The 143,818-nt window shown below is 46.6% G+C and overlaps 3 protein-coding genes across 3 annotated transcripts in view; all 3 read right to left on the reverse strand.

Annotated features, from left to right (window-relative positions):
• The window catches only part of LOC149325880 (uncharacterized), an 81,098-nt gene extending 59,493 nt beyond the window's left edge, over positions 1 to 21,605 (reverse strand). Inside the window, exons 1-3 of the mRNA XM_089562833.1 lie at positions 21,548 to 21,605; positions 6,398 to 6,465; positions 1 to 39 (exon numbers count right to left, since the gene is read on the reverse strand). The exon at positions 1 to 39 is cut by the window's left edge and continues 83 nt beyond it. Coding sequence (XP_089418959.1) covers positions 1 to 39; positions 6,398 to 6,465; positions 21,548 to 21,597 — 157 coding nt within the window. The 5' untranslated portion in view covers positions 21,598 to 21,605. The remainder of the gene's footprint in view (positions 40 to 6,397; positions 6,466 to 21,547) is intronic.
• Positions 21,606 to 52,119: 30,514 nt separating this feature from the next.
• On the reverse strand, positions 52,120 to 110,158 carry LOC149325881 (uncharacterized). The gene is made up of 8 exons (XM_089564402.1): positions 110,133 to 110,158; positions 92,930 to 92,971; positions 91,430 to 91,603; positions 88,985 to 89,038; positions 84,984 to 85,198; positions 68,353 to 68,526; positions 53,985 to 54,166; positions 52,120 to 52,396 (listed from the first exon to the last, which is right to left on the reverse strand). The coding sequence occupies exons 3-8, from the start codon at positions 91,446 to 91,448 to the stop codon at positions 52,120 to 52,122; spliced, it is 921 nt and encodes a 306-aa protein (XP_089420528.1). The 5' UTR covers positions 91,449 to 91,603; positions 92,930 to 92,971; positions 110,133 to 110,158.
• Positions 99,496 to 100,372, reverse strand: LOC149325882 (uncharacterized). The gene has a single exon (XM_089562855.1). It carries the CDS (start codon positions 100,123 to 100,125, stop codon positions 99,496 to 99,498), a length of 630 nt encoding a protein of 209 aa, XP_089418981.1. The 5' UTR covers positions 100,126 to 100,372.
• Positions 110,159 to 143,818: the final 33,660 nt, after the last annotated feature.

Raw genomic sequence — 143,818 nt, forward strand, 5'->3', positions numbered from 1 at the left:
CGCTGGAGCCGTTACCCCTGGTTGAGTGTTCGGACCGCGCTGAAAAAGCGAGCGCGAGAGCAGGAGATTCGATGAAATTCCGCTGTTATGCAATCGCAAACTGTAGCAAGGCAAAAGAAATTGTTCGCTCAGCTGCACATGTTTTGATGATATTTATCAGAAACTACATCTGAATAATGCTTAATCTTAAGGTTTCTATGGGGAAAAGTAATATTAATTAGGTCTCATTTATGCAGACGCTGACAGTTTGGAGAAATAGAGCTGAAATCGCGAATTTGACCGATAAAACAAATGTACAGTTGCGGTCACATATGCATGGCCCACGCCTCCAGCGCAAGGAGCGGGTGTCGGGCAGCATCGCGGCGCTGCTATTTCCGTCGGGCGCTTGTTGCAAAGGTGCATCTGGTGACGATAAAAGTTCACCCGCACTCTCTTCTGGGCCCGTCACACGATTTAAGAACTTCAAGTGCGCCATTCAGCTGTTTCGCGGCTGACGGTAAGTACGAAGGAGCGCGCTTCCACTTTGCCTCGTTTGCCTTGCGGCCGTACTGCAGGGGAGTGCGCGCGGTTCACCGTTGTCGCCTCGATACTGCTTCCCTGTCGTATGTACTGCACGCGCATGAATGGTGAGCCCTGGTGGACGGTGCATGGGCATTAGGACGCTCAAGACAAGGGCAGAAAAAGTTACTGCTGCGTCAAAACCCCCGTCTGTGAACTCGGGGAAGCCCTTTTTGTCCCTGGTCGTGTATCAGTACATTCTGTTGCAGCCGGAGCGTGCTTTAATTTTTTGTAACATTGAATACACCTTACAAAGTAAATTATAGATATCTTTTGCAAGATGACAGTGCTTTTCCTTGGGCAGTTTTTGAATTCCAATTAGCGCGTACGCTCGACAGTTGTGTTACCTGATTTTTGTGTTTCACAATCTTGTAGCATTACGAACACAACTTTTAATTTCTTTGAACTCTGTGCATTCAAACTTGCGATAACTACTTAGGTGCGTTATATCGTTTTACAACTCTCGTCACCGTTACTTCTCTGATCGGGTATCATTGCGCGTTGCTTTCAGTTCATACTATGCGAGTAATGCATACCGTAACCTCGCTAGAAGAGCGGCCGCAGCTTCGTCAAACTCTGGAGAAGCAGCTTTTAAAACATCACATCCTTTTAACGCGTATGTTTGGCAGACAAGGGGAACTTCGTTCCGAAACCGCGCCGAATGTGATGCCGAATGCAGTGATGTTTATATGTCGTCCCCATGGCCACACCTTTATTAGATACCTTCTCAGAAAAGGTTGAGATGAGTTTAAGGATACATAGGCAACTAAGGCCTTCATGCGCCAGACACAAGGTTTACTGAGTTGTTTAGTGAGCAAGAAATGAAGAGTTTTAATATATTATAACTGATTTAGGATCCTTCCTTCGTTTAAAAATCTAAAAACAGACGAAATTTCAACAATTGAATTGTTGCCTAAAAGCAAGATGGGATTGAAAGCAATTTCTTCATTGTAGAGTGTAGCGAAATATTTTTTCTTTCGCAGTTCCAGTTCTGTGCATGAGAGCAAAATCTTGTTCACCTTCATGTCACCTCCTCATTTCTGACATAGAGGTCTGGCTTCTTTTGTCAGTAGGAAATTATGCGTTAAGTATATGTGTCCAATAAGAACACGGCATATTACTTCTGTGAAACTTTCTCAGTGCGCATGTCTTCTATTCTCCAACGGTAGGTATTACCGAGTGTAACTCATTATTTACGGCACTTTTCCAGCTAGTCTTCCATTCATCTCTCAGCTTACAGGGTACGAACGTAACGGATATTTTGTAGAGTATGTGGACTTTCCTTTGTTTCTGCCGAGCTTGTGCACCTTAAAAAAGTGGCTTACCCTCTGTCACTGATAGGAATCGTGTTTGTGGCTTGAAATTCAGTTTACAGGTGATCTATGAGAATTAAAATATCGACACCTTCCAAATAATTTGTTATTGTAGTTGCTATGCGACACGCATGCGACATTCTCTTTTAGTAAAATATTTGTCAACAAGAACTACTTGCTACAAATTTTCCTATTTTCCTATAACAGTAAAAAATGTGTAATCATTGCTGATCACGCTGTAACACTGAATTCATCATCACGTTTTGAGCCGCAGCTGCAATAGTTCAATAGCTGGTGCTGTTCAGTGTGCTAATCTATTTGCTGATTTGAATTGGTTTGCTCAGTTGCTGAAACATATTCCATTATGACGCTTTAACCATATTGTACTGTGCTGTAGAATTTCTTTTGTTGCTGACGCCTTGCCTGCTGGATTTCTTTCTTTTTCTCTTTTTTGCCACTGTTTTTGTCACTTTTTGTTAGTATACCCATCTGTAATGGCCTTATAGGACCGCAATAATTATAAATAAATGAATAAAAAACTTCAGAACAAACTAAAGGCCAAAAGATATTTTTGATCACAGGTATCACCTTGGACAACCACCAGTACATGAAGTCTCCAGTTTTAAATACCTAGGGGTAACATTAACTAACACTCTGTCCCGGAATTAACATGTGAAATATACCTGCTCGTGCGCCTTTGGTAAACCATATTTTTTACGAACTAAACTTTCCAAAGCCCCCGCGCATGTTAAACTAGTCGCGTATAACTCACTAATCATTCTTAAGCTCGAATATGCATGGATAGTGTGGGATCCTTATACTAAAACCATATGAAGAAACTTGCAAGAATCCAAACAAAAGCAGTAAGATTTATTTATTCCAAATTTTCACAGTTTGATTTTTCGTCTGTGCTAATGAAATCTAATTATATCCAATCTCTTGAGGCAAGGAGAAAACATTTTCGACGTGAATTTCCTTCCTCAGTAATAAGAAATTTGCCCTAACACAAATTTATCAATTTTAGCGAGACTCAGCACACGTCACTAGCATCCCGGTTCACTTACCCCGTACTTTGCTAGAACTGACACATTTAAATGTTCCTTTTTTCCCGCGTACCATAAGCGAGTGGAATTCACCGAAACAATGATTTTCAGCGCATAGTTATTCTGCATGCTTTATTTTGTTTTGTTTTTTTGTTCTTATAACTTGTTGCATTGATCTGTACTATCTACATCTATATTCTGCTTGGATCTGTAACATGACCTGAAAATAAAACAAAGCAAATAACAATAAATACTAAACCTAACGTATGGATGGAAGAAATCGGGAAAAAGCATTCCCAGTCGTGCGCTCCCAGCGGAATCCGAGCCATCTCCGGTACAAATAGAGCAGCTTTCCTTCTTTGATGATTCAGACCAGTGCTGGCACCGTCTGAAGGTCTCGAATTACGTCTTGTAATTGTCACACAGCAGTTGATACTGTCCAAATTATCATTTTCGCCCTCTTTAACCCGCTCGTTGTGCGTTCTTAAACGCTCAGTGGTCGTAGTGTTCTAGACATAATATGCTAAGCAGCCGATTGAGTGAACACAGACAGTGGAGGAGGCCAATGCGGCCGAAGGCGCCGCTGCGGGCTGAGAGTTAGCAAGCGTTACGGAGTGCAGAGTAGTAAGATCAGCGAGCGAAGGTGAACGATGCGCCCAGCACGTAATGGAGAAGTGCCTGATGGCACTGGCTTCTCAAAAACCAAGAATGACGACATGGAAACCAATTGCGCATCCCAACATGAAGAACAGCGGCCGGTGACAGTGGTGCTACGTCCAGCAGCCAAGAGACGCTGCTAATTTACGAGTACCGCAGCCGCCATATATGCAGCCGTCCACAATAGGCTATGGTTATCTTGGAACGCATTTCGTGCTTGCAGCTGCCGTAGACGAGGGTACAGAGTGAATATTTTCTCGGCCATTCTTTATCACCCTCTATATCATTTTAACAAAGAAAAGCTGATCGACTGACTCAGGTCCTTGCATGAGAGACGCGGAAACAGCAAATGCCTTTCAGGCGCCGACGGAATTGTATTAGCTTATCCACGTAAGGGGGGACATTACTACCGAGCATAGAACCCCTGTAACTGGGTTGCTGTAAGATATTTTGAGGCTGTCTGCAAAAGATTACGCGCTGCTCTTTAAGCGGGTGTCGCATCAGCTAAGCGTTTATTACAGCGAAAAGCAGTTACAAGGAGGCCAACCGCAATGGCCTTTAGGGATCCATCCCCATGCGGCAGCCTCAAAACCATGAAAGGTACTCGCGTGCACGTAGCCATTTACTCTCCGGTACGGCTCAGTCCGTTGGCATCGCGGGCCTATGCTGGTAATGGTTCATTGTCCGGTTGAGCTTTTGTGTTGGCGATGGCGCTGCTGCATGATCACTTGAATATACCACGCGCACATCTGGAGCCCGTGACCACTTCGAATTCTTTGCGGCTCAGAGCGGAGGTCATGCATGGTGTGAAGCTCCTTCGCAATGGCGGACGCAGGTTCGTCGGATCAGCCGCAGTGAGCAAACGAGATTCGGTGTGCTCCCCATATTGAGAAACGTCGGCAACGGAGACATCCAGGCGTATGTGAGACGAAACGCGATGCCGCGAGGCTTCCCGATCAAACCGTGCATCATCGCTAGATGAACGCAACTGATGCCGAGAATAAAGAATCATCCGGACTAGCTCTCTCCTTGGCAATGTCCGGACCACCAACGGAATCACCTCCAAGTGTTAAACGTGTGTTAATGGAATAACAACGTGCTTGCATAGTCGAACGGCATGTGAAGTTGCCTCCACGGGGACAGTTTTTTGCTAAAGTGTTCATGTGCTACAGTGAAATAGCCTGTGCAACATCTTTAACAACCATAGCTGTTAAACGCCTGTCCTCCGGCTTGAAGGTTAGCGTTGTTTTGCTGTAGTGTCGCTAGTAATAGTGGTATACTTAACTGGAGGCTAGTACCCGCGGTAATCACCCTTTTGGTGCTTACCGAAGAAAGAGGAGGGCCGTAACGACGTCTGTCATAATGCCACCGGAGCACACCATGGCAAAGCACCACGCTCAGTAGTGCGAATTCAGAGGCGTCGCTTTTGACAGCGTAGTTTCCCTTCCTCGTAATTCCTGTCACTGCTAGGACGAACTTGCGAAACAAATGCATACACTTCCTCTTTCTGAATAAGAAACTGGTCCAACATCTCGAACACATCTGCCACTTAATCGATCACAAGGCTTCCTTCATAAATGGCAAGGATTCTGAGAGAAGGGCTACTTGAAGAAAAACTTTGCCTGAGAAATAGAAAGCTCTATAAGTGTATACGTACGCTCATGCATGTAGCCCTCAGATTCTTTACTTCTATATTTTACGAACTGTAAATGCCTCAGTAGCTCTCTCTCGCAATCTCTCGCGTTGAGCATTGGTAATAGCCCATTGAGTTATATTTATGAATATTTTTACGTATTCAGCTGGATATAAACAGAGCCCTTACTGATATTATTGCTAAAGGGGGTTGGGGTTTGTGGTAGGAGTTTCGCCCCGACAAAAAGAAGATCGAGGGGATACACTTCTGCACCTTGGATATCTGCACCCTTCATCACGAAATTAATCCCAGGTGCTCGAAATTTCTGGACCCCTTGACTGCGGCGCCCTCATAACCTGAGCAGCTTTGAAAAGCATACCAAACAATACCCCCGCCGACCAAACAAAACCAAACCATTCATGGAATAACACTGTGTCTGGAAGAAAACGTACACAAGTGCAAAGCAGCCTGACAGCAATTTATATTGTTAAGTATATCAAAGTGAAGTAAAACTCTTGTTTGGGGGTGTTGGTTCATTTTGAAAGAAAAAAAAGGAATGTGTCATGTGTTTTTCTCCAAGCTTTTCTGATGAAGGACAGACTTCTAGGCGGTGATATTTAAACATAGCACGCATTCTACGCACAATCAGAGTTCTTCGCGTTCCTAAACTTCGCTCTTTTTCGAGTTCTATCAGCGCATCATCGTGGTCAACTGGCTGGAAGCAATGTACGGTCGAAATTTACGTAGTTAACAACCTCGATGGGTGCAGTGCGCGTGCCACCCAGCCAGACCAGTTAGAACTTATGGCAAACATTAACAACGCGATACAGAAGTGGAGCTACACCAGGTGAATACAAAATACCCTCTTTTTCCTTTAGAACAACATAACATGATGCGCTGGAGTATCCCTTGTTAATTATTCTTAAGGCACTGATACTCTACCACGACTGTCGGATAGTTTCCAGCAATCCTCAATAATACAGCGGTAGTCCTGGACTATCGTCATTATTCGGATACTGGTACTAATTCGCGGCAAGAACGCGTACGAGGCGGTTTATTTCAAATACGCTGACGTACTGGCGGGCAAGGGAAAGCAAGCATTTTACTCAGAACTCAGAAAATCAGAAAGTTTCGTTTTCGATTCTAGGCTTTGTTTTTGTCACTCTAGTTTTCAGCCCTTTTTCATTACTCACCGATCTCTGCGAGAAGCGAAGCTATTGCGTAGTGGACTTTCCAACCGATGAAGGCTGCATATATAAACCTGAAAGAGAGAAGCATGTTAAAATGTATTTAGAGCCATAACATTACGACTCGTGCGCCCAAATCGCTTCCGATGGAATCTAGACAAAGGCATGGTGTAGGAGTTAACAATGATATGAAAGGAAAATCGCTGAAATGCCTCAGATATCATGTCATAATGAGTCCTTTTAGTACCTCACGTTAAATTCTATATAGCGCAGACATCATTGTCTTATATAAACTAATTTGATTCCCTCAATCAGCTCTGGATGACACAAGAAGCAGTATTATCAAGTAGTCTGAATAACAGATGCACTGACATTCACTGAGTGCAAATGTCTGCGAACTTGCATATAAACGCGAGCCCTAGACGCAGAGCTAGTATAATCCCTGATAATGGAAGGAAACCATGAATGTATACGTTTCTGTCGCAATGTATACGGAGCCGACTGAAACGAAGAGTGAATCTCAGTTAAGGGATCAATTATGCCCTAATGTCCGTCGGACCGCATCCATGTGACTGCAATGTATGCTCATCCTGAACTCGAGGCTTCAGATCTTCACGAAGTGCGAAAGTATTAAAATTCCTTGATTGTTACATTTGAGCCCCGTGTTGTGTTTGTATGCAGTGATGCTCAGTTAACTTAGCACATTAACAGAGAACAAAATGAAGGTGGATAGAGACAGAGCCTCGGTCCTCTAGCAATGTTTGGACAGGAATATTTGTCTTCTTCTTGGCATATCGGATGCCCGTCACATGCATTCAAGGCGTTCTGGACTGCCGCCAAAGCGCTGAATTATTTTCATTCAAGTCTTGACACGCCCTTTGACGATAATCCTTTGCTCTGCTTCTCAGTGGCACGCATTATAACACGCTTATCTCTTCGAAGGCGATTCTGCGTTCTGCGCGCTCGCAGTGCTCGGCGAGGGCGTTGCCTTCAAATTCATTGATCGCATGCCATTCTTGTGTTGCACGATTCTCTTAAGCCCTTTGTACCGCAGATGTGTGAGGCCGGGCACTTCGAGTACGGAATTTCGTAATGATACGTCGTTGTTGCTTTCTCGGGACGCAATCTTTTGGCTGCGGTAGAAAGCGGCTGATCGTTAAAGTAGGTTTGTAAGACAAGCAGATGTCATGTTTTCGCAGATTGCGTGCCAAGGCCTCGGTTGCGGACCTCATGTAACGAAGTAGAATGAGAACGCGTTTCGTTGCTTCTGTGATGGCTGGCCTTCCTTGCGTTCGAGCCTGACGGCGGGAAACGCGTTGACTAAAACCACGTGTGTTGACGATATCTTCTTCTTCTTTCTTGTATGCTTCGGTGGAGATGATGGACATTTCTCCTATCAAGAAATAGGTGACGGCGGATGCCTTGTAATTAACGGGGAGATTGGCATTTCTCCAAGGAAGAAGTTTCGTATGCAGAGAGTTATCTCGTTGATAGGTTTGTGACAAAGTTGGAAACATCATCAGGCGGCCAGGTTGCCTTGTATTTCTCCTTTTGAATCTTGGAGAGCTTCAAGACGAATCGCAGACAAAAGTCGTTGTCGGGTCTCCACAAATATATTTGGCTGGACGCTCTCAGCCAGGCGGGAACGGGACAGCGGTCCGCCGGCATGCAGTTAAGCATCCACGAAATCGAGTCTGCGCGTGCTTGGCAAGGCGTGCTGCGGCTGTCGTCTTCTGCGGCCGGACCACGATGGCACGCTATGGATGAAATGATTTCTGCGTTTCTGTGGTGGCGGAGGAGACACCGGTCGTTTCATAATCAGTGGTCAGTAAAGTCAACAACAAATACAAAGTACAGGGTTCATGGTCAGCATTAACATTATCAACATTATCAAAATATTAACATGAGAAAGACACATCAGCTCAAGAACAACTTGAAGAGAGATCAGAAAAAAAACACAAATGCACACACTCAAAAACAAGACAAAATAACTCAGCCCTTGAAATGTGGTGCTAATAACTGCCGGAATTTATTGGGTTCTTTTTCAATAACTATGAAATCGGGTAAGTCATTCCACAGTGTAATGGAGCTAGGTAAAAAAGGTTTATTAAATGAGTTTGTGGAGCCGTGTATGCGCTGCAGACTTAGAGTTAAAAAGTCGTCGGGAGGTGCGAAGGGGCGGGTGCAATACAGAGTTTCTTAGCTGTGGGAAGGTGTAGTACAATTTGTGAAACAAACAGAGCTGTGAAATTTTACGCCGCAGTGCCAGAGGTTGCAGATCAAGGGATGCCTTGATAAGAGTTACACTGTGTTGTCTGCCGTACTGCGATGTGATAAAACGGGCCGCGCGATTTTGGATGGCTTCAAGCTGATCGATTAGATATTTTTGATGGGGATTCCAGATCGCCGAGGCATATTCGTGTTTGGAACGGATGAATGTTACGTAGGCGAGTTGTCGGACAGAATGGGGTGAAAAAGCAAGGGATCGTCTGATAAACCCAAGCATTTTGGAAGCTTCTGTACAAATTTTTTCAAGTGCTCAGACCAGGTTTGTTTGTTGTTTATGATGATTCGAAGATACCTGTATGATTCTGTTTCGGAGAGTGGTCTGGAACTTAATGAATACTGACAGCTGAGGTTATTTCGCTTTCTCGATACATGCATGAACTTGCATTTGGAAATGTTCAGTTGCATGAGCCATGATGTACACCAGGTTTCTATGAGGTTTAAGTCGCGTTGAAGTAGAGTCTGATGATCGGGAGTAGATATGCGGCGGTAAAGGACACAATCGTCTGCGAAGAGACGGATACCAGATGATACGGCATTGGGAAGATCATTTATAAATATGAGAAAAAGGATTGGTCCTAGCACCGATCCCTGAGGGACACCAGAGATGACTGTGGTATTTGACGATCTATGGTTGCCTATTACTGTATATTGTGAGCAGTCGCGGAGAAAGCAGTGGATCTGTGACAGGATTAAAGGGTCGATGTGGAGGCAGGAGAGTTTTGTCATTAAACGCCAATGTGGAACACGATCGAAGGCTTTGGAGAAATCCAGGTAAATGACGTCGGTTTGAAAAGAAGAATCTAAGTTTAAGTGAAGGTCTGTAGTGAATTCGAAGAGCTGGGACTCGCAAGAATGGCCTGACCTAAAACCGTGCTGTTTTTCATAAAAAAAAGCGTTATTTCCTAGGTGTGAAGCGATCTGCGAATATAATATGTGCTCCAGTAGCTTGCATGGAATGGATGTTAATGAAATTAAGCGGTAATTAGAAGGGTCGGATCGGTTGCCTGCCTTAAATACTGGAGTTACTTTACTAGTTTTCCAGTCATTTCGTATTTCACCATTTGAAACCGACTGCTGAAAAATAATTTGCAAAATACGGCTAGAAATGCTCACAGTTCCCTTTAATATTTTTGCAGTTTTGTTGTCTGGCCCAGGGGCGCTTGACACTTTAAGGTAGTCGATGAGTTTAGTGATGCCCTGATGGGTTATAAAAGCTGGTGGCATTTGGGAAAAACTAGTGGCACGTATTGAGGAAATATGGAGAGCAGGTTCGTGCGTGAATACGGAGGAAAAATATGAATTCATGACAACTGCGCGCTCATTCTTAGGGACATGTAAGCCATCTTGGTTAATCAACGAAATGTTTTGAGTACGGTTTTTGCAAGGAGTGACCAGAGTCCAGAATTTTTTCGGGTTGACGCGCATTATGTTTCCAAGATCTTCGTGAAAAAATTTCTTTTTAGGACGCCGTAGTAAGCTAATGTATTCATGTAGGCACCTGCTATATATTTCCCATTTTTCAACTGAATTCGTATGCTTGGCCGCACGATACAGGCGCTTCTTTCTGTTTGCTAACTGTCGTAAGGCGTTGCTATACCAGGGCTTGTTATAATCACCACGTATGCAGATAAGAGGGTCATGTGTTTCGACAAGAGATAAGATTTTATTCCTGTAGAGCAACCAGTTTTGCTCTACTGACCTAGAGGGTGCGGTTTGGTGGAAAAGGTGGAAAAATTTTCTAACTCGAAGTTAATAGCGCGAAAATCTGATTTACTGTAGTCGCGAATGTACTTTAAGGAACGTTGCTTGGTGTGGATGGGAGCGGAAAAATTGAATACAAGCACCTCGTGATTGCTTTGACCGGTGATGCTTGTTAATGACTCAATTAACTCAGGTTTAGAAGCGAGAACAAGATCGAGAATGTTGTCACCACGAGTAGGCACTTTAACTGTCTGGGTAAAGTTAAACGTGAGCACTAAGTCAATAAAATTGTTCGACGGACCGGAGGGTGCTGACAAAGTTTCCCAGTCAATATCGGGAAAGTTAGTCTCCACAAAGTAGGAAGTTGGCATGAACAAAGCGGGAGTGCAGATCAAGTAGGACGGAGTGAAGGTCGGTAAGAAAGGAGGAGTCGCAATTAGGAGCCCGACAACATGCAACAATAATATTTGTACACGTAGGGAGGGATAGTTTAAAGTAAAGTATCTCGTGGGAGGAACTAACATGGACGGGAGATGTATGCAATTCAGATTTCGTGAGAACAAGGACACCACCACCCCTTCTTCCCGCTCTGTCGCGCCTGTAAGCAATAAAAGATTTCGTTTCGGAAAGAAGCTCTGTGTCCTTGATATCTGAAGTCAGCCAAGATTCGGTAAAAATAGCAAAATCCGCAGTGCTATCTTCAAGAAGGGATCCTACTGCTTCTTTCTTTGGGAGGTAACTGCGGATATTTGTCAATAATAGAGTCATTTTCTTAGAAGCCCGTGCATCTCTGTTTGCTAATGACGATTGATGAGGACTGGCACGTAGACGGCGGAAAGGAGGTGGTGATGATGGCTGTGACGACGACAGCTGTGTTACAGAGTCGGTTGTGTCACTGTACACGTATTGCTTGCTACCAATAACAAGCTCGTTGAAACGGGGATCTTGAACGAAGCGTTAGTTTGCTGAGCATACTCAAAAAGTTTTTCCCGGGTCAACCTAACACGGGCTGAATAATCTTCGCGAACATTAAACTCCGAGTTTTTAAGCAGAGATGTAGCTGAAAGAATGAATGATTTGGTTTTGAAACGCGCAAATTTTACAATAATGGGGCGATTATTTGCTTCCATATAACGTCCCATTCGGTGCGCACGCTCAATGTCAGCAGGATCAATTGACACACCCAGTTTCTAGCTGTACAAGGAAACGACATGCTGTTCCCCACGTTCCCCACGACATGCCCACGTTTCATCTTTTACATCCGAAATTCCAAAAAAAGATAAGGTTCGACCTACGAAGGCGGTTCTCCGCGTCATCACATTTTTCGGCGAGCTGTTTGATTTGAAACGAAAGTTTAGTACTGTTCTGGCTTGTGTTATTGTGTGGGCAGGGGCTACTCGAGTGATCGTTCTTAACATTTCAACATTTGTTTCTTTTAGCACTTTCTATACACAATACTCGTGGACGCCATGTCCCAGCCAAGTTTTTCTTAAGCATTAAAATAACGGTTTCTGTTTCAATATTTGTTTCAAAACTCAGACCAGGCGCACTTCCGTCGAAAATGTTCTCGTTCAAATCGTTATGCCTTGACTTCGGCCAGCAGACAGCGCATCTGGCTAAAAGCTTTGGCACCTGCTCTCACAATGTGACCACGTACAAGGCTCACTTGAATTTTTTCATCATTTGCCGAGATATCCAACTGCTTCCTCAAAGCCTTCGCTTGAAGGGCCTAGGCCACACACCGGATGGCAAGAAAATTGTCTCCCAGGCCGAAGGACGACTGATACGCGCACGGGCACATAAGTTTCTGAACCCTTAGGTGGAAGGAGCGCTACCTCTACTTTTCCAAGGACAAACATTTCCCAAGGAGGAACATCAGCTCTTTGAAACACCGCCTCTCCTGACCGAGAAACGAAGTTCAACAGTGGTCTCTGACCAAAAAGATTCATCATCATCATCAGCCTGACAACGCCCACTGCAGGGCAAAGGCCTCTCCCATGTCTCTCAAATTAATGCTGTCCTTCGCCTGTTGCGGCCACCGTATCCCCGCAAACTTCTTAACATCATCCGCCCACCTAGCTTTCTGTCACGCTCTGCTACGTTTGCCTTCTCTTGGAATCCAATCCGTTACCCTTAAGGACCAGCAGTTATCTTGCCTTCGCATTACATGCCCTGACCAAGCCCATTTCTTCCTCTTGATTTCGACTAGGATGTCATTAACCCACGTTTGTTCCCTCACCCACTTCGCCCGCTTCCGATCTCATAACGTTACACCTATCATTTTTCTTTCCATATCTCGCTGCGTTGTCCTTAAGCTGCACCCTCTTTGTTAGCCTCCACGTTTCTGCCCCATAGGTGAATACCGGTAAGATACAGCTATTGTATACTTCTCTCTCGAGGGATATTGGTAAACTGCAATTCATGATCAGACAGAACCTACCATATGCGTTCCACCCCATTCTTGTTCTTCTAGTTATTTCCCTCTCATCATCCGAATCAGCGGTCACTACGTGCCCTAAGTAGACGTATTCCCTTACTGCTTGCAGCACCTCGGAAGAAATTGCCAACTGCTTTTCCTTTCCTTGGCAGTTGAACGTAACTTTGTTAATTTTTAGCCCCACCGTTTTGCTCTGCCGGTCTAACTCATTCAATAGACCATATTCAGGCTATCAATCAGGTGATAGAGAAATGCGCAGAATATAACCAGAAGGATTTCGAACAAAAAGTTCAAAAATTCTCCACGGCCTAGCTTAGAAAAATTAAGAAAGGATCTTACTACTCAACTTCACACTAAACTTGGCAAGTTTTTAGCAGCCATCTTCAAGAGCTACATTGAAACAAAAGGCCTCTGCTTACGCCTCATCCCCTGGAACGGCTTGGCACCGGCCTTTTGCGGACTCCCAAAACTTCACAAACTGGGTGACCCGCGGTGCGCCCCATCGACGAGTTCACCACTTCATCGCTTCGGGCCCTCTTAGCTTACTACGTCGATGTCCTCTCCCTCTTCAGAGGCAACACGTCAAAGCACATGTGCAGCTCCATCGACTTCGTCGAACGTCTTTCCAACCCAGAGATGGAAGTGGCGAGTGCATATTTAATTCGACGTGGTCTCGTTCTTTGGTCTCGCTCTCAGCCCTTTGGCATCGCCGTAGCAAATAAAGCCCTCGAGGGGACACTGAACTCGGCGCTAACGCTAGTTCTGCCGGCTTTTCGAGCTTTTGCCTTAGTAGAGCACCTTTTTTCTACAAAGGGGAATTCTACAAACAAACCAGCGGCACTGCCATGGGTGTCGCGATGTGTGTGGCTGCTGCCAACTTCACAATGGAGGCTATTGAAGAAAAACACTGCGGTCGTTTCAAGAAAAACCAAAATTTTCTTTCGCTACATACACGACTGCTTCTGTATCCTAAAGATATCAAGGGTAGAAAAGCTCCTTGCGCATCTGAACTCCATAGAGCTCTCTGTCCAATTCACACTGGAAGGAGAAGACAACAACGCCTTGATCTTTCTTGACGACCTTGTAAGAAGATGAGCGGGAGACCTAAAGTACGGTATGTATAGGAAGCCGAATCATACAGGCCGCTACCAAAATTTTAATTCCAGTCACTCCGCTAACCCCAAAGAATCCTTCGTCTCTTATCAGCTGATGATAGCAAATTCGATCTGCTCCTCCGAACCGGAGAGAGCAAAAACAAGCCACCTTGTTCGCCGTTCTGGAGGATAATGACACACGTGGCTACATTCAACGAGTTTCCTAGCGTCAGGCTCGAATAGCAGGAAGGTCAGTCATCACGGAAGCAGCAAAACGCTGTCGCATTGTTCTTCCACATGTGTGGGGCGCAGCGAGGCGGTGGCACGCATTCTACGAAAATATGGCAGCTGTGTGCGTCCCTTGCCTGTGTCAAGGATCAGTTTATTTTTATTTATTTTATTTACAGAATACTGCAGGCCCTTCTGGGCCCTAGCAGGAGGGACAATACAGTGCAAAATGAATATACAAAATCAAACACTGAAATAAAATTCGAAACACAAAGCAAATAAGTTAGATGGCGTCAATCTTCTATTTCTTCAATGGAGTCAATGTCACATAGTGCTGTTAAAGGTAAAGCATTCCATTCAGTTACGGTGCGGGGGAAGAAGGAGTATTTAAATAGGTTAGTTCTGGCGGTGAATGGAGTTAGTGAATCAGAGTGGCGATGTCTTGTTGGTCGTGGAGCGGAAAATGGCTTGACGTAGGGATCCGGGCACATTGACAACTTGTTATGTTTGAGAAGAAAAAGAAATTTTAATCTGAGAATTTTACGTCTTACCTGCAATGTTTGAATTCGGTTTGCTCGCATTATGGCAGTAGGTGAGTCGGTTGAACGGTATTTTGAAAAGATGAATCGAATGGCCTTGTGCTGGATCATTTCAAGCGCTTGAATGTTAGTTTTAGTAAATCGGTCCCAGACAATGCAAGCGTATTCTAACTTGGGTCTGATTAATGATGAATAGGCTAAAAATTTCAAGTCCGCAGGAGCATTCTTCAGTTTGTGCTTGAGGACACAAAGTTTACGAAACCCTGATGCACATACGTTACTTATGTGTTTGTTCCAGCTTAGATTATTAGTTATCGTCACGCCAAAATATTTATATTCAGTTACCTCCGAAAGTGGAAATGATGGAAGAGCGTAAGGGTATAAAAGGCTGTTTTTTTTCTTGGTTAATCTCATAAATACGGTTTTATGAGCGTTAAGATTCATGTCCCACTGGTTGCACCAATCCAGAATATTGTTTAGGTTTAAACTGAGCAATAGTTGGTCTTCACGACATGTAATTACATTAAACAAAACACAGTCATCTGCAAACAGCCGGATTTGAACGGGATGAGTAACTACTTTTACAATGTCATTCACATATATTAAAAATAACAGGGGACCGAGGACACTTCCTTGGGGAACACCAGAAGAGACAGGCAGGCTGTGTGAATAATGGTCGTCAATACTAACAAACTGCTGTCGGTTAGATAAGTAAGCTGAAACCCAGTTAACTATAAAGTTAGGAAGACCAACTTGTTTAAGCTTGTCTATTAATTTAGAATGGGAGACGAGGTCAAATGCTTTACTAAAATCCATTAAAATAATATCAGCCTGGCCGGTTTTATCAAGTACAGATGCGAAACTATTAACAACCGATGTTAGTTGAGTTACAGTAGAATAGCCCTTCCTAAACCCGTGTTGAACGTTAGAAAGGATATTGTTATCGTCAAGAAAACCGATGATGAACTTGGCTATTATGTGTTCTAGTAATTTGCAACAGGTTGAAGTGAGAGAGATGGACGATAATTTGGTATCAGTGATGCGTCCCCTTTCTTTAGAACAGGAACGACACGTGCAGTTTTCCACTCTGAAGGAATCACAGCTGATGACAAAGATGCGCGAAAAATAACAACAAGAAACTCGGAAAGCTTTTCGGCATACCGGCGCAAGAAAGCGTTCGGAATTTTATCAGGGCCTGGCGACGCTTTAGTTTTCAGGTTTAGGAGCAATTCAACAATGCCAGGTCTTGATATCGTAACAAAAGGCATAGTACAGGGCGTTTCAAAAGGACCGTGTTCACCACTTGCACTAGCAAAGACACTGTGGAAGTAGCGGTTAAATTGCGCAGCAATATCGTTTTTATCTGTGAGAGGCTTGCCGTCGTGCATTATTCGGTCAATAGGTTTTTTCTTTTGACATAAGTGACTCCAAAATTTTTCAGGTGAAGTTCGAATGAAATTAGGCAGTCTGTATTCAAGTAATGGCGTTTAGCGGTCCTCAAAGCTGCATTAAGGGATAGTTGAAAAGACTGAATAATGCAACGACTGGCGCCTCCACGTTTCAAACGTTTCACTTTTCTTTTCAATTGCAGGACTTCACGTGTGATCCAGGGAGAGGCTTTGCGTGATTTTATTATTTTATTAGGGACAAAGTTTTCAAGGCAGTGAGTGCATAGTGTTTTAAATTTATTCCATAGCTCATCAGCATTACTGCCTCGGAAACTGCTGAGGCAAAAATCTAAATAATCCAACACGCTCTCATCTTTCGCACGCGAGAAGTCCTTTACATAGCAAACTTTGGCCACAGGCTTTTTGCAAACAATATGGACTGGGAAAGAACAATGGACCAAATCATGATCGGAAATTCCCTGCTCAATTGAAACATGGTAGTCACTAATAGATCGGCTTACAAAGATAAGGCCAAGTACAGAAGAAGTACAACCATGTACACGTGTTGGCTGCCTCACTACTTGCTGCAAGTCATGTCTCAACATAATATTAAATATGTGCTCTTCATGAGCAGCATGATCGGGATTAAGAAAGGGTTTGTACCAGTTAATTGATGGAAGGTTTAAATCACCAATTAATAAGATTCTGTCATGATGAAAATCATTCATGAAATCAGACAGTTCACGTAGAAACTGCGGGGGGGAATTGGGAGCTCTGTAAACTGCAATTACTAGAAAGGACCGTCCCCAACAAGAAAGTTTTAACGCGAGGCTTTCATGGTTTTCAATTTGAGTTAGGAAAGAAGTGTCGATGCCATGTTTTACGAGTACGGCAACACCACCCCCTCTGGTAGATCTGTCCCGACGGAACACCCGGTAAAGGGGAGGGAAAACATCTTCATCATCAATTCCTTCGTGCAACCAAGTCTCTGCGATTACAACAATGTGTGGCTGATACCCTAGAATTATGGATTCAAGATGATCGCTTTTATTTACCACGCTGCGCGCATTTATGTTTAGAAGCTTGAGTTCCTTGACAAGCGGTGATGCGAGTCACTCTTTACTCTGCTCATTTCGTATCTTGATTCTGCAATTGTTGGCCTCATCCCACGCGAAAATCTGCCCGTCCATTTTTAGTTTATCATGCACCAGAATAGGCTTCTTGCCTTGATCCCTATCAATTTTTGTACTATCCCATAAAAGTTTTCTTATTCTGAGCGTGTCATGTGAATAGTCATTTTGTACCGAATATTTGGTTCCTTTAAGCTTACGGACATTCCGCATTACTTCTTGTTTTTCATTAAAGTCCTGGAAGAACAATATGACGGGTCGCTTTTTCCCAGCTTTGCCAATACGGTGGATTCTGGCGACTGAGTTGCATGTCACACCAAGCTTCTCTTGAAAAACCTCAGAAATAACTTTCTCCCTAAGGACAGATTCTGTTTCATCGCTGTCTTCTTCTACCCCAAACACAACTAAGTTGGAACGCCTACTTCTGTCCTGCAAGTCAATACTTTTTTCGCGTAGGAAGGTGACTATTCTTTCCAGGTTTTCTACACGGGCTGATTGGTCTTTTAATAGATCCAGCTGTTGAGTGAATTCGCACAATATTTTTTCCATCTTTGCGTTATGCGTCCTTAATGCTGCCATTTCGTCTGTCAATTTTTGCTGTCCCAGAATCAGTTGCTTCAACATCTCTTGCGTGCTCATACTGTCAGAGTCTGTCTCGGGGCCAGGATTAAGTTTGACGTCGCCACACAACATCAACTCGCACATCAGGTATACATCACATGCGATGGAATGCACTGCTGGGCGCAAGGCAGAACCAGGATACCACGGCAATCACTTTTAAATGTACAATAATAGGCACCAACCTGGGTTAGACAGAAGAAGGGTGCGTAAGGCCACATTCCGCTGCCTGGTCTGCCGAGCCCACTGAAGTGAAATTCTTGCGGTCGGCTATTTAAAGGGATGTCCGGTGAGGTCACATGCTGATGCGGCGGCGCTGTAGGCGTGACGCACGTAGCCAGATTCGTGATGTCATCAGGCTCTTGATGAAAGTTGTGCTGATAGTCCGCTCCGGCATGACCAAGCAGGAAAACCTGGGTTAGACAGAAGAAGGGTGCGTAAGGCCACATTCCGCTGCCTGGTCTGCCGAGCCGACTGAAGTGAAATTCTTGCGGTCGGCTATTTAAAGGAATGTCCGGTGAGGTCACATGCTGATGCGGCGGCGCTGTAGGCGTGACGCACGTAGCCAGATTCGTGATGTCATCAGGCTCTTGATGAAAGTTGTGCTGATAGCCCGCTCCGGCATGACCAAGCAGGAAAGCCTGGGTTAGACAGAAGAAGGGTGCGTAAGGCCACATGCCGCTGCCTGGTCTGCCGAGCCCACTTCCTTCCTATTACGGCTCAAAGACCGCGTCCCCAGAGAAATAGAAAACGGGGTTGCACTTGAACAATTTCCATCCCTATGTGCCCAGCCTCATACATCGGCGAAACGAACAACCTTGATCAGATAATAGGCCAACACAAGGATGACGCCTCGTGTATGAATTCTCAAGGCAAGCCGATCGCCGAGCATTGCGAGGGAGCCGATCAAAGAATCGCTTTCAAGGAGCTGCGCTTGTTGGCATTGGACAGTTCAAGAGGAGTCACGTCGAATTAATGTACACCAGGCTCACACAGGTGACAGAGAACAGAACTGTGGAAGCGAGCCCCTCCGAGTATGTTAAGGAACTTCGCCCTGGGTTAAGAATCCGAAAACGAAAACCTGGTGCAGCTGGCTCACTTTTGAGTCACGCCTGAGGAAGGAGCCAAATTGTTCTCGAAGAATTCGGTCGGAAAGAAATTATTGGTTGGAGTCAGTATTTCTCAACTTCTGTTTCAGAGCGCACCCGAGCGGACTTCCGACGAAGTTGTTCCCATTCAAAAATTATTAACTTAAGTTCTTGGATCAAAAGTGCAATAGGGCGTGCAGGATTGTTTTTAATGTTCATCGTCATCAAACGAGCCGACGCCCACTAGAGAGCTAAGGCCTCTAACATATCTTTCTAGTTAACCTTTTCCTTTGCCACCTGCGGTCGCCCTCTCCGCAAACTTCTGAATCTCATTCGGCCACTTAACTTACTGCGATCCCATGCTACGCTTTCCTTCGCTTGGAATCAAACTCCGTTACCCTTAACAATCATCGACTATCTTGCCTTCGCATTAGATGCTCTGTGGAAACTCATATTTTCCCATGGTTTCAACTAGGATGTCATTAAGCAGCATTTGTTCCTTGAGCCACTCTGCCGTCGTGCTCTATGTTAACGTTGCGCCCATCATTTTAGTTTCGATGGCTCGCTGCGTTCTCAAGCTGGACCCTTTTGTTATCTTTCAGGTGTCTGGCCTCCATAGGCGATTACCGGTAAAATACAGCTTTTAGATCATACTTTCAGTAGGCATATTGGTAAACTGCCATTGAAGATTTGAGAAAACCTTACAAATGCGTTTCACTCCATCTTTATCCTTCTAGTTATTTCCCTCTCGCGATTCGAATCTGCGGTCACTGCCTGAGCTAAGTAGGCGCATTCCCTTGCCACTTCCAGCACCTTACTACGAATTGTGAACTCCTGTTCCCCTCCGAGACTGGTGAACATTACATTGGTTTTCTGTTTATTAATTTTGAGACCCACTGTCTCAGACCTTTTTGTATGCCTTTCAGAACTACGACGATCACATAGGAGCAACCGTGAAAGAGTTCTTTGTTTAGAAATATTGCATAAAACGAGGAAACGTTCGCATACTTGGGGATGTTTTTCTGCGTCAGTAGCTGAAGTCCTTTTCGGCAAAGTGTTGTGTTTGTGTGTGAGCGCACTCGAAAGTGTATTGCCTTTACACCGTGGAAGCACTGTCAGGCGAAACTAATTACGGGGTGTTTTGTTATCATTTTGCAGTTACACTGCATTAGCCCTTCTCCTTGCGTTACTGCTGTTTTTATACTTCTTGTTTCTTCTTCCTGTGACAAACACCTTCCTTCCTCTGTCTCCTTTCCCAGCGAGTGGAAAGGACAATTTCCTTCTCTCGTTTGGAGGCTACTACGTCCCAACCATGGCAGGTGGTTCTTGCAGCCCACAAGCTGTACACAAAAACGCTGCGGGACCCCAGACAGTTTCTTCGCGCTGGGGCTTCAAAAGCTAAAGCTGTAATAAAAATGCAGCCTCGCAGCCACTAGAAGCCCATCCAGCAGCGGAACAAAAAGCGACGGGGAATTCAAAGACGCAGTCGGATGCGTTCAATGTGAACAAATATTCTTAACGTATAGTCATGGTATCGCAAAGCGTGACAGCCTCAGCCATTTGTTTTTAATACGGTGACGTTTGGGGCGCCATGAAGGCGAAACTGCCCGGCGTAAACACCTGTGTGACACGTCCACCTGCCAACGTGGCAGGTGTCAGGCGGTGCTTAGGGGCATTTACCTGCCTCTACTGGCCGCCTGCCATCCGGCCTCTTCTGCATTTGTGGATGTGAGGAGTAAACGCCAGACTATGAATGACTCATTAAAAATGAATATGACTCTGACACAAACAACAGAAGGCCCACGTGCAGAATAGCCACCCGAAGAACTATGCGAAGAAATGATGATTGAGGGAGCTATTTCTTCTCCGGGCTGCTCTTAAATGGATACACGGGCCTCACAAGCCCCCCAAGTGGCTGTGTTTGAAACAGCTATGTGCCGGTGAAGTGGATCTTTAGCTAACCGTTGCACCACCGCCACGGTAGTGGTATGAAGGCTCCCCGCGATCTATCACCACAGACGTCAACGCCCGACAGTTCTTGCGATCATTACTGTTCTTCAAAGAACTTCTATCGGCATCCTACTCGCCTTTTCGCTCCAAAAAACCTGTCTGGACCTATTCTTTTCGCCCAGCGCACAGTCTTGTGATTATCCTGCGAACGTGTTGTTGTCCCTTGCTGGAAATAAACTTCCTTCTCTCTTCCGGGAACTCGCGTTCCGTCTGCTTCTTGCTTAGCCACCTCTGCCCGCCGCTACAAGGCGGCATACCACTTTCATCTTCGCATTTCGACTCGTGGTCAGAGCAGCCTACGCAAGTGCCCATAGTGCGCAACAGCGCAGTCAGCAGCCTAATATTCTACCACTTAGCCCTTAGCACGTGCATCGCGACTTAGGTCCCGCAAAGCCTGCCTAATAATCGCATTTGCTGCGTCATTTTAATGCCTCTCGTGGTAGTAATAGTAACTCTGCTCGTTCACCAGTATCAAAATAAAATCTTCAACACTTTGCTTTATGTTTGGTGCTTGCATGTAGGCCACATTTTAAAGCATTCAACAAGATTTTAGAACCCAGAATTTTGATCTCACCAGTCGCCGAAAAATTAAGAAAAGGTGTCTATTTTTGACAACAGTGCTACGAAAACTCACATGGTCTCATTCAGAAAAGGGGCCACGTAAGGCTCTTCCAAGGCAAACATGCCCGTGGGTACATCTGCAAAGCAGCCAAGATAAAGATATTGCTTTCAGAGCCTCAACGGATCTCTCAGGATTGAAGCCTGAGGTGAGTGACCATACTTACAGAAGGACTTGTCTTCGTATCGGTAAAATGGCATCGTATCAAAAATGCTCGCATCCCAGCTGCAAGAAGAAGCAGTGAGATGATATATTTTACCTTATGTCGCACAAATATAATAAAAACAACTTTTTCCTTGGTTCTTCCCCAGCGAACAGTTGCAGTTCTGCGGTCAAGTAGTGGAAGCCACAGCTTGTATTCCACTAATTTTTTGCCCTCTGTGAGGTCTAGCATGACGCCTTACACGGCCAAGGTGGGCGACAAGGAAGTTGGGGAGTTGGTTAGTTTATGATTGCTTATGCATCTAGCATCGCGGATGCTACGGCGCTTCAACCTGATTAAGGAAGTCGTGCTTAGTATGTATATGGCACGTGAACGTGCGGTCACTGCTGCGGGCAATGTCGCAGAGAAGCGCAAGGCACCCTGGGCGCTCGGAGATGGCGGACATCAAAACCAGCTGCATTGGGTTCCGGTACACGCGACTTCTCTGTTGCCGTAGAAACGCAGTACAAGCCATGCGATAGAGCATCACAATACGGAACGAAGAACGGTAACTTATACTGCGATGCGGAAGAGGGAAGAGGAGATGGAGATTGTGTTGCATAAGTTCTCTGTCTCTACAGCCCGGCTTGGTTGCCGTGAGCCTGTAAAACAAGCCGAAGGCTGACTGATATGGGGTCCCCCAAAACATGGGAGAACACTCAACCGAGGCGACTCCATTGAAAGTAGGGCTAATCTGTACTCCCTAAAGGCCCGTTCACACTTGCCCAAAAATCCGGCGAGCGAAGCGGATTCGCTCGCAGCAAAAACAAGGACCTGTTCTCACATGTTCACGCGCGGGCGAGGCGGATCCGCCGCGCCGCTGCTGTTTCTCGTTTTTCCACACCACGTCGCTGCTAGCGGCATACACAGATATAGTGAGAAAAGAGCATAAATTTACGCTGTCTACGTACCATAAGCGTATGCATGCTTACGTACGTTAAACGCGGGTGCATTCTCACTTTTAGTTCAGCGTATGCTAGCACAGACGCAAAAATAAACTCAGCGTGTAGTGGCGCCATCCGGTTGTCAGGGCGGGATCCATTACTGTCAACAAACCGACTCTGCTGTTAAGCCTAGAAGCGGGAGAATCGTCGCTCTTAATAAAAAAAGAAAGCAAATTTATCACTTTTACGTTTTCTTGGAGGCGAGGTGAGAGGATGCGAAAGACCTGTGCCGCATTTCTGGCCGGTGAACGCACTGAAAAAGGCAGCAAAAACGAAAATTCAATCCGAAGCGGGGGGTCCGGCTTCGAAGGGCGCCGCCATGTGTGTCGCCGCGCGGCGGAAATGGGTCCAGCCCGATCGTCCTTGCCGCGCCGCTTTCCGCGTCGCTCGGCGTCAAAAGCGGCCGAATCCGCTTCGCTGGCAGGATTTTTTGGGCAAGTGTGGACGGGCCTTAAGGGAGTGCGTCGCCTCGGAGCTCGCGGTTAACGGGAAGTGGTGAACCACGGCCCCAACTAGAACATTAGTAGCTTCATTGATGATGGGCTGGTGTTACTGGGGTGCAGATGTTGGCAGTCGACCGGAGGGTCGGCTACCTGGACACAGTCCATGTCTGTAATAAGGGAGTAATTACTCAATGGCATCCACCCAAGGGCATCCATAGGGCTACAGAGGAAAGCTGTACAGCTTGCTCAGAAACTTCTAAGTTAAAGAGAAATTCGTCCTCCTTGTCCGGGGTTAGAACCCTGTACCACCGCTTCACCGGAGCAGTCGCTCTACCAACTGACTGAGCCGGAACGGCAGGCCTTGGTAGGGCGACAGCGAATTGATCAATAACTCAAAAGGGGAGCAGTGTTGGCGAAATGTTTAGGGGAACCCTCCAAGGTTCAGTAGATTTGTATTAAGGGAGTAATTGCTCATTGTCATCCACACAAGCGCAGCCATAGGGCTGCAGAGGGAAGCTATACAGCTTTCTCACAAACTTCGCAGTCAAAGAAAAATTCGTCCTGGTCCGGTGCTCGAACCAGGGACCGCTTCTTCAACAAAGCAGTCGCTTTACCAACTGAGCTAACCGGGACGGCAAGCCATGGCAGGCCGAGGGCGAATTGATTAATAACTCGAAGTGGGAGCAGTGTGGTCAAATATTTACGGGAATCCCTCAAGGTGGAGTATATCTGTACCCAGTACAAGTCTACTCCATCTTGAGGGATTCCCTTAAGCATTTGATCACGGTATAAGTCTGTGACCGGGGCTGTGGAGTACTAGGTTTGCTCCTACGATGGCTAACACTGGGAGGGGTAGCGTCCTCCTGTAACCTAGCGGGGTGCTGGCACTGGCGACGAAGGCCCTAGGTGTAACACTGGGAGCAGTTGCGCGCTCCTGTAATCCAGTGAATAGGAGGTGACGCTGATGACGAACCTTGGAAGGGCTGGGGGTGACTCTTTCCCGGGACCCGAAGTGAGAGAGTGCATACGCCCCGGCAGCCTAGATAGGCTGCTGCGGCTAAGTCTCAAACAGAATTGCCGCAGAGAAATCCCAGCTGACTAGGGGCGCCTAGGGTGTTAGGGGCGTCTCTGTGCAACCCGAGCCCTTAGACCACTCGGGAGCGCTTCTTGGGTTTTTCCTCGTTTCCCCTCCAGGAAAACAGAGCCATCTTCGCAAACGCTAAGGCCTTCCGGTGTCTCAGTAGGCTGAGAGAGCGAGGAAGAAGCGAAAGCAGAACATGCGCTTGCGTCCTTTATGAGTGTTAGTAGTATCGCTGTGAGCCCATAGGGATGTAGGATGAAGCCCACCTTCGCGCAAACAGCACTTAGGTGCTAGGTCCTGACTTTGTACCCAGAGCGGTGTCGAATCCAAGACGCTTAATAAGCGTTGGAAGAACCGGGCTCTCTCGCTTAAATCGCGACACGAAGAGGCTACCGAAATTGGAGGGCACCTTGGTGTCTAGCAGGGATGCGCAGCATGAAAGGCGCAACGGAGAGTAGCACAACGGACGGAGAGGCACAACGGACTGTAAGGATTTGTTTGCATGCGTACTTTCAAAAGCGCGTGTATTTTCGCACGATGCAACGAAATTTTCTCCAGCCACAGCGGCAAGGGTAATCGCGTTTTAGAGATTCTAAAACCGGATATCTACTCTACTAATATATTCTACTAACCGGATATCTATGCTAACGACTGGCTAATAATCTCTGATAGCAACCAGTTGCATATATGTGCTGGTTAAAATGTTAGTTATCAAAAATTAGTTCACCAGCTTACCCCGTAAGACACTTCACCGGCTTTCCGGTATCAGCCAACTCAGTTAATACTCTGCCGCAAACATCATAATTTTAGCCTAAAAAGAACATTTTTGAATTTTTTTGAAAGTGTTCGCTTAAACACCCGGTATGTGTGACAGCACCCATTGGCCTTTGCCGTGGGTGCCGAGCGCACAGAGCTATGAGGAAAGGCATCAGTAAGAATGTTTCCACAGCTGACCTGTTATATAGAGAAATGGCATTCACCTTTCGAATATCTGTCTTGAGCTTCTGTTGAGTCTCATCGAGTACGCGTTGTTTTGAAGGATAAGGAAGATCGTTGAGAAGTTCTGCCTTTGTATTCCTTGCAGAAGCTGAAACCGGAGGATGAATGCTATAGTTCATTCCCTCATGAAACTTTCCCACCGCACAATGACATGGTACCAGTGGGGGTTGCACCAGTTAGCGTAAGAGACTTGAGACTGCATTGCAGCGACGAAACGAAATCAAAGAATTAGTTACACGTGCACTGACATTCCAGCACAAAGACATACTGAGCGCAAAGCCGGCGAGCTTCAACGCGAGCTTGTTGAAGACACTAACAGTCCAGGTTAAAAGCTGCTCGCAATTTCACTGTCACGCTGCGAACCTGGTTGCGAAGGTGGTGAGAGTTGCTGCACGCATCCCAAAATTTATTCGCTGACAAACTCCATACGCACACAGCTGTCCGTGGTGAGGCTGTCAGTCATTACTCGCAGTTTAGTAAAGCGCTGCGCCACACATGTTCTTACCGCTAAGGCTCCAAACATACGCTGCATTATCCAATCTGTAACGGTCATGTAGGTCGTGAGCTTGAGGGCACATATGAACTCAGATGCAACTATGGCGTTGAAATTCACCTCCATGGGAAATAGAAATGAAGGTGTTGAATTAGCCTCTGATGGAACACGAATATAACCATTAATTTGGCGGTTGCTGCGAAAAATAAGTGGCCACACTGTGCACGCAAAAGCATGTACGAAGGGGGATATGTCTCTATAAGCCAGCCGGCTGTAAAGGAAACAAAGAAAGAGCATACGGACAGAGGGTGACAAAGGACTGAAGTGTGTCGCGAGCACATATAGGAGAGTACTACTGGAGGGGCACTGACGAAACTACGCAAAACTTGTTGGCCCTGGCGTAATTGTTACAAGTTCTGAGTGAGCACTGCACTAGCGTCGTTAGCATACCATCTTCTGTAAGAGACCGACGAAAAAAATAAAGAACCCAGCGTTGACGCAGTCTGTCAGCGGATTTGTACGAGTAGCAGAGCAATAAGTCGGAGGCATGTTGATAAAACAAGAAACGCTTACTGCTTTAGAACAAACAAAATTCTTGAACTTTCTTTAATTTTCTTACATTGAAATATAATAGTTCCGTATAAAAAATAGTTCCGATTCAGGTGGCGGTCCTAGTGCCACATCTTGCTCCTCAATCTTTTTGCCCTGCTCTAAGAGAAGGAGTACTGCTTATTGTAGCTTCGCCCCGTTTCGGTGTCACTAAAATAGGATAGAAACCATGGCCAGTGGGAAAGCTCGCCTAGGTTTCCTTGCTATTTGAGAGTCAGTGAAACAGGGCGAAGATAGGATCGCGAAGGCAAGATAGAGCATGCTCCGCACTCTCCAACAGTCATCCTACTGTTTAGCTGTAGAAGCCCCCAGCATTGATGTATGTCCAGTCCCAAAAACCCAAAAGAATTAAACTGTGGGTCGTCATCACATCAGCCTCACTACGTAACTTCTGGACACAGGCTTCTTCGAGATTTATCCATTTAACCCTATCCTTTGCCAGCTGCGGCCACCCTATCCGCGCAAAATTCTTAATCCATCCGCGCACCCAACTTTCTCCCGCCACCTGCTACGCTTGCCTTCTCTTGGAATTCATTCCGTTACTCTTAAGGACCATCGGTTATATTGCCTTCGCGTAGCATGCTCTCCCCACGCCAATTTCGTCACCATGATTTCGACTAGGATATAATTAACCCGTGTTGGTTCCTGACCCACTCTGCCGCCTTTCCGTTTCTTAACATTACAACTATCATTTTCCTTTGAGTAGCTAGCTGCGCTGTCCTGAATTTAAGTTGAACACTTTTCGTTATCACCCACGTTTCTGCCTCCTAGGTGAGTGCCGGTAGAATACGGCTGCTGTATACATTTTCCTCGAGGCAAATTAGGTAAACTGCAGTTCATCATCAGAGTGAACCTGCCAAATGCGCTCCATCAGATATTTATTCTCCTAGTTATTTCGCTCTTGTGATTCGGATCTGCAGACACCACCTCACCTAAGGTCATGTATTCTCTTACTACTTCCAGCACACTGCTAGCAATTGTAAACTGCTATTCTCTTTCGAGACCGTGAACATTACTTTAGTTTTCTATACAGCCTATACAGTTTTCTATACAGTTTCTATACAGTTTTCTATACAATGGTGGATCTTTAGATCCACCATTCTGGTCTGCATGTCTGAATAATTCTTTATGATTTGCAGTTCATCTCCTGAGTGACTCAGCAGGGCAATGTCATCACCCAATTGCCGATTACTGAGGTATTTCCTGTTAACTCTTGTCCCCAACTGTTTCAATCAAGACCTCTGAATACCTGCTGTAAACCGGCGGGAACTAGCATCAACAAGATCGTGTCTCCCTTCCTGGCAACCTTCATTACCGGAGATTCAGTGGAGTATTTTTGCATAAGGCTCTTCTGCACCCTGATTCCGCAATGTCTGCACGACTGCTGATGTGTCGACTGATAAAATGCTTTCTCGCAATCTATAAAAGCTATGTGCATAGGCTTTCAACTGCCAGCTTACAGGAGGTATTCAGAGGCCCGGATTCGGAGCAGTTGGGAATGGGCGTTAATGAAGAATACCTTAGTAATTAGCAATGCACTGATCATGTTGTCTAGCTGAGTAACTCAGCAGATGAACTGGAAAACAAGATGGATTAGATAGACAGGCAGGTCACTGCAAATGGTTCAAAATTAATATACAAAAAACCGCAGTAATGCTGAACAGTCTGGGAATGGAGCGGCAGTTTAGAATTTGTAGCGAGGTAGGTTGTGACGGCAGGCCAGAATAACTAGAATGAAATAACTTGAAGAACAAGAATTGCGTGGAGTGCATATGGCAGATTCTCTCAGATCATGAATGGCAGTTTATAATATTCCTCAAGACGATAGCATATAACAGCTGTACCTTAATGGTGCGCACCTGTGGGGCAGAGACGTGGAGGCTAAGAAAAATGGTTGAACTTAAGGACAGCGGAGCAAGCTGTGGAAAGGAAAGTAATAGGCGTAACGCCAAATGAAAGGAAGGGGCACAGTGCGGCAGGGATCAATCACGGGTTGATGAAATTCTCGTCGAAGATGAAGAAATTGTCTCTGGCAGCGCATGTAATGCGAAGGCAATGTAACCGATGACCCTTAAGGGTAACAGACTGTATTCCAAGGGAAGTAAAGGTTTGGTTTGGTTTATGGGGTTTAACGTCCCAAAGCGACTAAGGCTATGAGAGACGCCGTAGTGAAGGGCTCCGGAAATTTCGACCACCTGGGGTTCTTTAACGTGCACTGACATCGCACAGTACACGGGCCTCTAGAATTTCTCCTCCAAAGAAATTCTAGCCGCCGCGGCCGGGATCGAACCCGCGTCTTTCGGGTCAGCAGCCGAGCACCATAACCGCTCAGCCACCGCGGCGGCCAAGGGAAGTAAAGAGTAGGAGATTGCAGAAAGTAAGGTGAAATCATTTACCTAGTTGGCGACTTCGATTTCCCTCAGATAGACTGGTCAAGTTTGTCATCCGCATGCCACACCTCAGTTGAGCTTATCAACCTCATGTTAGATTTTAATTTTTTTTTTCAAGTTATCAATCAACCAACTCGCGGTTCCAATATTCTAGACCTGGTTTTCTGCAGCGCGCCTGAAACGGTCCGCGAAGTGCTATTCCTAGAAGGTTTTAGCGATCATAAGCTGATCCAATTGCAGCTTACTGTCCCATTAAAATTTCCAGGTACTACATCTAGGCAAATTCGGGATTACAATACAGCCAATTATAGCGATATCAATATAGCACTTAACGAATTTTTCACTACAACCTTCTTGCCTTCATTTTCGGACAGGTCTGTTGAACAAAACTGGATGCTTTTTAAGAACATTATAACAAATTTAGTTTATAAATATGTGTCCTTGGTTTCTATCTCAAACGATAAATCTAACCCCTGGTTCAATAGTTCTCTGCGCCGTCACCGAAACAAAAAAAAAGCGTTTGTACAGAAGGGCTAAACTTGTGTCCACACCATTTGCGTGGCAAAAATACCGTGAATGCCTAAAATCCTACTTTACTGCTATTCGCGCTTCTAAAAACAAATACTTTTCTCATGACCTGCCTGCTCTCTTAAAATCTAATCCGAAAAAATTTTGGCGTCTGATATCTCCTGACGGGACTCGTAACCACATTTCATTGCGCAATGCCGACCTCACACCATTTTCGGACAGTGAATGCCCGCATGAATTCAACAGATATTTCGAGTCTGTATTTACTCAGGAAGATCATTCCAACGTACCCAGTGTTCTTGACCTTGATTATCCATGTATGGCTCCTATTAACATCACCGCTGAAGGTATATCTCATTTCATTACAAACCTCAAGCTCTCCACTAGCGCTGGTGTTGATGACATTAATTCTAAAATATTAAAGAACACTGTATCGACTTCTAGTCAAATTCTTTGCAATATCTTTCAGCAGTCATTATCATCTGGCTTGCTCCCCGCAGACTGGAAAATTGCCAAGGTCGTCCCTGTGTTCAAGAACGGACGTAGAAATTCGCCAGAAAACTATCGCCCCATTTCACTCACATGCATATGCTGCAAGTTACTTGAGCACATTATCGCCTCTCACATTTACGACCACCTGGAACTTAATTCTTTCTTTTTTACTAAGCAGCATGGCTTCCGAAAAGGATTTTCTTGTGATACGCAACTACTAGAATTCACGACTGGCCTGCACTTCAACATGGACGCTAACCTACAAACTGATTGCATCTTTCTGGACTTTGCTAAATCTTTTGACCGTGTTGCACATTCCCGCTTGTTCTCGAAATTATCTGCTCTTTGCCTAGATTCTTTAACACTGACACGGCTTCGCAACTTTTTCTTTTCGTCACCAGTTTACAACAGTTAACAATTTCTCCTCTTCACTCTGTGACGTAACATCTGCTGTGCCTCAAGGCAGTGTTCTCGGTCCTTTATTGTTTTTAATATACATTAACGATCTACCCGCTGGCATATCTTCTTCCCTGCGACTTTTTGCGGATGACTGCATCATTTACTGTCCTATCAATTCCATGAATGATCACCTCACTCTCCAATGTGACCTGAACCTCATCTCGGACTGGTGTACCAAATGGCAAATGTCGCTTAACTCGACAAAATGCAAGATTATCTCGTTCAGCCGCAAGCATACAAACTCTAGCTTTTCGTACATCAGAGATAGCACTACAGTGTCTCGGGCATTACCGTATAAGTATTCAGGCATTCATCTGACGCATAATCTTTCATGGGCCACACATATTCAAGCCATCTGTGCCAAAGCCAGCAGGTCACTAGGGTACCTGCGTCGAAATTTGCTAACCTCCCCTAACAGCGTAAGAAAACTGGCATATCTCACAATCGTACAGCCGCAACTAGAATTTGCATCACCTACATGGTCACCATATCAAAAATACTTAATCAGCATGTTAGAATCCATCCAGAACAGAGCCGCTCGCTTCATTACACGCAAATACAGCCCTCACTGCACCATAACAGCAATAAAACTTGATATCGGTCTCGAACCTTTAGACATTCGCCGTTCCATTCCTCTTTTGTGCTTATGAAATAAATATCTTTTCAGCACAAGGCCATCTTCATTACCTCTTGAAACGCCTACACGCATTTCACGCCGCCTACATAACCAGAAGAGCATAAAACGAATTCACGGTAGAACCCTCGCTTTTAATTCATCTGCACTTCCACGTGCCATCGCTCTTTGGAATGATCTTCCTGACAATATCGCATCCATCGTCAATCATCAACCATTACGGGATCAGCTACGTAGATATCTCACATAACATTGGTTTTTCTCCTATCTTTGATATTTATTTTTGTTGTCGCGGTGTACTTTCGTTCCTTCGTTGCCATTACGTTTTGTTTTGGCCGCATGTCCGGCATTCATGCCACTAATAAGTACCTTGTATCCTATGTATAATTTCGCCTTTAAGTACATTAGTTTCTTTTTGCTTAATCTCTTGTATCTCATGTTGTATTAACTAGTTTCTTTTGTAGATTTGTCGTTCTTTGCCCCGCTTACTCAATGCCCTTCTGGTCCCTGTAAGGTATTGTGAATAAATAAATAAATAAAAAGATGAAATCAAGTTTCCGGGTGTAGGGTAGTCGCAGCTGGCACCTGACATGGTTAATTGGAGAGATATGGGAGAGGCCTTAGTGCTCCAGTGGGCGTAGCCAGGCTGATGACATTGACAAGCTATAGGGGTTGAGTAACCAATACATTTTTATTTTTCAGATAAGAACCGGATAGTCTTTTGGGCTTAAAGCTGCAGAAAGTCTTTGCGGGGCCCAAGAGACCACCGTCTATATTCTGCACATTTCCCTATCTGCTTCATAGTGTCAATACGGCCTACTATCAAGCATCCTTTACAAAACCTGCCTGATCATTTGGTTATTTGAAGTGTAAGGCTGTCCTGGCTCTATTTGCCATTACCTTAGTGAATACCTTACAGGCAGCGGACAGTACGCTGATAGGTGCGTAATTGTTTAAGTCCTGGACATTTCCTTTATTATGGATTAAGATTATATTAGCGTTCTTCCAAGCTCTAGGCATGATTTTTTAAGTCCTGGACATTTCTTTTATTATGGATTAAGATTATATTAGCGTTCTTCCAAGCTCTAGGCATGCTAGAGGCCATATTGAAATGCGTATACAGCGTGGTTGGTTTATCTATCTAGCTGAATCTCCCCTCCGTCCTTCAACAAATATGCTGTTACGTTATCTTCACCAGCTGCTTTCCTCCTTCGCGTATCTCCTAAGGCTTCCTTTACTTCTTCTTTCTTTACTGGCGGGGTGTCCCATTGATATGGAATACTTCCTGTGTCATTTACATTCTCGTTACACTGTGGTTAAGGATCCAAAGGCGCTTGGGATGCGCCACGGAAAATGACGGTATTGCTCACCGTGTCGCTAAATTCTTTTCTTTTGTCGATGTCGAAGAGCCAGGAGGGCAGATACCGGCGCAGAGTCATCGTACCTACCTGCGAAGTGTGGCCGTAATATATGGCAATGGTACTTAAGTAAAGATTTTTCCTGAACGAAGTCATTGTGGCATATACAGTAGCATTTTCTATGAAAATATACCTTGGCGGTGCTGAAAGTTTGTATATGTAAACGAAAATGCAGACACCTCTAGTAAAGGATCGCTAAGTGTGGAAGCCGAGAAATAAGCTTTTTGGCATGGGATTTGTCGTGATGAAGTGTGGCAACAGGGGCTATTCGGCGGATTTATTAAGCGGCGGAAAAGCAGCGTAATGAATACGGAGGTAGTGTTGCAACGAAATCTCTCAACTATGGGCGCCTCTGTTCTGTTTCTATAGCTTGCATCGCTAGTCTGCACTACATAAAAAAATGACCATTACTGTTTGATTTGGGAGCTGCTCTTGAGAACTGTATTTACGATTCAATTTTAAGACTGCGTGCCGGCGTTGCTTTCTAAAGCAGCGTCAAAAAACACGGACTTTCTATTGATCAGTTTAGAAATTGTAGCTGCGCACTTTACAATACCCGAAAATGACAAGTAAACAATTGTGCTGTGCTACTCACAAAACATTATTACAATAATTATTATTTATTATTGATAATAATAATAATAATAATAATAATAAGATTTATTTATTATTGTTTATTATTTTCAAAATTTATTGGGCTGTTTGTATTCAATTGTAAGCAGTGATATTAAAATGATTCCAGCGCCAAGATTTACAACACACAGGAAAGAAGAGATAAGAAAACAAGGGCACTTACACCCCTTTAACGCGATGGAAGCGAGTGACATATATACCCCTCTTAAACCTTTGCGCATACTCACACGTACAATGCTACAGCCAAACACAACCAAGAGGTCTTATCATAGCAGACGTAAAAAGAATTTCTTCTCAGCCTTATAGACACAAACAGATCTGTCGCTGACACAGTATGAGTCCGCATTTGTTATTTGGAAGACTTCCATGTTTTCAGGAGCTGTTTGTTGTCTGTGTCTGCCCAGAATCCCCATACCACGGAACCGTGGTATACAGTTGATACAAAACCTGCAGTGTTCTACAAGTAGTTCACCCTCATTTCCTACGAAACCCCCTGTTTTGCGGAAAACCTTATATTGGCCAGACGGGGCGTTGCGTGAACAACCGAAGTAGGGAACATGAGAAAAATATATACAATAATGAGGGATAGCAACGCGTTGAACACTGCAAGGCTTGTACCAGCTGTATACCAGTGTTCAGTGTTATGAGGATTCTGTGCATAGGAAGACAACAAAGAGCTCGTGAAATCAAGAAAGCCTTTCACATAAAAAATGCAGGTTAAAACAATATCAGTGGCGCATTTGTTTATCTCTACGAGGCTGAGAGGAAATTCCCTTCACGCGTGCTGTAATAAGACCTTTTGGTTGCGTTTTCCTGTAGTCTTGGTAAGCGTGTGCATGCGCAAAGGTATTGAAAAGGTATATGCGTCGGTCGTTTCCACTTCATAAAAGAGTGGTTATTAAACGGCCTCCTGTCTTATGTCTTCTCTCTTGTGTGTTGTACTTCTTGGCGCTAGAGTACTTTTATTATGTCTGACAACCAACTAGTCCAGTAGCTAGCTATTTTAAAGAGACAGCAGGCGAGCATGAAAGAAAACGTTACCTCTTACCGAGATACCTGTTATGTAGGTTGCAAGCCTCAGTAAACGCTGTGCTCTCCTCTTTTCAATGGATCTACAGTAAAGGGCTGCCGTTTATTTTTCTTGCCTTTTTATTGCAGCCTCAGCCGTTATAGTTAGGAATCCTGTCTCTTATTGGAGTGGATTGGATGTCTTCCGAACGAGCACTAAAAGACGCGGTCCTCGTGTTTATCGCCGTGCAGCGAGACCTATTTATTATCGCAGGTGTTTTTTCTTGGCCAGTGTTGGCTGAGCAAACGTACAAACTGAAATTCCCTCACATGGAGTCGGATTTTGTGCATGTAAGCAGGCGTGGATCCCCAGGGCGAGTTCGTAGCAGCTCTCGGCAAACTGCTGACCAGCCACTGGACAAGGGCATCTTTCTGCGAAAAGATGCGTAGAGAGCACTGAAGTTCTGAAACAAGCAACAAGATTTAGCATGCACGCTTCTCTTATTGCAAAAAGAGGACCGAAGCAAAATTCTCTTATGCTTAAGGATTTGACGGGTTCCCAAATTTCGTACCTACAGCAGGGAAACGTGGCAGAAATCGCTGATCAAAAGATGTCGCTACGAGAAACTTGGACGACCCAACGTCACTGTTATGAAACTGTGCACCGCAAACTTAACGCGGCATTTTTGTCGAATGTTTTTCAAGACAATAACGAGTATAGAATTATCGCTTCATAATTGAAGGCGTTGTTGCTTCAGAGAAAGACAAAGCACGAAAGAAAATCAGACAACTGAATCGGTTTGTCTCCTGGCTCGCGTGGACTACGCGGGGATTGCGTCTAGAACGGAACAAGCTTTTCGCCCTTACGGATGGTTCCAAGAATCGCATCGATGATAAACAAGCAGTGCAACATCTGGTGTATTTTATCGAAGCTTTGCTTCAAATACCATCGCGGGATATCTGGAAACAAAAGGTGTTCAATGAATGTGACGTCATCAAGTCGAGAAAATGTGGACTTGGGCTACCAGAGCCATGCTGTGCGTGGTGTTTGGCGGTGTTCTGGAAAGAGGGAGTCCTTTTGGCTGTACCAACGCCTTGTGCCTTATGCTTCGAGGCCGATCAGCGGAGGGATGCTTCTGGGTTCTTACAGACCGCGAAGCAAGGCCCAGCCATTCATATCCCCGTGTTTATTGTTCATTTTCTACTCACCCGTCCTCCAGCTATACCTTCCGCTCTGTTTGCTTTGGTTTTCATCAGGGCAGCTTGCATAAATCTGGTGGGGGAGGTGCGGTGCTTTTGGAACCTTGGAACCGCGACGCTACCGGCCGCTCCTCACGTGGGATTCATGACGTCACCGACTGGCGTCTACATAAAGGACTGTCTTCACCGCTTCACCTTCAGTGGGCACGGTGGGCCTGGCAAGAACATGGCGTTAATCAAGCCCTTCTTGTACTTAATGCAGGTTGGTTCGTTTTCTAGTTCTGTTAAAAGTGACTGCCGTTTTTTGCTTGTCCTGCCGTGCCCACTACGGTGTCTGAATATTGCATATGAGTGCTGCCATGTTCTCGAGCTTCTTCTATGTGGGGACGTTGAATTGAATCCCGGTCCCATTTCTAACAACGTATTACTGCAAAGGGTACTTGAAGGTCAAAATTCGCTGCGCGAAGAAATACATGAAATAAAGTCAAAAACAGATGGCATGATTACGGACATTAAAGCTCAATTTGCCACTATTGACGCCCACATCTCCGAACTTAAAGCTAAGACCCTGAAATTAGAGGATCTTGAAAACGCGCTCCGTACATACCAAGCTTCTGTGGGCAAACAGGCTCGTAAGCTCACAAATCTAGAAGACAGAAGCAGGCGCTCTAACCTTATCGTTTATGGTATAACCGAAGAAGAGAACGAAACTGAATCCGATCTTAAGCGCAAAGTCATCGCAGAAACTTTTGAGGAAAAACTTGGCGTAACATGTGTGTCAGTTGGTCGCATTCACAGGCTAGGAAAGGGGACGTCAGCAAGACCAGTTATCGTTTTTTTCCAGTATTTCAACGAAAAAGCATCCCTCTTCAAAAATTGCACCAAAATTAAAGGGTCTAATATTTCTATCCAGAACGACTACTCGCAGCCTACTTTAAAAAGACGGAAGATGTGGCAGAGTGCAAAATCCGAGAAATTGCAGGGCCGGAAAGTGTTTCTTGTTCATGACAAGTTGCACATTGACGGTGATGTGTTTGTCTGGGACGATACAAAACAAGAACGGCAGTTAATTTCAAAACCCCCCCAAGCACCTTCCCCATGACCCATTCAGGATAAGCATGTTATGCTTCTTAACATAAATGCCCGGAGTATCGTAAACAGGACTAGCCAACTCGAAGGAATTCTTTTGTCCTATAGCCCACACATCACCGTCATTACTGAAACTTGGTTGCACAGTGCAATCAGCAACGACGATCTTGTTCCTCCAGCATTCAAAATTTATCGTAAAGACAGGCCCACCAGGGGTGGTGGAGTTGCTGTAGCAATAAAATCGGATATAGAAACCGTTCGTCTTCCTGACCTAGATGACGTAGAATTTTTATGCTTAAAGATTAAGCTATTTGGGCATGTCCTCTTACTGTATGCAATATATAGACCACCAGAGTCGACACCTGATCTTCTAATGCAACTAAGGGATCATATGGCGCATTTTAGCAAATTTAAGATGATAGTTGTTGGGGACTTCAACTTTCCATGCATTGACTGGGACCGTTTGCTTTCCAGTGCCGACTCTGCAATTGATTCCAATACTATGTTTGATATCATGTTTGAGAATAATCTTGTTCAAATTGTCAGTAAGCCTACACGTGTAGGCAATACGTCTAGTTCCATTCTTGATTTAGTTTTTCTTCATCGCGCTTTTGATGATTATGAAGTGTCTGTGGATTCCGGCTTATCTGATCATAAAATGGTATCTGTTTGCCTAGCACTTGCTCCCAAATCTGTAAAAAATGGTGCAGTTGTTAACACAGTGAAAGATATTGAGCGAGCTGACGATGATGCCATTTTAGATTACTTAGATTCTCAGTTTGGTGAGTTCTCTGATGATGATGCTGCTGTTCTTTGGAACAAATTTAAGAATTTATGCCACTTTTGTTTGAGTAATTTTGTTCCTGACAAAATAAAGAAAACGGCGAAACATACGCCTTGGATGAACAGGCATATAATACATTTAAAACGGAAGGCCAAACGCTTACGTAAGAAAAGAACAGCATCTCATGCTTTCAGCGAAGCTCGCGCAGCTCTTTCCGACGCCATTATGCGTGCAAAGTCTTTTTATTTTAACACTACTCTCCCGAACTTTATTTCTGAGGATCCTCAAGGCTTCTGGAACTTTATGAAGGAAAGCAAAAGGCATGTGCAACAAATATCTCATAACGGTGCAGTAGTCACTAACCCCTAGATTATTGCACAACATTTTAACCAATATTTTCACAGCGTTTTCTCCATGCCCGCTGAACCTTCATTTTCAACATTCCAGTCTCATTTTCCGAATGTCACTGATTTGATTTCGCATGAGGGAGTACTTAACATGCTGCTCCGACTGAAAGTTAAAACTTCACCTGGACCTGATGGTATACCTGGCGCGTTCCTTCGCCGTTACGCTGAAACACTGAGCAAGTTCCTCGTAGTTATATTTCAAGCTTTCATTAGTACTGCGTCCATACCTGACGATTGGAAGACTGCACGCGTGTGGTGCCCGTCCTAAAGAAGGGTGACCCGCTTTCTTTATCTAACTACCGCCCCATATCTATATTATGTCCTTCTTGTAAGTTCATGGAGCACATTGTGTCTAACCTCATTTCAAAATTTCTTCGAGAAAATAACATTCCGTCGCAACACCAGCACGGCTTCAAGAAAGGGTTTTCTACAACTACTCAGTTAGTCACCATATTTCACTTCCTTGCTTCCGTCGTGGATAGGGCTGGCCAGGTAGACTTAACTTTCTTGGATTTCAGCAAGGCTTTCGACCTAGTACCCCATAATAAATTAATTGAGAAACTTGAACTGATAGGGCTGCCAGAGTTTATTATTGCTTGGGTATCAAGGTACCTAATACAACGCAAACAGTACGTAACTATTAATGGAGATGATTCTTGCGCTCTTCCGGTCACATCTGGTGTCCCTCAGGGCAGTGTGCTTGGGCCACTGTTGTTTTTGATATATTGTAACGATATTGTAGATGTGGTTAATGAACCTGTACAGATTCGCATGTACGCAGATGACTGTATTATTTTCAATGAGATCCGATCAGCTGACGATCAGGCAATACTAAATACGTCCCTTAGTAGTATCCACGCATGGTGTAAACGATGGGGCATGAAACTTAACTTCGAAAAGACTGTCCTACTACGTGTTACAAGAAAACTTAATCCATTGAAACGCTCCTTTTTTCTGGGGTCAGGAGAAATTACCGAAGTAACTGAATATAAATATATTGGTGTTACATTAACAAACAACTTAAGCTGGAACACTCACATTTGTAACACTTGCTCGTCTGCCTTACGAAAACTTTGCTTGTTGCGCCATAACCTAAAAGATTCACCACTACAGGTTAAGAGACTAGCATATGAAACCTTTATAAGGACTAAATTGGAATATGCGTGCATTGTATGGGACCCGTATACTCTCACTAACATAAAAGCACTTGAGCGGATCCAAATAAAAGCTGTGCGATTCATGTTTTCGCAATACAATAGAACTGCTTCTGTCTCTGCATTAATGCAGTCGAATTCAATACCAACCCTTCAGTCCCGGCGCAAGTTTCTACGGTTGAAATTCTTATTTTTGTTATTTAACCATAAACTTGGAATTAATTCTTCGCCTTATCTTAATCTACAGAACACCAGACAAACCCGACACTCCCACCCCCTTTCTCTGACCCCGTACTTTGCAAAGACTAACTTATTTCAGCACTCATTCTTTCCCCAAACCATCAGTGACTGGAACAGCTTACCAGCTTCGTGTGTACGGTCTCTTGACCTGATAAGTAACCATTGTTAGTTTGTTTTTGGTTTGTTTTGTTAGTTTCTTTTTCTTTTCCACGTCATTTCGCGCAGCTCGTTTTCTGTTTGCACTTTGGTATTATTGCTCAATTTGTGTTCTGTTCTGTATCCACTCCTGCTTGGGCCTCACGGCCTGCAGTATGCCATAAATAAAATAAATAAAACATCATTGCATAATACCGAGGTATAGAGGTTAATGACCGATCCGTTCAGAGGGATAAGGATCTCAAGAACAGAGGCACATTTCCACCGATCACACAAATCCTATCATAAGCTGGGCAGATCTGTGAACGTATTTACCTATAAAACATCAGTAAGAGGAAGACTGAAGCAAGACATTTGCCTACGCCGGGACTCGTCCTCTTTTAGAGTCAAGCTGGGACAATCAGACATACTTACCACCGCTCCCCGTAATACATGTGGTTTAAGACGTGCGATGTATACAGCAGCCATCACTGATCAGATTTCAGATTTCCAGTCGTGCGTTTCTATGAATATCATGCATTAGACTCAAGCAAACTGTCCCTACAAAAAAAATAGGCCAGACCTGGCGGAAAAATTTCATATCCTCACCGGTTTCTTAGGTTTCGGCAAGAGAACGGGCTCCACAAGGTCACATGAAAGAAGTACACATGAGAACCCATAAATGGCCCAGGAAAAGATCAATTCGTGAAGGGAGCACAAAAAAATTTCATATCAAATTACACCGCACCAAACTGCTCATTCCAAGCATCCAAAAAGCCTTCCTGAACCCCCGCTCTTCTGCACACATTGTTTTTTCATTCATTAACTTTAGTTCAACTTTATTACATCCACCCAGTGACTGCTCACTGAGGCTTGGCTGACGGTAACGAAGAGCTGTTTAATTTAAAAAGAACTTCACTGCAGTAGTGGTTAACTTTACCCTCTAGAGTTTGCTCAACACGTATCAGGATGGTGCTGCACATGAAAGCTGAAAATTTCTCGAACTGTCTAATTCGTGGAAAAGAAAAGCTGCGTATATCAAGGTTGCGCGTATTACGGTAATACACAGTTCTGGCAAGAAATAAACTCCACAAGAAAGCTGAGACTGAGAGTGAGCTGCTCAAAACAGTGTGAACATGAGAACTTTCGATGCGACCACTGCAACCCTGGACGATGTATTAGACGATAAAGATATTGTCATGTAGTGGTGACGGAATTTCGGAGGTAAAGAAAACAGCGAAAAGGGTTTCCGAAAGAAACTGCTCACTTAGCGGAAGTGCCCCACAAAGAACTTAATGTCATGACGGCTGCCATAGCAACAAGCATGCTCCGCGGTCGTCGAACAGAATGCCCGCCGGGGCTGACCATGCTCAATTTAAAACTGACAACAAACTTTCGAGAGAAGGTGTACAAATTAACTACGATGCCTCTAACAGCAAGGGTTAGGTGTTGAGTCCCTTCCTCGTTGCGCGCTATTGAAGCTCATGTCTAAAAAAAATAGAATCGGTTCTGCCTCTGGCTGTGATCATTCGAGATAAATACAGTCGAATCGTGTTACATGCATCTGATAAAGCTGCGCGCGGGCGGCGTTGAGCTTGAATAAGTAATAGGAGCGTGTGGAGTTTCGAAATTTCGAATGCGGATCGATTATGTTTGATAAGAAGAAGAAGAAGTTTATTCACATCACATTACATGATGCAGGAAGCCTGCAGAAAAAGCTGCCAGAAGCCAGCTTGACAGGGCAGCAGGCCCCCTTTCATTGCCAGTCTGCGGAATGTCGTAAAAAAAAGTTTATACACAGCATATTTTATCACAACATGTAAAGAAAAAAAGTGAAAATACAACATCTTACAAGAAACGCTAAAACATATATTCTGTTACCACATTTCAGTGTAACACGTACTCACATTTTTGACACATTCATGGGGAAATATTATAGACACAAAATCACATTTACTTCGTTTTGAAAAGAGCGCGCAGTGCTTTGAAGGTTATATTGTCGAGTTGGATGTTTTTAGCTTGCAAACTGTTTAGTAATCAGGGTAACTTGTTTTGCAGCATTTGTAGACCGCATGTAGTTCTACTTGTGTTAACCTTCCATGGTTCAAAATGACGCGTCTGGTATGAATCTACATTATTTTCTAGCTGAGCTATGTTCTGAATAGTACAATTGTTACATTTCGTTTCTTGTTTCAACAACATGCAAAGCCGGTAGTCATAGCATTTTGTTACTGGGATTACATTGTATTTTTTAAATAATTCATGTGTGTGGTAGTGCATTGGTACGTTTTCGACAGCTCTTAAAAACATTTTTTGGAGAAAGAGCACTCTGTCTATATTAGATTTAGTAGTCGATGCCCATGCCAAGTGACAATAATTAAGTCTAGGGGAGAAAAGACCATTATAAATCAGCATCAGAATGTGGCGAGGGAATACATGGCGATTTCGCGAAACAATGCCTACTATATGTGATAGTTTTCTTGTAATATAATCTATGTGGGCATGCCATGACATTGTGTTTTGAAAAATGACACCCAGAGTTTTAAAACTAGACACAATCTCTACAGGAGTTGACCGTAGTGTAGTTGTGTTTTGTGTGTCTATGTTTTTGTTCCTAGTATGATACAAAATTGCTTTAGTTTTATCAGCGTTCATTTTCAAGCTAATTTTTTGGGTTCATTCATCAAGCTTAGCAAGCGCTACATTTGTGCAGTTATTGGCTGATCACTTGATTCTCCTGTGAAAAACACACTTGTATCATCCGCATAATTCACAAAAGTAGCGGATGGAGCGATACCGTAAACATCGTTCACGTACAAATTGAACAAAAAGGGGCCCAGGATGCTGCCTTGCGGTACACCCTGGGAAACATGAAGTGCATCTGATAAAGAATCACCAATGGCTACAATTTGGGTACGATGTTTAAGGTAGGATTCCATAAGAACACCGGCCTTTCCGCAAATGCCATAATGTTCTAACTTCCTAATAAGTATTTCGTGGCTGATAGTGTCGAATGCTTTCGAGAAGTCAACGTAAAGGCCCAAGACTAGCTTACCTTTCTCCAAACCGCTTAAAATGTGTTCTTTCTGCGTCAAGAGGGCAAGTTCTGTGCTAAATCCTTTGCGGAAACCAAACTGGCTACTAGCTAGCAATTTGTGTTTTTCTTGAAATGCTCTCAATCGGTTTAAAATAGCTTTTTCAAAGACTTTGGAAAAGACCGAGAGAATAGATATGGGCCGATAATTTCCCATATCATTTTTGTCACCTTTCTTATATAGCACGCTTACTCGAGCGACCTGCATTTTGGGCGGAAATATGGCCCGCTGAAAGCATAAATCAAGTACATGCATTAAGCATGAAGCAAGAAAATGCGCAACGTGTTTGATTGGTTTTACCTGAATTCAGAATTATGCTTGCAATTTCTGTTTCACTTACTGGAGTCAGAAACACCAAGCTATCATTACGCGGAAAGTTTGCTAGGTCATTGGAGCAAATGGCGGTGTTACCTTGAACAAAATCTTGGTTGAAAGCGTTCGCGAGGGTTTTTCCTGTTAACTCAGCATCATGTCTTTTTATCTTACACACTTTTTCATAAAACATAGTGACTGGTTAGTTGGTTCTGCATACTGGAAAATTTCAGCGCAGCAGTAACAAGGACGAGACCAGAAGGACGCAAACACAAGCGCTGTGTTTGCGTCCTTCTCGTCTCGTCTTTGTTACTGCTGCGCTGCAATTTTCCAGTACACTTTTTCAGTTCCTATCTTGTAATTTAGCATCGGGTTCAGTCTACGCCAAACTGTATTCATTTGTCCTGCTGCAGGCATAAATACATTGTCTAAATATTCACGTCTGGCTTTCTTTATATCTTTATCTAGACGATTACGGAAAGCTTCAAATTCTAGTAGTATTTTTTTGTCTTTGCTTCTGACAAATTGGCGGTACAAGTTATTCTTTTTTCTAATCCTCCCGGAAAGTTCTGCGTTAACCCATGGTTTTCGGATTTTTCTACCGTTATTCCTTGCTACTAAAGGAAAACTCTTCTCATAGATTGGTTTCAGTATTTTGATGAATGTGTCATAAGCAACGTTCGCATCTTCGCTACCAAAAACTTGATCCCACGAAGTGCGTGAACTTTGCTGTAAAACTTTGAAAGGTTGCAGTGTGTCACATGTTGAAAGAAATATGTATGTCGTGCTTTGATTCGCATTCGTATTCGAGAAATTTATAATCGAACATTCCCGAATACTCACCAGCGATCGCAAACCGCGCCCACTTTGATCCACAGTATCTGGGGAAATTATTCTGCGAGGGAGTTGCAGGAAAAGAATACAAAGATCCTAATCGCTTTCTTCTACTTCGTTTATTGCGTAGACCGATGGCATTATGCTTGACCTCATGCGAAATTCCGCAAGTGGGCATATCAAACGTGCTGCAAACAAGATAGCCGATGGCCAGCCTCGAACAATCGCAACGCGAAAGCGCGCTTTTCTGGTATACAAGGTCTGTTAGAAAAGTATCCGACCTTTGGCCGAAGAAAAAAAACTAGTATAACTGGGACGGCTGGCTGGCTTATGGGGTTTAACGTCCCAAAGCGACTAAGGCTATGAGAGACGCCGTAGTGGAGGGCTCCGGAAATTTCGACCACCTGGGGTTCTTTAACGTGCACTGACATCGCACAGTACACGGGCCTCTAGAATTTCTCCTCCAAAGAAATTGCAGCCACCCCGGCCGGGATCGAACCCGCGTCTTTCGGGTCAGCAGCCGAGCACCATAACAGCTGAGCCACCGCGGCGGCATAACTGGGACGTTAGAAATCTAATAACCTTCCAAGTAGTCTCCTTGGGGCTCCCTATACATCTCCCAGCGGTGCTGCCATTGGTGAAAGTATTCCGAAAAGGCACTTTTCGGAATGGAATTTAGCTCTGCTGCCGTTGCAGCCATAATGTCCTTTCTTTTCTGAAATCGCGCTCCTTTCAATGGCCTCTTCATTTTAGGAAACAGCCAGAAGTCGTAGGGGGACATATCAGGAGAGTAAGGAGTCTGTTAAACTACAGGAGTCTGGTTTTTCGCCAGAAAAGTCTGAATCAAATGCGAGCAATGTGCAGGAGCAATGCCGCGAGGGAGGCGCCAATTTCTTGTTGACCTCAGTTCCGGTTTCTTGCGCCGCACAGCACCACATAGGCGATGGAGGACATCCCTATAGTACTCTTTAGTCATTCTTTGACCTTATGGGGTGCGTACTCGTGGTGTGCCACACAGAGGGAGTCAAAAAAGCTGTCAGCATCACTTTGACATTGCTGCGCACTTGGCAGACCTTCTTTGGTCTTGGTGACGTGGAATGCGTCCTCTGTGACGACTGGGATTTGGTTTCCGGGTCGAACCCGTACACCCAAGACTCGTCACTAGTGATTACGGCGTCGATGAAGTCAGGGTAACTGTTTGTGGAATCCAGCATCTCCTTTGAGACTTCAACATGAAGCTGCTTTTTCTCCACCGTCGGCAGCTTCGGCACGAATTCCGCCGCAACTCTCTCTATAGCCAAATCTTCGGTGATAATGGAATGTGCAGAAAAATTGCTGATGTCCACCTCTTCCGCAATTTCTCGGATAGTCACACAACAGTCCCTCATCGCCACAGCGTTCACTTCGGCAATTACCTGGTCATTTCGGCATGTTGATAGCCGAGCGGAGCGTGGCTCTCTCTCCACGGATATGCGGCCGTCTTTAAACCAGTTGCACCACTGCTTAATCTGTGTGCTGCTCATAGCATCATCACCGAAAGCCGTCTGAACATTTCGAATGGTTTCCACTTGGCTATCGCCAAGTTTCTGGCAAAATTTGTTGCAGTAGCGCTGCTCCTCTCGCTCCGCCACTCAAACGCTGCTTCCCAGCGACTGACGCATTCGGCAGGCGGGAAAAAATTCTTGCATGCGCACGAGGGTTCAAGGTCGGCTGCTGTAAGCGCGCTTGTTTCATATCCATCAGGTGTTCGCAAAAAAAATAAAATCGGATACTTTTCTAACAGACATCGTATGTCTGGGTATAGCATATCTTTGAAGAAAACAGCGCAGCAGCACAGACAACAGAGAAGACGGAAAAGGCGCTGATCTCCTCTCTTGTCCTTGTTGTGGCGCTGGTTTCTTCAAGTAAGTACCGACTCGCTCAACTCGCCGTTTTACTTTTGTATATCCTTCTAGTATATGTCCCATACTTAATGCCCAAACAAATAGCATTCGTCCTGTTGCCTACATAACTATCCTAGAGGGAGGTAGGTCCGCCATCTTGGTTTGGTCGTCTATTCGCGGACATGCCTGTAAGACATGAATGTACTCCAAATCTTGAGGTATGTTGACGACTACCTTGTCATAACCAGACCCCATCAGATTACGACCTTCACAACTTGGTTTCTAGCATAGTACATTTGTTTACTACAGAGTCGAGAAGCCTGATGTTTACGTAGGAAATGCCTGAGGGTAACTCCATACAGTCCCTTGACCTTCTCATTGTGTTTCGTAACTAAGGAAGCAATCCGTGCTATTAATACAATCCCCGACAGAAAAGAAGCCTGCTTCTGTAAGAACGCGCACATTCTAAGCTGATAAAACGTGGAATCGTTAACGGTCTTCTTCAGGCAGCGCTTGCCAAAACCTACCCGCACCGTATGAACAGCAGCTTTGATAATCAGGTCGTTTCGAGCAATGGGCTAGTCCAGCCATATTCTCAAGGAGTACCAAGGGAAATCTTCTGTAGAAGATGAAAGACAAGAAGTAGAAGGCTTCAAGCGTGGCAGTTCCAAGATAGCGTGTTAAAGTGATCCCTTATCTTCACAAAATCTAGCAAAATTTGAAGATTGGGAACAGCTGGGAAGTTTAAGCTTTGTTTTCAGCGCCTAGTAACCTGTACAGCATTGGTACTGTACTATGAAACGAGAGGCATGGGAAAAGAGCCATGAAAAGCACTACCTAGAATGCAGCACCAATGTCGGGTACAGCATTCCTCTTACATGTGTACGCATATAATATTGAACAGACGGGCAAGTGCGGTAATGAAAGACTTCGTGAACACAAGAGTACACTAAAAACAACTAAAGACGCCGCTTTCCGGAGCACACTATGTATCACATCTCCAAACCTTGCTGAGAGGGACCGAAATTCTGGCAAGTACCAAAACAAAGCTTCCTTTTATATTTTTAAATCTGGTGACAAACAATTTAGTACAACACCGGTTTTACTTCTCGATAAATAATTAACCTTCTTGGACAGACACGCGTGAGCTTACTGCTTAACATGCAGTTCACTGATTTGCCATTCACTGATTTGTTTTTGCGGTTAACGTGGTCATGTGGCCCTGAATTTGAGCATGGTGGCGCCTGTGAGACTACCGATCGGCTGCCTAAGATACTTATTTTGTTGTTCTGCATTGGGGTTTTATCACAGGCACTGCTGTTCCTACGGCATTTGTTTTTTTATAATCCATCGTCACCACCAGCCCCTATTGGCATTGGTTTTGTTGGTGTTGTCTGTTTTGGCTTATTCTTGACACTGCTTTTGCTACGATCACTTTTATCATGTTTCATCGTCGCCTTTGGCAGGGAACTTTGTGTAGTCACTTTTTGTTTTGTTTTGGGTAAATCTTGAACCTTCTCTTGTCGCGAGGAGTTGACTGTAAGTCAACCTATACCTACCTGCATTGATCTCTTCTCAAACACGTTTGGAATTTTCTTCGGGGTATATCGGATGTAGATTGGTGGTACCAGGCTGCGGTTCCCCCCGTCGGATGATTACTGTTTCGATGCGCGCAAGTGATTGTTTCCTGATCATCTGTTATCAATCTGAATGGTATAGATTTATCCATTTTTCCGGAAAATGAACAGTTTGAAGTTGCGTTTGGTGCATGTTGGTGTTCGGTGTTGGTGTTGGTGTTGGTGTTCGGTGCTTGATGATGATATCGTGTGTGTTTTGTCTTTTGTCTCACTGCGCAAGAGGGTACTTCTCAGTCGCAGCTGAAAACCAGCAGCCATCCAGGGAATTTTACATGGATTTTCTAGCCCCGCAAGACGCTGGATGCTTATCCTGTTTTGACATCTTTCTTAAGCGATTTCAATGGAATATGTTGTCGGGCTAGTTGCTGTAATTCTTTAGACACGCTGAAGTTTTGCAAAAAGGAATACCGCAACTCCTGGACACGGGAGTGCGCTCCCGTCTTGGTGTGCGTTCTTTTCGCGTTCACATTACCATGTTTATCGAGGATACCTGTGTTAACCTGACAGTGACCTCAGCTCCACAATTCATGGTGGCACATTGTGTGATAGCCCGCACTTCATTAGCTGTTGTTACTGAGGCCTGTAATGTAGCACTACATCCGGAACCACGCTGCGACTCAGAATCTGACAGGAGGTCATTAAGCAAAACACTCCCAAATATTGGAAGAGCCAATTAAAATTCAATCCATTTGACATAAACTTCGAGACGAATAATCTAACCATACAGAATAATGAAAAGAGGATAGAAACAATCGTGTAAGGACGTAGTCGACCCCAAAAAATTGAGAAACTGGTTGAGGATGTTCATATCTGTCATAATATGAACAAATAAGTGCTACAGCAGGGGAATAAAGTTGATGATCAGAAAAAACAGATCCTCACAAATAAGTCGGATCTATAGTGTACCCGAATATTCCAAAAATAATTGCCAATCCACTGGAAAAGGGCGTGAAAGAAGTACCTTCACAAGGGCGAATTCAAAAGAATGAAATCACAATGTTTGTCCCATTATGACCAGAAAACATATACTCATATAAACTATACTCATACATTTAGCTTCAGGTAAGAGTAAAATGCAATACCTGTAGCTCAAAAACAAAGGTAATCGTGTTTTATTATGTGATTTTGCTCAATGGCTCCGAAATCTAGGGAAAACTCTACAATCGAAGACGAACTCAAGGTCAACAAATAACTTTTAGGTCCGGGCACCTTTCCTAAGAACTGAACTATTCCTCAAAGTGTGTTCAGCGTAGTTCGCAGCCTTCCATTTCATTTGATCCAGCCGCTCTGAAGCACAAAAAATTACGGAGCGCATGTAGAGCGCGAAGAATTATATCTCACAACAAACTCCAATTATCAAATAGGCTCAAACCTCTTAAACATTTTATTCTTTAATGACGCTCTAGTTCCACGAACACATGTGTTCATATGAACGTGCATCAATGAGGAATTGTCGCCTACACCTATAAACTTATTTTCCAAAATGAAGATTGATACGCGGCAGTATGGCTATTGCCGTTAAAATTAATATAAGACGACTGCCGGTGACAATATAGTGGCCATGAAGGCATATCGTGAAAGCAATGCTTTAATAGAAAATACATATTATTGCGTGCTACAAAGCTCCTCCCGTGTTGTGTGAAAAATATTTTGCTTACCCTTGGCAACATACTAATTCCACATTGAGTGTATATATAATTACGTCAGTGTAATCTACCGACTGTTTCACCTTTCTCAGGATGGCAAAGAGAACTAGAGTGCTGAACGACTGCTATGAATGGGAGCGTGCATTTCTTCATGTGCATTAGTGGACTTCAAGTTTGCAAAGCTTTGACTTTCACCGTTTCGTTATTCACTCCACAACGAACTTCGTAGTTGCCCTACCGTGCTTGACAGGCCCCCTAATCCGGGTTTCATCGTTTTCGAAACCATCGTTTTCTGCAGGGTATCACTAATTTCCATTTGCAGCAGTGAAAGGTCCAGCAGTACTACTGGTCTTCGCGAATGAAAGAAACAAGAGAAAGGATGAATTCAGCCAAATTTTCAATTCCATATCTGATCTCAAAGTAGAGAAGCAAAAAAAAGACCCTTGATTATTTTCAGTGGATTTCAATAAATAGAAAAAGCATTTCGGACATCCTTTTCTCCAGTGTAAGGGACGGAGGTGCAGTTAAAAAAATGCCGACGATTACGCTACTTCCTAACGCGAAATTTGAGGGCATCTCATCAGCTGTTTAAGCTTTTCGATATTTCGCGCATCTCATCAGCTGTTTAAGCTTTTCGATAGGTTGAGGCAAAGAATTCGAGCAAGACATGTATGTAGAATTACAGACAATTTGTTATTTTTCACACATATTCCTTCTTCAAGAAACACTCCACTAACAGTTCTTGATTGTCATGAAGGAAGCATTGTGTCCGGTGAAATAGATGGATATATGCTCGACTTGCTGCACCAATGCCTGGTTCTACCTTACGCGGCGAAGAGATAGCAGCGACTGACTGATGCCACTGACGCTCCTAGCGAGACAAGGGAACGCGGCTCTGCGTTACGGCTTGGGATGCACGCACCGTGATCCTCTGATGCCGAGCCGGTGCTTCGGCAACCGGAGAACACCGCGCGCTATCGCGCAATCACCGCCACGAAGTTAGAGGGCCGGGGAGAGGGACGGGTGTACACGCAGTGGCGAAAAGCGGCGGCTATGCATTCCGGCTTGGGCGTGTGGGAGAAATGGCGCCTGCAGCGAGTGCATCTAGAGAAGCCCGCTACCCCTGGCTGCTGAGCTTGTTACACGAGGGACAACGGCGACGCCGCGAAACACAGGAACGGGCGGCCAAAAGCTGCGAGCTGCGCTCTAAAAAGAAAATGATGTACGTAAATACGCATGGCTTTGCAGAGGCAAATGGCAACCCCCGGAGCCGCCGATCGCCGATGGTAAATAGCATACAGGTAACGTGGCCACAGCGTGAAAACGATACCACGAGAGAAAGAACACGATACACACAGCGCTGTGACCACATCAAATTGAACAACTAACTCGCCCGTACTTCCACTCTCGTTAGCACACGGCTAGCTTGTTCGCACAACTCGCCATTCGACATTTAACTCCAGAGGAAAAAGAAGCGGAAGGGGTGTGTGGCGTGCACTCACTCACTAAAGAACGCACGCCTGCTTCCTTGCTGAACCAGCAAGTCACCTAACGTAAGTTGTTGCTGTGATCGGTCCTCTGTGCACACGATAGTGTGCGTTCTCCATTCCTTTTTGCGCAACCACTGCAAGAACCGCGAGGTACGGTTTTTAGGCATTGTTTTTTCTGCAGTAAATAAATAACATATGTGAGCGGAAAAAATTTTCCACTGTTTCTCTTTTTGTATGCGTTCAGATATTTCGAGGACGAAGTTTTCAGAGGTTTGCCATGACCATCACGCATGCCCATTGACACCTGAAAGTACACTTTCGAGCTAACTCGTTATCTCAACGCAGAACCAGAGCATTGCGACTATCAAAAACCGTAAGCGACGATGAAGAAGAACCTCTGGCATGTAAAACGCGCCGGTGCCGTGACGCGTAGCTGGCGACTGTCCATCCGCACGATGAGCGGGTTTGTTCTGCGATACAGTGCAAACGATGATGTTTCGGCAGGCTCCTACAGCTATTAGAGAGTTCTAGGATATCGAACACACTTTTGCGTTCAGTAAACTAGAATTCTGCCCGGCATTCTGTAGGGCATGTGAAATCGTTAGAAAATACGCAAACGCAGGCGCAACGATGACTCCATTGACAATGGCTCCATCCGGTTTTTATAAAGTTAATTATTTCTGCAACAAAACATGTTTCTCGTTGGGCATAAGAGGATCCGAATAGTCCAACAGACTTCAAAAAAAAATAAATAAATAAAGGCCAACTTTACCTTCATCCATTTCGTTACGGCAAGAAAAGTCGAAGCGAAAGCAGTGCACGTGCCACCGCGGTGGCTGAGTGTATGGCGCTCGGCTGCTAACCCGAAAGACGAGGGGTCGATCCCGGCCGCGGCGCTAGAATATCGATGGAAGTGAAGTTCTAGAGGCCCGTGTGCTATCCGATGTCAATGCACGTTAAAGAACCCCAGGCGGTCGAAATTTCCAGAGCCCTTCACTACGGCATTTCTCATGGCCTGAGTTGCTTTGGGAAGTTAAACCCCCTTAAACTTAAACTAAACTCAACTACAGCAGTGTACCCAATTAAAGCTAGTTGGAGTTTCGATGGAGGCGAAGTTCTAGAGGTCCGTGTACTATCCAATGTCAGTGCACATTAAAGAACCCAAGGTGGTCGAATTTTACAGAGCCCTTAACAACGGCATCCCGATTGCATGAGTCGCTTGGGGACGCTAACCCCTGTAAACTGAAACTAAAGCTAAACTAAAACTAAACTAAATCAGTGTAGCGAATTAAAGCTATTTAGAGGGCCGGAAGGCGTAGTGAAAGCGACGAGTTGACTCCGAAGCGAGAGCCGGCGCCTCAAAGCGCACCCACATGTTGGGTATTTATCTGACTGGGGTCGCTAAGCATCCGCTATGGGAACGAACACTCTTTTCGTGACGTCGCCTTCTGGATTCGTCGACACTTTTCGCTGCATACGAAACGTGGAATCAACTTGCGGCGTTTCGACCAATCAGTTGTCGTTATAAAACACGGTTTCCAAATCGGCGAAACTCAGAATACGAAAGGTCCGAAGCTTAGTACAAAAGAAAATAGTTTTGATGGAATAACGCGGCCTCTTCCGAATGGCCAGTTCGCTGGTACTGTACAGTCAGGCCGGAATGAAACGCGAACACGCATATGTCATACATTTCTGCTTTCGAGCGAGATATTCCTTTACAACCTATTTTAGATTATGCATTTCAGTAGGCCCTTTACCCAGACACATGAATCAGGCTAGTTGTACACTTCAGCTGAAAGTAGGCAGGTAAAATTTTTGTTTTCTTGACATGCTCTGTTCGCGTTTCATTCCGGCCTGACTGTACATGAGCTGTAGTCTGAGGCGTCTGCTATTGTGTTCTCAAGGGGCTAGCTGATCAATGTTCGCGCATGTGGCGCCAGGTTCCCCTTTAACGAAAAAAATGAATTGTCGGGAGCTTATTAACTTAAGTTAATCAGCTTAAGTTAAGGACAACTTAGCGATCTATGGAAAGAAAATTGAAAATAGGCTTCATTGCAGAGATATGGGATAGGTCATTGGCTTTCGTTTGACATAGCCAGGGTGATGATGATGATGTTGATCATGAATAATTTTGAGAGACACTATGTTAAGATTCACAGGAGTTAAGTATTTTAAGGAGCTCTAAATCCTAAGTGCCGCCACAAGTTAACCACTCCTGTTTACTCATGCTGTGGGTTTCGGGGATGATATTTGAGGAGTCGCATATCTATGAGTAGTGGAAAGCACTGTGAGAAAGACAGAAAGCAGAATGACATTCGGCGGCGTGATGAACGTTACTGGACAGAAAACTAGTTCCAAATAACCATAACCCGGAGCGTTAGTGCGTCCCCGTCTCTCACAGCGCTTATGGAGCTGTCGTTGAAGTATCTCGCGTAGTAGTCGTAGAGGAAGAGCTCGGGCACCAGCGCTTCGGTGAGCCGAAGGCAGACGAGCTCCCTCGGCCAACGGTACTGGGCGCGCCCCGTGATTTCTTCCATCCGAGCCTCGAGCAGGTCCTCGCGACCAGGCACGGCAGCCGAGAGGTGCAGGAGGGCGCGGAACCCAAGGAAGTTCATTAGTGCGGCGCTGCAAAGTGGATGTAGCATTGTTACATAGTGCTACCAGCAGTTTTAAAAGTCAGGAAGGCACCCTAAGCCTCCTAGAGGGAGGTATATCATTGCACAGACTTGCGCCCACATAGTACTGAGCAGCTCGACGGCGGCGAGAGCAACAGGCGCAGTCTGCGATCGTCGCAGAACAGATTCCGTACTGCTATCGTCCAAGCTCAATTTAAAGCTGGCTAAGAACCTTCCAGGCAAGGCGCCAGAATAACTAAAGAATCTCTAACTATATATAAGCAGTTTCGCGCGCTTGCGATCATTCAAGAGAAGCATTGTCGCATCTTGCCTCACGAAGTTATATCCATATCCGGCGGCTTTGACCACCAACAATGAGCTGTAAGCTCCGCGGCATTTCTCCCCGCTAAAAGAAGCTACGGCTCGTGCTTTAACGAAAAGGTGAGCAAATATAAACGTCGCCAATGCAAAAATAAGCTGTGAGAGTGTAAACACCAAGGGTTTATTTTCGCGCATAATATGGCTTTAGATGCACGATATATACATCTTCTGGGAGTGAGCGGCGCCGCCGTCGAGGACGATTTGGTAGTCAAGCTCTTCAATTCCATGAATGATCTTGTACTGAACTAGGTAACGGCGCGGAAGGTTGTCTCTCAGTCTGCGGCGAAGAATGGCCGTCCAAGCACATAGACGGTCACCGCGTTTGCATTCCATGTGGCCTCGGCGCCGATTGTAACGTCGGACGTAGGTGCGCTGTTGGCCCGTAATCTGGATCCGGCCAAGTCGTGGGGCTTCGTCTGCGCGCTCTAAGTGGACGGCGATGTTGAGGTTGTCTTCGTCGCCGACATTCGGCATGATGGCGCTGAGGGGCGGTGTGACGGCCACCCTCCAGTGCACGGCACTAAATTGTGTAATCTGTGCAGCCTTCTACATTTTGATGTTGCAGGTTTACACAGCGTAAGCAAGGATGGCATCCCAGGTCTATGTTCTGCCAGCCGCCACTCAGGTCTCTGTTATGGCGTTCGACTGCTGACCGAAAGACGCAGGTTCGATCCCAGCCGCGGCGATGGAATTTCTATAGAGGCGAATTTCTAAAGGCCCGCCTACTGTGAGATGTCAGTGCACGTTAAACAACCCCAGGTGGTCGAAATTTCCGGAGCCCTTTACTATGGCGTCCCTCAGAACCTTGGTTGCTTTGGGACGTTAATCCCCATAAATCAACCAAACTAAGTTCATAAAAACACCAGCGTTCGGTATTTGACGTTTATGCGAAGTAGCTGCTCAGACTTTCATCGCAGGAGGCAACGGTCGATTTCAAGATAAGCACCACGTTTTAATGTGACCGACGAAGAACGAAGGTGCCTGCCTCGCTACTATCTAGGTAAGTGGGGTCGGAGCTTTCATTCCTAACAAATTTCTCCACCATTTCAAAAGAATACTGTGCGTGAAGCAAGAGTGCAGTTTCTGAGCTATTCACACGAGAACATTGTACATGCAGGTAGGATACACGCGAGTTTAATGGGCAATTCCCTGCCGTCGATAAAAGCGATCTATTTGAAAAGGTGTGCTGCGGAAAGAGTTCATGTCAAGGTGCTTACTGGTTACCGGGTTGGAAGAGTGTCTCCAGGTGATCAAGCAGGGCACGGCATTGGAGGCCCACACTCGTCTCCGAACGGCCAGCCACATCTATTAGAGCGGCTTGCACTACGAATGGGAGGCTTGTCATGCTGACGAGAGTCAAGCCGCCGGACTGCTCGTGACCGCCACACAGAGATCGCACCTGCAACGGCGGCAGCATGCGTGTGGTAAGAACAGGCGGTCAGTGTTATTTCAAAGCTTAGAACTCAACCAAACTGCGAAACCCTAACTCATAAACAGACGACGAGCCAGCGTTGTTTGCTTTGGTTTGGTTTGTGGGGTTTAACGCCCCAAAGCGACACAGGCGGTGAGAGACGCCGTAGTGGAGAGCTCCGGAAATTTCGACCACCTGGGGTTCTTTAACGCGCACTGACATCGCACAGTACACGGGCCTGTAGAATTTCTCCTCCAAAGAAATTCTAGCCGCCGCGGCCGGGATCGAACCCGCGTATTTAGGGTCAGCAGTAGAGCACCATAACCTATGAGCCACCGCGGCGGTGAGCCAGCGTTGTACTGCAGCGTTGTATTAGACGAGCCACAAGTCCTGCGTTTGCGAACTGATTTGAATATTTAAAATTGGAAGAATTTTTATAATACTTGTATACTTCATATGCACAAGATACATGCCCAGGCCAGACGAAACTAAAGAAAGAATGGCGTGTAAGGCTGTTCCTCGAAGGTGGCGACCAATCATTTACACATTACATCAAGAAAACAAACGTTAACAAAACCACGTAAAACTTAAAGCGCGAGATAGAACACAAATGAAATACCACAGCTAACACCACACTACAAGACACTAGAGGGCAGAAAATGAATATCATTTCTGAACTTTATAGGTACGGGGCGCACTTAATTTTCTGCTGCCCCCCAAAAATATTTCAGCAGTATCACAATTGAAGTTAGTCCTATGTAGATACTGAAACTAGTGGATAGGTGCAGACTTTCGCTTACTGTATTTTGCGTCAATAATAAGAGACGCGCTGAAAAAAATACCGTGTAGTAAAGCAGGTTTTGGACTTTGTCGCTTGGTCTCGTGATAGAAAGGCTCCAATTTGTGATCGACCGTCCCCAAGCCGAAGCTCATGAGAATTTTGCCTGGGCATGACCTCCCACTACTTAAGCGTTTCTTCTCCCCTCTCTTCTTAGCGCCTGCCCCTTCTCCCTTCTTAGCGCCTGTCCTGTCTGTTTCTGTTCTCCCCTCCCTGGCCCGCTCAAAACAAAGCTTAGCGCAGAAAGGAAACATCTAAACGTGGTCCGCACGCTTTGCTCCCTGCTCGCTCAGCGACCACGCGATGACGCCTCTGGGATCAGCGCCCTTGGCGGCACCGCGTAGGAGGGATCGCTTTTGGCAAGGGAAAGCGTGGCACTTCAGACCGCAACAGTTGTAGCCATCCTACCCAGATCGCAGGCGCCGAACCTTCAGACAGTGTCTTACGCGTTCTCCATGTCGAAGAAGACCGCAAGACTGTCCTGTCTGTGTAGCAACGTCTCGCTCGCGGTGTTTTCAAGGCATTCTACATGATCAGTACTTGAAAGTACTTTTCAAAAACCACACTGGCGCATTTTAAGAAGTTGATTGGTTTATTGGGGTTTAACGTCCAAAGCAACTGAGGCTATGAGAGACGCCGTAGTGAAAAGCTCCAGACATTTCTTCCACCTGGGGTTCTTTAACGTGCACTGACATTGTACAGTACACTGGCCACTAGAATTTCGCCTCCATCGAAACTCAGCCGCCGCGGCCGGGATTGAACCCGCGTCTTTGGGGTCATCAGCCTGTAGCCGTAACCACTGAGGCACCGCGGCGGATTTCAAGAAGCTGAATGAATTAAAAAATAAAAATTATGCTGACGTTCAAACACTTCGGTATGATTTGAAAGAAAACTGGCACGTGTTCTGGGCCTGGAACTGCTAGGAATGGAATTGTGGTTTTCCGGGTTTCAAGAAACACACTACGATTGCGTTTTTCTCTTCCCTGTTTTCCCTGTGATCCACATTTTGTTAAAGTATTTAAGGAGATCTCTATAGCAGCCTCAGCACTATGCAGTATGCATTGCCGTGGCGTAGTGATGTCTGTCTGACAGCAGAAATTACTTTAACTAGCTCCTGTAATGTAAAAGTCGGCTTATAATCTTCATGGATGCGCCTGCACCCGAGGGAAGCTTTGTACAACGACTTTGGGGTTCTGGAAGGTGCCTTTGTAGTTGTTCGAATTTGGGAGAGCGACAAATAGTCTTCCTAAAACAAATAAAAGACGCTTGAGTTTGCGCTTAGGACTACAATTCGATAGCATACACTACTTCTCTATTGCTAGGGACCTGCCCCCGTGCCTGTAAATGCTGAGTTCCTCATTCTCAATTCTTTTACTTCCCTTTGCTTACGTTCAATTTGTTTATCGATGGCGGCAATTCTAAGCATTATTTGATAAAGGTAAACAGTGATCCTAATTAAATAAACCTTTATGTAGCGTAATTCGCCTACTGAGCTGTGTGAGGTGCTCGTACAAAGCTTCCAGCTATCTCATTTGCAGAACCTTCCTGAATGGTGTAGAGGAAGCGTGCCCGGCTGTCGACTTTTTAAAAGACAAGGTTCGATGCCGCTCGGCCACCTTTTTCTTTTCAGCGGAACGGCCTTTCTACATAAATACCGTCTAGACCAATAAGGATTTTCCAGTCACGCCATCATCAGTCTTTCCGTCTTTCAGCCGAAAAGCACCTTTAACCCTATTGCGTTCATATGTTGGCCGGTTTTCCAGACTTGTTTATGTACCGGAAGCGCCCCTCTCCCCCTTTCCCAATCTACGGTCTGCTGAAGATGCAGTCTCCGGATATCTATACCTAGCGCTCAGCCAATTCACAGGAGGCCTTACAGAACACCATGAAATAAGAATGGAAAAACACAAGCCCGGATTTTGAGATTGCTCAAAAGACCAGTGTAGATCTTTGCACAAATGAAATAGGTCGTAATCTGAAACAAGTAGCTGTAAAGAACAAAGTTACCCTATTTTCGATGCGTTCCGTAAGCTAGCTTGATCGTGACGTGCGATTGAATCATGCGGTGTAAGCAAATCAGATATCGAAAGACATCGTGGAAACCTATTTTTGAAGCATGCGCTGGGTGTTGTTTTTCAGGTTTTCGCTCGCGCGTGGGAAAAAATACCTCGATCAAACAAGCCAGTGCTCCACTAACCGCTTGAGAGAACATAAGCCATCATTGCAATATGGTGCGTTCCCGCACTTTAGCACCATACTTACCAGCAGAGCGGGCCTGTGTGCCTTACACTGTGGTCTACACTAAGCTGTCAACTAACTTGTCTGAGTGCTTGTTTTGTTATGATAATCGTTTGTGTCACTGTCGGCAATGCATTAACAGCATGAGTGCTACTTCCCTTGATCTGACGTAACATCGGGTATTCCTCAAGGCTCAACTTCGGGTCGCGACTATGTTTAGTGGCATTAATGAGATTTATTGAGGGGTTTCTTCTCGTTTACATTTGTTCGCCGATGGCTGCTTGCAGCACAAAAAGCCTGAAACTGAACGCGATGCTAATCACTCGCAGGCAGACATGCGTATCCTCACGAGGGCAGGCACTCATGTCACAAAATTCGGCCCACGTTCGGGAGACCGGCGCAGAAGAATTCTCGCCGGCGATCGCCGTAGACATTTCTGGCGCAGTGCAGAAAAAACCTTACAGAGTGCTTAGCCTCGTGCGTGTTGCTGCCTTCTCCACTACGTTTGCCGGCGCGGCGCCAAAGGAAACATGTCCTCGTGCCGTCGAACAATCGAGAAGGTTGGAGAAAATGCTACTCATTGCCAACGCAGAGGGTATAGCCTTGAGCGTGTTGAGTGAAGCCCTCTCCACTTCGTTGGCGTGCCGGCGTAGGCGAATAGCAAGAAAGAACTCGGAACTCGGATAAGGGAGTAATTACTCATTGACATCCACCCGATCGCAGCCATACGGCTACAAAGGAAAGCTATACAGCTTTCTCAGAAACCTTCGTAGTTAAAGAAAAAATCGTTCTGGTCCGGGGTTCGAACACCGGACCAGAACGATTCTTCTAACGAGCGAGGCTTCTAACGGTCGCCAAAGACGCCGCCGCTGCCGACGCCCGACAGTTTTTTTTTTTTTTAATGGACGTACTAGCGCTCTGGAGTTAAAAGAAAAATGGACGATCGTTTTTTTCTTGGGCACTCAATTTTTAGAGCGCTGCTCTTAGGCGTTCGTTCCTGGGTTCCGCGTCGTAGTCGTCGGCGTCGGCACTGTCGGAGTAGTAGGCGTAACCGGCCAACGTATCAGCAAAGCGAAATGCCATTGGGAAGGTGGCTGCCACGGGAATTTCCCGGAGGGTTGCTGGCAGCGCAACACGCCATCTGTCAGCCGTGAACAGCTGCCCGCAAATTTCGCATTTTTGGCTATCGTAATCATCTGTCAACTTTTTTATTGTGAGCCCTAGATATAAATATTTTACTGGGATGTTTTCGACCAGTTGTCCAGTGGAATTAGTGGAATTGAAGTCCGCACATTGTATCCTAAAAAAATATGCATATTTTTCCTTTCTTCACTCTGTTACTAAGTACAGGTAATGTGTTTGGGGCCCATCCCTGAAAAATTCCCCTTATCAATTCGAGTGGCTCCAGAGTAGAGCGCAAGGATCTTTCCGGGGCGGTGTCAGCTAAGGGACTGCTACACTAAAACGAAAATATATTGTAATGGGAAGCGCTCTTGTCTCGTCACAGAAAACTGTATCTGAAGCGGTCCGGCTATTTTGGAACAAGGCTGTAATTAACAAAGATGGTTATTTAAATGAACCGCACTGCACATACTACTCAAACTGGTCACAACCACAAAATTCTGGAGTACTGGACTAAGACGAACTTTTATGTTAACATATTTTTAGCGCGAACTGTAACAAAATGAAGCCGATTGCCTCGTAACCAGGTGTGAGTTACCAATAAAGTTTCGTTCTTTTCTAAGCTGTAATCACCCCTGCTAGCACGCTCTACAAAAAAATGAGATATTTCTGAATAATGAATAAGGAGTACACAGAGTGGCTATCACTGAATCTTCAGAATGAACGGCCATAAAAACGCAGTCGATATTTCCTGACAGCCGAAAAAATATGTGCGAATTGTTCTTCGGATGGGGAATAATTCACTCCTCACAGCGGGGCTTTTGTATGCCCACACGTGTATGACACCATCCCGCCGCTGCGCAACAGATGCGCCAAGAAGGGCATTGATTGCTTCTGTTGAAAGTTACGCATCCGCCTCCTCGTGGGTGCATCCAAATCTGGGCGTGCTTTGGAATTGTTTAATGAGCTCTGTGAAGCTTCTTTCCTGCATTCAGCCGAAAAGGCCGCTTATTTATGCTTTCTCTGGCTTGTTAGGGGCTCCGCTATCTTGAAGAGGTCCTGAACAACCTGCACTACATTTAGTCGCTGCCATTCATAGATGCCCTTTGTCTGGTGTATCGCTTCAACGCAGCATTCGATCCACCACTACCAACTTGGAAGAATTAATGTCATAATGTCATCCGGTAACAGGCGCGTGTACAAAAGAAATGGCATACGCTTTGCTTACCAGTTAGTGTGGGGAGAGCAACCACTGTGGCCATCTTTGCGGGGCTAGGGTTAATTGTATTAGCGCTCACGATGCGGCTGAGACACTAAATCTCTCAAAAGCTGAGTACGGCTTTTCTAACTTCAGGGGAATACCGGCTGAACGGAGTGAACGCAAGAGCATATAGTGGTGGACAAACGAGTCGGAGTTCGACGCAGCTCCGCGCAGGTGTGCCATTTTTTAACAGGTTAGCATGGTGTACACCACATCGAATACTGCAGTACCCGAGTACCCGCGCTCATACGAACAGTCACGATTAATAGAGATTTTTGGCACACACGAGATGTATTCAGCATACATAGACGTTTTACCATACAAGAACTTAGCACGAGTTACAGAAATATAGAAAGGAGAAGACAAAAATAGCTTGAGTAACTACCGTTCACTTTCTAGTTTGCCAGTATTCTCTAAAGGTGTCAAAAAGTTTTCATAAACGAATTGAAAGTTTTTCCAAAAAAGACACCTTAATGACTGAAAACAGTATGGCTTCAGGAAAAAAAGGTTTACCGAAGGAACTCTGCTAGCCCAGAAAGAAGTTGTTTGAGAGAATGTAGAAAAGAAGCTGATGAATTTGACAATCTAAATAGATTTCAGCAAGGCCTTTTATAGCGTTAATCACGACTAATTAATACCTTAGTACAATATGGTTTCTTCAATATCTTCAACTTATCCGATCGTATCTTTCCACATGCTCTCGATTTGTTACGCATAATGAACACAAATCAAACATAAGGTTCCTAAAAAATGGGGAACCACAAGGGAGCATATTGGGTCCTGTAAAAAAATTGGTAAATTGGTTTTTGAGGAATGGAAATCGCGCAGTATCTGTCTCGCGTATCTCGGCAGACACCTGAACCGCGCCGTAAGGGAATGGAGTAGGAGTGAAAGAAGAAATTTGGGTCCTGTCCTTTTCTTGTTTTATATAAATCACTTAGTGATCATGTATAAATCATGCAGATTTGTTATTTATGCTGACGACTGCAGTATGTTTTTTACCGGAAGATATCTGGAAAGTATTTTGCCCAATGCAAGGTCACCTTGCTTCAAAATCCCACATGGACCCATAACAATAACCTCCTAATAAATTAGTCGGAAACTAAATGCGTTCTATTTTTTACACTAGGTAAAGCAATTTAAGTGCTTCAAGGCATCATGATTGGTTCATATGTAATTAATACAGCGAAATGTGTGAAAGCACTTGGCGTTGTTTTTTTTTTTCGAACACGTGCTTTGGAACCCACATGTTCCAAAGCACGTTCCACATTCTCCAAAAGTGCGAAAACTTGTAGGTGCCTAGAAGAGAAATCGCCATAAAAAAAAGCTCGCAATATATATATATATATATATATATATATATATATATATATATATATATTGCGATGACTAAGAAGTGCCCGCGCGGCAGCGGGAGTGCTCTCGGCGAGCGCGCGCTTCCTTTGGTGCTGTTGGAACCGCTGACTGTCGGTGAACGCCAATCCGCGCTTTGTGCCGTGCTTTGTGCTTTGTGCAGTGCTGTGCTTTGTGCCCGAAAAACCGATTACAATAACAAGGTACCCATGTGGGCTAGTTGGTGTACATGAGACATAACTTCACCAGCGAAAGAACGAGACACGAGGAGAAGAAGAACACAGGACAACGCTGGACTAACAACTGAAGTTTACTCGAGAAACGGCCAACCTAGGTCACCAGAAGACGCATGCGTATCAGACACACCAAACAAAACAAACAGATACATAAGTGGCAGATCACCGAGGAGTGGATACACGCTCCAACACTGACAAACAACAAAATACAGATACTATGTCTATCAATCGCGCACGCGCACACTTCTGCTTAGGAAATTAACTTCCTTGATAGTGAGATGTAAGGACGGTGCACAGATGCATGTGTCACTGCCTTGCAGCCTAATATGAAAGGCCTCAAGGATTTCCCTCTCCTTCCTGTTTTTCCCTTTTCCGATAACAGAAATGTTATTAAAACCTGGAACACATTTTTTACAACTCCTGCAGTGACGTGGGAGAGTATTTTCATCTGACGAATTTTTCAGCGTTGTCCTGTGTTCTTCTTCTCCTCGTGTCTCGTTCTTTCGCTGGTAAAGTTATGTCTTATGTCTCATTACAATATATCTTTGGTTCTTTCCCAACTTAGCTGCTGCACCATGGTGTGGGAAAACACCACTTTCGAAATTTGAACAAACTGTTTTCACTTCAAACAAAAGCACTTCGGGCAACAGAAAATGTGCCATTCTATGAGCATCCTGAAATTATTTTCTACAGAAATAAAGTGGTAAAAGCTGATAGAATCCAAAGGTGCAAACTCATAAAAATTTACATGAACGCTGTGGAGGGCAGGTTAGATTCATTTATCATACATGCTAATCTACACAAACAGGACTACGCTTACCCTCATCGCCATCAACCATTATAAAAAATCCTTTGTCACGCGCTATCCATGGCCGTCAACGAACTGCTCACACACTCCCAAGCACACTAAACGACTTCAGCAAATAACAAATAGCCTTAATGAAACTACGCAATAAGGATATCTTATAAATATTTCCCTAAACTCTTTGTCACAACACATTACCGCATATTGTATCTATTCCAGTCTCGTTGTAGGTGTTGTTTTCATTGGGAACCAGTGTGTATTGATTATTTTACATATTCTGTTATATATATGTTGTATATGTATGTAATATGCATTTAGGCACGACTGTCAAAGAAAAAGTTCTTAACGAACACCGCGTCATGTCGCCTAGGAGGCCGCAGCATTGTCAAGCTTTTTCTCTCTGCAGCTTTTTCTCCCGTCCCCTTTTCTCACCATGTAACATTTCTTCGGCAAAAACGAAATATGCTTATTGACGGATTGATTTACTCATTTATTGATTGATTGATTGCAATAGCGGAAAGGTATACAGGTTTACCGGATGTCTGCTGACTACGGGCGGTGGGCCCCCGTGGCCCCACTCATGTCACTGCGTGCGCGTATGAGGTTGTGAAGGTTTAGGTTGCGCAACCACGGGGTGAACCACAAAGAAAAGAACACAGAGACACACACAAGCGGCCGCCGCGGTGGCTCAGTGGCTATGGTGCTCGGCTGCTGTCTCGAAAGACGCGGGTTCGATCCCGGCCGCGGCGGTTGAATTTCTTTGGAGGAGAAATTCGAGGCCCGTGTACTGTGCGATGTCAGTGCACGTTAAAGAACCCCAGGTGGTCGAAATTTCCGGAGCCCTCCACAACGGCGTCTCTCATAGCCTTAGTCGCTTTGGGACGTTAAACCCCATAAACCAAACCAAACACACAAGTGCACTAACAACTGTTTACTTCTTCCTGGGAACGTATACTTATACACTTGGCCACGCATGCTCAAATGCAATCTTTAACAACATTAGTCATGCCAAGGGCTGTTAACGCAGACGCGAACGCAAAAAATTGATTTCGGCTACGTACAGAGCCACGGACGTGTCACTGAAACAGTCTACAGCGTTTTCCTTTATGTGCAAAGCTTCCAAAGCCAGCCGCGTGTGTTCATTTTTGCTTTTTCCTTTTATCACGGTCTCGTCAAGTCGCCGTGCGCAATTGCGGCAAGAAATAAGATGGGACACAAGGCGTGCCCCTTTGTCTGTGTTGTTCCTAACTTTATTCGCATGCTCCCTGAGTCGCTCGTTTATGCACCGCCCTGTCTGCCCGACGTAGGTCTTACCACATGAAAGAGAAGGAGTATACCACCCCGGTGGCGCAAGAGATGTAGGAAGTCCCGTGCCTGATTAGGCATTCACTCCTATCACGGCACGTGCGGGCGCACAGCTTCGCCAGTTTATTCGGCGTAGAAAACGCCAGAGGGACACCATGCCTGCCTGCAACTCTCTTGAGGTGATGAGACCCCTTATGCAGATATGGCACCACCACAGGCCTGAACGCTTTGCGTTCACTTGTCCCCCTCATACTTGGCGTACCGGTCTTCATTTTTCGTATCAGGGCCTCGGCAACAGCCGTCAAGAGCGACATAGGTATCAGGTGTCCGGGAACCCGGTTACGTCTCCGATAAAACATCTACCGTATGCTAAAAACGTCTAATGAAGGCCGTTTTCTCTCGGTCGCGTTCGTCTACAACAGTTTCTCAACAACCAATATTTAAACCGATCGATGAAAAGTACGTTGCGTGAAGCAGACGGTCTAGGGAGTCATTAGTGTCCACGAGGATGGCTTTTTTTATTACATTATTTCGGTGTTTCTAATATATGCAGAACCACAGGGACCAATCTTTTTTTTTGCTACTATAACTACAGTCGACGCACGTGAGCCCGTCCACGGTTCTATGCCGTAGTTGCGAAGCTTTTTTTTTTTTTTACTCGCCGGCTGATTCCATCACGTGTATTCGAAAATGCATGATAACGAGGTTTGCACGTGGATCTTCGCTAGACATTTACGGTAATGCTGCGTTCCACGAATGGTGTCTCTCTGACAGTGAGGACCGAAGCAAAACATTTGAGGTAACAATCACTAATGTTCTCCAGGAAGCGTTTCTCACTCGGCAGGAGATTCAGGTTCACGTCACTTTTAACGCTAGTACTCGTTCGCTATTCTTGCTTCGTTCTTTGTGATAACTTAAGGCTGCGATTTGGGCTAGTTGGTAATGATTCATGGTGAAAACAGCGCGGGAAAAACGAACGGACGACGAAAGACACAACACAAGCGCTGACTCGCAACTGATTTTTAATGGAAGAAAACGTCCTTTAAATGCTTTCCCAATCAGGAAAACATCAAAAGGTGAAAGAACACAACCAAAAAACCTGATCAAACATGACGGTGACAAGACGCACACACCATCTCCGTGGCGCATGCGCGTGAGACAGCTAGATGTCTCTTCCGGATAAATACGAGAGCTCTTTATCATTGTGAGCGATGGAAGGATCGCTGATGCACCCGCCACTGTTATCGTGAATATGAAATGCCTCTAATGATTCTTCCCGGTCCAATAATTCTTCATGCAATCTTGCCCGTCATTGGAAGGAAGGCACATGCACTCCTCTTTTCTCTAACACCGTCATCCTCGCCAGGCATAAAGATCGATTAACACGTGGAATTATAGAGGCATTTCATATTCACGATAACAGTGGCGGGTGCATCAGCGATCCTTCCATCGCTCTCAATGGTAAAGAGCTCTCCTATTTATCCGGAAGAGACATCTGTCTCACGCGCATGCGCCACGGAGATGGTGTGTGCGTCTTGTCACCGTCATGTTTGATCAGGATTTTTGGTTGTGTTCTTTCACCTTTGATGTTTTCCTGATTAGGAAAGCATTTAAAGGACGTTTTCTTCCATTAAAAATCAGTTGCGAGTCAGCGCTTGTGTTGTGTCTTTCGTCGTCCGTTCGTTTTTCCCGCGCTGTTTTCACCATGTACTTTGTGATAACCCCTGCTGTCTGATGATGATGATGAAAACGTTTATTAAAGTCACAATGTCTTAGTTGAACGGAAGGCTGATCGGGTCCCTAGTCCGGGACGCCGTTGGTGAAAGCCGCTGCTCGTGCTCTGGCGACGAGTGCTCGTTGTTCCTCGAGGTCCGAGCTGGACAGGGCCGCCTCCCAGCCCTCCCGCGTTGGCTGATTTATGATGTCAATGCTGTATTTTTTCTCACAAGCCCATACCATGTGGTACAAGTTTGCCTTCTGGCCACAAAATTTGCACTGTGCCGAAAAGGTCTCGGGCTCAATGGCGTGAAGCGCAGCTGGGTTATTGAAAGACATAGTTTGTAGCCTGCGAAGGTGACATTCCTAGGATTTACTGAGACCCTTAGCGGGCCTCGGGAGTGTCTGCCTTTCAAGGCGCAAATGCTGCAATATTTCTGAATATGTCGTCTGTGAAACTCCTTGGATTTTGCGATGTAAAGAATACACTTATTGAGGGGACAAATGCTGAGGTTAAGAGCGCAAGTTCGTTCCCTACACTTGGGTTCGAGCTTAAAATGCCGAAAGAGCAGCACGCTGTTTTCTTCGGTTATGCGACGACTGCCGGAGCCCTTACCGCACTTCACTTTGAAAAATAAGCTTGATTTTGGTGATATCATTACGTAGTCGCCGCAAGTTTCGTTACCTGCCGCTCGCTGAGATAAAAATGACACCAAGAGCTCATGAAGGTAGATGTGAGACTGCCCCAAGAAATCGGAACCTGGAATCAATCCCTTCGCGCACAATCTAACACAGCTGACCAAGCAGTAGAAGTGGCACCGCGGTTATGTATTGCCGAGGTTCAGACGCCGTTCGGAGCTACCGCATGTCCGGTGGATGTGGCGATGATGCGCAGGTCCAGGCCATGGCTAGAAAGCCGTTCTAAAGAGCGTCGCTAGCCTGGTACTCGTGGCAGCAAAATTTACCACGGTAGCCAAGAATGCATTCAGGCCACGTTTGTCAACAGATACTGGGACTTCGGCGGAAACCATTCTTTCAGATCTCGTCGGTAAAGTCACCGGCTTTTTTTTTTTTTGCTCAGCCTTGGCTCAGAGAATCCATCAGAATGGGCGTATCTAGCACTTATTACTAGCTAATTCTAGAAAACTACTAACAAAAATCTTCCCAAAGGCAACAGAATACTAGCTTCTTTAAAAGCGCTCTCGCAAAACCTAATTCCTGTCAGAAGTTGAAAGGCGTTGGCAGTGGCTAAAGAAGACTTAATTGTGGAAGATGACCGTAATGTTGAAACAATGAACGATAACCTCACAGCTATCGTTACCGAGTGCGCCTTAGAAGTATGTGGTCGGACGGTTCAACAGGGAACCGGCAAACTATCGCAGGAGACGAAAGATCTAATTAAGAAACACCAAAATATTGAGCATATCAAACTCCTCGTACAGAATCAAACTAGCAGAGTTTTCTAAATATATAACTAAGCGCAAGTTAGCCGACATAAAGAAGTTTAAAATGGAGACATTCGAGCATGCTCTAAGGAACGGAGAGAGCCTAAAAGCGGAGAAAAGTAAACTAGGCATATGTAAAAACCAGATTTATGCGTTAACAGACCAAGAGGGCTGTGTCATTAACAATATAAGATAGTTAAAAATAGCCGGCGAATTCTACACACGTCTAACCGTAGCCAATGCAATGAGAACGTAAAGATAGAGGCCAAAGCGCACAGCAATGGGACATACCAACAGTAATGAAACCGAAAGTAAAGAAAGCCTTAGGAGCAATACACAGAAGTAAAGCAGCTGGTGAAGATCAGGTAACAGCAGATTTGTTGAAGGACGGCGTAGAGATTGTGCTAGAAAAACTAGCCGCCCTGTATACGCAGTGTCATCTGACCTCGAACGTACAAAAAGGTTGAAAGAACGCCAATATTATCTTAATTCATAAGAAAGGAGATGTCAAGGACTTGAAGAATTACAGACCGACCAGCTTATTGTCGGTTGCCTACAGGGTATTTGCTCAGCTAATCGCTAATAGAGTCAGAACCACATAATGATCAGGTAGGCTTTAGTAAAGGATACTCATAAATAGAACACATTTACGCTATCACACAGCTGGTAGAGAAATGCATAAATATAATCAACCCCTATATATAGTCTTCATTGATTACGAGAAAACATTGGTGTCATTTGAAACCTCAGCTGTAATGCAGCAATTGCGGAAACAAGGTGTAAAGGAATGTTATGTGAAAATATTGGAAGACATTTAGAACTACTGTACAGCTACCATAGTCCTCCATAAAGGCAGCAATAAGATTCCAATAAGGAAAAGTGTCAGACAGGGCGACAAGATCTCGCCAATGCTATTAACCGCCTGTTTACAGGAGGTATTCTGAGGCTTTAAATGGGAAGAGCTGGGGATAAGAGTAAATGCAGAATACCTAAGTAATCTGCGATTCTCTGATGACATTTCCTTGCTAAGTCACTCAAGACATGAGCTGCAAAGCATGATTAATGAGTTATACAGGAGTTATAAAGGCAGAGCAGAACGGTGAGGCTAAAGATTAACATGCAGAGGACTAAACTAATGTTCAACAGTCTCGCAAGGGAAAAGCAGTTCTCAGTTGGTAGCGCAAGGGAAGAGAGGTTCGCAATTGGTTGCTAGGTGCTGGAAGTGGTAAGAGAATATGTTTACTTAGGGTAGGGAGTGACCGCTGATCCGGATGGTGAGAGGGAAATAACTAGAAGAATAAGAGTATGGTGCAGCGAATATGGCAGGTTCTCTAAGATTATGAATGGCAGCTTACCAATATCCCTCAAGAGAAAAGTATACTACAGTTGTATCTTGTTGGCACTCAGCAATGGGGCAAAAACGTGGAAGATAACACAGAGGTTTCACCTTAAGTTAAGGAGAACGCAGCGCGCTACGGAAAGAACAATGATAGGTGTAACGTTAAGAGATCGGAAGCAGGAAGAGGAGGTGACGGAACAAACGCTGTTTATGGACATCCTAGTCGAAATCAAGAGGAAGAAGTGGGCTCGGGCACGGCATGTAATGCGAAGGCAAGATAACCGCTGGTCCTTCAGAGGACCACTGTGGATTCCAAGAGAAAGAAAGTGTAGCAGGCGGTGGAAGAAAGTTAGGTGGGCGGATGAGATTAAGAAGTTTGCGGGGATACGGTGGCCGCAATTGGCAAAGGACAGGGTTAATTAAAGAGACTTGAGAGAGACCTTCTCCCTGTAGTGGGCGTAGTCAGGCTGATGATGATGATCATGATCATGAAAGCAGACAAGCCCTTAGCCTCACCTTGGTAAGCGTGCATGCGATGCGAAAGGCGCTGTTCTCGGCGTCTAACGCGTTCGGCGAGTTTGGTGCCAGAAGCAGCACTGCCTCGCTCGCCAGCGCTCGGAGCCGCTTGACGGGGGAAGACTGCGGACTCGCCAGATCGCACCAGGAAACCACAAGGGCTGGCTGCTTCACCTGCGACCCAGTGAAATGTGCTACCTTCAAATACCCAAATACGAGCAGCCGACACCACAATGGGTTCTCAGAATACAAATAATAGAAAAAGAGGATGTCAGTTTTTCTTTGTTGAAGTGGTGATCCTCTTTATGTTACAAAGGGTATATAGGGACTTGCTGTCGTTGATTGGCCCTATACTTTGTGCAGTTTCTACACAGAATTTTGTTCAAGAAAAACTAAATGAGAGCATTGATACTCTCCGGGCGTTGCGCGAACCCAGTTCACGGCTACTCCTCGACACGGTCGGGTGACTTGCTCCAGACAGAAGAGAATAATGTTGTTTCAATGGCGTTCAAATGCAGCGTGAGTCGCACCCCTCTAAGTAATAAAAGTAAAAAACGAAAAACTATAATTTCTTGTTCACTGCACCATAATTTTACCTTTCCATTTCCCAAAAGTGATAACATAGTTTCTCCTATCCCTCATACATCCTGCAGCAGGATTGCATAACGCATTTCATTATTGATACTAATATGAAGAGATGGGGACGACGCGGTTCAATTTGGCCGCACAGTTGCCGCCCTTCTGGCAGCATCTGACAACTTCGCCATGTTCAGCGGTCAACTCGGCATCAAAGCTCTTCAGGTGTTGGCGTAGATTGATATCAACTAGATAAAACAATCTCCGCCAAGCCTTATGGTGGTCGGATGGAACAACTTGGGGGGTCCCTTTAGAGCGCCAGAAATGTGTGCACCTCAAAAAAGAGCGAACATTTTCTTGACGTTCGAAAGCTTTGCACAGACACAACTAAATGCAACCACTACCAAGTGCCAGTCGACTTTCAGTGATCATCAGTGCCGCCCTTTGAAATATTGCAGACACACGGAAACCTGTTCTTGCAATTTCCGCGGTGACGACGAGTGCGTCCACTCACAACGGTCACTTGAGCACCCTCTACGCTCGGCTTTCGGCTTTTCTAGCAGGGTTCCAGTGAGAAGAAACATACTGGGAGCTGCGAGGGCAGTGGAAGTCACAGGCCGTTGTTGCTCGACCCTCCTGCACAGTCGAGCCCGCATATATTGAACCTGGATATTTCTAATTATTGGACATATCGAACAAACAAATTATCCCCGTGAAAATCCTGCGTAAAATTATAGGGAAGGAGCGCAGTATATGAAGTTCCAATTTGTCACGTTTTTCCCTACATCGAAGGCACGCTGCACCTCTACAAGTGCACCGTCTTTGAACGGCACACTTTGCTCAGTTCACGCACGCGGAGACGGGCCGGCTCCGCAGCATTTCACGCCTGCTGGCCGCAACAGCCGTGTTGAACCGCATGACGAGGTGAACGTGGGGTGTTCTACGGGTGCCCGCCTTCGGTGTCGCGAGCTGATTTTCCACGCCACACCGCGGTCATGCGGTGAGGCCGAAAAAGGTAATCGAAGCCTAGCGACCGCCCTCGCCTGGCGCGCTTCATTGCCGCAGGCCTTTCGGAAACCAACAGAACTACCATTTGAATCGCGATTATCTTATTTATAATATACGTGCTAGAGTAATAGACCTCTCATGGTGGGAAGTGGCTAATTACAAGGCACCGTCCTGTGACCCTTCGATGCGAAGCAGTATAGACTATAGGAACGAATAACTAGCGGTGCGCTTCCAGCACGACGGCAGGCAGCACGACGGCAGGCAGCACGACGCTGCAAGAAACGCGGCGCTAGTTTGGGTTCAGTGTATTAATGCGGAAACATTGCATGCCTCATCAGCCAGAAAATCCGGCGTGGACCGACCGTCCATTAGAAACGGACAGAAAACTCCACGTGACCTCATGACGTAATTGGCAGTGCCAACATCAGCAGGGTAGAATAAAAGATATTTTATAAACAAATGAGTGAGTTCCTCACCCTAGCCGGAGCGAACAGATAAGCTTCGCTGGCCGCTTCATTAGATCATTACGTCATCTCCAGTACAACAACCCGCGCGATTAAACCGGAAGTCTCTCGCGCCGGGTTTGAGTGCCGCCGTCTTCATGTTAGAACCATTCCAGCGGCGCCAAAAGGCGAGCTTCGCTGGCTACTGCATTATAGTAGTATGCCATCTGCGCTGCGGAATACTCCGCATGCAGGCTTTTGCACTCACAGCCCGTAAGTATTCTTAGGTGGCCGCCGTAATTTTTCTTGCTTTATTGTTAGCAGATAAGCAAAACAATGCCGTTTTTTATATCGAATGCCGTTTTTTATATACGGAAATATTTAGCACTCTCCTTGGAGTTCTATATATCCGGGTTCGACGGTACTCCGTTTCATACATCCGGTGCGACGCTGTGGAAGGTGCGGATGTAGGCCGTAACAAAAAATAGACAGGCGTGTTACTCCACGCTTATTTTGTGGCTGGGATGTCTAATGCATAACTTCGGAGAAATCGGCAGTGCACTTCGGGTGCGCAGGTTAGAATCCAACTCGCGGAAAGCTTTTTGCACTTTTTCTTTTACGGCAATTTTTTTTTTCACGCCAGTTTGCTTCAAAATCTTGTCTTTTTTTCAGTGTAGAGTTCTATGTAGTAGGCTGCTTAACTGAACGGAACGTATCAGTTACTTTCGACCATATTGCGTTGATATGAGCGGCCAGAACATCGTAGTGTCAATTCAAGCCCTCTGTATGTCATTTGTATGCGTCTTAAAACCCTACTGGACTTACTGCTGTATAACGTGTTTGTAGCCATGGGAAAACTGACCGAACGTTCCGACCTCTTCGCTTCGGAGACTGGAATGTCTACCATAGATCCTCCGCTCTCAGCCACAATGCTCAGTATTTTCTGGACAGACTTCACAAGCAAACGGATCATCGCACCAGGGTGCACATTTGCGGTCACTTGCTTGCTGTGTTCCGGCGTCTTACACACATGAATCGTGGAAACATTTGAGGGGATAGTACTTCGATGCCGTTGCACTGAACGATATCTTTTCTAAAGGGGTGGGACCACAGCTGCGGAGATAGCCAATACCTGACCCCACCGAAAACGACAAACGTAAAACAAAACAATTTACAGACTGCCTGAATTTTTTCATAAATTAAAAAGTGTTTCATCAAGCTCTTAATAAATGTATCATATAATAGGCCTCCCGGCCGCGCATTTATTTCGAGGCGACAGCGTCAATAGTCGCCTGTCGCATTGAAGGCGGCGTCGGCGGCGGCATTGTCGGGCCGCGAGCGCAAAATCCGGATGAAACAAACAATGAAATCGTCAAAAATTGTTCGCATTCACGGAAAGGAAAATAACTCAGCTATAAAAAAAAAAGGTTTAATTTCTGTGCTGGTCGGAACCAGGAACTTCGGATTGCAAGACGGGGAGGCGACCCACAAGCTACGAAGGGCTTTATTTCTTTGCTTCATGTTCGGGGTCAAAAGAAGAGCACAGCATCAGCATAGCAAAATAACAGTGCAATATCAACGCGGCAGCCCCTTTTGAGGCTGCCCTGTGATTCAAAAGCATTTTAAGTTTCCAGACCACTCAACACTGCCATCTAATTAGGTTGCTCCCTCTGAGAGTTGTAATCTTTTATTATAATCCACACTTTCGATGCAATGCTGCCTCGCTGTGCGAGCATCCACATCAGCGTGTCCTACAGCCATTCTCGATCCATTTCAATACACTGTGGAGGCAGGGCAACAAGAAGCTGATTGCCGATAGGTAGAAACCTTACACTATATGGCGCGACTGGAAAGTCGTTCTTTAAAATCCGCTGAAAGATCTCTCAGAGGAATACTGCGTCCCAGCAGTCAACGAAAACGCAATTTTTGGTTTTCGGTTTGCGGAATATTAGGAAGTCAACCGACCATGGGACAAACGAGCCTTTTTTCTATGCTACAACAGGCGACATAAGTACCTCGATGTAAAAGGGAGAAGAAACCTTTTGGTGGCGATCGGACTGCTATGCTTTTAACTCTTTGTAAATGTCCTTACCCCGCCCCTCCCACACACACACACAACGCACACGCATACACACTGTAAGGAACGATAAACACGAACCGGTAACCTGACTCCAGCAAGTCATTTCTGATTTCTTTTCGGGTCAGCGCACATAGGCATTCTAATGAGTATTCATTAGTACTAAAAAAAAATGCGAAAGGCATTCTAATGAGTGTTCCTTAGTACTAAAAAAAAACTGCAAAACCGGAACATGGAGCCCAGCTGCGTCAAAGTTCTGCGCTTTAAGCAACAAATAATAAGCAGTGCGAATTTCATTTCGCGGCTGTGGAATCTTTTTCCTTCCATTGCAACAGCGTACTCTTAGTAAGGCATACGATTTTACGAGCAGTATGCACGGAAAAAGGAAGCCAGTCGATACAAGGCGTCCGATTAGTTAGACGAAGGCATAACAAAGTCTCGACGTGAGACAGGATGACTAAAGGCTCCAGGAGCAAAATCGCAGTACACGCGCTTGTCGCTAACGGAGTCGGGTCGCCACCTTCTTGCTCGACTCCATATCCAACACACCCCTCCAATGGAAGACAGGTTTCGCATCCCGGAACTGTGGAGACGTGCCCTCCACGTGCGGCCTCTTCCAGCAAACATGTCACATGAAGACCATAATGGTCGGCGCCTGGCACGAACGGAAGCGCTAGCCCGATATTATGGCAACAGAACAGGTGTATACTACGTGGACGCCTCCGGCCCTCACCACGGGGGATGGTACACGGCCGCGGTAGTTCACAACAGCAACACAGTTAACGGCCTAACTTTCAGAGCCCGCAGTGCAACACAAGCAGAAGAGGTCGCGATTGCTCTCGCGGCCTCACATTCCAATTCAAAATACATAATCACCGACTCGCGGGGGGCCTGTCGGAACGTCGAACAAGGCTGCACTCCCTTCCTAGCCTATCGAATATACCAAAATTGCATACGGGATACGGACCCCGCACACCGTTACCTCATATGGACCCCTGCTCATCAGGGGTTGGCAGGAAACGAGGCAGCAGACGCAGCCGCCCGCGCGCTCTCTCACCGGGCTGTTTTCTCCACCCCGTCCGATCAGGAACCCGATTTTAATCCGGTCTATACATTCAAAGATATTACAACATATTATCAAAATTGTCATCGCCTTTACCCTAGCCCATGTAAAGGCCTGAAGAAGGCGGATGAGCGGCTCCTTCTCCGCCTTGTCACCAATACATTGCTGTGCCCGGCAGCGCTAAAACATTTTGACCCCTCCTTTAGCGGCAGCTGCCCACACTGTAGTGCAGTGTCTTCTGACACTTATCACATGGTGTGGGCCTGCCCCTCCAACCCCGCTATTCAACCCATCCCCAACCCAACCCGGGAGGACTGGGAGGCGACCCTGCTCGGCTGCCACGACTTACAGGCCCAACAGGCCTTGGTGGTGGTGGTGGTGAAAACATTTATTTCGAATGAACTGGAGGTATGTTTGGATCAGCCCGTAAGGGACCGATCCTTACAAACACTAGGTGGAGGTCCCTAGTATGGGACCCCAGTGGCGGTTGCCGCCGCCCGGGCGCGCCCGACTAAGGCTTGTTGGGCCTGTAAGTCGTGGCAGCCGAGCAGGGTCGCCTCCCAGTCCTCCCGGGTTGGGTTGGGGATGGGGGGAATAGCGGGGTTGGAGGGGCAGGCCCACACCATGTGATAAGTGTCAGAAGACACTGCACTACAGTGTGGGCAGCTGCCGCTAAAGGAGGGGTCAAAATGTTTTAGCGCTGCCGGGCACAGCAAAGTATTGGTGAGAAGGCGGAGAAGGAGCCGCTCATCCGCCTTCTTCAGGCCTTTACATGGGCTAGGGTAAAGGCGATGACAATTTTGATAATATGTTGTAATATCTTCGAATGTATAGACCGGATTAAAATCGGGTTCCTGATCGGATGGGGAGGAGAAAACAGCCCGGTGAGAGAGCGCGCGGGCGGCTGCGTCTGCTGCCTCGTTTCCTGCCAACCCCTGATGAGCAGGGGCCCATATGAGGTAACGGTGTGCGGGGTCCGTATCCCGTATGCAATTTTGATATATTCGATAGGCTAGGAAGGGAGTGCAGCCTTGTTCGACGTTCCGACAGGCCCCTCGCGAGTCGGTGATTATGTATTTTGAATTGGAATGTGAGGCCGCGAGAGCAATCGCGACCTCTTCTGCTTGTGTTGCACCCAACAAGCCTTAGTCGGGCGCGCCCGAGCGGCGGCAACCGCCACTGGGGTCCCATACTAGGGACCTTCACCTAGTGTTTGTAAGGATCGGTCCCTTATGGGCTGATCCAAACATACCTCCTGCTCATTCGTAATAAATGTTTTCACCACCACCACCACTGCGGAATGCATTGCGGTGCGCCAGAGTGGGCTGTCCCGTCTGTCTTACTGTGTTGGCGACGACCTTGGCCGAGTTTCACGCACACTTCTGTCTTTATTCTTTTTCATTTCTTTCACGTTTCATTTTCTTTTTAAACACGAAATGTTTTAGCTCCCGTTGTAGGCAGTGTGGTGAAGTCACGCCGAGACCGAGAGCGAACATCTGAGCACTGAATTCGACTCATCCGGGCACTGAAACAAGAGCACCCGAACACCGTACGAGATTTAACGAGACTCTCCAAGCCCTCTTACAGGACCGGCATACGAGCGCCGGTAGCTTCGCGCCGAACGGGTGGTGGCGTTCCTCCCTTCCTTTACGATGCGGTTCGGGTGTCCACCGAGATGGCAGAGAATTAGTGCGTAATTTCCATTCCTCAAAAAGCGTCGCGTTGAAAGGGCAAGGCAACGCTCCGAACGGGTGGTGGCGTTCCGTTCCGTGGACTGCCTGGCAGCGCTACAACACGCTGTCGCGTTCCACTCCTAAAGGCGAAGCTTAAGCGTCATTAATTAACAGTTAATTAGTATTTATATAGTCACTAATTAGTGATTTGTCATTACTTCTTCATCAGTTATGTGTGACGTAATCCAGTGGTGACGTCACCAGTGTCACATAGGCAAAGTGGTGCGGAAAACGCTTTCCCCTCTAAACACTTCAGACAGTTTCGAACGCGCTGCATATACATTCTTGTTAGGCCTGCGTCTCGTGGTGTCCGGGTACGCTTTGTGTTATGCCCGTAAACATTTCATGCTTACTCTACTCCCGGTTACGGGAGAGGCAAAGATTTTTTGTGCCAGCTTTAACACATCCCTCTTTTTTCAGTTTTGTTCAAAAACAAAAAAACTCCTGTATTGCTTGTCATATTTACCATTAAATTTGGAAAAAAAAATGGCTGAGGCTTAACTTGGTTAAGCCTGGAGAATGCGAAGCATCATCGTGTCGCGTAATTTGGAGGCGCACAACCACAGCGACGGCGCGAGGTGGGCCCCCGTTTCTCCACTGTCGTGACGTCATCGTGTCACGTGGTGTGGCATCATAGTGTCACGTGATTTGGAGGCGCACAACCACAGCGACGGCGTGAGGTGGGCCCCCATTTCTCCACTGTCGTGACGTCATCGTGTGACGTGGAGTGACGTCATGTATCACGTGATTTGGAGGCACACAACCACAGCGACGGCGCGAGGTGGGCCCCCGTTTCTCCACTGCCGTGACGTCATCGTGTCACGTGGTGTGACGTCATGTATCACGTGATTTGGAGGCGCACAACCACAGCGACGGCGCGAGGTGGGCCCCCGTTTCTCTACTGCCGTGACGTCATCGTGTCACGTGGTGTGACGTCATGTATCACGTGATTTGGAGGCGCACAACCACAGCGACGGCGCGAGGTGGGCCCCCGTTTCTCCACTGCCGTGACGTCATCGAGTCACGTGGTGTGGCATCATCGTGTCACGTGATTTGGAGGCGCACAACCACAGCGACGGCGCAAGGTGGGCCCCCGTTTCTCCACTGTCGTGACGTCACCGTGTCACGTGGTGTGACGTCATGTATCACATGATTTGGAGGCGCACAACCACAGCGACGGCGCTAGGTGGGCTCCCTTTTCTCTACTGTCGTGACGTCATCGTGTCACGTGGTGTGACGTCATGTATCACGTGATTTGGAGGCGCATAACCACGGTGAAGGGCTGAAGTGGTAGCTAAAGTAGTATGCTTCGCATAAAAATTGGTTGTGGCTTAGCTAAGGTTAAGCCTGGATATCTCGAAGTGAAAAGCTGCAGCAAGGCGGAGGAGGAGCCGCGCGTGTGGTGGTGGTGGTGGTGAAAACTTTTATATTGTAAAAAAGAGTTTGGGAGCCACAGAGTGGCCCCGCTACATGGTCGGCGTCCCTAGTCCGGGACACCGCACGACGAGGCCCCGTCTCTCGCCCGTTTCACCAGAGCCCTTTGGGACTCAAGCGAGGAGCAGTTGAGGAGGGCAGTCTCCCATGCCTCTCTGGAAGGGGTAGGGGAAGGGGGGAGGTGGGGATTTTGAGTACATGCCCACACCATGTGGAAGATATCACAGGTCTCCCCACAGTGTGGGCATCGCCCATCCGTGTTAGGATCGTAATGTTTTATTATTGCAGGACAGAGTAGAGTACCTGTCTGCAGGCGCCTTAAAGTTCGCTCCTCCGTCTTACTCAGCCCTTTTGCAGGGGCCGGGAAAAGGCGGTGGTTGTCGCTATAATGTGTTAATATTTCCCTGAATCGCAGCAGCGGCTGGTTAGTCTCCGAGCCAGAAGAGCTGGGATGAGGAGCCCGGTGAGTAAGCGCTCGGGCAGCCGCGTCAGCGGCCTCATTACCTCGTAAGCCCTGGTGGCCAGGAGCCCAAATGATTCGTTTGGGTGTTGGATCAGTGGCAGTCCGTCGTAGAATACAAGCAGCTAAGGGGGAGATCTCCCCTGCCAAGTAATGTTCACATGCTTTTCGGGAGTCCGTGATGATTATTCTCGAATTGGCGTGGGCGGCAGCAAGCGCTATCGCTACTTCCTCGGCCCGCATTGAATTCGGGGCTCGAAAGGAGAGTCCATCAACGTGCATTTCCTGGTGAACGACAGCGGCCGAGTAAAATCCCGTGGGCGATGGCCCTGCTACGTCTACATAATATACACCGGGTCGGGAGCCGTGTTGTCTCTCAAGAGCCCGAGCCCGCGCTTGTCGTCTGTTTTCATGCATGTCGGTGTCCATGTTACGGGGGAGCGGGGAGACCCAGAGCATATGGCGCCATAGTACTGGGATACGCTCCGCCTCCTCTGGAGTGCAGTCGTGTTGGATGTGTAAGCGGTTTAGCAGGCGGCGCCCAGGAGCCGTCTGCGTGAGCCGCGTGTATTGGTTCACGAGGTGGGCCTCCCGCAGCTCCTGGTAGGAGTTTAGCACCCCCAATGCCTTGAGTTTGGCATTAGAGGTAGCCACCGGGAGATCCAGGGCTCGCTTAGTTGCCTTGCGGATGATGGCGTCTATTCGCGCCTCGTCTTGCTTAGTAGTGCGGAGATATGGCACGGCGTAGAGGATCCGGCTAGTCACGAATGCATAGACGAGCCGAAGCGCGTCCCTGCCCCGCAGACCACCCCGCTTGTTGGAAACGCGGCGGATCATGCGCCCTACCTGTTCGCCTACTCTCTTGAGTTTCGCAATAGTGGAGTCCGGTCTGAGTCTCTGGTGAATGAAAAGGCCCAGGATACGGAGCTCCTCCACCTCTCTAATAGGACCTCCTGACAGAGAGATGTGTATTGCTGTCCTATCTTTTGGGTTCGCTCTGACATGCAGAAGCTCTGATTTCGCTGGAGCACATTGGAGCCCACAGTCATTAGCATACGCATCGACTATGGAAGCAGCCAGCTGAAGGCGGTCCTCCATGTCTCCAAGGCTCCCCTGAGTGGTCCAAATTGTAATATCATCTGCATATAACGCGTGTTGAATGCCTTCCACCCGGGCCAATTGGCTTGGGAGGCGCATCATAGCAATGTTGAACAGGAGCGGTGATAACTAGAAGGTTGATTTAGAGACATGTACTGTGGCGGGCATTCCTCTCGGGTGTACACCAAGATATGAGAGACACGCATTTGCTTTCCTTAAAAGCAACTTTCATTTTATTTTCCTTAAGGCCCTTACGGCGCGTTTCGGGTATCCACCGAGATATGAGAGAGGCAGGAGTGTTTCCTTTCCTTAAAACCAATTCTCTTTTCATTTTCCTTTCCTTAAGGCGCGGTTCGGGTGTCCACCAAAATATGAGAGGTTCCTCACGCACTGCTTGTATTTTATTTTTTATCTGTAACCTTGTTAGCAGCAGAATGCATATCCGAGTTGTCATTTCTTTCTCTTTTAATATTTATCAGGATATGTCAATACTATTGTTTTCCTTGGATGGATGGAAACAACTTCATTACACACACAAAAAAAGGAAGGAAGGAAGGAAGGGAAAACTTTATTTACACTAATGGTTTTTCCTGCGGTTTGGGGGCATCTTCAGAGACGTCTTGGTTCTATCCCCAGGAGCCATCTCTCGAGCCATCTCGAAGTCGTCCGCCTCTAATCAGTCGTCGGTTGCCCTCAGTCCAGGGCTCCGCTGGCCACTGCCGCCCATTGAGCTCGCCGTACCAGACCTTGTTGGTCTTCACAGCGGTCGCTGGACAGCAGAGTCTCCCACTGCTCCGCACTCGGGTTTTGTAGTTTGGGATCCACGTCTATGTTTTGGCAGCCCCATGTGATGTGGTATAGAGTAGGTTTTTCGTCGCACCAGGGACATTTGTTTGTGTATATCGTAGGGTGCATTTTGTTTAATATATGTAGGTATGGGAAAGAGCCTGTTTATAATTGTCTCCAAGTGACAGCTTCCTCTCTGCTGAGAGATTTGTGCGGTGGGGGATATCGCATTCTTCTGCCTCTATAGTTTTGTAGTATGGCCGAGTATTCCCTGGGTGCTGGCGCGAGTTCCGCGGTCTCGTCGGATGCTCGGAAAGTAATGCATCCTCGAGCTATCCTGTCGGCCTCTCGGTTCCCTGCCACCCCCATGTGCTCCGGTACCCACAAAATTTTGTGTCGGATCTTGTCGTTTTGTTCTTCCTGGTTTTTAATTCTGTCGCTCGCTGCGAGAAGTATACGGAGCGCGTGGCGACCTATCCTGCCATTCATGTAATTTCGGCAGGCTGTTTGAGAGTCCGTGAGTATTGTTAGTGACCGCCCGGTTCTATAGCCCTGCGCCACCGCTAGAGCAACGGCTACTTCCTCGGACTCTGCAGCTGTGCAGCCTCGGACAGACGCACTGGTCATTTCGCGTAAAGACGAATCGACCACCGCCGCTACAGCGATTTTGATATCTCCTCCTCTCCAATACGCGTCTGTATACACGGTCGTGGCTTGAGGAGCGTATGTTCTCTCAATGAATTCGGCCCTTGCTTCTCTTCTGCCTCGATGGAGGTTGGGATCCATATTTTTTGGTATTGGAGCTACTTTGAGGATTTTGCGAAGCTCGTCGGGGATCATTGCCGTCCTCAACATTTCTCGCATCTGCTCGCGGTATCCGAGCCTCTGCAGGAGCGCTCTTCCAGTCCTTGTTTGCAACAGCCTGAGTTTTTGCGACTCAAGCTGCGCCTCTCGTAGCTCCTCAAAGGTGTTATGTAATCCCAGGGCCATGAGTTTTTCTGTAGATGTGTTGCGTGGTAGTCGGAGCGCTGTCTTATACGCTTTGCGTAGCAGGGCATCCGCTTGTTGTATTTCGTTTTTGTTGAGGCACTGGTAGGGTAGGCTGTACGTGATTCGACTAACTACTAGGCTTCTGACTAGTTTTAGTTTGTCCTCTTCACGCATGCCATTTCGCCTGTTGGTGATGCGGGTGATCATGCGTGCAACTTGTAGCGTTGTTGCTTTCAGTAGGGTAAAAGTGTGAGTACTGCGCTGGTTGGATTGAGCCCACATGCCCAAAATTCTTATTGTTGTATTTTCGGGTATGGGCGTCCCTTCTAGGTAGACGTTGAGTTTTAGGTCCTCGTTGGCTGGGACGGTCCGGTTTTGCTTGCCTCTCCAGACTCTCAGCAGTTCCGATTTCTCGGTCGAGCATGCGAGTCCTCTTTCTGCGAGGTATTGCTCTACACAAGAGGCCGCTTGCTGTAGCCTTTCTTCCTTCTCTCCGAGACAGCCTGTGTTTGTCCAGACTGTTATATCGTCAGCATACATTGCATGCCTGATGCCTTCGAGGTTCTCTAGTTTTCGAGCTAGGCCTATCATAGCTATGTTGAAGAGTAGGGGTGAGATAACTGACCCTTGGGGTGTTCCCTTGTTTGGAGTGCGAATTTTTTCCGATCGAAGGTCTCCTATGCCGATGGCGGCAGTTCTATCGGACAGGAAGCTTTGACGAAGCCGTGGATTCTGTGTGGGCCTAGACACACAAAAAATGAAAAATCTTCCAGGGTGGTCCCCTACTGGTCCAGGAGTCCACGGGCTTGTGCTTCACGTAAAGCCCGATCCACCAGCGATTTCTGGCCGGTGGGCTGAGCGGTCCGTAAAGCAGCCTCCCAGGAATAATGAGTGGGATTGAGGATGGGGGATACTGCCTTTGGGGAAGGACATTCCCTAAGGTAGTGGAAAAGTGTGGATCTGGGCACACCACAGGTGTTACAATCAGGAGGAAAGGTGGGGTGGAAGCATGAGAGACGGTGGGGTGAAATAAAGCAGCCTATCTGTAATTGCCGCCATGTGGCGCTGGATAAGGGCGACAAGGTGCTGTGGGGTGGTGGCAGTGTCATGCTGCTGAATTTGTAAAATGTGGTGATTTGGTGATATGTAGAGAGGACCGATGGTTCACTGCAAAGGAATAAAATTTTGGTAGACTGCGCTTAACTTTTCGTATTGTCATGTTTAGCTCTCTTCGACAATCTATACTTTGTCTCACAAGATGTTTGCAGCACTACTGAAGGTAGAGCTCTCTCGTCCAATCAGGACTGCAGAATCACAGAAAATAGTCCCTCGAATATTTGAGGAGCGTATGACTATTAATCAAAACAATCAGCATTGCAACTAAAAACATGGTTTGGACAGGTATATTTAAATGGTAGGGAGTGTTTCAATCACTGGCAACATTACCAGACAAAGCCCGTACGAACACAGCTCTGCGGAGGCCTGCTGCGAGGTTGTGATGCGTCGCCACTTTCCAACATGGCGTCAGTCGAGTCTGTTGTGTCTCCTTTATGCTCTACACCGACAGTGCGCTGTTTCGCCAAGCAGGCGAAGCAGGTGGCTTCGCGACAACAGAGGAACTGATCAGAACAGGTTGCGACAAAAAAAAAAAGTGGGGCTAGTCCCTTTGGAACAGGCGTCCGCCTGTCCAAAAACAAACCAAAAAAAGAATAAAAAGACATCAAGCGCCACCTGCTAGAGGTAGAAAGAAGCCACCTGGACATCAGGTGGATCGAGCCACAGGCGCGTAGGAACACACTGATGTAGTGCGCGCCATCCTGATTGGACGAGAGAGCTCTACCTTTCGTAGTGCTGCAAACATCTGTGAGACGGAGTATAAGCAGCGGGTGTCTTGCATATGGTCATGTTCCAACCAGCCCAATTTCAAGCATTTGTTATCTTTTCTGTATCCCATACTTTACATAGTTTCAAGTTTACAGAATGTCATCCCAACTAGCCGCCTACCGCGCTTTTCTTGAGATAGACACTTTCTGAGGCGTAGTGTTGGCGTAGTGTAGTGTTGGCAGCGACCTGAAAATAAGAAACTGTTGTTAACTAGTAAAGATGGGATGTAAGTTCTAAGATTAATTTTGTATGTATTAAAGGTAGCACCTGGTTGCCAATTTTAGATTTGTACCGGTCATTAGTAATAGCCAAAACAGTTTTTAGAATTCTGGAAATGCAATTAACCCGCCTCTATGGCAAAAGAATATGCTGCCCATACCTGCTACTATTCGAAAAACACGTGTGCGGGGTGCGCGCTAGCGCAGTTCATTACATTGCGTCGCTCGGTGGCGCACATGCCACACATGGCCTTCTGTGACCTGTCTTGGCTGGAGCAGCGACTACGAGGAGTGGGCAGCGCGCTCGCCGCAGCGTGGGCGGTAGAAAGTACGTCACGTAGCATGTGCACCTCGGATTGAGGTGACTTCTTGGACGCTGATGAGCTTTCACCACGTACACGCGGCTTACGATTGGTGCGATATATTTCCAACATTTGTTTACGCACAGCGGTAAGGGTAATTGTGATTTATTGTTTACGATTCGTGCGGGGTTTAACGTGCCAAAGCAACTGGGGATATCAGGGACGCCATAGTGGATGGCTCCAAAAATTTCGACCGGGTGGGGTTCTTTAACGTGCACTCACATCGCACAGTACACGGATGTCTAGAATTTCGCCTCTATCAAAATTCTATCGCCGCGGCCGGGATCGACACCGGGTCTTTCGGGTCAGCAGCCGAGTGCCACAGCCACTGTGCCACCGCGGCGGATGGCAATCGGTGTTTTATAAACTGTGTAAGCTGATATCGTTATTCTATATAGAAAACTACAAATCTCCATTTCCAACTGAGAACCTATTTGTGTTTGAAAAATTTACTGTTATAATTTTGTGAATTACTGACCTGGTTAAAATGATTCGCCTGCTATTTGTGTCCGCCATCACTGCTACTACTGTGCCGTCAAAAGAATCTCTTTTCATCAAATAAACTATGATGAAAATTTAGTGGGTGCTTCCCGGAGCTGGTATTTAGATGCCATTTTGTACATCACACAAAATCATGCTGTAGGATAACGGATGCTGTAGGATACAGATAGGATGCAGATAGGAGCGGCCCCTTTGAAGCGGGGTGGAGGCTGTTGTCACCATGCACGGCTTTATTTCTTTTTTATTTAACTGTTTTATAAACTTGTCTTCAAGTTTGCGATTTTCTGAAGATAAGTTTTCAGTCCTACACTTCTACCCTTATGTCACCTCTCTGCTGATGAGCCATCAATCTTCCAATCGCTTTTTGCTAACTTCAAACATTTTTATCTTTAAACCCCAGGGGCTCTCGCAGAGTGACTATTCCTGCGCTAGCATCCGGATGTATACTATCCTCGATTGGCGTCAGAGCCTCTGTGCTGCCGCTTTAGGCACAGCTCCAAGCTCTCACGTAGTGTTGCGAAGTTTCATGAGCATAAAGCAGTACTGGAGGCTCATGAATATAAAGCAGTATTGGAGGACTCTGGTTGACATTGATCATTGCAAATTTCTGTATATTTCAAGCTTGTGTACAAGGGAAATGCATGCCTGACTGCACCTATTTATAGACGTGTAGGCCGGTGATTTCTGCATCTCACCGAAGTGGACGATGATGGATGTAAGTGGCGGTTGGCGTGGCGTGTCTTTCAGGACAAAATTTGTCTAGATTCTCGAGTCAAAGCCGCAGCCTGGCATAAAAAAGGCCAGCAATCTATTACAATGGGGGAGCTATTACGCTTTAACAATGTTGAAATTCGGGCTTGTTGGTTCATACTTCGGAGCAATAGCGCAAACAGGACAAGGGATCAAGAACGAGCCGACACACACAGCGCTAACTTCCAACAACTTTATTAGAAACAAAAGCACAAGAATTTATGCATGCATTTTTTCCGTGTCATCCCAAAGCATGCGCAATTTCACTGCGAGCGCAGGTAAGCAATTTCTTTTTTTTTTTGAGAGTTTGACGGAAGGAGTGCTTACAGAGGCACTTCCTATCACGCCTTCCCTCTCCTTCCCTCTATTACGCCTTCCCTCCTTCCCTCTCCAGAATTGCTCTCTCCATTTCAGGGGTGCAGCCGCTGATGCTTTGCATTCAGCGGAGGTCGCTTTCAGAGGGATGCCGAAGAAAACTGCTTGAAATTTAACTTGCAGTAAAATACATTATACGGATATTTCTGGCTATGTTGGTGTTCGTTCGGTGATGACGGCAGCAGTGGACCATACGATAAAATCTCGTTCAGAAACGAAGCATTCTGTTGAAATAAAAATGTAATTTCTTTCGGAGTTGCGAGGAATTGAAGCCAAGACTTTCAGATTGCGAGGAGAGCACGCAATTCATAGGCCGCGAAGCTTCATTGCTTCTTTGCGAACGAAGGTGAACTACAGTGTATGCGCGTTGCCTTATGACTGCATACTAATGAGTAGGCGTGTCAGTGGAAAGGAAGAGGGAAATAAATGAATACGAAGGAATAAAAATATTTTAAAAGATGCTTTCGCGTTCTAGGCACCTAAGTGATCTTCACTGCGCTGCGTAATGTTTTGCTGAGAGAATTTCTAACAAGTTCAATTATTTGCTGCCGCTTAACTGAACTTCGAACAGTAAATAAATACGCAATATACTTCGTGATCGCTTCCTGCAAGTCTAAAGAGGCGTAAGATAGCCTCAATTATACGCGAAAAAAAAACAAAAACTGCCTTGGCGTTGACGTTGTCGTTGGAAAACATGGCGTGTGGTGGCGATAGCCCTAAACAACTTTTTTAAAACGTTTTCTAGCTTATAGTAATTTTAGTTCGAGTGAAAGCAGAGTCGTTGTCGTCAAAATTCCGTCAAAAATTTGTACTGGCCTACTTTAAACTTGTCCTGAGTGTGCTCCATACTATTAGCAAACAATCCGACACTACCTGGTAGACGTGTCGAAGTTGGCCGTCGAGGAGCAGAGGGGCCAGGATGAGCCGGAACAGGGCGTCCAGGCCCAGCCAGCGGCTAAGAGAAACGGTGGTTTCGGCGACCGCGCGTTCGCCCACGGGCTGCTGCTCGGCCAATGGCCACGCCTCGAGACCGAGCCTTGCCAAGTATTCGCGCAACACGAACACAACCTCCGTCCCGTCGGGCTGTCCTGCGCACGGAGGCAAGATCGTCGCGAAACTATCTTCTGATTAAGTGGCGGCGGTCGCTGACGACACCACATTTAACAAAGAATACGCCTTAAACCACTGAACTGCACTTCAAAGAATCCCATGTACCTGGCCAGCGCTTTTGGGATCGTTTTTTCTGCATTCAGCTGCAAAGCTTCTTTAAACTCCAAGCCGTACAGCAGCACATTGGAAGCTGTGGCTCCATATCAACTGCATGAATTCACAGGAAGAAGCTATGACTGTGTACTACGCATCGTAGGCGTAGAAAGTGCTTATTAGCATCGTTTTCGTGAAGCCCCCAGTGCACTTCAGGAGGCCAATACGACACGCGAGTCTGGCTGGACAGTTGCCAGCGCATCGCTGGCCTTTTGTTCACTGGAATTTCCTCGCGTCGACGTCATTTTAAAGACATAGCTGTTAGCGCCAACGGGAGCGAGAATAAGAAGCCTCTGTCATGTAACATGACCCCTGCCAACTGTCTCGACGTCGTCAACGCCTGCTGGTAGATCTACGGTAGATCGCATTACGTAGCATGCGTCAAAGCTCTCATGTTCGCTGTTTTTTCGTCTTCAGGCGTCCTCCACCAGCCGTGTGGGTTTTGTCATCGATGAATAATTGTCGTGTGCCCATTCGGACGTTACCAGTTTGGTGGCTTCGACGACAAAAGTCGCACTGCAAGGAAGCGGCTTATGCGGAAATGCGGAAATAAGCATTGGCTTATTTTCGCATGCGTGTGAAATATGGGATCCATACCATCAAGAGCTAATATCTAAACTTCAGCAGGTACAGAGACGGGCGTTACGGTTCAGTTTCTATCAAAACCGAAGTCTGGACTCCGTGATACCCCTTTATGCGAAAGCTGATTTGCCTTTCCTTTCTCAGAGGCTAAAAAAGAAAAGACTAACCCTTTATTATTGTGTCATTAATAGTTTTTTTGCACGTGAGAAAAGAGCGGTACATAAACGAAACAAGAACAGGCATAAGCCGTAATAAACATAGACATGTCCAAAATAAAAGTTTCATAAGGACTGTGTGTATCAAACATTCCTTTTTTCCTGTAACAGCGTCCGAATGGAATGGGCTGCCAAACGAAGCTGTAAATGCACAATGACGAGAACAATTTTCTGTCCGTCTTGCTAAACATATAAAACAGTAAAGTATATGAAGGGAATCGTTTATTACCTGCCATTTTTCACCTCTACTGTATGACTGTACTTTGTTAACACTGTTTTAATGATTATACTGTACTGACTGCATCTTGTTCCTGCTGGTCTGCGTATGCCACAAGTTTGATGTTGTGTCCACTCCTATCTTGGTCCAGGTTGGGCCGATAGTATGCACAAATAAATAACATAAAATGAATAAGCCGGTACGCGCTTTTCTGCAGTATATTCATGCTCGTTTAGTGCGACTCACTAATAGTTTGGTCAGTCGACTAATCAGAATACCGTGCGTCTTTAGATGCGCTCTCTCTACTGTTCTCGGCGAGGAGCATTGCAGAGGGAACGAGTAAAGTGAATTGTTGTTTAACTTTTTTTCCGAACAGAGCCCATGCACTTAAACGTTCGTGCGCATCAGTGGTTGCTAAAGTCAAGAACAGGGGTGGAAAGCATTCTCTGGTGAGAAGCCTCTATTTCTAGCGCGGTTACAAGAAGGTCCAGTGCCAGACCAGTAATAATTGTAAAATAAAAGAAAGTGTCAGAAAAATCTTCAGCATGACTGAGTCCGTCCGTTTGCAGCAGGCGTCGTCTGACTCCTCCTCCTGTCGCAGTGTGTGAAAGCAAATTCAAGGAACCCCCGAAGTTGCGAATGCTGTTATGTGGTTTGGTTTGGTTTATTGGGGTTTAACGTCCCAAAGCAACTCAGGCAATGAGAGACGCCGTAGTGAAGGGCGACTGCTGCTATGTATCTCAGGTTGCTTTCAAAACGACAAGCAGAACTCAAAATCTACTGCGATGTGGAATGCTGTTATGTATATTTCACATCGCAGTAGATTCTGAGTTCTGCTTGTCGTTTTGAAAGCAACCTGAGATTACTTGCAACAATACAACGAGGCACAAGGAGCGCACGCAGTGCTTCTCTGTTCGCCGCGGGCAAGAATATTTGGTTCTTCTGGAATTGCAAACGGGAATATATTTCGTCTCTTATTTCACTGGGGCTGACGTATATCCGTTTTTGATTATTCGTTGGTATCCCGGTCAATTCTACAGGGACTTTCTGTTGGGTCTGGTTTCTATCTGTGCACTTGAGTCTTTGCGCTGTGCGTAGCAATGACTGGGAGAGACGAAAACGGTCTTCTTTCATATGAAATGGTGGTGCCTATAAGAACGGATTGATTTGCTTTGTAAGGGTTTAAAGTCCCAAAGCGACTCAGGCTTTGAGGGACGTTGTAGTGAAGGGCTGCAGATATTACGACCAACTGGGGTTCTTTAACGTGCACTGACATCGCGCAGTATCCGGGCTTCTAGAATTTCGTCTCCAACAAAATTCGATCCCGGGCGTCTTTCGGGTCAGCAGCCGAGCACCATAACCACTGAGCCACCGCGGCGCTAAGCACGGATTGGTGGTGAAATTCGGCTGTTAGGGCAGGAATGAGAATATTTTGTGGAGACCTGTCACGTTCAGCCCGTGCCTTCGATCTACTGGGTTCTTTTCGAAAGAAAAAACTTTTTACCGTGCTATTGCATTGAGAATGAGACTTAGTACTATTTCTGTCGGAGGCCAAACACGCCTAAATTCTCCGAGCGCCAGCATGCTACGACGTGCTTGCTCATCTGCAACCAAACTCTAGCACCAAGCGTTAGTAATTCAACAAGCGATCCGACAGTTAGACGCGGCAATTCCATCGACGGTACTTGCCTTTGCCGTCGTAACAGCGCTATATGAGAAATTGCTGAACCAATCGTGTCCGGGCACACTTGCAGAAATGCGCAGGCAGTGACGCGATGTGCACTTTATTTTTGTGCATTTACGCAATTTTAGTGATTATCACTAATTTTTTTTCAGTTATATTTACATAATTGCTGACACTCGACGATAGCCTCTCAGTGTACTTTGACTAAGCATTCTACATCAGTGTCCCTTTACTATGGGACACTTTTTATGGCACATACTTTTCTGATTTACAGCGACAGGGTCTTGGATGTTGTTTACTGCGTGCTGTTGTTGTTTTCTTCTAGAAGCGATTCTGATGTTTCAGCATGTCATTCTTTTGACAGTGCGAGAACATCATTAATGTTTGTTCCAGGGTTGGCTTCGACATCACCGGCACAAAGCATAAGTAGTGTCAGGACTGTAGAAAGCAGAGATGGAGTGAGTTTCAGGCAAAGCTTACAGACTAGTTCCGGTCCTGGGCTGAAAAGATTGTGTAGTTAACTCACTGGTACACGACCGCAAAAAAAAAAAGAAACGAGCCGATGCGAGCGCAATACGTGCACAAATCCACACCCATTGAAACCAAAAGGTATGGCCTAAATGTATTGAGATTATCTAATTATTCTGAGGCCATTAAACGAATTTCGGAAATTAAAGCATCAGATTATGCGCGCATATAAACAAAACATTACTGACATGAACAGCTAAGAAAGCATTTTGTCCCCAGTGTACAGCTCCAAATCGATGACGAGCATGAGCACCTACAGTGCAATGGGATCCTTCTGCAGAGGAGTGCGGCGGTTTCTGTGATGTCGAAGACCAAAAAGCTGGAATAGTTACTAGCATAATTGAACTCAAGCACTAAGAATAAAATTAAATTTTATTGTAGTTACCTTCGACGCAAGTCTTCCAGGCGTAATGGTGGGCCCAGGTAGCATCCCCCCTATCTACAAAAAAACACACATAGACTTAAGTTCACAATGCATTTTTGGAATAAGAGTTTTGTTACGAAACATCTGCAGCACGCCTACTAATAAGTGCACTATCATGTGTATCCGGTAGCGTATTTGAGATGACTAAAATACTTCGAGGCTAGAACATAGTATGCGCGTTGACCAAGTGCAGAGAAATCATTCAAAAAGTCGCCAAGGTTGCGCAGCAGAGAAGTCACCGCTCAAAGAGGACCAAATATGTACACCTCGTGCTTCAGTTCTTGGCTGCGTCAGCGTCAATTCACTGTTTGAGAACTCACACATCAGGGCAGTATAGCTACTCATTTACGATAGTAGTCTATGGCATCATTGAAGAAAGCGACGAATCTTGAAACTACAACCTTTGCGCAGAAGGAATTTCATTAGTAGGCCGAGATAGCATTCTGCAGGACCGGTTCTCCGCTGGTGTGTTCGTACTGCCTTCCACCAGACGCTAATTTTGTTTGCGGGGATAAAGCTGCAAGTATTTTTTTCTAGTTTCTGTTCTTTATCGCTAGATTTCGCAGCGTAAACAACGCGGTAAAGCTGGAAGAATTTCTCAACTTTGCAACGCCAGCTGTTCAGGCAAGAATTTCAGGCAAAGACGGGTATTTCGTGTTCTTTGCCAGTAAGCATCCTAGTGATGCAAACTATCGGGAAATTGACTATCGATAGTATCGACAGTTTTTTTAAGCTATCGATAGTGTAAAATAACTATCGATAGCGCTACCATCGATAGTATTATTGATAGTCTACTATCGATTCTACTATCAATAGTATTACTATCGATAGTAATACTGTCGATTGTAGAAACGATAGTATTACTATCGGTAATGTTGTTATCGATAGTATCACTCACGATAGTACCAATATCGATATTATGCATTTCTTGGCCAGCGATATAACCAAAACATTTGGATTACCTGATTGGTTTCACGGCCTCATGAAAATTAACGTTCCTAACAGACTCAAGCTATGAGGGGTGCCGTAGTGGAGGTCTCCGGGTAAATTTCGACCAGATGTGGTGCTTTAACATGCTCAGGGACAGTTCGGAAAAATGCCTGGAATTGCATCCGACGAAAAAACAAACAGCACAAGCTGTGCTGGCTTGCTGGACACCATCGTGCACAGCAGACGTCGTCTTGCTGATGTAACCCCTGCAGAAATGGTTTTCGCACACATGCTTCGCAACTAGGACATTCGTACATTAACATTTTATCCAGCAACTTTACGTAGGGAACGTCTGCAGAGCTCGGTGACGCGCAGGCCGCGAAAACCGGCGAGTCCTGTGAGATACTCATACCAGCGCCTCCATACCACACCCGGGACACCAAGTTTAGGATGCAGTGGGTATGCGTGGTTAATTTTATAGAATTGATAGAACTATATATAACAAGTAGTATCGATACGGCTATCGATTGTGCTATCAATAAAACTATCGAAAGTACTATCGATAGTACTATCGATACTACTATCGAAAGTATTAACTATCGATAGCTCACTATCGATAGTACTAACGATAGTCTTTTTTCACCATCGATAGTTCGATAGTGAATCAACTATCGACAGTATCGATAGTACTATCGATAGTTTTGGATCACTAAAGCATCCGTGGTCATAATACCACCCCGTGTATGTAACCTATGCTTCGCACTAACTGCTTGAACATAGAGTTGGTCACTGTGTCGCAACACGGCGCCCCGAAACGCCCTCGACGCCTCTCAGAAAAGAACATCATGAAATGACTGGATGGCGCGGCAACCTGCTGCTACTGGGGGACAGCCCAGTAGCAGCCCCCTCAGTTATGATAAAGCGGCCAGCGGCGTTGTCGCAAATAACAGGCCCACTGATGTAGTCGAGGCGGACAGGCGCGCTCTGAACGCTGTACATATGCGCGCGGTTGAGCCAATAACTTTCCGTGCATCGAACATTAGACGAATGCTCTAGAGACACTGACTGCAAATCCGCAGCAAGGACGGTCCGTGCTAGCCCTGTTCTAAAACTGTTAAGCGCTTGTAACCCTGCGAAAGCAAAATATCATTCACACGTGCGTGGCTGCAGCGCTCAAAGCTAATTCCACAAACACCAAAGCTCAATGTAGACAAGCGTGGGCAGATAATCGACATTACGACTTCTGCTGTCCCTTGCTACGCTTGCGTTCTCTTAGAATCCACTCCGTTACCCTTGAGGACCAGCGGTTATCTTGCCTTCGCATTACATGCCCTGGCCAAGCCCACTTCTTCCTCTGGATTTCAACTAGGATGTCATTAACCCGCGTTTGTTCTCTCAACCACTCCGCCCGCTTCCGATCTCTTAATGTTGCATCTATCACCACGATTTAGCGATGGGGACCAATTCGAGGCTCACCCTGTAAGAATAGCAGCATGCGGCGCTCGATGCTGTCAGCCACAAGGGTGCTTTGAGAGACGGGCGACCAGGAGGCTGAGGCCTTCAACTCGCGCTCCAGGCGCCCGCATACGAACTCGTAGAAGTCGTTGCACGGCGCCTTAGTGAGGCTGACAAGTCGCCGGATGCGCTGCTCTGAGCGGAAGAAAAGGCACCAGCCCCGGACGTTAGCGGCAACATAATTTCAAAACGTTCGTCTTGAATTTCGCTCCCTGAGCAGCATTACAGGATGACCAGCAAGAAGTATCCTAGATATTTTTAGCAAAAATTTCAGAATGACAGCAGAAGTTCTTATCTAGCCAACGCAAATGGCGGGAACTTTCGCAAAGGTCATGTCGTCGCATACATTTTTTGTGGCCAGCCAGAAAAATCTGGTATGATTGCATACACGTTGCCAGGCCTATTTTCGCTCGTGGTTCGGGCCCAGCGTCAGTAAGAATTTTTCTTGACATTCAAGGGTTTGAGAAAGCTGCACTATTTCGGGGGCCATGTAGCTAGGATTATACTCATGTGATATTAAATATACCTTTCTCTGGACTTCATTCCACCTTGAGGAATATAAATATGGCGTCGCATTTGCTGCAACATTCAATAGCGGCACTTAGTCATAAAGACCGAAAGAAAAATTGGCTTCAGGAGCCGCTTATCTAATGTCCGTAGCAATAGTGACATTTTGTGGAATTTTCTTCTGCACCGCAGGGCAGTGTCGTGCATATGTGGAATGCTTTAAAAGATAATATTTAAAGAGCAAAGAACTTGGGCTGAAGTTTTAAGAAAACTTTAATCTTGAGCAAAAAATCAGAAGGTACGAGTTGCCCGTTGTCTTTTAGTAATGCCATGAACAAGAACAATAAAAATCAATAAAATGAGAATCAGAACGCGTAGTATTCTTTACGACCTATAATGCCATTTATTCTATCGACATCTCTTACTTGTTCGTTAATCGCTTCCGCTGAAATTTTTACGATTACACCTGTTTTCACTTCTTCAATTGATCGTGTGAATATTTTCAAGTGCTGTTCGATGTTTTGAGAAACATTTGAGTCCTTCTCATAGCTTTTCTCCTTGATATTTTATTTACCTAGTTCTTCTATGGAAAACTCTTACCAAACCTGTGACAGCCTCAACTAAGGGTAGCAGTCTGTAGAAAATAAAACTGAGACATTGCACTTAACCCTTCATCATCACTAATACAGTGACCCACAAAAATAATTCTATGCTATGAACTACTGATATAGCATGGTCTATACTATATGTAGTACTACATGCCCTATTGTCGCCGCTGCAAAGCTGTCTGTTTGCTTGCTCGCATTTCTGCAGAAGCTGCCACCGCAGAAACTGTTTCTTTTTTTTCACAAGTACATGAAAGGTTTACTTGTAGGTTTCCTTGCTGTGTTGGATTTCTACAGTCGCGTTCACGCGTTCGTTTCTGTTTTGAAGGATGGAAAATCGAAAGCTTACCTTCAGTTTGACACACACTGCATGCTTCTCTTGGCGGGAAAGCTGCAAAAAATTCGTTTTTTGACACACAAACCGCAGGAAAAGAAAACAGTTAAAATATACCGAGCAAATAAGACGCAAAGTTTAGTATGCAATGGCATAGTCAGCACAATATGATACGGGAAGGAACGCGAAAAAGAAGCCATCTTTTTTTTTTACCGCTTCTTGTCCTAGGCCCCGCATGAACGAACAAAATTACATTCAATGAAATTCAGTCCGATTTAAATATTTTTTTCGCTTACCTGACTGTGGCATATATACAACACGCTACACCAGCGTAGGTTTGTGGGATGCGCCGTCGAACATTACCGGCAGCTGTGCTGGGTAGCGGGGCGAAAATGGTACGGTAATTAACGGGAAAGATATTCCATGATTCTTTCTATTGAAACATCACTTGAAAGCGAATGATCTCGTCATTCAGAAAATTTCCCAAGGAGTGCGCTCATGGTCCAGCACAATTATTTTTTAAAATTTCTAGGCTCTTCCTCGCAATGTTTACAATCCTTGTGTCGACTGGATATGGTTAATGCTATTTTAAGAAAAACACAGCTTTATCATTCCGAAATTTAATAGATATTTAAAATTCACTTAAACTTAAGTATGAAAGTGTATATAACATCCGTATCATCAAGGTTCATCAAGGAGGTGAATCATTGTTCCCCTCCCTCCCCTTCCTGACACGCATCCCCTCTCACACCACTTTTCTTCCCCACCCCCGGGGCCTTCCTCCTCGGAGCGAAGGCCCTATTTAATCCCTACCAATGATGAACGCTTTGCCCAGACGAAGACAAGTTCCCTTGTCGAAACGTTGGCTCAAGCAACCTGAGGTTTTCCCCTCCCTTGTTCATTTTGTGATCGCAAAGGACCATCTACCACACCCTCTCTCTCTTGAGAGAGCATCTCGCACATGCAATAACTTGATACCGATCATGGTGGCGCTGAACCACAACAGCACCGGACCAATACCACTATCATTAGTATACTACAGTGAAGGGCTCAAAATGCCTGAGGACGGGTTGTGAAGCCTAGAGGAACTTCAGCTGGCGGAACAAGTCATTGCACTCGGGAGTCCATTCAAACGAAGCTCCGTTGTGGAGACGGAACGTCAGCGAATAGGCAAAGTGGGCAAAGCGGTGACTAAAACGCCAGAAACAGCAACATAACGCCAAGAAACGGCAGATGTCTTTGACAGTCCGTGGTGCTTGAAGTGACTCCACAGCCGCCGTTTTTGGAGGATCTGGCCTCACGCCCTTTTCATCAAGAATATAGCCGAGCCCCAACGCTCGACGCTCGTCAAAGCGGCACTTCTTCGAATTGAGGACCAGGCCGGGGTAATACAAGCAGTCTAATACACGAGCTAAGCGGTCGTTATTCTGGTCCAACGTTTTGCTAAAAATGACGACATAGTGAAGTAGCATAGACAAATGTTCTATTTCACGCCTCGCAACACCCTGTCTATAAACCTGAAAAGTCGCAGACGCATGGAAAAGTGCAGGTGGCAGCACGTTAAATTCAAAGAGGTCATCAAGCGTAAAAAACGCTGTTTTTTCTTTGTCTGCCGGATGCACCGGAATCTGCCAGTAACCTAATCGCAGATCTACGCAAGATCTCCGCAAAATGAAAAATAAGACGCGCGAGAGAGACACTGTCTGGCGTCATCAACACGAGGCAAGGGGTGTACAGTCGGGGACAAATGTCTCCGGACCACGTGTTCCACAAACGAAGCTTATAGTTCTGCTATTAGACAGCGGCTGGAGACCGCACTTGTGGAGATGAAGGAACAAAAATTTAACTTTTACCTCCCCAAGTGTAGTCTCCAGCCGCCGATTAATAGCAGAGCTATCGGCTTCGTTAGAGGAACACGTGGTCCGGAGACTTCTGTCCCTGACTGTACATCCTATTTGGTGATGGCGTTTAAACTGTGGTAGGCCAGACAAAATCAACATGGGCCGCCTTTCTTGAGAAAAAAATTACTGAAGCAGCCCAAGGGCTCGACGACTTCGCAGTGACCTACTCCTCAAGCATCTCTTTCTCGACCGCGCAACGCTCCGAGGTCGCACCATGGCCAACGCTACCGCTAGTGGCCACAGCCCATCCACGACGAGAACGCACGGTGTGGCGCGTTCTCAATGGAGCCCGGCACGTTTTAATACTACCATGCGCTAACCTTTGAACGCCCGCCTTTGGTTTGCTTTTGCTGCGGGAACCCTGTAGACATATTTCCATATTTTGCCACCACCGTCGGCCTTCCCGATACGGGCCATCAACCTTCACAGCGCGACCGGAATATCAGAATAAACCTACCACGACTGACTACGTAGCCTCTAATGGAGCTTCGGCACACCACCCTTCTGAATTTTTCCCCGGCGTCGGATCGGAGTGTGACTCCTCTTCTCGCGCTTAGCACGCGGAGGTCTCCGTCGCCTCGTCCGAGAAACTAACAAGCGTGACCGATGGAGGTGAGGCCGCTGGATGAACGCTGTGTTCTAATAACCCTCCTTCTGTTTCAATGTTTAAGAACAAAGGTTTGTTCGGCCGTTAATGCCATCTCTAAATCAGCTCCTGTTGATACAGGTGCAACTGTTTCTGTGATCAGTGGGATATTTAGGCGCTTACTGGGACGGAAAGTTATGTCCAAATGCAATGAAACCCCTCCGTTTCGTGGCGTGAGTGGCGAGCGGTTGCGTCATCTGGAGGTGTTTAAAGGTGTGGGTTTAAAGGGTTTAAAGGTGTGTAATCTGGAAGTTGAGTTGGGTGGAGCCGTTTTTCAAGTGGAATTCATCGTTATTCCTAACTCTGCCCATGACGTCATTTCGGGAATGAACTTTCTGAAGCTGTGTGGAGGAACAATCTACTCTGGAAGTGGTGAGGTTTATTTTGAGCGTATGATTGTACCCAGATTCAAGGAAAGCTCTGGTGACGCAGAAACTGTGCTTCGTGTATCCCGAGATACTGTCGTGCCATCGCGGACTGCAGGTTGCGTCCCCGTGTTCGCTGCAACTCCCAGCAGTGAAATTTTGGAAGCTATAGTGGAATCCGTACATACGACCCGCTTAAAGCACAATGTTATATACTGCCGCATGGTCTGCTCTCCCTTGTTTACGGCAGCACGTGGCTGTGCACAATTAATTCTTCTCAACACATCATTTCCTATTTGAAAGGCTGTGCGCTAAATAGACGTTGGCAGGAAAAAGGATAGAGACGACAGGAAAGTAGCGCATTTTTTTTCACATTTCACATCATTTCCCGAGTGGCTCAAAATTAACTTTGTGTGAACCCGAAAGCGTAGCGCTTAGCCTACCCAACTTCCTCCTCTTATTTCACTTTTATTACTTCGTCTCTGCTCGTCTGTGGCAATATTGTCACGTTGTAGTGACGGCAGTCCAGCGGTCAGGGAGACACCAACCAATCTTGGAAACGAAGCTCTTTATTTGGGCTGACTTGCGCCCGGAAAAGAACTGAATCACTCGGCGGCGGCGTAAGCAACAAACGTGCTCGTCGGTCGTCGATCTACGAATGCCCGCTGCTCGCGGCATTGTTCAGTTTAAAGCTGGCAAGGAAACTTCCAGATAACAAGTCGAGATCATCTAGAGTAATCTGGAAACACGTAGATGCAGCTGTTCATGGCTGTGAACAATTGAGATTAGACCGGTCGCTTCTCGCGTCACGAACAAAAATGATAACACCCCTTTTCTGCGGCCTTGCGCGAACGAACGGACGCTACAATGATACGTCGCAATATCAAAACATGGCAACATGCTTGTCTTTTAAAGTAGAGTGCCACATCATAGGGCACTTTCAGCCAGATGGTCTGAGAAAAATCTGGCACCTAATACCTTCAAGTAAACTCAACACATGATAACAGACACTACAAATATCAGCATCATCAGCCGGATTACGGCCATTTCAGGATAAATTCCCCTTCCATATATCTCCGCTTAATTGTGTCCTGTGGCAGCTGCGTCTGGTCCGCCCATATGTCTGCCGCCCTCTGCTATGTTTTCCTTCTCGTAGAACCCAGTCAGTTACCCTTAAGGACAGCCGTCTATCCTTCCTTCACATTACAAGCCCTGTACTAGTCCATTTCTGCTTTTTGATTTCAACTAAGATGTCATTAACCAGAATTTGATCCCTCACGCAATGTGTTCTTCCTGTCACCTATCTTTTTCCTTTCCATAGCTCGCTACGTTGTCCTCTATTTAAGTTGAGCCCTCTTCGTTGGCCTCCACATTTCAGCCCCACAGGCGAGTACCGGCAAGATACAGCTGTTATACCAGGTATTTCAGTGAACACTTTGAAGAATTAAAAATATAGGCCTTTTGAGCTAAAATATGGATTTTGCGGCGTAGTATTACTAGAGTTGGTGGACACCAGAAAAGTGTTCAATCTTCTTAATAAGTAAGCTGGTTAACATACTTTTATTAACTTTTTAACTATCAGAGTTAGGGCACAGTTGCAATTCCAATTTAGTAGCCGTAGCAGTTTTTAGAATTTGGAAAACGCTATTGCCCTCGCCGCTGTGGCTGGACAAAATCTCCATGGATCCTGCGAAAATACATGCGCTTTCGAAAACATAAAAGCAAAGCAACCCTTCGAGTGCACCTAACTAGTTGAAAACGCCAAATTTTGTCGAACCGCAACTCCAAGGGTAATCGAATTTTCGAATTTCTAACAACTGATATTGCTATTCTACTGACCGGCTAGAAATCTCTAATTGCAGCTGGGTGCCTAGCTTCACTACTTAAAAAAGTTAATTATCCAAAATTGGTTAACCATCTCACTACTTAAAGTAATTCAGCGGTTTTTTGGTGGCCGACAACATTGATAATACTGCTACGGCCATAGATCTGAACAGAGAAGGTGACGAAGTATGGTGCTTGTCTGTGGGAGACGAGCAGGACGAAGTGTTTCCGCGCGCGGGCTCTTGTATGGCTCTTTGGCTTTCTCTTGCTGTATATACCTGCAAACCCCTTTTGTAACTATATATATTTTATTGCGAAAGCAATATTGCTAGCACTTTTCTGTCGTCAGCGGAGGTCGTTCCTTCATTGTCACGTGGCACAACCACGTGACAGAGTGATGTCACGACCAGAGGAGAGCAGGGGCCCCAATTCGTCTCTTCGGCCGTAGTCCTTCCTTCGCTCGGCGCGGCGGCTACCACGTGACGGCCTCCTCGGCCCGCCGCGTGAGGGCGCTCGCTAGGAGAGGATACACGGGGCGCCGCAGGCGCGCTCCGCTTAGTCGAAGAAATCTAACGTTCGACGAAAACTCATCTGGTTGGGAAGAAGATTCATGAAGTCAATAGAAGGAACGCCAACCAAAAGGTTGTTTAATATGAAGACGAAGACGTTTCAGCTTCCATGCGGAAGCCATGAGGAGTTGTCTGAGGAGTTGTACAAGGCGTCGGTGGAGCGACGTGCTGCGCGCAAACGCCGGAGCCGTGCCGAGGAGACAGATGAAAAAAGAGAAAGGCAAGAGCGGTTGGCTAAGCACCGCGCCTATGTCGCAGAATGGCGAGCCCGGCGGCGTTCTACAAGTTCTCTTTGTTTCATACGCAACAACAAGGCATTGCGCCGAACGGGTGGTCGCGTTCCTCCCTTCCTTTACGGTGCGGTTAGGGTGTCCACCGAGATGACAGAGGATTACTGCGCAATTTCCTTTCGTCAAAAGCCCGGTAGCCACGCGTGACCTGTAGACGCGGCGTACTGCGTTCCTTCAATTGCAGGTGCTGCGCGCTTTCGCAACCTACCAGGCTTAACCAAAGCTATACTCCGTTTCATACATAGCTGTCAACGCTGCCAAAGGTACGAAAGTAGTCCGCTGCAAAAAACAAGCAAAATGTATCCGTCCGCCTCGCGTCGTGGCTGAGTGGTACGAAGCGCGCGCCTTTCTGTTCATTTTACAAAGGGCCTAGGTTCGACTCCCTGCTCGGGTGGTTTTTTTTTATTTTTTTTTATTTCTTTTAAAAGATTCATTAGGTAGAAACTCGAAACTGTCAAACTCTAATACCTACTTTGAAAAACACAGCGCTGTTTACTTGTCTCGAAGGGAAAAGGCAGTGTAGTGTATTGGCGACGGACGTGATTGCGAAGTGCTTTTCTCGGGTACTGAACGACTTTTTAGCACGCGGCACACAATGAATCATTGTGTGGTGATAGAATTCAGTGTGGCGTCGATTATTCGGAGCAGCCTCGGCTAGCGGAAACCTTGTATTGATCGGTATACTCGGCGGCTTTAAAGTGAGGAGCGTCTGACTCGGGTCTCCTCTTTGAGCTGTTGTCACAAGGAAAATTCTTTGAAGTCCTTCCGGTCGTAGTAATGTTTTGTATTAGATGTCGGATTCGGTGTGTTATGGGAGTGAGCTAGTGCGGCGAGATAGGGATTGTTGAAAGCTCTGCAATTTTAGGCCCTGAGCAGAGATTCCGCTGCACAGGCCATCGAACGCAACAAGTGGTGTCGTATATTAGCGCACTTGCCGCTGCAGGTGACATTGTTATTGTGAGAAGACGACGACGAGGTACCGTGGTTCATTGGCTCCGGAACGCTTTGATAGCTCTGAGATACCGGCGCCGCCAGGCTACGATGTCAGATCGCTCGATGAGTGCAAGACTTCGCTTTCGTTTTTCGAACTTAAAACCGATATCTTTTAGTAGCCTCCACAAGGTAGCCTTACTCATGTCCGGCAAATCGGCATCTTCGTTCACTTCATCCAGGATTCTGTCCAAAGTAGGTATTTCGCGTTCGGCATACATACGATGTAACTTGAGTCGGATGGCGTTGACTGCAAAGCTGTCATATTTAACACTGCGAGAGCTAGATATGGTCACCTGGCTAGGTCGTTTTTGCGGTGATCTTATTCCAGTAGCGAGACCTTCCTTCTTGAACCTCGCAACTGTCCGAGGGCTCACCCCGGTCATCTCGCCCACAGTTTCGAGAACTTCGCGCACAGTCTTCTCCGGGAAGCGCTTCCTTACGCTAGAGTAAACGTTGACAATAACCTGCTTGGAGTCTTTCGAAAATTTCGGAGACTTCAGCTTGGAGAACAGGCGAGCAGGAGATGTTTTTGAAGCCGCAGTGGGCGAAGAAAACAAGCGAGTAGGCGATAGCGGTGCCATTTTCTCCATACTCGGAAACCGAAAGACGAACGCGGAAGACATCACCGGCCGGCCTAGCTGCGAAAACCTGATACAGGAGGAGCCGAAAAAAAAAACAGAAAACTAAGGCACTCTGTTTTGAAGAACATTAAAGAAAAAGCAATCTTTTTGCAAAATAAAACACCATTATTATTATGCTGCAATATTAACCAAAAATAACTAATTTTGAGTTCATTACTCTTGTCACTTTCGACGCACTACATTACGATGCGGACGAGGAGCGCGAACAGGCGCCGTAGCCTTGGCTGCGTTGACAGCTATGTATGAAACAGAGTATAAGCCCCCGCCAATTTTTTACTGTTACATTATTGATGCAGGTACTGGGTGCCGCAGCAGCTAAAACAGAACACCGCAGCGCACTCCTTCTTCCAAGTTCTTCTACCGTGTAACTCGAAGGCGATGAAGCACCGGCCCGTGCCGCCCCCACGGTCATCACTGCGTACCCACGCGACCACGGGACCTTCTGCGAACAGACGGCGCTGACACGGAGGACTGGCTCGCGATGTACGAGCGCGTCAGCACACATAACTGGTTGGATCCTACCCTTAAGCTGGCCAACGTGATCTTCTATCTTAAAGGCACAGCACGGGTGTGGTTCAAGAGACATGAGAACGAGCTCACCAGTTTGGGGACCTGCAAGCAGAAGCCCCGGGACCTGCTCGGGAAGGCAATCGGCGGACAGCTTGCCGCCAAGGAGGAGTTCGCTTGCCGTGCACAGACGTCGACGGAGTCTTATGTATCGTACAACCAGGACATGTTAGCGCTGTGCTTGAAAGTCGATGGTACTATGTCTGAGAGTGACAAGGTGGGTCACGCCCTCGAAGGCATCGGAGATGATGCCTTCAACCTCCGCGTTTATAAGAACTGTGCGACGGTTGATGGGATTACCCAGGAACCCAGGAACAAGCGAAGAGTCGCCGCATTACCCACCAGTTGACGCGGCTGCCGAATAGAGCTGCAACGCCATCCTGCGTTGACTCGGCCCTCCCGCGCCCCACGCCGACATCCGAGAGCCTGACCCGGATTGTACGTCGCCAACTGGAGGGAATGTCACCCGCCGCTTTCCGATCACTGGCATCCGGCCAGACTCCCTCAGGCTCCCTAATTCAAGCGGTCGTCCGCCAAGAATTCGCAAGTCTGGGTCTGAAACCAATGTGCTCCATCAGTTCCGAAGAACCCAGCCGCGTTTCACCGGTCCTCAATCCTCGTTCAAGACACACAAACACCATACTTCTTCACCTTCTTTGTTCAAGCCCATGGCCGCAATATAATCCGCAACAATCCTCGCCCTCCATACTATCCTCGGCACCAACGCAACTCAGATGAATAGAGAATGTCTGACGAGAGGCCGATCTGCTTTAACTGCTCTCGAGTTGGCCACATCTGTTGACACGGCCACACCCTTCCAACATCCACCTAATCCCTCTATGCGGACTCCGTCTATTTCCGCCGCACTTCGTCGCCATCTGAATCGCATTTCTCGAGCCCCGACGCCCAGACCCCTCTCTGCAGCCGCACGTTGTCACCCCGGCGCCGTCGCACTCCACCGCGCAGACGTCGCCGCCAGTCGTCCCCTGCCTAGCAAGCTGATGCTGCTAGGCAGCCTAGAAATCTGATGCTGCGGCGTCTGGAGGTGATGCTGCTTTCACGACCCAAACCGAAACTCCTTTTACTTTCCGCACGACAGGAAACTTGAATGACGTGCACGTGGTTGGTACGGTTGCGACTGCCTTAATCGATAGCGGAGTGCAGGTGCCAGTGATGTGTTTCATACTTCAGCGTCGCTTGCGAAAAGTGCTGGTGCCGGCCCCCTCAGCCGTTGTCCCTGTGGACGATGGTGGAACATATGTCGTAGTTCGCATGTGAGCTGCCCATGTGTACATCGCGGATGCTATACTTGCGTTCTATTTGCTGCGCTTGCTCATTGCCCTCAAGACCATCCTCGACTGCCTCTCAAATGTCGCCCAGCTCGACCTACTTTTTGTACCGGAACCCGCCGACCTCATTGTCCATCGCCTGTGTACTGCTGATTTGGTTCTCTTGGCACCTGCAGCCGCGGCCTACACTTGCTTCTCCTCTGTCCCGCGTCTTCCTGGTAGTGATTACATCGTTTCTCCCATTAAGGACGTTCTCCTGGCAGAACATCTTGCTTTTCCGCATAAAATCGTCGCCATTTCCACCAACCTTACGTACCTACCAGTTTTAAACTCTGCCGCCTTTGTCCAGCCGCTTCCTCAAGGTGTGGCATTAGCCCAATATACGTATGCTGCACCTCATGAATCAGCACATCCGTGCCGTCCTCTTCTAGTCGCCTATCGCCTACTGTAGCGGTGGCAGCCGACGAGTAATCGAAAATGATAGCTCCCGACCTGTCGCCTGCCCAAGCTCACCATCTTCGACGCATTTCGGAGCCTTTTCGTGCCGTCTTTGATTTTCTTGAGCGCCCTTTGGGCCGAAAGTCCATTGTTAAGTATAGAATTAATACACGCGATTCCTCTGCTACTCATCGGCGGCCGTACAGATTCTCCAGTGCCGAGCGGACTGTCATCCAACAGGAAGTTGACAAAATGCTAGAGAAGGAATACCTGAGCCCTCCTCAAATCCCTGGACCTCTACTGTGGTCTGAGTTAAAAGAACGACAGTACCCGGCTCATCTGCGTCGATCACCGCCACCTCAACCGAATTACAAAAAAATACGTCTATCCATTACACCGTAGAGACGATACCCTGGACTGCCTTCATGGAGCCAACTATTTCTCATCCATCGCCCCTCATTCCTGATACTGGCAGATCGCTGTGGACGGCATGGACCGCGAAAAAACGACCTTCATTACGCCCGACGGTTTGTATCAGTTTGAAGTAATGCCGTTTGGTCTCTGTGATGCTAGTAATGCTCTGGCCACTTTCGAGTGGATGATGGACTCGCTTCTTTGAAGATTCAATTGGTAAACAAGTCTGTGTTACAACGGCGATGTTGCAATCTTCTCATCTACCTTGGAAACTCCTCTTGAATGGTTCTCTGCGATCTTGGCAATTTTTCACGCCACCTGGCTTCAGCTCAGCTCATCAAAGTGTCAAATCGGCCGCCACCAGTTCAACACCCTAACCCATCTCGTTGATGCGCCGGGAAAACGCCCGGACCCGCAAGAAGCTCGCACCGACAAATATTTCCCTATTCATCACTCTCCAAATAATGTCCGCAGCTTTATTGGCCTTTGTTTATACTTCCGCCGCTTTGTTCCAGATTTCGCAGCTAACGCCCGTCCACTGACACACCTCCTGAAGAACAACGTTCCTTTTACCTCGGACCCCACCCAAGTGGAAGCCTTTTCAATGCTGCTGCTGACCACGTCACCTATTTTATCCAAGTTTGAACCGTGAAGTTCGCACCGACGCCAGTGGACACGGGATCAATGCTGTGTTAGCCCAGCGGCCGCAGAGCCAGAAACGCGTATTTGCATACGCCAGCCGTCTCCTTTCGGCCGCGGAGCGCAGCTACTCCATCACGAGTGTGAACGCCTGGCTCTCATTTGGGCAGTTCCTAAATTCCGCCCTTACCTCTTCGGCCATCCTTTCTCCATCGTGACCGATAATCATGCCGTTTGTTGACTTTCTTCTCTCAAGGACCTCACGGGACGTCTTGGTAGCTGGGCCTTAAGACTGAGGAATACTCATTCACTTGTAGTGCACAAGTCCGGGCGTCTGCACCAGGGCGCTGACTGCGTATCTCGTCGCCCTGTATATCATCCTGGCTGAAATGAAAACGACATGGAACCTTCTCTCTTAGCCATTTTTGACTTGCTCAACGTCGCTACGAAACAGCCATGCGATCCTTCGTTACGGAAGATTATTGAAGGACGTCCTGATTCCTCACTGCGACCTTTTGTGCTTGAAGATGGCACCCTGTACTGGCACAATCTCCGCCCTGATGGGCCTGCCCTTTTGGTTGTCGTGCCTCAGCGCCTGTGCTCAGCGGTCCTGGGCAAACTTCACGACCTGCCAACCGCCAGACATCTCGGTGTGTCGCGGAGATACGACCGCGTCCGCCGCCATTTCTTTTGGCCAGGATTATACTGTGTCGTGGGTTGCTATGTCGCCACCTACGACATGTGCCAACGCCTGCAAAAAAAAAACATCTGTCCTGCCTGCTGGTCACCTTCAGCCTCTTAACATACCTCCCGCTTCTTTCTATCGTGTCGGTCCTGACCTACTTGGACCTTTCCTCCTAACCACATTTCGCAATAAGTGTATTGCTGTCGCCCCCGACTTGTCACAAGATATGCAATCATGCGTTCGTTGCCGCCGAGTTGCGCTACAGATGCCGCTGGCTTCCTTCTGCGCAACATCATCCTTCACCATGGTGCCCCACGGCAAGTCCTCGCCGACCACGGCCGCTATTTCTTGCCGGAAGTCTTCGACGACGTCCTGCGGTCTTTTCAACCCACCACAAACTACCCACAGCCTACCATCCTCAGACATGGCGTCACCTAAAGTCGGAATCGAATTCTCACAGATATATGTTATCTATATACATCTCTGCCGACCATCGCGATTGGGATGAAGTTTTGCCTTGTATCCCATTCGCTTATACAGCGTCCAACACGACGCTTCAAACTGTTCTCTTTTCTATCTTTTGTTGCACCGCCATCCTCACGTGCCTTTGGACACGTTGTTTCCGCCCGCCATCGCTACGCCCACAGTGCGCACAGGATACCATTACACGCTCCGCCATGGCGCGCCAATTTGCTGACGCTGATCTCTCCGCATCTCAAGTAAAGGAGAAGGTCATTTACTACGACCGAAATCGGGCCGTGCACTTCTACCCGGGGTCCCTTGTCCTCCTCTGTTGTCCCTCTCGCAGCGTTGGTCTGTCTACAAAGCTGCTACCCCGCTACACTGGCCTATATTCAGCCCTTCACCAGGTGACCGACGTCACGTACGAAATTAGCCCGGTCTCTTCTGCGACGTCAACCACCCGCCCCGTGACTGATGTCGTACATGTTGCTCGGCTTAAACCATACCACGCCCCTTATACGTTTTCTTCCTAGCGGTGCTTTTTCCGACAGAGATTATGTTACGGGCATCGGCTTGGGCACAGAAGGTGACCAAGTTTGGTGCTTGTTTGTGGTGGACGAGGAGAATGAAGTATTTTCGGGCGCTGGCCTTTCTTGTAACGCTCGTTGGCTGTCTCTTGCTGTATATACCTGCAATCTCCATTTGTAAATATATATATATATTTCTGCCTGTTACAATACTATGCCGCAGAACCGATATTTTTACCCTCAAAAGCCTATCTTTGACAATTTTTGAAAGTGTTCGCTGAAACAGCAGACATACTTTTCTGTAGAGAGAAATTGATATATTGCTATTCATGATCAAAGAGAACAGGCCAAAGCGTTCCATCCCAGTCATATTCTTAGTTTTTTCCCGCTCGAGTTCCGGATCTACGGTCACCACCTGCTCTAAGTGCACTTATTCCGTTGCCACTTCCAGCACCTGGCCACAAATTATAAACTGTTGTTCCCTTGCGAGACTGTTCAACTTTACTCTGGTTGTTTGCGAATCAATTTTTAGAACCACCCTTCAGCCCTGCCTGTATAGGTCACTAACCATGCTTTGCAATTCAGCCGCTCAGTGACTCGAAAGACAATGTCATATCGATGAAACGCAGAAAATAAAAACTTTCAGCTGCTTCAATTTTTGTTGTTTTCGCGGCAGCTTTAAGTAGTCCACGTCGCAGAAAAGTCGATTTCGTCGTCGGAGTCGTTGACTATGAAAGAAAAATCCGCGAGAAACTCTGCTAAGCAACCTAGATAGGGCACCCAGGTCTCGTGACCTTGTGGCGTGATCACAACTTGCCCACTGTGTTGTAAGCAAACTGTCCAAAGTGGTAGAAGGCAGTTACATTAAAATTGGTCGCGAGACGTAGCTCGAGAAGAGCAACCTCGATCTCACAATACCAACGGGTGGCAAAACTCGCCATCTAAGGGCAGTGGTCCATCCTTTAACCGCTCTACCACTCGCAGGGGTCTATGAGCGCAAATTAGCGACTGACCGATTCCGCGAATATGGTCATTAACCCTTCAACGCCATCGCATCATACCCATAATGCTGAGTTTAATTTCCCCACTTAGTATTTTGCTTCTAGCTTTGAACGCAGAATGTTCAACGTTAAACATCTCCTAAACCTTCTGGTGAAGAAATAACTGCTCGGCTTTCTGAAGCACACGGAGCTTACACCTTTTAGCACAACGCAGCCGGTAAATACTGCAGTAAAAAAAACAAAGGGCTTCAGAAAGCGTTCCAGTTTATTCGTGCGTAGGCAAGGGATCAGGGATTGGCTCGTATGAACAAAAATGTGACAAAAAAAGACTTCGTTAGGTTACTGATGCGAGTGAGTTTCAGCGTGCAAAGCTGAGGTTCTTACAAAACCAGCTGCGCTGACAATGCTGGTTGAAGAAATCTGTGCAGCCGAAGTCGGTTAGACGGTTCCAAAGACAGTGCGCTTTACTGAATACGCTTGCAGAGAATTTACGGGGTCGCAGCGGAGCTCCAGAACAAGAGGTCGAGCGTGGCAGGCTTTTCGAACTGAACGGCACGTGCTCGGTGCGCAAGCACGGCACGGGCCGTTCAACTTTACTTTCTTCATCTCCTTGCTGGGACCGCCGATATTAGCGACCCCACTTGACAGCGTCGCTGTGCGTTGCAGGGTCCCTCGCCCAGACAGAACGGCGAAATGTACGCGCCGATGGGGCAGGGATGAGGGTGCCTCGGCGGCAGGCAGGTCGGCACATACGCCAGCAACAACCGAGGGGAGCTCCTGGGGAGGTTTCTCCATGTATGCGGGTTTGAGGCAATCCAAGGAGACTACCTCTTCACGACCATCCAGCTGGATAGACGCGGACGTGGTCGTCTTGTACGCGGTACAGGCCAACGTATGAGGGGGTAAGAGGCGCCTTTACATCATCTCGCCTTAGAAAAACATGCGCCGAAGACGTAAAGTCTGGGTGCGCAAAAACTTGACGGTTGGACGATCGAGGCGAAACTGGGCGCAGGTGTTGAATGCAGTCCTAAAGGCGTTGAAGGCAGTGCAGGGGCTGGGACTAGGGAGCCGAAGGAACGAACAAGTCCCCGGCAAGCCGCAGAGGTGCACCGAAGAAAAGTTCGGCCGCCGAACAACCAAGTTCACTGCGAAGAATGGCGCTAAGCCAACAAGCAGAATAGGAAGGTGGTCAGCCCGGTTAGCGCGATCCAGGCGAGCAGTGAGGGCGTCTCGAGCTAAAAATAGAGCCGCTCGACCATGACGCTGGCACAAGGATGGCATGCTCTGGTGCGGCAGTGTTCAGTGCTGAGCAGACGGGTGAATGAAGTGAAGAGGGTAAATTCGAGCTGGCGGCTGCGATCCGTGGTAACAATGCCGGGGCAGCCGGAGCGAGAAATCCAAGCTGAAAGAAGGCTTTGGCAACTGTTTCCGCGGGAGTGTCCAGGATGGGCACTGCTTCGGGCCAAGGAGTGAAGCGGTCGATCAGGTTCGTTAAACGTTCGTGATTCAAGCAAATACGCTGACTGCGAGTACTGAAAGAGTGCGAACCTCTCGGCGAAGACAAGCGGCAGCGAGGACAGGAGGAGAGTCCGTGCTGGACATAAGGGGACGTCCGAAGGGCATCGAGAGAAGCGGCCAGCCGGTCGATCCGGGTCTCCAATCTTGAAATGACAAAGGACTCTGGTGGAGAGGAGAGGGCGTTGACGGAAGGAGAATTCGCGTCGTGCACTCGATCAGGTAGCTTTGGCGAGGCGGTCAAGGGTCAAGTCCCCCGCAGAAGCCAAGACGAGGTGGGTGTAACTGCGGCAAACGCTGCAGGAAGAGGTCTCTCAACAGTGCGCCGTTCCAGTCGGCGTTGCTTTCGCCCAGGAGCTGCCGAGTGCTAGTGAGTAGCTGGGAGAAGCGGTGGTCTCCAAGCTCTTCGCCGGTGAGCAGCTTCTGGAGGCGCGCAGTCTCAGACACCGTGGTGCGGTCCAGAATGCACTGCTTAAGTCGCTGGTACGGAGTATCGTACAAGGGTCCAAAGATGCCATCCGCCAGCTCTTCAGTCACCTCAGGAGACTGGTTGGGAAGTAAGTGACGAAACCGAGATGCCTCCGAAGTGACGTGGTCCAGATGGAAGATTTCTTCTGCCTGGGCAAACCACATCTGTCGATGCTTGGGCCAGAATGTTGGCTTGTGGAGCTGGATAGCTGTGAAGTCCCCTGGGCGCAAGGTAGTGTAAGTCGGCAGGTCACCTCAGGGCGCTAGCACGCTCGGGGCTGTCATCTCATAGGCCGCAGTCACTACTGTAGAAAATTTACGGGGTTGCAGCGGAGCACCAGTACAAGAGGTCTAGCGTGGTACGCCTCTCGAACCGAACAGCCCGTGCAGTACTTGCGCAGGCCGTTCAACTTTATTTTCTTCTTTTGCCGGCTGGGAACGCCAGTCTTACCGCCTACAATTTACAGCGTCGCTGTGCGCTACACACTTAAGATCCTAGGGCAGACACTGCGGAAAAAACATTTTATATTATCTAATCGTTTTAGCAACATTGTTGATACTGGCATTTTCAGTGTTGTATCGCAGTATCGACGATAAGTAAAGAGCGTCTGTATCGGAACTCCTATTTCAATTGTGTATCTTGTATCAGTATCGGAAAAACAATGCTTTAGGGTGTCGCATAAAAGTATCGAAGAAACTTTTTTGAACTATCGTGCCCAGCCCTGACGATTCCGCATGTACGGGTTTCTGGGTAGAAAGTAGGCGAAACGATACGCGGAAGTGGCTAAACAACGATAAGCAATGTTAAATAAGGACACACGTGCTAGCACGAATAATTCGCATTGAGCTTAGCCAGGTAATTCAAAAGACAATTATTTCTTGCCGTTGGATGACTCTTAAAATCTATCTATTACCAAAGCATCCAAAATGAGCTTACCACATGCGCATGCACATCTTTGCCCTAAGGTCATACAAACTTTTAAATATGTCGAGAATGATAGTGCCATGTTTTACGGGGTGCCCGGCATAAATGTTTTGAAATTAGTGCGATACCGCAGGTTCTATACGCAAGGAAGGTGTGCGGAAGAGGCTGTGGCTGGCGCCTGCAGCGGTTAGTAATTCTAGCAAGGTTTAGAGGAGCTGATAACAGTGCGCATACGCCATGCCACCCACGCTCTTTGTTTGTGCATTGAAGGAAAGAAGATCTTAATTTCTGTTTCTCTTTGTAAAATAGCCATGAATATGTTCAAGGCTGTCCAGGCAATAAATGAGAGCCAGGGCCGCCCTCTTTCTCGTGGATTGTGGGCTGTACTATGTGCATGGTCATGTATTTTTATGGCATGAAGTGTTTTCCGTCTACTCGCGGAGGTGGAGCAAACACTCAGTTCTCAAGCATTTCAGCCCAGAAAAGCTCTGACACTGGTGGGTACTCGACAGCTCAGGGAATCCAACCCCGCCCCTCCCGCTTGCGAGGCGGAACGCTGTATAATTTTCACATCGAAATACATATTCTAATGTGCACACCTGTATGAACGCGTGCAGTCGTTCCAGCAAAACAGCCGACTTCATTACGCCTTTTGAACGCGCGAGGCATTCAGCTTGGGAACTCTATTCTGCATAGTGCGCCGGCTGTTTAAAAGGTTCTCAGTGCAGGTTAAAACTTGCGCTGTGCGCACTAACTACACTTGTTCTTATGCGTTCGCCCTTAATATGCTTCTGTATAAAACTCGTGGGCAGTAACAACTCTGCAAGTTCTGCGCTTGTTCCTGTCAATGGATATGTTGGGTTTGACGCATGGTGCCATTAGTTACATACGTGCCATGAAACTCTGCGACAAATCGATGTATCTTCGCGCAATATTACGAAAGTTAGTTCCACGTCAAAATATAAATAAAATACATTGCGAATATAAATACCGGGCATAACTTCTAACCAAACGGCCACTCATGTATATACTCGTGGTGAGCAGCAAAGGGATGCTTACCGACCAGGAATGACTGTGAGCCCGAACTCTCTGTAAGAGTAATGAATACAGACGGCCACTGAGCATCATTAGAGACAATGCCCGGGAATATTTTTTCGTGAGCATAAATTGAAAGCGAAGGAGATCCAGAGACGCGTATGCTGCAAGAGCCGCGAAAACACTTTTGACTCTCCATATCGACGATCATAGGGTACGCCACTAGTGAGACGTCCTAATGCAGTCCACTTCCCACCAGGCGCTCAATGTGCCGTACTCGGAGGTTGTCCGCAGGGCAGCGTGATTATGCCGAGCGGTACAGACGCGCCACTGCACCTGTTCGTTTCTATGTGCACTTGTGCCTTAGCTTGCAATGCGTTTGCACGCGGCTCTGCACACAGCGTCCGCCTGAAACGCCTGCCTTCGCCGGTCTAAGGAGCCTGCCGAGCGCAAATAACAAAAAGTGTACAGGCGCCTCGGTATAACAGCCAACGCCTATACTCCGTTTCATGCATCTAGAGCAACTCTGCCAAAGCTAGCGCTTTTGTTTGTGCTGCATACTTAAGAGATAAAAGAAGACTGCATTTCTTGCGCTGAGCGCAAAGTATTAAATTCTTCACATGGAGGTTTACTACACGATAATTTGACGTGAGCTTGATTCAATGTGCTGTTATAGTTGACGACACGCTGCCTCTTTCTCGTGGCTTAGTTCACTCGGCCTCAACACAAGCGCCGCGAAGCAACACGCCTCCCTTTATTTCTTTATACGGACTATTTCCGTCCCTTTCAAAGCGTCGCATCTCATGTATGGAGCGGAGTGCAGTTCCATGAATTTCGAGTAGGCTTCATAACACGTGTATTCCAGCTTTTAGGCTGCGATGTGTTCGCGGACGACGCAAACACAGAGCGGCAATGTCAGCGCTGAGGCCCGGTTGTTTTCTGTGAGGCATGCCCGCTGCAGTCGCCCTATTGCTCCTCCACAGCGCCGCCAGCCAACTCCACAACTGCCGCTATTCAGATTAATTCTTAGCTTGCTAACACTGGCAGTTCAGCTTCCTTTGCATCCTTTCAGATGAGTCGCGAGACGTGTTCCTTTTACGAAGGGAGTGCACTCGGCGTGCTTGTCGCCTGTACAGTTTTCCAAGTACAGTATCATCACATAGCTGCTAAACTTGGAGCCTGACGCCCATCTGTGCTGCATGTGGTGAGAATTCAGAGCCAGCAAATGTATTATCTGTTTAATCTAAAACTACAGCTGTTCTTACAAATGTTACCTTTGTGAGCATGGTTAATAGCATTACTCTTCTTTTTAACTCATGTCCAATCTCGTTAGAAACGAAAAAAAAAGCTGCACGCACTCTTGAGCAGTTATTCTCAATTTCGTGTACGTGCGCGCCACCACGCTAGTGGAACGTGGTGCAGCGTACAAAGTTCACAGTCGCGCGCTTCCTTATCGCCAAAAGGGGGCTCAAACGGGACGCAGTATTGGGATTCCTTTTTTTTTCCTCTAGGCGAGAACAAACATTTTTCTGTGGCTATGGAGACAATATTGAAAACCTTGGGCATTCACTGATATCCGCTATTCAAATTATTCGTACAACTGACCGGAATAATCCTCAAAACTCAAGCTCCTCAAGCTCCTCAATCCTCAAGCTCCTCAAAACTGGACATATTCGCAATCTTGGAGAAGGCCCCAAAAAAAACTTTGCATGTCTCTCTTTACGTTACACACTGTCTAAAACGTGCACACTGAACTGCATGAGCACGTGGAAGAGGTCTGAGTTTGAAATGACATCCAGAATGAAAGTATGCAACAGCCCCTTAGGTCATGGCGCCTTCGCGTACGCACACAACTTGTATCGTTTCAATCTGACTACTCGTTCGAAGTGTTGTAACCCACTGGGAATTTCTAACTACGTATTGTGAACCTTTTGGGAAAATGTGTGAGCGCCACGTGAGAATTATGCAGAAAATTGCTGTATTTTATCTCGGTTGAGTGTTCCCTTTGGCTTTTTCTCGAAGCATGTGCGTTTTAAAGGCCTAAATTACAATGATTTACCAAATAACTACTCACTGCCATACAAAAGGAGAAAAAACAAGCATACTTTATACCGTGAAAAGATTCTTGAGAAATGATGTCCACTGTTAGGGTGAAATGGAACGCGAACGACACGAGGGAAGTAGAAACGCTAAAATCGATACTGAGCTTAATTCAGTTTGGGTGCAGTCACTTCAAAGGAGCGTATGTCACTCCTAGGAAGTATCTGCGGAATATGTCTGCATTTCCTCCTCAGCAGGCAACATGTTCGTCTTTGCGTCTGTCGTTCTGTTCGCGTTTCATATTACAATCATGTACATAGCGTGGAACAGAAATTCAGTTGTTGGTCATTTGACAGGTTGAAAACTTAAGTTCCCGGTGTGTTGCTCACAAGAATCTTGAATTATAAATTATTTCCTTCCCCTCAATAATAACTCGTGAATGTAGGCTAAATTGTTCATTATCACTGCACTACAAACACAGTGGCAAGACATCTCAGCCGTGTATAGGTCAATAAAAAGAGGGCAGTGATCTGGCTAAGAGTTACTGCAAACGCTGAACGCATTGGCTTACACGGGAGAATTTCCAATTAGGAAGCTGCAGAGCTAGAATACGGCAACTGTTGTGAATGACTATCCAGCAAAAAAGCTGCGTGCCTTGGAGTCCAGCTTCCCTTGAATAAAGCATTCAGTACTTGCCTTCATCACTCGGCGAGATGGTGACAGCCGTTAATAAGGAGTGGTTGCCGTAATCACTTCCGCTCGATGTTGAAGCGTTTCCCGCTGTCGCAATCGTATGAAAAAAAAAATAACAGATGGCACAGCTTAGTAAGGTAAAGGTTGGTCACCGTCACAAGCTGCTCTAGGCTGAAAGTACAAATTCACAAACGCAATATTTAAGATAAACAGGTGACACTCAATCTCGAAAAGGATAAAATTCTGAGCAGGGGACGCCCGCAAATCACACAACGCGGAATGGCAAGTAAGCAGCTTTCAGCCCAAAATTCTTGACAAGTGGAGGCAGGAAGATACAGAGTGGTTTCCAAACCCGAATGAATTATTTTCGAAGTGCCACCTGCTGCCTAACGACTATTCAATAGCATTACGAGCCCTTTCAAAGAAAAAACCGGCGTTATGGCCTGTTATAAAATTCGCGGATTGGTCGAGAGAGTTGTGACATCATCAAGTCAGGCGTCATGCTACATGCAAACTCCCCGCTTCCCCCCCCCGCCGGCTCTCTCCATGTGCACCTGAAAACCGCCCTCTTCTCATCCCACCTGCTGCTATTCCCCCTCTGCTTCACGACCCTCATTTTCGAAAAAAAAACCGCGATTAAAAAATTCGCACAATGGTCCAGCCACACCTACCAACCTTCCTCCTCTCTCCGCTACTTCCCTCTCTCCACCTGCACCTGCCAACTGGTCCCCTCTCTCCCCACCACCTACCTCCTCCCTCTCCACAGTAGAAGGCCCATCACGGGAATAAACCCAACGTTGTAGTCTGCCACAAATTTTCTTCTTTTTATGTCCCAAAGCGACTAAGGCTATGAGAGACGCCGTAGTGGAGGGCTCCGGAAATTTCGACCACCTGGGTTTCTTTAACGCGCAGGGACATCGCACAGTAAACGCGCCTATAAAATTTCTCCTTCATATAAATTCCACTGCCGCGGCCGGCATCGAACCCACGTCTCCCGGGTCAGCAGTCGAGTGCCATAACCACTGAGCCACCGCGGCGGCTTGAGCACGCAGGAAGACAGGACGGGACACACGCTGTCTCATCCCGAACGGGACTGCTTGTTCATCTGAAATTACTTGTTCCATGAAGAAAAAAAAAAAAAACTCGCAGACCGTTTGCAGTCTTTTCTTAATCGGCGCAATGAGCCCTGAGGACCTAACGGTAGGGTTTATTTGTTTTTTTTTCTTACTGCAAGTTTTCTCCTTTATCCTTTTTCTTTTCTGATTGTTATTTTTCGTTTTGCATTTTTCAGTGTCTTTGAGCGTTTCGCGTTAACCTTGTCGACTTTACTTATCTATTATTACAAGATAATGTTCGCTATTTTTTTTAATATGATGTTTACCTCTGCACTGTAGTCTTTTTGATTGCTCTGTCTGTGGTCTGTTGCTGCCGGTTTTTGTGTACGGGGGTGCGCCCCTCTGTCAAACCAGTCGTAGGCTTTTTTGGGTGTACCCCCAACATCCCTGATGTTGAAATGAAGGGGTTTTTTATGTGTATAACTTTGCCATAATTACGATTTGCTGTTAGCCTTTTGCGATTTTTTTTCAGGCTGTATGCAGACCCTGAGCAAATCACAGATTAGTTTTCAGCGTTACGTTTGGAAACTTGCCATCGAGTGCAATTTGTACGCAATTAAATGGAAAAAAAAGTCCAAGTGTTCTACACAGCGAACTCCTGAACGGAGCTCCTACACCCATGAGAAATAGCTCTCCCGCACAGCTTGGAACATAATGCCGGACCTTCGCGCAACTCTCCTCTTTTCGGGAGTACATAGAGGAACACTAGTCTCCTTAATTCCAGGCTGAGGATAAGATTTTTTGTTTTCTTCTCGGAGCTCTAAGTTAGCGGAGGTTGGTATAATTTTTGTCCTTTCGAAACCCAGCGTAACGGCAAAATCTAAAGAAATATAGTCTGTACCTGGATACAGTCATAAAGCTTTAATTTGTAGCTTTAGTTTTGCATATGGGGAGATAACTACGCTAAATTTGATTATTTTTTCATTCTAGGTGAATTCAATGCAAATAGCCAAGTCCAAGCAGAAATCATTTCTACAGTACTAGCGCAGTTTCAAAGCTAAAAAATTCTTGTCAGAAGGAAGAATTTTACAGTTACACAGGAAGCCCAGGACCAGTGCTAGGAAGGTAAAATATTCAAGAAAATCTGTCAGCGAAAACACTAGAATCAGCAAGACATGCTGTCCAGATATACAAATTCGTCCCCTTTTAATGCAATAAATGGCTGATTGATGCATCTGATGTCTTTCTTTGCACTGAGTGCCTTGATACAATGAAAAACCATTTTGTCCCACCCGTCTAGCCTATTTTCAAGTATGCGACCACCTTGGGACGGCTGTTTATGACGACCAACATGTGTCGTCACAAATTAGGTGTCACACAAATGGGCAGACACCTAGCACTTCTCCTGGAATGTGAAACCAGATAGGAATGAGCTGAACTGGACAGATAATAATCTTGTTCCTTAACACCGCGCCCTGTCTATATTGCGCTGTCCAGGTCTCCAGCGCAATATGTTGGGTTAGTTCCTCCCTCACTCCACGGCTGCAGTTCATCAGACGATACACAGCAAGGAGAACGCGGCACATCGGTAACTGTTTTTACTTTGCGCCCCGTCTGCTGAGCTGTAACCATAGAGTACTCTCTAGGTCGAAAGGATGCTCTAGATTTACTGTGCCTGAGTAAGGCATTAGGTGCGGGAGGGTGCAAGTAAAACCAGTTGTTTTCTTCTCCCTTGTTTCGCCCTGCATAATATTGTTACGTGGCCCGAAGTCTATGTCGGCACAAGGACGACCGGAGCACAGGGTACAGATCACAGCGAGCCCTGAGCAGCAAGCGCGCACACACCGGGCACTTCCTCTACGTCGTCTTCACGGAGATTATCCGTTGCATGGCCCCCCGGTCGGAAAGGCACCGTCTCGGTGTTCATCAGGGCAGTGAGGGGGACTGCAAGGCGTAGGATTTGAGGCGAGAGACGTGCACAACATCGGTCTGATGCTGAGAGGACGTCGCACCGGGGAAGGCCGGAGCGATCTCGTAGGTGACTGCGGTGACGTGGCGCAGGACGCGGTAATGGCCGATGTAGCGGGACAGAAGTTTTTCAGAGAGCCCCACGCGGCGAGATGGCGACCAAAGCAAAACGAGGGAGCCAGCGGTGAAGGAGACCATACGGTGACGGCGGTTGTAGAATTCCTGCTGAGAGGTCTGGGAAGCGAGGAGCCGGGAGCGTGCGAGTTGACGAGCGTGGTCAGCGCGAGTAATGGCGTCGTGGGCGTATGCAGACGGCGGAGCAGTAGAAGTGGGAAGCAGCGTGTCCAGAGGCAGAAGGGGCTCGCGGCCGTACAAAAGATCAAAAGGGGAGGAAACGGCAGTGTCATGGCGGGAGGAGTTGTAGGCGAAGGTCACATAGGGGAGAGCGGTATCCCAGTCGCGATGGTCCGGAGAAACGTACATAGCCAGCATATCGGTGAGAGTGCGGTTGAAGCGTTCTGTGAGGCCGTTCATCTGCGGGTGGAAGGCGGTGGTGAGCTTATGTTTCGTAGAGCACGACCGAAGAATGTCAGCGACAACTCTGGACAGAAAGCATCGACCTCGGTCGGTAAGAAGTTGACGGGGAGCTCCATGATGTAGGATGAGGTCGGTCAAAAGAAAGTCGGCAACATCAGTAGCCGTACTGGTGGGCAGTGCCCGTGTGATCGCGTAACGGGTAGCGTAGTCTGTGGCAACAATATATCCACCTGAAGGTCAGCTTAGAAGCGTTAAACTATAAACATTATTTGCAAAGAGCAACCTGCGTTTCAAATGTCCCCGACTACAAATATTCATACCTGCTCGTTTTAAAATCATGATGCAGGTGTCAATTCAGACATTACTTGGCTAACGTGCAAGATGTTTCTGCCGTTTCACGGTAATAGGCGATGCATAATTTCTATCGTGAGTGTAAAGGGTTAACAGCAGAGGAAATTTCCCACGCCGTTATTAGTCGCGGCACGACGGCTGATGACAGTATAAACAGAGGACAGAGTCTGAAGACAAGCTTGCCAATTTCCTGCGCTGCAATTAGGGCTTTAGGCGTCACCTAATCACATGGCAGTTGTTAACTCTTACGGGTAATACAACTCATCACCCACCTTCTTCCATGCGCGCATCGTGCAGTTCGTTCTCGTCGAAAACTGTGAATAAAGAGAAGAAAAATTATGGTAGAATAGGGCAATTTCCACACACTATCAATAACTTTCCACTGATGCAAAGACACCTTGATATTGATGGAAACGGCAGTAAAAGAGTCAACCTCGCGCGCAGTAGAAGGGGTTTTAATCGGCGTTTGCTTTTTTAAAATTCCATATTTCCACAATAAATTCGTCTCATGTCATTTAATGACTGCTTGCAGTTATCCTTGCGGCAAAACTCTACAATCTTTTTTTTGACTAGCCAGGCGAATAGTTGGCACCGCTTCGATCAAGCGGGGGCGCGCGTAGACAGTGAAGAAGACCATCGGGTCGGTACCGGACATTTGCCCGTGGGAGACGCTCGCTCTTTCCTAAGGGTATGTCGTACAGGCTCCTCTTCGGCGCCGTTAGAATTAGTTTGTTTAAGAAAACGCATTAAACCTGCAGGAAAGACGGTTAGGGAAATTCGAAGAGTCGGGACCCTGGAACGTCCCGTCATGCCACCAAGAAAATCCGACACGCAGACTCCTCGACTTTGGAGAGGTGCGTGCCATATAACTGTTCGGTAGTACAAGTCGCTACACGGACCAGTTACGCCAGAGATGGACGACTAGGGAGGGGGAACGCAGCCAAAGCGGTGGGCGTTGTCTCGGTTACATGTTTGCTCCCTTCTGTTGTTGCTGTCCTTCTTGTGCAGTTTTTTTTTGCAACCAGCAGTGAACTGCTTCCCAGAAAACACTTGGTGCTCGTGAGGAACGGACCCTGCACGCACCAGCATGCCAATCCATAGTTAGCTTTTCAAGAGGTAAGTCCTATTAATTGTGACGAGCTCATCTTCTAAGGGTGAACATTCATAATTTCCAGATGTGCAGTGAGGATATAGAAATGCCGCAACGTAAACACAAAGCTTTGGCAGGTCGCTTGTGACACGAACATAGAGCTTTCGCATGCAACCAAGAGTCAACATGGCTTTGGACGCAGGGCAGACCTCCGAACAGTAATAGGAAACGTGGCTCGGGATGCACTATCGGTGACAAAAGTTGTATACTCCACGCGACGGGAGCCGGAGCAACGGAAAACTGCAGCATTTTGGCGAGCTAAAGCACGAAACATTGAAACGGGCCAAGCGCCATCCCTGCTGATAATAAAGGTCACGCATTGGCGGTCTCGATCCCAGATGCCGCCTGCAGATGGCGTTGCAACGCAGTTTTCCGTTTCTCCTGTTCTCGCCGCGTGGAGTATACCATTTTTGTCCCCATTAGTACATGCAGTGCTGGAAACAGCTAAAGCTTCAGTAATTTTCTTTTTTGTCGCGGTCCAGAACTGGAGCACGATTTTTCCACTTGGCATAGAATGAGCATGTGCAAATACTCATTGAACGCTCCGCTATTTCAAAAACACAGATTGAGCTCGCTTTCTTCAATGAATGAGGAAGAATCTCTAACCAAAATTTTTTCTCAACGACTTGAGCCTGACTTGTGTATTAAAGCATTATCAATCCTTCCCTGTGCGACACGAAAGATTAGGAAAGGGGTGGCGTTCACACGGTCTTATGGACCTGAACGTTGGCCCACATTGTCAAGTGGAATATTTAATTGGCTTGCTCTGTACTTACCCTCTCTTATTTCACCATCACGCAGAAAACCATCAGCTGGAAAAAGGGGCAAGAAATATACTCCACGACAATTCTATCAGCAGAGCTGCAGAGCCGAAACACGCTCTTTCTTTCTACGCAGCGGAAGATAGTCCACGGGTGCAGTTAACAGATGTGTCCTAAATCCCAGTGAAGCATACTTCAAACATAAGTGCACATTTTCAGAAGGGAAGCATGGATACGTCGTGTGTGAATAGTTTTGAAAAATAGTGGACAAAATAAGGCACGATAGGCCTTCTCGCTCGACCTGTCTTTCCTGCCTCCTTTTGCGCGCTATTATTGCATTTCAACTATGCAGGTTTTCAACTAAGAGAGTGACGTAAAAACTCATTTTTTCGTGGCAACAACGGTTTTGGGGTACGTGCTGTTTCACGAAGCATTCATGGATGGTGCCAGATACATGAAAGACGGAGCGAAGCAACCGCGGAGCGATAAACGAGCCAGGCGGCCGCCCACTGGAAAACTGTTGTGGAATGGCATAGCTAAGATGCTCCGCCCCTCTACCCTTCTCTTCATTGCGATAAAAAGTTGCCATGGATTATACACGCTTGAGCAAAACCCAGCTGCTTTTCGTGTCATGCCGTATTGGTTTGGTAGGTCACACTTAGGACTGCGGATAACATTGAATGGTTTTGTAGCTGCTGACAGAATAAGCCAGTACAACAGAGGAAGGCGGGCTAGTTGGTTACTAGTATTAGAATGCATCTCGGGAACACGAAAAAAGGCAAGAGACGAGGAAAAGGCCAAAAAGACAGAACGTGGAACTACCTGTAAGTTCCGCGCGTCTTGTTGTCTCTTCCTCGTCCCTTGTCTTAAGTGAAACTTGAAAATTGGAAATATGGTTAGATACAACCGTTTCTCAAATATTGTCGATAACACTTAGGACATAGATCGGCCCGTAGCTTGACGGATCGGACTGCTCTCCTCCTTAATACATCGGAGCAATTTTGGCAACCTTCAGTGCTGAAGGGTAGGTCACAGAATACAAGGAATGAATAAAAAGGTTGCATAGGATGGTGCCAAGATATCAATGTTTCTTTAATATGCGTGTGCGAATTCCGTCATGTTCAGGAGACCTATCGCTTGGCAAGTTCAGAATAAGACATGTAATTTCATGGGGTTCGATTAGAAACACTGAAAAAGAATTAAGTACTGTATTAGAAAAAATGCTGCTTCCGTTGATGTGTGAGGGTTGGTAGCTAACGACTGGCGGACACGTAAGAAGAAGGAATTGATGCCTTCGGTTGTACTGTTATTAATTCTCTCATCGACGAAAAAGTACAATGTGACTTTACCAGCCAGTTCGTTTTTTTATTCCTCAGATCTTCTATGAATTGCGGCATGTTTGCTCAACAAGATTTGTGTAGTATGCCTTTTTGCACGTCCTCATCATTAACACGGATCTATTGCGCATTAGTTTAAATGAATTTAAGCAGCAAACAATATTTGTCTGTTGCTGTCTTAAAGTCTTTTATGGTAACGCAGTGGATTCCAAAAAATGGCAAACGTAGTGGAGGGCGACAGAAAGTTAGGTAGGCGGATGAGATTAAGAAGTTTGCGGAGATACGGTGGCCGCAACTGCCAAAGGACAGACTTAATTGGAGAGACATGGGAGAGGCCTTTGCCCTGCAGTGGGCGTAGTCAGGCTGATGATGATGATGATGCCACTTACGCTACCATGAATCCTTTTCTTTGAAAATCCTTAGAATTTGTTCAGTCATCCATGAGCATGTGCTCCCTCATAAGAGCGTAAACAAATTTTTGGGCTACACATAGTAACTTCCTTAGGCGAAATTCAAAAGCCCCGTGTACTGTGCGACGTCAGTTCGCGTTAAAGAGCCCCATGTGGTCGAAATTTCCGGAGCCCTTCACTACGGCGTCCCTCATAGCCTGACTCGCTTCGGGACGTTAAACCCCCATAAACCAAACCAAACCAAGCTTTGTTCCTATAGCACTGCCAGTTCACCGTACTCTTCGCTTTTCTACAGTTCTGCTGGTTACGCCAACGACGGCAACGCGCAGGCCAGCAACGGGCGCCTAACAGCTGCGCTCTGAAATTCGACGTCGTCGCTGTCGTCCTCGGCAGCGTTGTGCGCGCAAAAGCAGGTGCCCCAGCTGCTACCTTGGTGACGTTACCGTGTGGCATCCTCGTGCCCTGCCAACCTGTTCAGTGTATTGTGACCAAGCTGCCCACCGTGACAAGCGGTAGTTAAATGATTGGTTAGAGGTTGCTCGGGAAGACCAACGCAGATCGCACACGGCCCACCAGTGGGTTCACTTGCAACACCCTTCTGCCGGGGCAGTGGAGCATCGTTTAAAACGGTGCACCACTGCGCCAGGAGTGGTACGAGGACTCCGCGTGATATACTAATATGAAGTAGAGAACGATCAACTGCGCAGTTATGGGCATGTAGGCAGAACTGAGGCGACATTAAAGGAGCGCTTGCGAGGGAGGGACCTCAAATGCTATCGCATTGCACTCTTAAGAGTAGGCTAAAAAGATTAAAATGTGATTGCAAAAGATAGAAACAGTATCGGTGCCGGCAGAGTGACAAGCAGATATGACCTCAGGACGCTGAAGGGGCCCATTAACGCGTTCACGTTCCATTAACGGCCCATTAACACGTTCCATTAAGGAGGAGAGTAAGTGTCCTTTCAAATATTTCTTTTCTTGTCCTTTTTATGCGTGTAATATACTCATCGTACGGCAAAACAGCGCTGACGGACGGGACGGAAGAAGATGAGACAAACACATGCGCTGAACTAACAACCAAATGGTTTATTGCGAAAGAGGGGTGCAATACAAAGCATAGAAGGGAAAAACTGCGGTGTAAACATGACAAGGCATACATTCGGGATATCATCAATGATTAAGAGAAGCGATCTCCTGTGGGAATATAGCCACCGATGGTTGGCTTAGTTCAGCGCATGTGTTTGTCTCATCTTCTTCCGTCCCGTCCGTCAGCGCTGTTTTGCCGTGCCATTCAACATGAACCAACCAGGCCGACTCAGCCCTCTCCTTGAATATACTCATCGTCAGATTTTAGCCAGCTGAACTGCTCATTTATTTTAGCTCTTTGATTTTTGTTTGTTGCCTTTTGGTTTTCCGCTCATCACACGCAAGCAGGGTGCTGTGAATTCCATTTGATCCAGAACTTTGCTTCAAGGCTCACTTGAAATAGACTGTGGCATACCCTGAAACCATCTCCACTAAGCGCTCGTTACACAATATTCCTGAAGCCTGCATTGCCGTCCGATTCTCCACATTTGTATTTGCATGCATGTACTCCTGTTCGGGCTGCGACAGGAGCATAATTTCGCTTTGAACCCTTTGAAGTGTTCTCTTAGATGGAGCATACAATTTTAAAGACACGCTCAAATCTAAATGCAGCAATAAACAAATATTCATCCGACAAATATTATGCATAAACTTATGATAACTTTTGAAGTATGCACTGATTAATATCTACGTGTAGGCTAGTGGGTCACACTTCATAGAAAATGACCGTGCAAAGAAAACGAGGACAACATTGACGATTTTATTTTAATTTTAGGGTTGTTTAACGTCCCAAGGCGACTCCGCCTATGAGGGACGCCATTGTGAAGGGCTCCGGAAATTTTGACCACCTGGGGTTCTTTAATATGGACATACATCTCACACTACATAGACCCCTAGAATTCCGCCTCCATCAAATTATGATCGCCGCTGCCGGGAACAAACCCGCGTCTTTCGGGTCAGCGGCCGAGCGCCATGGGCACTGAGTCATCGCGGCGGCTACACCACCGCAGAAGCAGACCACAGAACAAGCGCTTGTCCTGTGCTATATGTTTCTTCGACAGCGTCCTCACTTTTTTTGCGCTGGCTTTTTTTTTTGCAGGGAGAAGATTATCAGTAGTTGCACACAATGCAAGCATGTCGACATTGCCGGGATTATTAATCGAATCACAGGTGACAGCATACTGAGGTTTAATATTTTTAACCTAGCCTTACGCATTTGAATGAGTCGTGTGCTGCATTGGATAAGCAGTAGAAAATGCCTACATGTGGTCGAAAGGCACTAATTCAATGTGTAGTTTCGAGAATTACGGTGCATGAATTGTGTAACAATACTATAGATCGGATATCCAGCTAACCAAAAAAGCTGCAGATCAGTACATGCATGTCATTCTTTATAGGAATGCTTTTTGTCCATGGATGGTGGGTTCTAGCTACATGTTGCAGCTAACGCTCCTGTACATTACTGTAGCACATCGAGCGTGAAATGCTACTTCTTTATATGAGGCCGTAACCATTTGTTGGCTATTCGTCTTAACTATGCGTGGCTATCAAAATTTAGTGGACGCTTTCGAGAATACGCAAAAAATGATTGCCTTCCTGCAGGCCAGTTATTAATTCCTCATTTGTGTCAGACACCACACTTCAAGTTGAATGTGAAAAATAAACAAGTGCCTTCCATGCACTACTCGCATTTAATTCAAATTCGTGCAGTAGGAGGCTCGAAATTAGTTTCGACTACCTTTGTTTTTTTGCTCACACCGACGACTGAGCATATAGACAATTTTTCGCAAGTGGTGTCAAATGACCTTAATGCATGACGTCTGGATGAGATTCGGTTATCCCTTGCTCATTAGTATAAAACGCTACAGCCACATAGCGACATCGGGCGGCGTACTGCTAATGAACTGCCCTAGACCGAAACGCGTTTCTTTGGCAGCTTGCGCAACCCCGACTTCGGCTTTTTCGAGGCCGAGTTCTGCAACGCACCTACTACTGCTAGCTGGTTTGGTTTGGTTTATAGGGTTTAACTTCCCAAAGCAACTAAGGCTATTAGAGACGCCGTAGTGGAGGGCTCCGGAAATTTTGATTACCTAACAAAAAGCTTGAATAAGGAGTTACTTGTGGCGCTTCAAGCATTACAAAGCGCGAGTCACAGCGTTCGGCAAGCGAAGTTTTCAAAGCAGACGTCAATGAAAAATATCACTCCGAAACGCACATGGCCTGCAAATTCTATCGGCATAAGCTATCACTGCCCCGGACACCACATAAGAACTGGGCTATTAGTATTGCCGTTTTACTTTCATATTTGCTTCAGCACTTTACTGAAATAAATACAAGATACGGTGCACTTTGCGCGCGTTCTAAGCGGAACGCCGCCCAGCGAACTGAGCTAAAAATTGTGATCAGCGTTTTTATGGCAAGCCGCGCGAGAAGTACATATTGATACATGCATTCGAAGAAGAGACATAAGTAGTGCATGCGCTAGAAGAGGAAAAAGTTAGTTGGCTCTCTCGCGCACGCTCAAACCACTGGGTGACCGCCGCAGGTTTTTCGTCTCTGCGCGGGTGTTCTTTTTTGGCGTTGCACGCTACAGTTTGGTGGAGGTGCTGGGTGCGCTTCCCGACCTGCAAACTCCGTACAGCGTCACTACGGACCTCACACCGGTTCACCAGCGACCCAGCCGCCGTCTCCGCGGAGAGTCGCCTGAATTTGGGCCCCTTCCCCCGCCAACAAGGACGACGCAGCCTCGACCGCCGAGTCCAACCGACATGGCCACTGACACCAGGACCCAGCCGCCGATCCAGCCTCTACCGTCGAGTCCAACTGCCATGGCCGCTGACACCAGGCCCCTGGCGCCGATCCTTTGCCACCCACCGCGAACACCGCCATCTTTTCACGGTGACGTGTTCGAAGACGCTGAGGACTGGCTGGAGACGTTCGAGCGGGTCGCACGCTACAACGGCTGGTGCGACGAGCGCAAGCTGAATAACGTCTACTTTGCCCTGGAAGAGTCTGCTCGGACGTGGTTTGAAAACCACGAGGCTACACTTCCCACCTGGGAGACGTTTTGCCGGAGTCTCCTGGCTACGTTCCCCAACGCTGACCGCCGGGAGAAGGCTGAAGCTGCGCTGCACTCCCGAAATCAGCGCACGAACGAAAGCGTGCGCATGTACACCGAAGACATGGCCTGTCTTTTCAAGCGCGCCGACCCCAACATGACAGAGGAGAAGAAGCTGCGCCATCTCATGCGTGGGGTTAAGCAGGAGCTGTTCGCGGGCCTCGTGCGCAGCCCACCCCGCACGGTGGCGGAATTTCTAACCGAGGCGACCACGATGGAGACGACGCTGCAACAACGGGCCCGCCAGTACAACCGGGACATCAACTGCATGGTGCCCGAAGGCTTTTCGTCGTGTCTCGGCGGCAGTGCAGACACCTTGCGTGAACTAATTCGCTCCGTTGTCCGGGAGGAACTGCAACGGATCCGTCTGCCTCAGGTTGCACCTGCGCCGCTGGCAGCGCTGTCCGAAGTTGTCAGGGACGAGGTGCGACAGGCTGCGCAGGCACCTCCTGTCCCCGAAGCGCCATCCCGGTTCGATGACCGACCCACGTACGCATCTGTTGTACGTCGCACGACAGGCTACAGTCCCATTACCCCAACGCCTGGCGTGAGCAACATCGGCGCATGTCACGCAAGCGTGCCTGGCTACGGTGTGACCCCGTCGACCTCCGTGAGTAACATCGCCACGTATTCTGCAACCGCATCTGCTGCAGCTGGGCCACGCCCTCGCAAGTCGGATTTGTGGCGTACACCGGACCGCAGGCCTCTCTGCTACCACTGTGGGGAGCCTGGTCACCTCTACCGCGCCTGTCCGTACCGCCAAGTGGGTCTTCGCGGTTTCCATCACGACGCACCCTGCCCTCAGAACGGCGAACGACCGCATGAGATTGCACAGCATCTCTGGGCACGCCAGAACCCTTCCTACTCTGGAAGGCGCGAGTCCCGTTCCCCTTCGCCTCTCCGTTATCGCTCTTCCAGCCCTGGCCGCCAGAGTAGCTCTGCTGGCCGTCGCTCGCCGAGTCCGCGTCGGGAAAACTAACACCAGGGACCTCTGGAGGCAAGGCCGCTGACGTCGGGACGTGTCAAGATCCTCCATCGCGGAACCCTCGAGCCGACGATACCCGGACAGAGATAGGCAGCGACAGTATCAGATACGCTGCATCCGATTTGCGTGTGACAATTGATGGCACTGACATTACCGCGCTGCTCGATACCGGTGCTGATTACTCTGTTATGAGCCGTGCCTTCGCTGGAGAACTTAAGAAGGTTCTGACACCGTGGACGGGGACCCCCATTCGCACCGCTGGTGGCCACCTAATTTCCCCTGTGGGCAAGTGCACGGCTAGAGTTGGGATTAGTGGTTTTACGTACGTTGGTGAATTTGTCGTACTCCCCGAGTGTTCCAGAGACTTGATTCTGGGGATCGACTTCCTGCAGTCGAACGGCGCTGTGATTGACTTTCAGGAGGCACGTGTCACGTTCTCGACCTAACAGGCCGTGGCGCGCTTTGACTCCCGCGATCCCTGCAGCAGCGCTCTGCGCATTGTCGAGAACGACGTCACGGTGCCGCCGCGGTGCAGTGTTCTGGTGCTCGTGCGGAACGACCTCTTTCATGACTACGAGGGCCTAGCGGACAGCCATAGTCCACTGCTGCTTAAGCGGGGACTTGCCGTTGCAAGAGGTCTCGTCCAACTACGTGACGGCCGCACCCACGTCCTCCTGACTAACTTTGCCAACGATTATCAGCACCTGGCCAAAGGCATGGCTATTGCCTTCCTCCACGACGTTGCTGAGGTTCCAGGTTTGTGCACCGTGGGAGGACCCTCTCCGGAGTATGCTGGCCCACATCACGTTCTTCAGTCAGTCAGAATAAATCCTGCCTTGCCGTCGGTTCAGAGGGATCTTCTGTCGGCCCTCTTGGCAGAATTTGCGGACTGTTTCGCTACGTGCTCGAAGGTCGGCCGAACTCCACTCGCCAAGCATCGTATCATCACTGACGAGACTACGCGACCCGTCTGCCAGCGCCCATATCGTGTTTCCCCGGTGGAGAGAGAAGCCATTCAGAATCAGGTTGCCGAGATGCTTGCAGACGATGTCATTCAGCCGTCCACCAGTCCGTGGGCATCGCCTGTGGTTCTTGTCAAAAAGAAGGACAATACTCTACGTTTCTGCGTGGACTACAGGAAACTTAACAGCGTGACCAAAAAGGACGTTTACCCGCTGCCCAGGATAGATGACGCGCTCGACCGATTGCGGAACGCCAGATACTTCTCGTCATTGGATCTTAAAAGCGGGTACTGGCAAATCGAAGTGGACGAGAGAGACCGGGAGAAGACGGCTTTCGTGACGCCTGACGGCCTCTATGAGTTTAAAGTGCTCCCATTTGGTCTGTGCTCAGCACCGGCTACTTTCCAACGCATGATGGACACTGTCCTCTCCGGCTTGAAATGGCAGTCCTGCCTGGTGTACCTGGACGATGTCGTTATATTTTCGCCCACCTTTGACCAACACTTGGAGCGGTTGCGCAGTGTGCTACAAGCGCTCAAATCCGCGCAACTCACCATCAAAGCCGAGAAATGACATTTTGGCTTTGAGGAACTTCGCTTTCTTGGTCACGTTGTCAGCGCACAAGGTGTTCGCCCGGACCCTGACAAGACTGCTGCCGTCTCAGGTTTTCCACGCCCAACTGACAAGAAGGCCGTTCGCCGGTTTTTAGGCCTGTGCTCCTATTATAAGGCGCTTTATTCAAGATTTCTCGAAAATCGCGGAACCGCTGAACGCACTGACCCGTGACGACACGCCCTTCCTGTGGGGGACCGACGAAGAGGCTGCATTTGTCGAGCTTCGCAGCCGTCTGCAAAGCACTCCGATACTCGGCCATTTCGACGAGCATGCTGCCACGGACATCCACACTGACGCCAGCAATGTTGGCCTTGGTGCAGTACTGATCCAGTGGCAAGACGGTGCAGAACGGGTCATCAGTTATGCTAGTCGGACACTTACGCGCTCCGAGACCAATTATTCTACGACGGAGAAAGAATGTCTTGCAGTGATATGGGCCATCTGCAAGTTCCGACCGTACCTCTACGGACGACCCTTCCGTGTGGTAAGCGACCACCACTCCTTATGCTGGCTGGCGAGCCTCAAAGACCCTCAGGACGCTTGGCTAGATGGAGCTTACGCTTGCAAGAATACGACTTAACAGTAGTTTACAAGTCTGGCCGCAAGCATCAGGATGCGGATTGTCTGTCGCGCGCGCCTATCCCAATCAATACCGAAGAAACCACCGATGATTTTCCTTTCCTGGGCTATGTTAGTACCACCCAAATGGCGCAGCTTCAGAGGGCGGACACGGAGTTGGCGCCGCTCATCGATTACCTCGAAGGCAGTGAAGCTCCCATTCCGCGTGTTTTTCTTCGAGGGCTTCACACCTTCACTTTACGGTCTGGTGTTCTCTATAAGCGCAACTTTGCCAACAGCGAAGAAGTGTTCCTACTTGTCGTACCATCACATCTGCGGTCTGAGATCTTGAGTGCCTGTCATGATGCACCATCCGCCGGCCACCTTGGAGTCAGCCGTACACTCGCGCGGATTAGACAAAAGTATTATTGGCCCAGGTTACTCCCATCGGTGCGGGCCTACGTCAAAACATGCAGTGAATGCCAACGTCGGAAGACTCCTCCATTGAAACCGGCCGGATTTCTTCACCCTGTCGATCCACCGAAGACCCCTTTCCATCAAGTGGGCATGGACCTCCTTGGCCCATTTCCAAAGTCTTCGTCTGGAAAGCGTTGGATAGTCGTTGCTACTGACTACCTCACACGGTACGCTGAGACCACGTCTCTTGCCAAAGGCACTGCTGCTGAAGTGGCGCAGTTCTTCGTCCACAACATTGTCTTGCGTCATGGAGCACCCGCCGTTGTTGTTACTGACCGGGGAACTGCTTTCACGGCCCGCTTAACCCAGTCCGTGATGACTCTGACGCACACGAACCACCGACGTGCTACGGCGTATCACCCGCAGACAAACGGGTTGGTAGAGCGACTCAACCGCACACTAGCCGACATGCTATCAATGTACGTTGACGTCGAGCATCGAACTTGGGACGCCATTCTGCCGTACGTAACGTTTGCGTACAACACCGCCCTGCAGGAAACAACCCGCCTGACCCCCTTTCAGCTTGTCTTCGGTCGCCAGGTGACCACTCCGTTGGATGCTATGTTGCCCGTCGACCCTTACTGCGACTCTGACGCTGACATCGACGTAGATACCTTCGTTCAGCGTGCTGAGGAAGCGCGTCAACTGGCCTGCCTGCGCATCCACCGTCAACAGGAGGCTGACGCCACTAAGTACAACTGTGGACGCCGTTTCGTCAGTTATGCTCCCGGCGACCTTGTGTGGATTTGGATACCTGTTCGTCGCCGCGGGCTCTCTGAAAAGCTGCTGCGCCGATACTTCGGCCCTTACGAAGTAGTGCGCCGCATCAGTGATGTGACTTATGCAGTTGCTCCCGCCCCGACAGCTTGTTCATCGCGCCGGTCGCACCGAACTGAAGTCGTACACGTTGTTCGCATGAAGCCTTACCACGACCGGCTACCTGACTGAACTGCGGTCCACTGCAGCTGTGTTCTACCCTTTCGCTGACTTTTCTCTCCTAGCCGCATCGTGTCGATGCTGCAGAAGAGGGGGGCAGTGATACATGCATTCGAAGAAGAGACAGAAGTAGTGCATGCGCTAGAAGAGGAAGAAGTTAGTTGGCTCTCTCGCGCACGCTCGAACCACTGGGTGACCGCCGCAGGTTTTTCGTCTCTGCGCGGGTGTTCTTTTTTGGCGTTGCACGCTACAATATGGTATGTTTTTAGTTATCATTGTGTTTTGCTTTCACATGCATCAGCATAGCAATTAAAGAAATATCAATGTCCACGAAAGGAATAATTCACCTACTATACCATCGAAAAAGAAGAGATATGCTTCAATTACCACGCATCTGCAGCCATATAACTCGATGAATGATGCCTGACGCGCGGTATACAGCACGTCATTGGTGTCGTGGGATTAGATACGTGCTAGCGTGTGCAAGGTGCACATACTTTGCATTTCACACATTGTTGTCATTGCTCGGCAGCGGAGTTCATATTTAAATCCAATAACAACATTCTTCAACGTGTCGCTTTGTGCTGCGGCGTTCAGAGTGTTGATCTTTAGTTGCGCTTAAAAATGTTCTCCTTAACTGCGAGGTCCTTAGTCATTGGGCCGCATAGAAAGGGAGTCGTCTAACGAAAAAAAGGCTTTCTCTGCGGGCCGCAACCCCGAACTGCTTGACAGGGTTTAAAATTTGTGCTCGAATCCAGCATTGACGGCGTTCTCTATATGCGGGACTTTACAAAGACTGTACAGCGCCCAAAGAAGAAAACAGCTGTTCCATAACGCGCAAACCTCCCAGAAGGCGCAGAAAGTACTGTCGCTGTCTATTTTCAAAGCCGATACGTAGCTACTTCAAAAGGAACTTTACCGATTTACAACTGCTGTGACGCAATAGATGGGAACTGTGCCTCGCTAGTTGCGCCAGCGTACGTGTCAAGCCTTTTAGAGCGTGAGGACTACGCACTGCGAAATAGAGGAGAAGCGTGGCCCCACCCAATCGAAAATTCCACCAGGCCGTATGTGGTGTTAACACCAGAGTGGAAATTCAGACACGGTTCTGGTGTTTCCGGGCTGGTGTTTCTACATCTGGCGAAATCTGTTAGGATGACAGGTCCACTGTGGGCCACGTCAACCTTCCCATTTGAAGGGGGCAACGGGGACATCTTGAAGCTTGTGTCTGCTGCGAAAGGGGTTCCTCGGCAAATATCAGAAAGATTCATTATGAATGGAGTTCTAAATTCTTTGAAACGTCTGGTACCTCTTCCTCCATTTTTGAAAAAGCAGCAGGAGCTAATTTCAGGTAAAATTTCTAAACAGCACAAATCTAGTGTCTTAGGTGCAGCTTTGCCACCTTGTGTCTATGAAGAACCCATCCAAATACTGTTGAGGCAAAACGTTGGTTCCGAGGCATGCGTAAGTGAGTACCTTAGAGCTCGTGTCAAGGGGTTCACTGTACACAGCGCCCATTATCAACAAGCAGAAAGAACATGTTCATGCTACCTGGAAGCAAGTAACGGCAAACTTGTTAAAATTCTCAAGGTGTTTGCTGCTGACAGCAAAATCTTGCTGTTGTGTCAAGAATTGATTACTGAAGTGTTTGAGCTGCCCTTTTTGTTCAGAATCGAGCACCCTCCATTTGGCATCGCTCTCTGCATGCTTTGCGAAGAAAGCGTTGTTTCATCTTGTGTGCTTGTGGAACAAGAGAGCACATTCTTAGTGAAGATGCCTAATCTTCATGAAAGTGATTAGTCATTTTCAGTACCATGAGGGAACAGCATGAAAATATTCTTGAGTAAGACACTTGTATCCCACTTGCTTCAAATGCTGTCAAATGGGAAAATGCCGCCCCTGTGCACCATATTTTTGCATGCTGGATACTACCGAGCTATGAAACAAACCATTCAGCATATTTTTAACTTTTAGGCCTCCTTGGTGTTATGTTTTTACAAGCACGGGCGTACAGTTCGACACGGCCCACTTTTGCAGGGAAACAAAAATAAACTTCTTCAGCTTTTGAGCTTTTTTCATCGGTGAACTGCAACATAATACTTCTTGAAGCAAGTTTCAGTGTACAAGCAAGTCGTCTTATACATCCAAAAGACTGCGGTATGGATATTTACCATATTTGAGGTCTTTTTATGAAGTGATTGCTACAGCTCTGTTCCTCTCTTTTTCTACAAAACCAGTGGTCAAAACTGGTTCAAAGCGATGTCATTCTGAGCACAGTTTTACGATATGTATGCAGCATGTGAGACACGAATACAGCTTTGTGAAAAATGCAAAAATGATGATGCTGATCTTTTCGACATAGACAAAATACCCTTTGCCCAGTCTGTTGCACATCTTACTCATAGCAGTTTCACTCATCCACTTTTTCACTGATCTCCATTTATGATTGTGGCCAACTTGCTATTGCGTTTTACAAAATTCAAAATGTCATGAAACTTGGCAGCACATTGCAAGGTACCTAGTTAGTGTTGTTTGAGGTTGCAGCGTGTTGCATTATCATTAACACACTGTCTTGTTTGTTGTGCATGTTCACTGTCACATGGCAGTGGCATCCATTACACTGTCTTGTGCATGTTCAGCAAGAAAATGTTTCGATAGGCCTGTTTTTCTTTGCATTTGCCAACACGTCAACACATACATGCTTCAATGGCAGCTTAGTACAAAATTCACACACGTACTTGCCAACTGTCTCCATCAAGGGAACACGTAGCCTTAAATATTGAGCCCGCTGGACAGACCAACCAAAGCATGAATGCTCCTGCAGTGCCGTGTTTCACATGAGGTTCGGAACTTAGTATTCGGAGAAGCCTTTGCCCCAAAGTATATGCAGTTTAGCTGATGATTTCTCTACAAGATGTATCCCTATATATATGACTTAGCAACCCGAATGAGCCAGCTTTTTTGTAAGTGTTCATTTCTGTTAAATGAACACACTTATCAGGGACTGTTATCTCTGTGTTTTCAATCTGTTCCGAGTTCATGAACAGTTCTTTGAAGCAGTTCTCATGCATTCGTTTATATCCAGTGAAAACTGCACCCATTTATTTTTATTCTTTGCTTACTTAAGCTGGATAACCTGACTGACATTGTATCCTGTGATATGAAGCCCTTTTTTATGTAATATTGTGCCTTATTAAGTAATGTCAAGTTGCGGTGTACTGTCTTGTGCATTATTTGCTGCTCTGCTGCTCAGCACGAGTTTTTTGATTCTTGTCCTTCATGCTTCGAAGTAGGCATTGTCATGAAAAACAGCAACTTATGCTGAAGATGTTCTCTACAGTGTATTTGCACTTCCTTTGCACCTTTCCATAGCCTTCAGTGGTAATGTACAGCGGGGAATTTTTTCAGTGCATGTAACTTTGGAAGGGCATTGTTTTCCAAGACCCTTTATATAATGATATGTAAAATGTCTTACCTACATGTGCTGACCTTGAGACTTTGTTTGGCTGTTGATGAAAAAGTTGTCTGGGGCATCTCACCTAGCGGGTGTTAAAACAAGTAAACTAGTAGCAAAATGCTCCTTTTAGCAGCTATGCAATTGGTGGTGTTTGGTCAGTGCACGAAATAATCGTTGGCCATTTAAACTTGATAGTTCACATTCTCTTCATCTCTTAACAATGTACAGCTCTCATGTCAGTCAGAAAATTAAGCTCTTACAGGCAGAATCTATAGCACAGGGGGAGCTTAGGACGTTTTCGGCTGTTTTGCCGTGTAGCACTTTTTACTGTTGCCAACTCAGCCATGCCTGTTCCTGTCTTGCTGTTCCTTATGGTTTCTGGCATTGCGTCGATGAGCAAATGCACAGTGCTGTGTGAAGTTGTCTTCAAATGCCCTTGCAAAATTTCTTATCAACTGAGCTGGCATTTGCTGTTGTGCTTAATGCAGCTGGCAGCACTTCAGTACTTTCCTACCTGCCCGTCAAGTATTGTGTCTGCACAAAAGCCCACCTCCTTATCACCATTCTGATTCCAGTAATTTCATTGCCTTGATCACTGTGAAAGGCACTGTGGAAGCTGCCTGGCTGTATGAAAGGCCCCACATTGCTACAATTCAGGGGAATGAATTGATGGTGTTCTTTTGTGATGCTTTCAGGGGCACTTTCCCAAATGCCCATTTCGCGAAGGCACTACTGCAACTCTGAAACGAAGGAGTTCTATGCTGAATTTTGAGAATAAATGTGTTTTAATTTCTTTCAAGCTTTAGTTCAACCTGCTGTCATGCCTTTATGTTTTCATAGTCACACCAGATACAAATTTTTTGTTGTCCTGGCTGATATGAGCATTTAACTATACCTGGAAGCTAAAAAAGTGTGCCTTTTTTGTCCACATAATAAACAGACTGCCATTCATCCTTAGTGTAATAGTAATAAATACTAAATTATATGCTGTATGATATGCAAATGCACCTCACAATTTACCTTGGACTTTTTTACGGTTTGACTGTGGTGTGAAGACATGAACACCCATAGTTGCAACAATGGACTATGCAATTAAGCAGGACAGAAATCTTTCATTAATCTCAGTAAGTACCAAACCAACCTACATGTTGGTCAGTGAATGAAATAATCCTTGGCCACATGTCTGGCATGTGCCTGAGATTGTATCTGGTACATCATGCAAACTAGAATGAACCGAACAGATCTTTTTGGTAGCGCTCGGCTCCCGCACATGAATACAGCAACAGGTCTGGTGTGCTTGAGCTGGATCATATACGCCAGATGACTCGAAACCAGTCTAGTGTACGTGCACACCAGACGACATGAAACCAGTCTAGTGTGCACACCAGACGACATGAAACCAGTCTGGTGTGCACATCAGACAACACCACACCGGTCTGGTGTGCACATCAGACAACACCACACCGGTCTGGTGTGCACATCAGACAACACCACACCGGTCTGGTGTGCACACCAGACACCACCACACCGGTCTGGTGTGCACACCAGCACCACCAGGCTGGTCTGGTGTGCACACCAGACCGGTGTGGTGTGCACACCAGCCACACCAGGAAATCCTGGTGTTAACACCAGAACACACCAGAACAGTCTGGTGGATTTTTCAACTGGGCAGCCAGTGTGCGGTATTCCTCTCCGATGCCGCAGTGACTGTGCCGCAGCGGACGTGCAGTTGCACTCAATCCTTTGGATAGCAGTACACTGCTATGTATCTCTATAGAGATACATAGCAGTGTACTGCTATCCAAAGGATTGAGATACATAGAGATAGAGATACATAGCAGTGTACTGCTATCCAAAGGATTGAGTGCAACTGCACGTCCGCTGCGGCACAGTCAGTGCGGCATCGGAGAGGAATACCGCACACTGGCTGGTGCCACGCTTCTCCTCTATTTCGCAGTGCGTAGTCCTTACGCTCCAAAAGGCTTGACACGGGTAACCAAGCAGCCGAAAAACAGTGAAAACGCACCGCTCGATAGCCAACTGCCGTAGCTTCGAGAGGCAGCGGCTGCAATAGCCGTCGCCATCCTGCGTGTCGTCAGGAACAATACCGCCTTATGCGGTTATCGCTTCTTAGTGTGCTCAGCAATCTGTATTATTGGTGAGCACACCGAAAAGATACGAACCATAAGGAACGTATACAAACATAACACCAAATTGGTTATATTAGCTGAAAAATAGAATGTTGCTAAGAAATGATGTCAACGAAGAGAACATGCAGCATTAAATACTTGCCCACGAAGGACGCGGTTGCATTTTCACCAGAGTCTGAAAATGAATTTTGCTGTCAAAACAACTCCTACAAAAGCTACGGAGTAAATTTCAACATTCACAAACGATCACCACATAATATTCCACATGACAGACACCAGAGCTATGCTTCACGCAGAACGCGATCCTTGTGTGGTTTTCCACGTGTTGACCGCTAACCTTACAGGGGGCAAAAATGGTGTTCCAGTGCAAAGAACTAAGCGGCATAAAAAAAATCCCGCAAGTTTCTACCTGCTGGCCGAACTATGCGGCACTGAGCACGCGAAGATCGCGAAGCAATGTTAAGCCGCTGGTGGTTGGCACAGCTACTGCTTTCTAGCGACGTGAGTCGAGCCTAATCTCTTCAGCGTAACGCCACAATCGCGCTCCTAGCGGAGAGCGCAAGAGTTAGGCGCCGGTGGTGGCACCGCCGCGGCTTGCGACGGCGCGAGTCGGTCGCCATTCTCTTCGGCGTGATGTGACACATGACATCACACAGAAGTCAACTAAAGGTCAATGGTGGCACCGCCGCGCCACGGCAAAGGCTGAAAGTGCAAGCAGTAAAGCTTTCGCTTTAAAAACGATGCTGCATCTCCATTGTCCCTTGATATGCTTGATGCCCATTCTCTAGCTACTAGTAGAAGAAGTTGAAGTTGAAGTTGAAGTTTATTTCCTTTGTTACGAAGGAGGAGCCGGGACTAAAAGCTGTGGTGACAGCTTGACAAAGGGTCCCAGCTCCTTTACATTCCCGACAGTACAGGAGGAAGACGATGGCTATACTCATACATACGTATATACATACATAAAAAATATATCAGCAAGATGAATACATCACTCACTGCTGAAAAAAAATAAATAAATCAGCATTTTACAGACCACTTATGCACATCATGCACTAGCGAACACACAAAAAAAGGTAATGTCATAAATCATCACAAAAGAACACCGCAAATAAAATTAAATAAATATAATAAACGGCACTTGAAATTCAAGGAAAACAGTTTGTCCGGCAATATTCCAGAATTTCAAGTTTTGATTTGTTGGTTATATCAAAATTTTCTTGGATTAATTTGTTCAGCAGAGTTGGAAGGTTATAACATACGGATTCATTCACATAGTGGGCTCTTGGTGTTGGGGCAAACCAGGTTTCTCTATGTCTCGTGTCACGGCAGCTGGTGTTTTCTCTGAGTTGTGCAAGCAAAATGATGAGATTATTGGGGTGTTTAAATTGAGATTTATAATTTAATAGTAGTCTGTAAGTATAAAATGCGAATATGGGAAGAATTTCATACTTTGCAAAAAGACTAGTGGTAGAAGAAAATAATGGTACATTGGCAATACATCGCACTGCTTTTTTCTGAAGCAGATGTATCTTTCGAAGATTAGTTATGCCTGTTGTGCCCCAAACTATGTTACAATATTGAAGATGAGAAAGTACTAACGCATTGTAAAGCATGATTTTTACCTTTGTTGGAAAGATGTGTCTAAAACGCGCAAGTATACCCAGGGCTGAGGCAACTTTAGAACGAATGTATTCTATGTGTGCATTCCAAGATAAATTGCTTGAAAAGGTTACTCCCAGTGTTTTTACAGACTCAACGAGTTCAATAGGCTGATTATCGAATACGGCTTTGATAGGATGTGATATTTTCTTTCCCTTAGGACGGAATAACATAATTTTTGTCTTTATCGGATTTATTCGCAGATAATTTGCTTCTGCCCATAAGCCGAGTTGAGTAAGTGCACTGTTTGTTTGTTTTTCAATGTCTGTTTCGGAAGTACCTATGATAAAAAAAGATGTGTCATCAGCATATGATACTATATGAGCGCTACTTGTGCAGTGGAAAATATCATTTATGTAAATTAAAAACAGTAATGGCCCAAGTATGCTGCCTTGGGGCACTCCGCATGTTATAGAGAGGGTAGAAGAAGTTGCTCTGTTTACATCTACGTACTGAGCTCTGTATGATAAGTAGGATTCTAATAAATTTAGCGCTACGCCACGTACACCATACCTATTTAATTTAAAAAGAAGAATATTATGATTAATGAGGTCAAATGCCTTAGAAAAATCGATATAAATACCAATGGCGAGTTTATTTTCTGTGAAAGACTTTATTATAATTTCTTTCTGTGTTAGAAGCGCCGTTTCAGTAGACCTGTGCTTCCTAAAGCCATGCTGGAAGTCAAGTAATAAGCGATTGTCATCAAAATATGAGGTAATTCTGGTGTGGATTATTTTCTCAATACCTTTAGAAAGCACAGGTAGTATGGAAATCGGTCGATAGTTATTCAGTAATTTTTTATCTCCATGCTTAAATACTGGTACCACTCGGGCAATCTGCATTTCTTTAGGGAAAACGCCAGTGGATAAAATTAGGTTATATATGTAGGTAAGAACAGGGCAAATGACGTCAAGAACATGCTTTGCAGGCAATATTTGCATACCATTCGAGTCCTGTGATTTGCTATTTTTGATATTATTTATGCAAGCGAAAACTTCGATTGAATCAGTTGGGGCAAAAAAAAGAGATTGCGTACTGTCGTTACCTTTCACGTACTCAGCGTAATTGCGGCAGATACTCACGTCCTGGTTAAAGTGTTTAGTTTGTTCAATAAAGAAGCGGTTAAAACCATCTGCCAACAAAGTGCCGGTGAGTAGCTTTCCCTCATGTGTAAGGGAGTCAAGCGTAGATGCATTGATGCCGGGATGTAATAATAGGTTCAAATTGCGCCAAACAGCATCTGGACGTTGTGCGCATTCACCCCGGAACATGTTTATTAAGAAAGAATCTTTAGCCTGCTTCAGTTTAGATGTAACTTTATTTCGATAGGTCCTAAATTGTGCAAGTATTGTTAAATCTTTTGTTTTTACAAATTTGGCAAACAACGCATGTTTATGCTTAGTCATATTCAGTAATTCTCGCGTTAACCAAGGTTTTCGCGCTTTCTTCGGTTTCTTTACTTGCACTAACGGAAAATGTAGGTGGTAAATATCTTTAAATATGCTTATAAATTTTGAATATGCAGTATTACTATCACTGTGTGTGTAGACGGACTCCCATGTTTGGCGTTCGATTGCGCAGCGGAATGACTCAAGGCGAGAAGGATTAATTACTTGGCGATAAGTAGTTTGCTCTGTATTCCATTTGATCGGCAAGGGCTTATTCACTAATAGAAATATTCCCAGATGGTCGCTCATGCTAGTATAAATAGTTCCAGCGAATATTGTGTCAGTGTCAACATTAGTAATAAACACATCTAATAAAGTAGAGCTTTGTTCTGTGATCCGTGTTGGATGAGTGATAACATTTGATAGCCCATATGCAGAAATAGTAAGGCTCAGTTCATTCTGGTTTGGCGTAGGTATGAGCATGTTGACGTTCAGGTCTCCACCCAAAAATATATTCACTTTCTGTTCCACAGCATACTCAAAAACTTCGTCTAAAAAGGTCAGAAAGTTGCTAAATGTACCCGATGGTGGTCTGTACACCACGCAAAACAGATTATCAAGATGGCGCAAGGTGAGCACTTCAAAGTCAGGTGTGATAGCACAGAATCGTTCTTCGGTATCACAGATAATATTCGCTTTTACAAGAATAGAAACACCACCCCCTTGCTTGTCCTGACGATTGCGAAAGAAACACTGATAACCTGGTAAGTGAAATACAGCCGATTCTTCTTCATACCATGTTTCTGTAAGCATTAGCATCGTGAATGACACTCCGAAAAGATCTAACAAGGCATTCATTTCACTTTCTTTGTTTTTTAAAGAGCGAACGTTTTGGTGAAAAAAGGATAGGGCTGGTTTTTTGGTCAGAACCAATTTCTGAATTTCCTGTGGTAGGAAGCCCATATTGGCTGGACAACAAGTTATATAGGTTCAAGAAATTTACACCATCTTGGTCATGTCATCCACGCAGGTGATAGGGATGACAGGTGTGGTATCTGATTTGCGAACATAAATTTTTCCGTTCTTGACCCACGCGTACTTCCAGCCCTGCGCTTTTTTCGCTGCATTTGCAGCACCGAAGAGGCGCTTCATGGCTGGGCACAGGTGTTCGTTTACAAAGATTTGGTTGTTTGGTTCTAGCCCCAGGTCATTTGCCATAAGTCTGCACTTTTTAGCTTTTTCCAGGAAAGAGTTTCGCCGAGCTCTGCGTGTAAACTGCAAAATTATGTTAGGGGAGGCAGTATTTCCAACAGTTTGAACACGATGACAAGCCTCAATGTCACAGTCCTCCAGAGGCATGTCAATTTCTTGAGCCAGTTTTTTGGACAGTTCTTGTAAATTTTCGTTGTCTACCTGTGGCACTCCTTTGATTTCGATGTTGAAGCACCGTGAGTGCTGTTCGTTCTGCATGAGTCTAGACTCTTGTTCCTTTACTTGTGCACACAGAGTTTGACGTTCCTCCTGCAGCGTTCTGATTGTTTCTTTCAGATCCTTGTTCTCTGTTTCAACTCTTTTCACGGAATCTTTTATTTCTTCATAGCTTTAGTTAATAAAGCCCATGCTAGTCTTAATTTCTCTTATATCTTTCCTGAGGTCTCGCTCGATACTTTCTCTCATGTCGCGAAACTCTTGTTTTATTTCACGCTTCAAGTCTTCAAACATTTTCTGAAGTTCTTTCGTCATTTCTCAGACGTTTTACAACCCAAAAAGGCACACTAGTTCTAAAACAAGACGCGCATCAAAGTGCTTGGCAGCAATATGGCAGCGGATTCACACTGAATAGTTTTACATGCAGTAAATGAAAATGTTTGGTAGCCAACCTGCAAAATATGGGCGGAAGATATAGCACGGCCGTCGTCTCCGCTACCGTAGCTGCCAAGTGATGCTTGATGAAGCTCTCGCAGATTATGTAGCCTCAGTCGATGTGACGTCACGCCGGGACATCCAATGGCTGATGGCCTCCTTTCCGGAATGACAGTGATGGTGCAGTCACGTGGAGCTGCACTCGGCAACAAAGTCTGGCCGCGGGAGCTGCAGAAACGTCCGGTAGAAAGCGATGCTGCAAAATATGGGCGGAAGATATAGCACGGCCGTCGTCTCCGCTACCGTAGCTGCCAAGTGATGCTTGATGAAGCTCTCGCAGATTATGTAGCCTCAGTCGATGTGACGTCACGCCGGGACATCACGCCGGGACAGTAGGCCGCCAGTGTGCGCCATCTTCGACGGAATAGACGATATGCGAAATTGCTTGGCGGTCTTGCAACACCGCGCCCACAACTTCCGGTTTCCATCCTAGGCCGGCCGAGCTTGTCGAGCTGGTGGATCGTTTTCTATGCGCGCTTTCTTGCGCGTGGAATTCCAACAGGCAAGCTTCAGCTGCTGCGTTGTTTTCACAGCTGATCTTTGACCAAATGTAGGTGCTTTCAATAAGCGCCAGCTTACTCCTACAGGGTCTTCAGCTTCGCTTGAAGTCTGGCGCTGATGATCGCAATAATCGGCACTCGAAAGTGGGTTGGAAAGTCGAGCCGTGACCGTGTGCTGTTGTCGTTTTAATGCTCGCATTAAAACACGAGTTCAAGCATCACGCATTATCATGGCTATTTTATTTCCAGGTCGACACGAATCCATCTGGTAGGGTAGCGAGCGGTTATATTGCGGTGAGTGCGCACGTGTGTTGACAAACTTCTGTGACAGTGCGAACTTTCGTTCGCGCCGACGCCAGGAGCTTCGTGCATTGCAGTATAATCACACAAGACCCTCGACCAGCTGCGCAATTCGATTCCTTTACTGTAATGTGCAATGCGCATCAGCGGTTTTCAACGTCACCGTTTCAGAGCCCGGCGTCGGTTGGTTTTCGCCACAATTCATTGAAACCGCGTCCTGCTTAAGACGCAGTCAGTCAGTCGACATTAACAAGAGGGAAGTAGGCATGCACATATAATTCAAAATATTGTAAGCAAAGACGCAGCTTTTTTTTTCAGATAAGCACTGAGCTACCGCGGCGGCTTGATTAGAGAACGATGCTACAGCTGTAGGTGCATATGCACGGACTCGATACGCTGGTCAAGCTGTGTGTGCAGGGGCGAAATTAGCATGTTCCGTTGCTTCCGAAACTTAATTAGCTTACTCCCAAACTTTGACAAATGACTTTGTTGCGAAGCAAGCTGTTGGAGCTTACCAAAACGATAATAAAATCTGATGGCCTGAAGCGTTTTCAGAACACTGTTGCACGTACTTTCTAGCTTAGAAATGCGTCCCTCCTTCATAATAAAGTAGCTATATTATCCGCTTCTTTTTTTTTTTTACAGTTTAGTCGCCGCAGATATCGAAGGTATAGGAATCCTCAAGAAATAAAGCATTCGCACCTCAGTTTTTATACGTAGGGTGTATTGCTTCACAAAGACTCCTTAACGCGCGTAACATATGCGTATGGTCCAGAGAGTTTGCTCGCCCTTCTAAAACTAAATGAACACGGGAAAAACTTAACTGAACACGTAGCAAACTAAGCAGTAATCGGCATATGGTTCTTCGAGTGAACTTATTTCGCCACGGCATGAGCGATTGGCCCGCTCAAAAAAATTACCTTTTCTATTACGTTGTTCAAGTATGCGTCTATATATATTCACGCCCGACCGGAGAGTTGGTAAATGCATGAAATCGGTTTCTAATTTTGATCAGAGACAACAAAGGCTGTGGTCCCTATCTTGATTTAAACGCAAATCACCTCGAGAGATTTGTCAAAAATCAGCGCAGAAAGCGAAAGCTGCCCACTGATCCGCGTGCTGACACATGATACCTCGCATGGCGTCTTGTGTTACTAAAACGTTGGGACGGAGCAAAAAAAATAGAAAAGCGAAAAGCTGGAACGCACCTAGTTCTGGCACGCATCGTAGTGTCTTTTCACAGTGGAGAAGGTAGCGCAATACTGCATCGACATTTTACTCTTCAAACGAAGGGTAGCCGTTTTAACCCAACGCTGGGCAGCGGTTTCGTTTTCTGTACCGTACCAACATGGAGGACTTAGTTCTCGGAGCGCCGAGAGATGGCGCTGCGCATTCCGCATATCTTTTATTACAGGACCGCTTTCTGTAGAAAAACAAAAGGAATTAAACGCGAGTATATTGCACTTCCCGTGCTAACTACGATTGTTTTATGATCACATTTTCCCGCAACAGGCTGTGATAAGACTTAAAAGAAGAAAACACTGCTTATATCGGCGTTGATAGCGAAACAAGTGATCGAGCCGTGTGTGTTTTGACGGGCAGTGCTTGGCAGCCGCAAGACTATGCAGTCGCGTATCGGTTCCCGCTGAGCGTTTGGTGTAGGATATGCAATTTTATTTGGATTAACCACAGCTGAGCGTTATAGCACGATGATTCAAAAGGAATGTAGCAATAAATCGCAAGAGAAAGTTGTGACCTCAGATGTGTAGATAAACAGCAGTATGTCACTATTCGAGATTAATTCACAACAAAGTCTTCCTGCTTTTCCACTTTTCCAACAGCTTGTTTGAAAGGTGCGCCAAGTCATCGGTGCTCGCGAAGAAGAAATCTGCGTCAAGTTCCTCACGACCATAGATGAGTGCTCGCTGAGCATATGAATGCCTTTTCGAATAGCCGATCATCGAGGTCTCTCTTGAGTGAACCGAAGAAATGGAATCACTGGGTACGTTAAAGTAGCCTGTACGAACATTGGCTCAACTGGAGGAGGGAGGTGGGAAGCCTTATTTCGTTAAACAAAGCACGAACGGGTACTTGCAAAAGCCCCTTTAAGGTCATTGAACACTCCCCATCTTCTTCTTCCGCCACCACACGCTTTCTTTTGTCTGATCCCACTCCAGACTTCATCCTCTCATAGAGGAAGCGTGTAAGCGACGTCTGTTGTCCTGCTTTGTCCGTGTCTATTTGCACGCCTACTGACCTTACTGACCTTATAATTCCTGCTACAGATGGCCGCAACTGCTGAGACGAAGACAAGTAATTTCCTGGAAGATATGATCAAAAGACTGAGGCGGCACTCGTACACCATGTCCAAGTTTGTGCTTAAGGAATAATTTTATCGGTCTCTCCTACGCGAGTTACAGCACGAAAGACGGCGACAGTGTTAACCCAAAGCTTCATGTACGCTTCTGTAAACGAATCAGTCACTGAACATAGGAGCAGTGATGACAAGGCCAGTAGCAAAAGCTCACCACGGTCTCAGCTCTTTCTTCCTAATGCACACAAAAAAAACAAAAGTACCAGGACAAAGAGCCCCAACTAGAACAGATAAAGTGTGCAGACTCCGAAAGGTCAAACAGATTATCCTGTTACAAATGCGGTTTGCATCTTTGTCTAAACAATTGAGGACAACTGTTTTGTACGAAATTCATTTTAAACGAAGCTTTCCAGTTGGCCTTCCACAGATTGCAGACCAGCTGCTGAAAACGGTTCGAATGCTCATTGTCGCCTATCTGTGACACACTAGATATTCTAAACTTCATCATCGATGGCTAATTTTATTGCGTCAGCATTAGAACTTTACCGGGAAGAAAAAAAAATATGCGGATGCTAACGATGCCGTACTGCTGTGTGCTCTGGCCAGCTGCCACGGTTGGTAGGTGGCAAAGTGGGGACGAAGAAATCTTCCCGTCCACTTGTAGGGGAGAGCAGGGAAGGCGGCTCCCTCGCGATGAATCCCGAAAAATTTATCTACAATTCATAAGGATTATGAATGAGCAGAATGACTCAGCAAAGCAGAAAATAACTAAATGTAACAAAGCAAAAAAACAAAGATATGTACCGATTAGTGACAAAAGAGCGCAGCAGTGTTGCTTAGCAGTTTGCTCCGCAAAATTGAGGAAATCACCATAACTGAGCAAAGCAATCCATAGCAAAGCGTATAAGAAAATATCAAGAGTATACCTATAGGAAGTAGCAGAGAAGCACTTAAAAATAAGATTTAATGCTAACGCA

Source organism: Amblyomma mixtum, chromosome 10 (assembly GCF_055824585.1).
Source record: "Amblyomma mixtum isolate Tamu chromosome 10, ASM5582458v1, whole genome shotgun sequence".
NCBI classification, from domain to species: domain Eukaryota; kingdom Metazoa; phylum Arthropoda; class Arachnida; order Ixodida; family Ixodidae; genus Amblyomma; species Amblyomma mixtum.

What these genes read in the sequence shown, in the direction of transcription:
- LOC149325881 (XM_089564402.1), bottom strand. An exon ending in AACTTCGACACGTCTACCAG is followed by an intron (nt 68,527 to 84,983) that starts GTAGTGTCGGAT and finishes ACTGGGTCGCAG; the next exon opens with GTGAAGCAGCCAGCCCTTGT. An exon ending in TCGCATGCACGCTTACCAAG is followed by an intron (nt 54,167 to 68,352) that starts GTGAGGCTAAGG and finishes CCGCCGTTGCAG; the next exon opens with GTGCGATCTCTGTGTGGCGG.
- LOC149325882 (XM_089562855.1), bottom strand. Translation starts at nt 100,125, where the DNA reads ATGTCTTCCGCGTTCGTCTTTCGGTTTCCGAGTATGGAGAAAATGGCA.